This window comes from Balaenoptera ricei, chromosome 6 (genome assembly GCF_028023285.1).
Source record: "Balaenoptera ricei isolate mBalRic1 chromosome 6, mBalRic1.hap2, whole genome shotgun sequence".
In the NCBI taxonomy this organism is placed as follows: domain Eukaryota; kingdom Metazoa; phylum Chordata; class Mammalia; order Artiodactyla; family Balaenopteridae; genus Balaenoptera; species Balaenoptera ricei.
In genome coordinates this window covers 1670089-1791984 of record NC_082644.1, presented here as the reverse complement: position 1 = coordinate 1791984, position 121896 = coordinate 1670089, and the positions used below count along the sequence as shown (strand labels likewise).

The window sequence follows — 121896 nt, the reverse complement described above, 5'->3', positions numbered from 1 at the left end:
CGGAGGGGTCCCCAGATCACCTGTCCCTGCCCCAACCCCAGGTCACTGTGAGGTCAACTGTGCAATCACACCACACACACCCATTCCCCCGCACCTGATCATTTCCAGCCTTGTTTACTAATCCCTATAAATTGAAGATCTTTTTCTGCTGACCTTTGAGACCCCTGCACATCCCACGGTCAGAGTGTTTTCCCTCTGCAGTAGGCTTTTCCACTTACTGCAATGGTCTTTTCCAGTAAATCTCTTCTTACCTAAGTCCAGATTTGTTTGTTTGTTTGTTTGTTTTAATTTATTTTATTTATTTATTTTTGGCTGCGTTGGGTCTTCCTTGCTGCGTGCGTGCTTTCTCCAGTTGTGGCGAGCGGGGGCTACTCTTCGTTGCGGTGTGTGGGCTTCTCATTGCGGTGGCTTCTCTTGTTGCGGAGCACGGGCTCTAGGCGCGTGGGCTTCAGTAGTTGGGGCACGAGGACTCAGTAGTTGTGGCTTTTGGGCTCTAGAGTGCAGGCTCAGTAGTTGTGGCGCACGGGCTTCATTGCTCTGCGGCGTGTGGGAACTTCCCGGACCAGGGCTTGAACCCTTGTCCCCTGCATTGGGAGGCGGATTCTTAACCACTGCGCCACCAGGGAAGCCCCAGATTTGTTTTTGATTTGATTTTCATGCTGCGCTAGAGATGTAAAAGATATTACTTAACTAAAGGATAGATTTCACAATTTATTGAACAACTTATATAAAGATATCTTAGGGTGGAAAGTTTTTCGTTAGACGTCCAAGTTCTCATTAGGAATTCTAACATTTTTAAGAGTTTTAGCTTGTGTAATAGCTATGCTAAATGTCTCAAACAATTACTACTTTGGCTTGAAATGCTAACGATTTTTTTTAAAGACAGAAATAAAACCCACGTTAAAATTATACATCATACACTGTAGCAGTGAGCTGAACTCTTGAAAGTAGTTTCGGATGTCTAATTATTGCATGTTTCTAAACGTCCTGTGTTCTTCCCCCAGGCAGACCCCAGGTTCTGAGCACATTTTCCATGTCCCTGAGACCAGTGGGGACACATCTACAGAGACTAGGCTGTGAGCCATTGAGAGCGTTCCACGTGGAATAAAGCACATCCGCCAGCGTCACCAGTACGTCTAGATTTATTGCCTGGGTGTCCACATTTGCCTTGCTTGCCTTCCTTAACTGCTGCTTTCTGTGACCTCATTTGTGTGTCCCCCCTGCATATCCTGGGAGCTTATCCCTCTGTCGTGGGCTCACCCATCTCTGTCCCTGCTTTTGCTCTTGGCTAGACTGTGGCGTCAAACTAGATTCTCCCCCAAATCTGACTCAGTGAGTACTTTTTCTTTGCTGCTCCTAATTTACCAAATCTTCAGACACAGAAGGGAACAGCCTTGACTAATGGCACAAATCGTACAGTTACTTTCCAGATAGGCTTTGATGCTGACGTTAAGGAGTGAAGACAAACAAGGAGCCAGGACTTTGCTGACGTTGCCTGGGCAAGTGGCTGGCTAGGCACTAATGCCAGGAACAGCAATAGCTAGAAATGTTGCCTTTACCAGAGTGGTTGTCAAATACACAGCACTCAAGCACACACGTGTGCACACACATGCCTATTTTTCCATCTAAGTCTCTTACACAGCTAAGCTTGACAAGTATATATCTGGCTGTATTCTGCTGTTTTATATCTTTATTTTCATTTAAAGGGGCCTGAGATGTTCACTTTGGCTTTATTGCGTTTGTCCAGAGTCTCGAGTGGGGAAGGGGATGGCCATGTACCCCGTTTCCCTCATCTCCCACAGCATGCTGGGACGGCTGTAAGCAGACCCACTCCTTGTAGGGAATTGACGGTTCACATTAAATAACATATTTCAATGCAATAATGTCTTTTATTATTCTGTTACACGCAATCTAACGAATTTCTGATTTAGCTATGTGCAAATCCAATCCCATACACTTTTGTCAATAGGTTTTTCTTGAATGACCTATTGATAATAATTATTCTTGGAATAATTTTAAAGAGAGAAAAGAAAATATGATTCTATAGTTTTGTAATAATGCTACTAGCAGTGCACATTAATCACAGGATCTATATTTTGACGTGTCTCTGAAAATGAGTGCATCCTCCAAATCCTTCTTTTTACTTAGTAATCGTCAGCATCACCGGCACAGATGGCAAGCAGAGCCTTCTCGTAATGCCCTGAAGCGAAATGCTGAAAAGAAGAAAATGTAATGTATTTGAAATACAGTGTCACAGTATTTCTAAAAAGAAGCATAATTCCTCTGAACTATAGAATGAAAGACCATGGGCCATTAGCATCTCAAAAATTATTTATTTTTTTCATCGAAATATTTAATATGCCCTGAGAACTATTCCCTGGAAGTTACTGAAAAATAATACCATGGTTATAATCAATAGAACGAAGTTTATATAAAGTTGATGGAACCCTAGTGTGTTTTTATAAGAAGAATAACTTCCAGTAGAATCAAATCTTCTCCTCAGCTTGAAAGAGGTGTCCTCATTTATTGTTGTAAATCAGTGTAGAGTCTGGAGGGCAGATTGGGCAATATGCCTCAGATGGCTTAAAAATGTTTATACTCATTAATGCAGAAATTCTACCTCAAGAAATCTATCCTAAGGAAATAATGATCAATTATTGATGAGCCCAAGACTTATGCTCCAAAATATACACCGTAATATTATGTATAATAGTGAAAAAGTAAAAAGCAATAAATAATAATGTGGGGTAGTTTATGTACTTTAGAACTTTTACAGTGGGATCCATGATTTAATAAAAATATTTCTTTAAGTAGTAAAACATTTTTTTAAAAGAAAACATGTACAAAAAAATTTTGTTATTGGTTATCTGTGGTGGAGAATTAGGGCCATTTTAATCCTTTTATCATGCTTCCGTAGTTTCCAAGTTTTTCAAAAAAAATGACAGTAATAAATAAAAGGAATTATAAAACTTATCTTTGTTAAAAGTCAACTCTCACATCCATGTTCTCTTACACAAAGTTGTGTAATTATAATTCACTGCCTTAAATGCACATAGTAAAGTTGCATTAATCATATGTGAATGTTAGTAGATTTTGAGGTGGCTGTCGTTAATTGCTGTATAGGTATTAGAACTAGTTTATTCATTTAGAAAATGAGTTATGACACGCATTTCTCAATGAGAAATGTTTAGCACCACTAAAAGTTTAAGGTTTTGAAGGTGGCTGTAAGGAGAGTTTTATCAAAGACGAAGGAGGAAGATGTCTCTTAAATGCTCCATTAACCCTTCCTCTTGGAAACCACTTTAGCTTCCTGAGGGCCTACAAGGTCTTCTGGGTTGTGTGATCTCTTGCTCCTTGGGTTGTCAAGTTTCTTCCGTATCTTTCAATAAACTAAAAAGCTATTTTATGCAATTGAAAATTTCAATGGAAACAACGTGGACAAGGTTAACAGGACTTAGCTATGTGCAAAATATACATTAAGATACGTTCTAGGGCCCTGTGCTTGGGTTACTGCTCTGAGGGTGCCATCTTGAAGTTCTTTATACTTTTTTGAACGAGGGGTCAAATGTTTTCATTTTCCATGGGGTGCCCCAAATTACATAGATGGTCCTACATATTCTGATAATTCTTTGCTAGGTTTTATCAAAATCCAGGCTAAAGCTTAGGTGTATCAGAATGAAGAAACCACCGGCCTGTTGACTTCTGAGTCATTGCTTCTTGGCATGAGCTTCAAGGGCTCATGGGATGGCAGTGTGCAGAATTTTGCACCCATGTGATGGGATCTGACTGGCTGCCCCCTCCTGTGACCACACAGGAGAGCTGATCTCAGAAAGCTCTTCACAGTTAATGGGCTCTTCTTGCAAAACACTTTCTTCCTGGTGCTCATCATTCTTGGGCATTTAGCTCGTAGAGCCTCATCACATGATCATGGGATGGATAGTTTACATGACAAACCAATGACTTTTGCTTAAAACACATCAAAGAGGAATCAGTTTTGTCACCGAGGTGAAAGGATTTTTCTCACCTTTTGGTGCACTAAGGCTGCCTGACCTACTAATGTAGATGATCCCAGCCAGAATATTTAACTTTTTAGATTCCACCGTGAAGTTACTTAAATTACAGCTCTTGTTTCAGTTTTGAAAAGGATCAAATATGGGTGCAAATAAATCACGAATAGGAGACTTACTTTGATATCATGGAAGAGGGACTTCCCATATCTCTCTTTGTATCGTTTCCTTATGGTCATCAGGTCTATTTCACTTCTGGCAATTAGAATCCTGATCACGGTTTTATTATGGAAACCAAAGTCCTAAAAGACACAGCCAAGGGGAGAAAAAACAATAAGGAAACAGCACCTTAAAGTCAGTCTCTCTAAAATCGACTCATCCTCTTTTCTGTGGCCCTGTGCTCCTGGTCCTGTATCCCTCAAGCCCTGGCATCCCCACCCACGAGCATTGACTCAGACTCTGCCTCCCCTCTGTGACCCGCCCCCCCAACTCCCCGCACTGTACACACACAGTGAAGTGGTCCATCTACTCTGCTTCTTAAATGCCCTCTAATCTCTATTTCCAGGGTCACAGCCTTGATGCTGGCCCTCATCACTTCACCTGACTCTGCAATAATCCTCCCTTTTATTTAAAAAAAAATTTTTTTTAATTGGAGTGTAGTTGATTTACAATGTTGTGTTAGCTTCTGCTGTACAGCAAAGTGATTCAGTTATACATGTACATATATATATATCTATATATCTATATCTATATATATATATCCACTCTTTTTTAGATTCTTTTCCCATATAGCCCATTACAGAGTGTTGAGTAGAGTCCTCTGAGCTACACAGTAGGGCCTTATTAGTTATCCGTTTTATACATAGTAGTGTGTATATGTCAGTCCCAATCTCCTAATTTATCCCTCTCCCCTTACCGCCTGGCGACCGTAAGTTTGTTTTCTATGTCTGAGACTCTATAATTCTCCCTTTTAAACCTGGTCAACCTCCCCACTGTCTCCTGAACGCTGTATTTTAAGATGCAAATCTGATCATGTGCTCTTTCTAGGTAAAAATTCTTCCTGGGTTGGGAGGTGGGTCCCAACTCTGTTAGATGAACGTCAGTGTTTCTGAGACAGCAATTATATTTTTATTTTATCGTCTGCTTATCGTGGAAAACTGTAAAAGTAAGAATTCCAGGTACTCAAAATATTTGCTGATTTAACCTCCAATACTGAAAAATACACAGCCATCCCTTTCTGTGTACTAGGTCCGGAATGAATACCGCTTCACAAAGCAATTTCAACTTGTCTGTTCAAATGGAGTACTGGTGACATCCACTGGCCAGGAAGCAGCAGCTAATTTTTGATGTCTGAATGTTTTGGGTATAGACCTACTAACAAACTTTTCCATAATTTGAAGTGATGAAAATGAATGATCCAACCAACTTCCCATATTTAAGTTGTGTATCATTCGCTTAGAATACACTGGAGAAAAACAGAGATTTTCTTTGGTGAGAGCTGGTGAAAACAGCTTTTGAACAATACTTGACATTGGCAGGAGGCCCTTGTATATGAACACTCTGATTACTGGAATATACACTCCTCTGCTGTACTTGCAAACTGTTCGTGAGTACACATACCTTCCTTTTTGCATTGACACACACAGCAAGGGTAGAGTTTTTATCTATTATTAGGATAACTGGCCCTCACTTTGGGCATAATTGGAATCAGAGTAATGTGATTATTTTCCCAAGGTCATTCACAAGTGAAGCTTTACTCTTTTTGCTGGAGAAGGAAACAGTTGATGTCATCCAATATCCTTGCCCAATACACTTTTAAATATACAGTTAATCAAATCCACCTTTATTCTTGGAAATAGAATCAAAAAGAAGCAGAGGACAGTGAGTACTGATCTTCATCCTGCGTTCTGAGGATACGTGGGTTCTTGTACCTAATAAAAAATACTTGTACCTCAATAAAAGTCAATAAATAAAATATTCTTGATGATTAGCATATTATCCAAGCTTGCTGGCTACCTCTAAGAAGTTGGTCTATAACAATTACTTTGAGGATAAAACACTCCCATAAAATTATTGTACCACTGAATTGTTTTTAATGATTTTCTTTGAGTTTTCAGGGCTATGACATGTATAGTGATTTGTATGAGATCTTTTCATTTTCTAAATATTTTCGTGCGCATTGTGGATGAGATATGCATTGTCTCATGCACATAAGTGTTTGTTTCTTTGAAAATGAATGCACCAAAGATGTGCAGTTGACTATCACCCGAAACTAAAAAACATTCTCACTTAATTACAAAAATAGCTTTAGAGTTTATTGTTGTCTAGCTGTCTCCTTTTAAGTGTTTTTTAAAATAATACTTTATGTTTAAAAATAACCACTCACGTGTTGTGTTTTTAAAGTTCAGGAATGCAGCCATTTCTTTCTGAGAGTTGGTAATGTTTTGACATTTTCTGCTTGATGCCATATGTTGTGTAATTGCTGAGTATGAGGGGGTGGTCTTCATATGTGGTAAAAGCATTTGGACCTAGCAGTTTCTCCAGATGCTAAGAAATGCTAAAGCACTTCTCCTTGGGGGAAGAGGCCCCAAGGAATACTTCTTAGGTACCTCTGTTTGATACAGAAAGCAGAGCATTATCTTTATTTGTTGGGTCTCATTTTGGTGTATAATATATTTCTTCACTGGAGCATATTTTCTTTGAAATTAATATATTTGCATACAAATTCAAATATGGGAATCAATATTCAAATAATTGAAGTAAAACTAGTCCTTTGAGAAAGTAGACATGATTTCTGGAGAAATTTTAAAAATACGTGGCTCATACTTACATGGATTGCACTATATAATCTGTAAGCAAAATAGGCTGGTTTGTCTCGAACACAGAGAACTAGGAAAAATCAGAGAGAAAAGAAGAAAGTTTGCGAGTGACAGTACATATTTTCTTCAAAATTTGGGAAACAATGAGAACGCTTTTTTTTTTTTTCCAGTTACAATCGTGGAAGACTGATATTTTGTGAGTTCTCTGTGGGAGATCCCTCATTGTACATTGTATTAAAATGTCAACATTTAGAATAGCGGTAAAACCATAACCTTCTTTACAAGGGAAAGGAAGTTAGTATGTACAAGATGAATTTAAAGGTGGGAGATCCCAATTACCTGAGAATTCAAGGTTTCCTAGTGTGAAAGTTGACAGCTGTTAGGAAGGGTATGGGTTCATGAAAGTTATTAGCTTGCCAGTTTAGTGCATTGTATCAGTAGCCGATGCATGTTTCTTCTACAGAGTTAACATTCTGTCTAAATAATTAAATTCAGGGGAAAGTGACTCAATCAAGAGCTTGCTCATGCGTCTTTAATTCAATCAGAGCTAATCAGCATTCATTGTACCAAACACATTATTACTCACCAATTGCAACTAGCAGCTCTTGAAAGGATCCATGATAACACTCATTAATGGCATCTACTATGTCTTGCCCAGAAATAGTTTGAAATTCCTGGAAAACTTCAACAAATCGATATAATTCAAAGGAGATTTCATGAATATTATAAATTTAAAATGAAAACGTGGATTTGATTGCTTATACACAGTGAAGGTAAGTAAAGTATAGGGGCGGGTGTTGGGTAGCAGTAGGCCATCTTTTAAAATGTTTTTATGGACTTTTGTGTGTTATATATAGTAGAAACAACAAAAAGGTATTTTAAAAAATAAGGGAGACAGAAAGGTACAGCAGTTTGGGGAAAGTCGAACAAAGCGCCTGTAAGACCAATAAAGCAGCTTCACACAAATCACGACTTCAGTAATAATGACCTTGGTTCATTACGGACTGGTTAACCTGTGTTCACCATATTCTTTTTAAGACAACATATGAGGCACCTAACAGGAGATAGGTAATATAGGTGAGTAAGTTCTCCATCAGAAATAGAGGTGGTTTTAAAAAGTTTAGTATTGAAAGGTTATGTGATTCAATTATTGGCAAAATAAAATTCTAGAGGAACTTCCTCCTTAGCAATGTTATTAGATGAGGCACGTCTGTATAAACATAACCCCAAAGAGGTACCTTTGAGATAACTGGCTTTCCTCTCTTCATATGTAACACCCCCCTTTCCCAATTACCTACTTGCTTCTTATTCTCTAATCAGGGGGTAGCTGTAAAGAACAGAGGGCAGTTACCCAGCCACAGCTGCTGGTAGCTCTTGTTACACAGGATCATTTGCAACAGCGTTTTGTGCTCCCCTGTCCTCTGCTGGCAGGTCTCCCACAGCACCTGAAACATCACAGGCCGCCAGGTAACACCGCGGCCCCAGGCTGGCGTGCCCAAGGTCCCGCGGTCGCCCCAGGGCTGGCCCGTTACCATGGCGTCCTGGGCGGCCGTGGCAGGGTCCGTGTACCCTTCTTCCCTGGTTCCCTGTGAAGTAAGCACAGGGTTCTCTCTGTAAGTGCTCTGAATTGACAACTTAGTAGAGTTACCGGGACACAAATCTTTGAGCCACCAAACACACTGGAGACTCCTAAGAAAGTTCTATCATTAGTCGGAGTTAGTCTACATTTCTTGGGTACTTTATGCAATGCAGGTCTTTTTAAAAATGTGGGCACTTTTCATTTTTTCTTTGTAGCCGAGGTAATCTTTCAAAGGAGTTGACAAGTTTTTTGCTTTTCCAATTCCCCGGGCGGTATCTCCGCCGCCCACCCCTTCAAACAGCGCCCACTGCCTGGCCGGCTGGTAGAGACGGGATTTTAACATCGTCAGAAGGAAAAGGCAGAGAGAAAGCGTGAGTTAATGCTCGGCCTCTGACTTGTAACATCTCCTATAGGCAACAGTAAAATAACCATGAAATCCAGAATGTGTGCAGTGAGAGTATTTTGTAAATTTGTTTCACTCCTGCCTCTTTATCATATGAAGAAAGAACAGACATGGCCAAGCTGCCCTAAGAGAAGTCCTTTCAAACAGGAGGGAAGGCGAGCTCACTAATGCAGGACCCTCTGGTCCCTGAGGGTTATGAGGACAAGAGGGCAGAAAGAGGTAGGAGAGACATGGGATGAGGCAGTTTATTTAACCCTTCCTTTCCTCTGGGTCCAGATCTGGAGGAAATGCTTTTTTTTTTCTTTTTTGACTTTGCTGGAAGAACACAGAGTACACTGCCTTCTGTTCCTGTTGTCTTTTCAGACGCCGGAAATGAACTCAGTGACAGAGCAAGATAGGGCAGCGGAGGCCCCGAAGACACCTTCCTGAGTTCATCTCAGTCCCGAAGCAGCACGAATGGGCCCCAACTCTCCCATCTGCTCCTGATGGAGGAACTTGCCTGCTGGCTGACAAGCCGGCAGCGGAGCCTGACGGAGGGAGTGGTTTATGGCCACAGTGGGGCAGACCCTTCCAGCAGGCCAGGGCTGTGAGACAGACCGCGCTGGCTGGAACCCTGTGGAGGACACAGCCGGGCACCAGTGGGAGTCTTAGGCTCCAGAGAGAGCAAGGGTGAGGCCGAACCATCCTGAAAGGTTACTTGGTTCTGGTCAAACTGAGACGGAAAAAGCGATATAAGTTAACCAGCTTAGCTGGTCAAGTCTCGTCTTCTCAATGGGATTTGCCCTGACCAAGCTGTGCAACGTTGTAACCTACCCACCATCCCCTCCCCTGCCCTGCCGTATCCTTCATCACCTAACATGCTGTGAAATGCACCAATTTATTAGATTTCTCCTTAGCTGTCTGCATCCCCCGACTAGAATGCAAGCTTCTTAAGACTGGGGTCTTTGTCTCTTTTGATAATTCCCAATTGCCCTTGGCACGTTGTAGGCTTTTGAGAAATATTCACTGAATCAATACTAAACGAAGGAAGGAAAGTTAAAGAAATACCTTTTAGATGGCAGAATTGAAACACCAGTTAGTAGAAACGGGAAGATTTTCTGGATCATTGAAGTGTTTTTCGTGATTTCCAATCAAACGATGTAGCTAAGTAAACACCTACGCATGCAAAGTTTGTGAGAAATATTTAAGAATTTTCTGCAGTTCTGAAATTTTTGTGAGAGATTTGATTTTGGGACATTTAACTTGAGATGGTGCCCAGCTGTTTACTTCTTTGTGCAGTTAATTGCCAAAAGCACTTTAAGCAGACCAGTAGATTAAAAAAATGTGAATCAGTTACTGTGGGATTTAGCTTTTCCCAGCAAGTGGATTTTGTCACATAAAAAGCCTAAGACAGTAGACTGGTAGGTGATGTAAATGCCAGAGAAACGGCATAAATGAGAATTGGGGTTAGGGGCAAAATAAAAATGTGAAAGGAAGAAATTAAAGGAATTAAAATCTGGCTGGAAGTATTAGGAGCAAAGTGGCTACAGATGATCCCCAGGGGCCTCAGGGCATGAGTCTGAGGAAGCATCACGGGGAGACTCCTGACAGCCAAGATGAGGACAGTTTCCATGTTTTCTGTCTGTGGAAACATTTATCATCTGCAGTGTGATTTGCACATATGGATTAATTGATCTTTAAGTGACTAACTTTTCATTATTTGACAGATAATTAGATCTGTAAATCTGGTTTAATAAAAGCACAGGAAGTGCTGTGAGTCGGTTCAGTGATTGGCATTAGTTTTCAAGAAGAATGTGTTCTGGTTGAGTGGTTTTCTTATTAGAAATAGCCCTGTTGGAAAATTCTTTATAGATTAAAAGCTCTTTTTTTTTCCCAGAAAATATGACAGTAATTTAAACACTTCATGTTTCATGAATACCTTAAAGCTTCCAATTCCCTCAATCTCTATTAATTCACAAAAAGGAGGTGTATCTGAATGTTCATGATGTCAAAAAGATGAAAGCCATGGGCGGTGTTTCCTTTGATTCTGAAAGTGAAGATGCAGAGGGAGGAGAAGGATGTGATTATAATTGCTGAAGAATTTTAGAATATGGGTACTGGGAGGAAATGGAGCAGAATGGGTTCACTTCCTTTAATTTACAGGGTAAATGTCTGGAATCTCAAGAAAGCAAAATGATAAACCCAAGGACACACAACTGACTTAGAGTGAAGAGCAAAAGATACATAGATATATACCTGGTTGTTTTACACAGAGTATCTATCTATCTATCTGTCCATCTATTATCTATCCGTCATCTATCTACCTGTCTACCTATCTATATCTCTATCTATCTATCTATCTATGTATCTATCATCTATCTACGTATCTATCTACCTATGTATCTATCATCTATCTATCTATGTATCTATCATCTCTCTATGTATATATGTATGTATGTATCTATCATCTACCATCTATCAAACATCTATCTATAGAGAGAGATGGGGCAGAGAGAATAAGGATCCCAGCTGGAGGGTAGAAGGAACTTGGTCACGTGATAGTGCCCCTCAGTTATTTGGCTGGAACTCATCACCTATTTTTGTAAGATGTCTAGACAGAGTCTCTGAAATGGTGTACACCACAGAGAGTGGTCAGAAGTGATGGACTTCTTCAATTCTCTAGTTAACGTTACATCTTTTTCCACTCTTGGAAATTTACTGATCCAAAGCCTAAACCAGTAGGTCCATAGGAAGAGCCATTAATGTAGAAGTCAGAAGTCAGTGGTCAGACTTCAAAATATTTAAACATCTATGAGAAATTATACATTTTACTAAGCATTACATGGGACTCCTGATCTTGAAATATAAGTTTTTTACTTCCATTTTCAATTATGAGTTAAGTGCTTTCTTTGAAATGTGTATTATCTTATACTCGTAAATTGTGTTTTACATTTTAAGGGGAATATACTATGAAACCTTATAAATACATAATATTTAAGTAAACCTCATTAATTTCCCTTGGCTTCTTATAAAATCTAGGTCTTGCTTCACCATCAGTTTTTTTTTTTTTAGAGGTACATTCCATGTCTATTGATAGGAATACTCAATATTGTCAAGATGTCAGTTCTTAACTTAATCTGTAGGTTCAACACAGTCTCAATCAAAATCTCAGCAAGTTATTTTGTGGATATCAATAAATTGATTCTTAAGTTTATATGGCGAGACCTAGGATAGCCAACACAATATTGAAGGAGAAGAACAAAGTCAGAAGACTGTCACTACCTAACTTAAAGCTTACTATAAAGCTCCAGTAATCAAGGCAATGTGGAATTGTCACCATCAATTTTTATATTCTATGTTGAAAGGACAATTTTACTGCTCTGAAGAGCTGTTTCAAGGTTAAACACACACACACACTTAAGTTCCAACTCTAGAAATTGAACTTAAGAAGTAATACTTTATCCTGTAAAGTCATAATCCAAATTAGGTGAAACCCAGTGATAAAATAAATTGTGTATTATTTTAAAATATGTGTGTCTATACAAATAATATTATATGTACAAATACACATCCTCACATTTATACTCTATCAAAAATAAAGCATTATTGTTTAATTTCAGGAAAAAGGAACTGCAATTGTGCATAAGATAGATAGCCCTATTACATCAAGGGAAAATATCGTTCACTGATTTTTTACCCTTGTGACTTATTTTCTCTCAAGTTTAGTTTTCAGAACTGTGTGTTTTTTTCCTGAAATATAAGAGCTTTGCTTTATAAAAACACACTGCGATCCTGATTCTTGGCTGTCAGTTACTTTTACGGGGTTTGTAGCATAACCTTTGACAAGGTGCAGAGATTCTGAGAGGTTATTTGAGTACTTGATCATTGGAATTTTACCAAATAGAAGTAGAACTGGAGTACAATCAGATGGGGTTGGAGGTGGGAGCAATCACATTTAACAGTGGAGGTGGAGGTATGGTGTCTTGGGGCTCTTTTCAGGTTAGTCTCTCACTCAGCAGACGTGAAACGTCAGGCCAGCCACGGAGCCCATCTGAGCTCCCAGGGACGGGGTGCAGCCATTCGGCTCCCCTGGGGAGCTGACTCTGAGATGGAGACCAGCAGGTATCTTGTTATATTTTTTTGCCTTTAAAAAAAAAAATTTATTGAAGTATAGTTGATTTACAATGTTGGGTTAGTTTCAGGTGTATAGCAAAGTGATTCAGTTATACACGTACACATATTGAAAAGATACCTGCGCCCCTATGTTCATAGCAGCACTGTTTACAATAGCCAGGACATGGAAGCAACCGAAATGTCCATCAGCAGATGAATGGATAAAGATGTGGTCCATATATACAATGGAATATTACTCAGCCATAAAAAAGAATGAAATAATGCCATTTGCAGTAACATGGATGGACCTAGAGATGATCATACTAAGTGAAGTAAGTCAGACAGAGAAAGAGAAATACCATGTGATATCGCTTATAGGTAGAATCTAAAACATGATACAAATGAACTTATTTACAAAACAGATTCTTGTTATTATGGGATGTGCTGGGGATCAACTGTGGATGGGAGAGAAAAGAAGCTGAATTTGGAAGGAGAGGCTGGGCTGTGATATAGGCCTAGTGGAATGTGATATAGGCCAGTGGAATGCAAAATAGTCCTAATGAAATATATTTTTTGTCTTACTAAAAAGCTTATATATTTCTTTAATAAATTGAAATAAATTTCTTTTTGGATACTAAGAAAGTAAAAACGTGTTTGCTATTAAGATGCAACTCGTGGATTTATAATAGGACTTTAGGTTTTATTAGCGGCAGTACTAATGCCGACACGAATTTCTGACTGGAAACTGTTGTTTTAATTTACATTATGGAGCATCAGTCCTAGAAAACCAAGAGATGAAGACCCTTCTAAATTGAGAGAATGTTTTAATTAATCTTACAACGTTGACAAGTTAGAAAATATTCAATTGACATGTTGCCAAGTAAGATTATTTTTAATATTAATAATGATTATTAAAAACTTTTTTTCCTATAACGACTCAACTTCTGTCACAAATTTAAATAAGCTTATTTCTACAACACCTTACACAGAAGTCTCAAGTTGGACGATATCTATTCTCTATTGATGTTCTCATCCCAGAGATTAGAATCTTCAGAATAGGACTTGATGAATTGATACAGGCAGTTTTATGAACTATGCGGCCACGCCATGCACATCCAAATTAAACCACAGCAAACCAAATTAAACAAGAAAGCAAATTCTTGATTTTGTTTTTACAAATAGAATTTTTACTTTAATTGAAAGGTCAGTGGATTTGCTCAGTACTGTGCCATTTTTTTCAGTTGAACAATTTGAAGAAATCCAACCAGCCCTAGTCACCAATCTCTCCTCCGTCTGGGGCAGCTAATACTTGCTTCCTCTGGAATCTTTCCTTTTGGATTTCTTTATTTCTAATTCAAAACTGACAATAACTTGGGCACAAAAAAAAAGAGTAAAAAAAATTTTAAATCCTTGTTGCCTGGCAATGAATGGAATTGTTAGTTTGTGTTCTAATCTGGCTGATATATTTATTCATTCTTAAATTATAGAGACTATTGTGAAGTACAGTATAAAGTTTTTAATCACAATAAACACACATTAAAGAAACCACACCTCCTGTGTTTGATTGGGTGTGTTAATCCACCCCGAATGAGGAAGATAGCAAAATTGCCCAGTCAGAAAAGAAGGAAAATGAAGTAGTCATTTAAATTTGCACACTGCCATTGATATTTTAAAGGAAAAAAAATCATTATCAATAGTCATTTTCTCATTTTAACTATTTTCTGTATATAGACTAGTTCTAGACAGGGTAGAAAGAATTCTTAATTTTTATCTTTCTTGTGAAAAGTAATACAATACTTTAACTTGAGAAATAAATTTGTTCATTTTTGTAAAAAAAACTTTGTAGAATTAAAAAAAAAGAACTCTCTCTAGGTAAAAGTTTGAACCTGCAATTTCAGAAAGAAAAATTAGCATATGGCTGTGGGTCTATTTTCTGGAGTGGTTGGGAGATTTTCTGTATCTTTTTCCTGACCTGATGTTCCCTTGTTTTCTTTCATTCTATAAGTTCTATAACCTGGGCTGCAACATCAAGAGTTCCATCCACTGCTCTCCCTGCTAGAAGATGGCTAGTCAACAATCTGAGTGATAACACAGAGGAACCGAAATAGCTTTTCTTGCCTAAATTCAAGCCCCTTGTTTCCTGCTGAATCCTCTCCCATTTCCTGCATCACTTCATCAGGTACTGAGGGTGTGTCTGATTGATTTGGTCAACACAAAGTCAAGGAGAAGATGGAATTACAGAAATAAAGAGATGGTAAGAAGGGAAAACTAGTTTTTATTTTCAATAATCCAGATTCCCCTAATTTAAAGTCATAAGTGAGGCTCCTGGATCCCTCTGTATATTGTACTCTCATCTGGTGATTCTGACTATTCACCTATTGGTGTGGTCCTGGGTCCCTGGGGCCTTAGACGATGTTCTCATTCTACTAATTGTAACCGTAATATTTTTAATCTGTTAACACCCTTGTAATATATAATTATCTATGCATTTATTGATAATTATAATCATTTTACTTATAGTAGATTGTTTTGAGAACAGAGATGGTGTCTTATTCATATTTGTTTGTTTCTATATCCAACCCAAGTTTCTATCGTAGTGCCTTGAATTTAGCTGGCATTCAGTACTTGTTATTGTACAGAATTCACTGTTAAACTGGAGTTTTCTGTCCTATTTTTGAAAATGAAACATACCTATTTTTTTTAATAGTGCAAAATGGTGTGAATTTTGGAGTTTCATACCTGGACCAAGTTTACCAGCGTATCTCTGAAGTGTCCCGAGGTCTCTGAGTAAATGTCCTCCTGCAGGTCGCGGCTGTATTCTGGGTACGAGAACGCCCATGTTGGAGGGTTGGTTTACGATAGAACCACGTATCGCTGTGCTTGCCTAGGTCAGCGCTACTTCCCCCGTATGAGTGGAAAGTGAGGAGACATCTAATCTGCTGACATTTCTTTGTCTTTTACCACATTCTACTCACATGAAGCCAATAAACAGTCCACCCAAGTAATTTGACAGCAATGGTAACATAGGCCCAGGTCTGTTTTCTTAAAAAAAAAATACTGTGTCTATTCCAAAACTGAAAAACAACATTGAGAATCGTTTCGCATTCTGCAATCTTTAAAATTCAGAATTCTGCCTTCTCTTTCCTTAGCGCACTGCCCAGCCCAGCTCTTCCCAAGTTTTTGTCCTGTCTTAATATTGTCACTGAAGGGTCTTACTTCACTCCCCTTGGGAAAGTCTTGTTTTTGTTTGAATGCAATAGAACTGATTGTCTGGAACATTTTCTTGACAGTTCAATGTCACATAATACATGATGCAATGGAACTTAAGGCATTAAGCCTTTTTAAAAATGAAAAGAGTTAACCTTTCCACTTTTAAAATGCGTAAAAATCTGATTTGGAGGTGGATCGCAGTGATTATGAGGTTTATGTAAATTGAAGTAGTTGCCCATATTTGTAGAATTCACTGAGCGATCATCGCGCTTTGCTTTGTTCTGTCTTTATACCTGGTCCCTCCTAGGTAAGAGATACGATGCTCCCTGAGCCACTGTGCCAGGTACTTGCTGTCCTAATGTAAACACCCACCTCACAGAAACTAGTAATTATTTTCCTGGAAAGTCCGCTTAACTTGATTGTCTAGGGAATTGTTTCATTTTTAGTACCCTGATCATCGATTCTACCTAGTGAATTAATTAGTCTTGAGTGAGTGGTATTTCACATATGAGTGTCTTAGAAAATTCTTTAAAATACATAAACTGGAATATTTTATGTGTTATTTGGAAAATATAAAGTTTATATGAGTGTAAAACATATGTACAAATGTGTATTTCCTTACGCAAATAGTAGGCTTCTCGCATCTGGAAAATTTCTCCGTTTGTTCTTGAAGCTAATATATCAATGAGGCAATTCTCATCAGTGCCTGCTCCCTAGAAAGACAGAACGAGAGAAATATAAAGGCATCTGTGCTGGAAATAACAGTGCAGTCTGTGCAGTAAAGGGATACAGCCTCCCTGGTGTTCTGAGAGGTGGCAGAGGGCAAGGTAGTATGTTTGGGATAAAGACAGGCCCAGTTCAGTCTGCCTCTGCTACTTACTAGCTGTTTGGTCCCAAGAAGATAATATTATCTGAAACTCTGTTCCTTCCTAGAGTAAAACAGCATGGGCATTTCTAAATAATGTGGGAAAAGATGTTTAAACAATGCTTATGACACTGATTTTTTTCCTGCTAGAATATCAATTCTTGGGCAAGCTCGAATTTGACCCTGGGTCTCTAATTTTGCAAAGATGTTTCAGAGACGTCTCCCTGCCTCTCCCTGGATGTGGACTTCTGCACCGTTTGCCTAAACGTTTGGACTGGGTACTTTCTGTAGTCTCTTTCAGCCATAGGCATGAACTCTTCTCTGATGGTGATTTTAAAGACAACACATCTTTTTCAGAAAGCTTCAGAAATCCTTTCCATTCTATGAGACATTGATACAATGTAACAGTATCATCTAAACAGTAACATAGGACTTTCTCCTTATAGTTTTTAGTCACATCATTTTGCAAGAGGTAGGGATTGACATTATGCAACACTCAATACTCTGTAATGACCTATATGGGAAACGAATCTAAAAAAACAAATAAGAGTGGAGTGGATATATGCACATGTATAACTGATTCACTTTGCTGTACACCTGAAACGAACACAACAGTGTAAATCAACTATACTCCAATAAAATTTTTTTTTAAATAGTAAAAAAAAATTCAATACTTTTGAGATTCATATCTACTCACTGAATTTGAGTAAATTCCACATATGGAATTGTAAAAAAAAATAGTTGAAATTCATATTTTACATAAGGCTTATTCTGATCTACAAATATGATGGCCAAGATCCAGATTCCATAATTTTTTTCCCTTTCCCTTTTCGAGTCACACACTGTTCCCAGACCAGGGTAATCAGGTCATTGGCAGGCATTGTATTGGAATGATTACAGCAGCTCTGCAGGTGTTTCATATCAGCATTTGGAAAGATGTGAAAAGCCCTTTGTCCCCCATCCCTAGCCAACAAACCTCTAACAAATCTGTAGTTAATTTCTTTCCTGTAAGAAAGAATTGTTCTAATCCTTCAGAAGTAATATTTTGCTACATTTGAGCGATAGTTTTTGTAAAGGATTGATTTAGAGTCACAAAAATAAAGATGTCATCTATATTTTGTCTCTGACTCAGTATTACTGCTGACTCATTACTTTATGAGCCCAATTTTTACCACAGTGTAAAGAGATTCACATGAATTATAATATTTCCTCTTAATGTATGAAGATATACTGGGGAGAGACAAATCCAAACAGCCCCGGAAGCTTTCCTTTTGGCAGGTTGGCACAGAGCGGGGTTGGTGGGTCTGAGTTTGCACAACAGGAGAATCGACTGATCCCGCCGCTGGGCTCTGGAGGTCCCCCCTTTCCTGACCACCCCCCCCCAGCATTTCTTTTGTTTCTTCTTTGCGCAGAAGTTCCCTCCCCTCCCTGATCACACATAGCAGCGTCACAGGGCAGGTCCCGCACTATGGAAATAGTTTCGCATCCGACCTCTACCTTCATGGCGTGCCAGAGCTCGTGGGCATCGTAGGAGGGCGGTGGGTACATGAGGCCCACCATGACCTCCTTGAAGTGATCGGAAAGCTTCTCCTTCAGGTCACTAACCAGGTCCTGTGGAGGGAAAAACAAATACCTTCATTATATCGCTTACCAATTTTATGAGAGAAGTGGGGTAATTGTAGAAAGTCTTCTAGTACGATTTCCTTTTCCACGTCACTTCACATAATAACTAGTCTGGTTTTAGTTCACACGTGTGTACGTGGGTTACACGAGATCGTGGACTTGAGGGTTTGAAAATGACTGATGTGATGACATCTCTGCATGAAACATCATCTGTATGGATATTCTAGTCACGTAAACACAGAAGGATAACTCCTTCCCTAATCCCAACCCGACCCCTCTTCTCATCTCATTATGAAAATAAATAAAATTTGAAACCTGAAAGCATTTTAGTTGGGAGTGCTTAGTTTTCTTGTGTGGAATTAATGAAAGAAAGTCCTTAAAGAAAATATGCATTTTATTTTATCATTATAGCAATGTCTTTTAGCAAAGAGTTTCTCGTTATACTATTGCCAAAAAGCTTGTATAAATGAATTAAGTAGTCTTAGAACTTTCTTCAAATAGTCACATGAATACACTTACTGAAAATATTGAAAATTAAATGCTTAAAAAGAAAAATAAGTGTGCTGGATTTTTGGCCTTGAAATACAGGTACAAGAGCATGAAATCGATCGTTTTAATGTGACTTTCCTTTTACTCATGTAGAGTGGATGTTTAAAAACATATATGCTCAATTTATTTTTTGTAGGGTTACAAAGATATCTGAAAGATGTTTAAAATTTACCATTTCTTGCTAAAATGTATAGTGTATATTCAGTTTTATGTTGAAATACACAACATTTTAGTTCTGACTTGGTTCAATAATATAATTCAATAAGGCATAATAAATAAGCTTTGTTACAATAAAAACGAAATAGTCATAATTTTCATTTTATTTAGTATAATCTGGCAGCACGTTTCCTATACTGTGGGTTTTCTTTTTTAACCAATGAAAGCATCATCCACAAGGTGGTAATTGGTAACAGAGAGAATCTATTGAATTTTCGCCCAGGTCAGTGCAATTTGTTTAATGAGCAGTTAATAGGTGTCTGGAGTTGTGGCAGGTGCTTGGAGTAGATATAAGACTTATAAGATCGCTTCCTCATGGAGCTGGTAGTCTAGTTAATTCCCTCGTTGTTCACCATCGACTGTTTCTAATCCCTTTACCAAATAGTCCTGAAGGTGCTATTAGGAGACAGGTGATAGCAATGGATAAAGCTGACATGAACATCTGAGCTTGTGAAGCCTTTGTTCTCACGCTCACACGAGCTCAATACATCTTTTTTGAAGGAAAGATGGCAGTGTATTCAATGGGTGTTTATTTCTACTCTTTCCCAGACATGGTGGTAGGAGCTGGAGAAAGATAACACATGGTCTCTGTTTTCAAGAGGACCAACATCCCATAAACCCAGACGTAGTGTAAGTAAAAATGTGAGCTAATGCTTTCGAAGGCTCTGATCTTCATGTTTCACTTTATAAGATCCTAAAGCAGTAGTTCAAGAGAGTTCTAAGAATTCAGATAAGATATCAGAATGGCCTTACAGGATCAGAGGACAGAAGACACAGTTACACAAGGAAGGACAAGTGGCATGGAAGTAGGAGTTCAGATGCCATTTGTGATGGTTAATTTTATGTCAGCTTGGATGGGCCACAGCACCCGGATATTTGGTCAAACATTCTTCTAGATGTTTCTGTGAAGGTATTTTTAAAAAAAATGTTTTTTAAATGAAGTATAGCTGATTTACAATGTTGTGTTAGTTACTGCTGTACAGCAAAGTGACTCAGTTATACATGTATATACATTCTTTTTTCCCGTTTTTTTCCATTATGGTTTATCCCAGGATGTTGAACATAGTTCCCTGTGCTCTACAGTAGGACCTTGTTGTTTATCCATTCTGTATATAATAATTTGCATCTCCTAATCCCAAACTCCCACTCCATCCCTCCTCCACCCCCGTCCCACTTGGCAACTACAAGTCTGTTCTCTATGTCTGTGAATCTGTTTCTGTTTAATAGATAATGTCATTTGTAAGTTGTATTTTAGATTCCACATATGAGTGATATCATATGGTGTTTGTCTTTCTCTTTCTGACTTACTTCACTTAGCATGATAATCTCTATCATATCATGTTGCTGCAAATGGCATGATTTCATTCTTTTTTATGGCTGAGCAATATTCCATTGTATATATGGACCACATCCTGTGAAGGTATTTTTTAGATGATTAACATTTAAATCAGTGGACTTCGAGTAAAGCAGATTACTCTCCACAATGTGGGTGGGTCTCATTCAGTCAGTTGAAGACTTTCTAAAAAAAGATTGATTTTCCTTCAAGAATTCTACCAGCAGATGGCCTTTGGAACTGAGCAGCTACCCTCTCTGAGGCTCTAGCCTGCCATAGTCTCTGCTGGCCTGCCATGTGTATTTGGGCTTGCAGGCCTCTGCAATCACGTGAGCTAATTCCTCAAATTCTCTCTCTCTCTAGACATCTGTTGACATCGTTCCCAACAGTGAGGACCTTGCATAGTTGGAACAGCACGTGGTTGAGATGTTTCCTTCAATATGGCTCATAATGTGCCTCTAACAGGTGTTTATTCTCCCACTACAACAAAATTAACTTCAAACTAACAATAAAAATATATCTGGAGAATCCCAAATGTTTGGAAATTTTAAAATGCACTTTTGTATGATCCAAATCTCAAAGAATATATCACAAGGGAGTTAGAAAATACTTTTAATTTAATGAAGGTGAAAATGCAGCATGTCAAAATTTGTGAGATGCAGTGAAGACAGTGATTGAAGATACACTTTTAGCTTTAAATATTCATGTTAGGAGAGAAACATACAATCAATGACCTAATTTTCCACCTCAAAAAATCTAGAAAAAGGAAGAGTAAATTAAGTCCAGGATAAGAAGGAAGGAAATAAGAATAAGATCAGAAATCAATGAAACAGAAAATAAATACTAGAAACTGTGAATGAAATCAAAATGTAATTTTCTGAAAAGATGAGTAATGTTAATAAAATTCTAATTAGACTGACAAGAAAAAAAGAAAATACAAAAATATTGGCAAGGTAAGAGTGACATATACAAATACTACAGACATTAAAGGAAAAAAGAATATTATGACCACATTTATAACACTATATATATAAGTGAAATATAGCTGATTTACAATGTTGTGTTAGTTTCAAGTGTATAGCAAAGTGATTCAGTTATACATATATATATATTTTAATTTTTTCCAGATTCTTTTCCCTTATAGGTTATCACAAAATATTGAGTAGAGTTCCCTGTGCTATACAGTAGGTCCTTGTTGTTTATCTATTCTATATACAGTAGTGTGTGTCTGTTAATCCCATACTCCTAATTTATCCCTCCTTCCCCCGCCTTGGCAATCACAGGTCTATTCTCTATGCTGTCAGTTTGTTTCTGTTTTGTAAATAAGTTCATTTGTGTCATATTTTAGATTCCACATATAAGTGATATCATATGATATTTGTCTTTCTTTTTCTGTTTTACTTCACTTAGTATAATTATTTCTAGGTCCATCCATGTTGCTGCAAATGGCATTATTTCATTCGTTTTCATGGCTGAGTAATATTCCATTGTATATATGTACCACATCTTCTTTATCCATTCATCTGTTGATGGACATTTAAGTTACTTCCATGTTTTGGCTATTGTAAATAGTGCTGCAGTGAACATTGGGGTGCATGTATCTTTTTGAATTATGCCATCATCAAAAAGTCTACAAATAATAACTGCTGGAGAGGCTGCTCACCATCTATAGGTTATGCCTATCGCCTTGCTGGTGCATCCCTAGAAGCTGCCTGTGGCTGCATCACAGAAACAGCCAAGCAGAAGCCAAGGCTTGATTTGCTGGAGAGGGTGTGGAGAAAAGAGAGCCCTCCTACACTGTTGGTGGGAATGTAAACTGGTGCAGCCACTATGGAGAACAGTATGGAGGTTCCTTACAAAACAAAAATAGAGTTACCGTATGACCCAGCAAACCCATTCCTCAGCATATATCTGCAGAGAACCATAATTCAAAGATACACCGCTATATTTTAAAATTTAGTTGAAATGGATCAGTTCCTTGACAGACACAAATTACCAGAATAAACTCAAGGAGAATTTCAAACTCAGTCGAAATTTCCTTATATTTATTTTGAAAAACTGGATTCGCAATTAACCCATACGCTTAATCTCTAGAGCCAGGTGAAATCACTTGATAAAATCTATGAAACATTTAAGGTGGAAGTAAACTCTACACAAAATCTTGTAGAAAGCAGCAGATGAAAGAAGACTTCTCAATTTATTTTATGTGACTAGTGCTGTCCTAATACCAAAAAAAAAAAACACCCCAAAACAAACAAAAAACAACAAAACAAATTAAATCCAGCACAGTGCCTTGAAGGTTTAAATGCAAACAGACCAATGGAATAGACTTTTATGTAGAGAGTAAAGGGTCCTGGCAGCTGATGGACAGATGGAAACGTTAGAATTATCATCACTTTTGCGAGCCTTCCTCTGACCCTCGGGGAAGCTGATTACTTCTTTGCCACCGCTGCTCCACCCTCGCACTTATTACACTAGATTTAATGACCACATTATATGCATTTATGTCCCCCCAACGTCTGTCAGACACGGACTTTCTCACAAATGTTCCCAAATCCATCATCTCGCTCTGGCACAGTGCCGAGTACTCAAATGTGCAGAGTACGTGATATATAATGTATAAATGAACGTGTGAACAAGTGCGAGAATAAAGGAATAAATGTGGGAGGAGAAAGCCCTGAATTTACTGATTAAACGTAAAAGATAAAGGCAATGGCTTGGGCACTGCAAAATCTTCCGTTTGATCTTCAGTCACTTTTTGGGTCCGTATCCCTCCCAAACATTCATAACAGCATCTTCCCTTACTTCACTTTGTGATCGCTTTGGGCTCTGACCCTGAACACCTGCGCGGTTTCCACTGCTGATAGGGATCAGCGCGGCCGCTAGATGGCGCGGGAGAGCTTTGCTTTGGAGCGCAGGTGTGCGTGCGTGCGTCTGTGCGTGTGCGCATGCGTGCGTGCGTCTGTGCGTGTGCGTGCGTGCGTACATGGCTCTAGCAAACTGATTTCGTAAGCTACCTCAAGGAAGTCAGAGAATTTTGGTGGAACAGGCAGTGCCAGGCGTCATCCCTACCCGTCGCGCCCAGGCCTGGGGGTGGCGTGTGGTTCCGGTCCTGGCCGAGCGTCAGCTGTGAGGTGACAGGTAGGTGCCCTTACTTCTGTGTCTGCTTCCCGTCTGTACAGGGAGAATTCTAACAGCACCCACCTCATAGCATTGGCCTTACCAGAAAATATTTAACTCAGGTGGAATTCTTAAAATATTTTCTGGGAGGTATGAGGCACTCAAAATGTCTCCCCCCCCCCAAATATTAGGTAATTTGCTGCAGATTAAAAATGGCTGATACTAGCTGTTTCCTCTCTCCCCTCTTTCTGTCTCTTTCTCTCTCTGCACCCCAGAAGTTTGCCTGTTACACTGCATTTCTCACACGTTACCAATATCCATTGTCAGTAAATTCTGCGGTCTCTAACTTACATCCAGAAACTGACGATTTTGTCCCACTTTTACCGCCATAACCCTGGCTTCGGCACCGTCATGGCTCCTTACGTCAATGCAACAGTCTCCGAGTGCGTCCCCTTCTGCCCTTACACCTGTCCTCCCCACACACACCTGACAGGTGCTCCTGGAAAAATGCCGATCTGTTAGTCACTCCTCTGCAGAAAAACCCTTTCCCACTCCAAACTCCAGGATGAGTTACAGCTACTTTTGTGCAGCTGAGCTCGGGATAAGCAAACATGCAGGTGTTTTATGCGATGGTCACCAAGGCACACGATGTCCCCTTGGCCAATCTGTGCCGTCACCTCCTGCCACTCCTCTCCCTGCTCCCGACCCCCCTCCACCCCCTGGGCTTCCGGTGGCTCCTGGCACAGCAGACCTGCCCCCTCAGGGCCATTGCTTTCTCCTCCCTGTAGCTTGAATGTTCCTTCTCTAGCCGAGCACGTGCCTCGCCCCTCGGACTTCTTCACAGAGCCTGCCATCGTCAGGCTATTTACAATTACAGTAAGTCCTCTACATACGAACCTTCACGTTGTGAACTTTCAGAGATGCTAAAGGACAAAGAGAGAGAAGAAAAAGTAACTGAAGAACCGAAGAGATTCACGACGCAGGAAATGGCAAGGGGATTTTCTTTATTTGAGGAGGCACTGTTGGTTTCTGAGGCACAGAACCTGAACGTAGAACGGTACACGAAGGTTGCAGCAGCCGTTCAGAATGTGCTACCGTGTCATCTATGACGAGAAAAAAAGAGCTACTACCCAGACATCACTGGATCGCTTTTTCAAGAGAGTAGAAAGAACTGAATCCAGCAAGGAACCAGAACCTGTGCCATCAGCGTCAGGCGTGAGTGACACTGCAGCTTGCCCTCCGTCTCCTATTGCTGACCATCATTCAGCTCTGCCATCTCCCACCTCCTCTCCCCGCTCTAGTCAGTAACTCTTCTTGCCTGTTCCCTCGATGCCAGCCCCTGGATGCCAGCTGTTGTACTGGACTACCGTACTTTTCAAGGGACTGTACTATAAAATTAAAAAGCGTTTCTCTATTTTTTGTGTTTCTTTGTTTTTTATGTATTCTTTGTGTGAAGAGTATTATAAACCTATGACAGTACATACCATATAGCCGACTGTGTCAGTGGGGTACCTAGGCTAACCTTGCTGGACTTACGAACAAATTGGACTTGCGAACGCGCTCTGGGAACGGAACTCGTTTGCACGTGGGGGACTTACTGTGCGCTTGGTCCGCCAGCACTCTCTGTGCTTCTCACCAGGCTTCATCTTTTCTCCAGAGCACTAGTCCCTTCTAACAGGACACGTTTCACTAATTTTTCTCTGTCTCACCAGGTAAAGACCCTGGCAGGGCTTTTGGTCTGTTTTATTCTTGGCAGTTTCCCCAGCCGTAGCACGGTGCCACCTACACAGCATTGGTATAAAATAATGAACGGATGGGTCCACTCGTATTTCCTCAGTTGTTTGTTCGGAGGCATTGGCTGCTCAAGGAAAAACAAGCAACGGTCCCCATCTGCACGCACTTTGATTTCATGGAGGGGCTGGAACTCTGGAATTACAGTGCCTTTGCACTGCAAATGGGCCAAGAGTTCTACAGTGGTTTTTCAGGACATCAGAAGAACATATCACTTACATTTGCGAAGATACATATTGAATAATACGTTTAAGTAGCTAAACTTTGCAAGTTCAAAGAGGAGCCTTCAAACACATTCTCTAGTTAGAGTCTTAAATTCTCTCTGGGAGGGATAGAAATAGCTTTGCCGATGCAACCTTTGGAGTGTGCCTTTCCCCAGCTGGACTGCCTCTGCTTTCTTGTTTGCCCTAAAGGGACGCTATGGACCTCACAGCTTGGCCCTGCGTTAGGCTAGTGAGTACGTGCTGCTCAAACCGAGCTGCTCTGAGCTCCTGGGGCTGCAGGTGGGCCACGCCGCAGCAATTCCCACAGCTCCATTTAAACTGAAAGTAACATGGCGGTTCCTTTTCCTTTCTTCTTTTTACCGTTATCTAATTGTGTGCGCTCAGGGGCAAGACATGGAAGGATGACTCGCACCCTTTTTGTCTGAATATGCTCAGGGGCGTAGTTTTATATGCTTTTAACTTCCATGCCTTTTCTATTATCATAAAAAAAATACTTGCTGTTGAAACACTCTGTGATGTAGGCCTGTACAAAGTGTAACTTAGAAGTTGTCTTAATTCTACCCCCACTGATATTCATTGTGTAAATACTTGGGCAATTTTATATTGTATTATAAAAACACTTGTGCAAGCTGCTTTGTCACTGTGCAGTGGTAAGTAAATTTTTTAAAAATTTATTTATTTATATTGAAGTATAGTTGGTTTATTATATTGTGTTAGTTTCAAGTATACAGCAAAGTGATTCAGTTATAGGTTACTACAGGATGTTGACTATAGTTCCCTGTGCTATACAGTAAACCCTTGTTGTTTATTTTATATATTCAGTGTGTTTCTGTTAATCCCAAACTCCTAATTTATCCCTTCCCTCCACTCCCTTTCCCCTTTGATAACCATAAGTTTGTTTTCTACTCTGTGAGTCTGTTTCTGTTTTCTATATAGATTCATTTGTATTATTTTTTAGATTCCACATGTAAGTGATATCATATGACATTTGTCTTTCTCTGTCTGACTTCACTTAGTATGGTCATCTCTAGGTCCATCCATGTTGCTGCAAATGGCATTATTTCATTCTCTTTTATGGCTGAGTAATATTCCATTGTATATATGTACCACATCTTCTTTATCCATTGATCTGTTATTGGACATTTAGGTTATTTCCATGTCCTGGCTATAGTAAACAGTGCTGCTGTGAACATTGGGGTGCATGTATCTTTTCAAATTAGAGTTTTCATGTTTTCCAGATATATGCCCAGGAATGGGATTGCAGGATTATATGGTAACTCTATTTTTAGTTTTTTGAGGAACCTGCATACTGTTTTCCATAGTGGCTGCAACAATTTACATTCCCTTTTCTCCACACTCTCTCCGGCATTTGTTATTTGTAAATTTTTATTGATGGCTATTCTGACTGGTGTGTGGTGATACCTCATTGTGGTTTTTTATTTGGATTTCTCTAATAATTAGTGATGTTGAGCATCTTTTCATATACATATTGGCCATGTGTATGTCTTCTTTTGAGAAATGTTTATTTAGGTATTCTGCCTATTTTTTGATTGGGTTGGTTTTTTTTTTTTTTTTTTGATATTGAGCTCTATATATATTTTGGAAATTAAGCCCTTGTCTGTTGCATCATTTGCAAATATTTTCTCCCAGTCCATAGGTTGTCTTTTTGTTTTGTTTGTGATTTCCTTTGCTGCACAAAAGCTTTTAAGTTTGATTAGGTCCCATTTGTTTATTTTTGCTTTTATTTCTTTGCCTTGGGAGACTGATCTAAGAAAATATTGCTAGGATTTATGTCAGAGAATATTTTGCCTATATTCTCTTCCAGGAGTTTTATGGTACCATGTCTTATATATAAGCTTTACGTCATTTGGGGTTTATTTTTATGTATGGTATGAGGGAGTGTTCTAACTTCATTGATTTATATGTGGCTGTCCAGCTTTCCCAACACCACTTGTTAAAGAGATTGTCTTTTCTCCACTGTATATTCTTGCCTCCTTTGTTGAAGATTAATTGACTGTAGGGGTGTGGATTTATATTTGGGCTCTCTCTTCTGTTCCATTGATCCATATATCTGTTTATGTGCCAATATCACACTGTTTTGATTACTGTAGCTTTGTAGTATTGTCCAAAGTCTGGGAGGGTTATGCCTCCAGTTTTATTCTTTTTTCTCAGGATTGCTTTGGCAGTTCTGGGTCTTTCGTGGTTCCATATAAATTTTAAGATTATTTGTTCTAGTTCTGTGAAAAATGTCATGGGTAATTTGATAGGGATCACATTAAATAGGGATTGCTTTGGAGAGTATGGCCATTTTAACAATATAAATTCTTCCAAGAGCATGGGTTATCTTTCCATTTCTTTGAATCATCTTCAGTTTTCTTTATCAACATTTTATAGTCTTCAACATATAGGTCTTTCACCTCTTTGGTTAGGTTTATGCCTAGATATCTTCTTTATTTTGAAGCAATTTTAAATGGGATTGATTTTTTAATTTTCTCTTTCTGATATTTCATTGTTAGTGTAAAGAAATGCAGCAGATTTCTGTACGTTAATTTTGTATCCTGCTACTTTGCTGAATAGTTTTTGTGCAGGGTCTTTACAGTTTTCTATATATAGTATCATGTCATGTGCATATAATGACAATTTTACCACTTTCCTTTGAATTTGGATACTTTTTATTTCTTTTTCTTGTCTGATTGCTGTGTCTAGGACTTCCAATATTATGTTGAATAGAAGTGGTGAGAGTAGGCATCTTTGTCTTGCTTCAGAATTTAGTGGGAAGGTTTTCAGCTTTTCACCACTGATTATTATGTTGGCTGTAGGTTTGTCATAAGTGGCTTTTATCATCTTGAGACATGTTCCCTCTATACCCACTTTGGTGAGAGTTTTTACCACAAATGGATGTTGAATTTTATCAAATGCTTTTTCTGTGTCTATTGAGACTTTGTCCTTTCTTTTCTTAATATGGTGCATCACATTAATAGATTTGTATATGTTGAACCATTGTTGTGACCGTGGAATAAATTCTACTTTTTATATGCTGTTGGATCCGGTTTGCTAATATTTTTTGAGGACTTTTTCATCTATATTCATCAAAGGTATTGGCCTGTAATTCTGTTTTTTTGTAGTGACTTTGTCTGGTTTTGGTATCAGGGTGATGGTGGCTTCATAGAATGACTTTGAGAGTGTTCCCTCCTCTTCAATCTTTTGGAAGAGTTTGAGAAGGATAGGTATAAGTTCTTTGTATGTTTGGTAGAATTCCCCAGAGAAGCTATCCAGTCCTGGACTTTGTTTGCAGGCAGTTTTTTGTTTTTTTTTTTTAATTGCAGATTCTATTTCACTTCTAGTATCAGTCTGTTCAAATTATCTGTTTTTTATTGGCTCAATTTTGGCAGGTTGTATGTTTTTAGAAACTTGCCTGTTTCATCTAGGTTGTCCAGTTTGTTGGTATATAACTGTTCAAACTATTTTCTTACAAGTTTTTTTTTGTATTTCTGTGGTATCAGTTGATATTTCTCTGCTTTCATTTCTTATTTTGTTTATTTGGGTTCTCTCTCTTTTCTTCTTGGTGAGCCTGACTAGAGGTTTGTTGATTTTTTTTTATCCTTTCAAAAAACCAGCTCTTGGTTTTATTGATTTTTTTTCTATTGATTATCTCTATTTATTTCCTCTCTGATCTTTAGTATTTCATTCCTTTTGCTAACTTTGGGTTTTGTTTTTTCTTCTTTTTCTAATTCTTTTAGGTGGTAGGTTAAGTTGTTAATTTAAGATTTTTCTTGTTTCTTGAGGAAGGCCTGTATCACTGTGAACTTCTCTCTTGTAACTGCCTTTGCTTCATCCCATAGATTTTGTAAGGCTGTGTTTTCATTGCCATTTGTCTTGAGGTATTTTCTGATTTCCTCTTTGATTTCATCATTGACCCATTGGTTTTTCAGTAGCATGTTGTTTAGTCTCCATGTGATCATTTTCCCCCATTCTTTCTGTGGTTGATTTCTGGTTTTATGCCATTGTGGTCAGAAAAGAGGCTTGAAATAATTTCTACCCTCTTAAATTTCTTGAGGCTTGTTTTGTATCCTAGTATATGAAGTATACTAGAGAATGTGTACTCTGGTATTTTTTTGGATGTAGTGTCCTTTAGATGTCAATTAAGTTAAACTGTTCCATTGTGTCATTTAGAGTCTCTGTTGCTTTATTGATTTTCTGTCTGGAAGATCTGTCCATTGATGTCAGTGGGGTGTTAAAGTCTCCTACTATATTGTATTTTGTCAGTTTCTCCCTTCATATCGGTTAGCATTTGTTTTATCTATTTAGGTGCTTCTATATTGGGTGCATATATGTTAATGAGTGGAATATCCTCTTTTTGTATTGATCCTCTTATCGTTATATAGTGTCCTTCATTGTCTTTCTTTATGGCCTTTGTTTTAAAGTCTATGTTGTCTGACATGAGTATAGCTACCGCTGCTTTCTTGTCATTCCCATTTGCATGAAATATCTTTTCCATCCCCTCACTTGTAATCTGTGTGACTTGTGCCCTAAAGTGAGTCCTTGTAGGCAGCACATTTTAGGTTCTTGTTTTTATCCAATCTGCTACTCTGTGTCTTTTTAACAGAGCATTTATTTAGTCTATAGACATTTAAAGTAATTTTTGATAAGTATGTATTTATTGCCATTTCAAACCTTGTTTTCCAGTTGATTTTGTATTCTTTTTTGTTCCTTTCTTCTTCATTTTGTTTTTCCTTTTGCGATTTGATGATTTTCTTTTGTATTACGCTTGAGCTCCTTTCTTTTTGGTTTTTGTGAATCTCTTGTATGTTTTTGATTTGTAATTACCCTGATTTTCAAGTATGTTAACCCTTAACCATACCTACTTGCTTTAGACTGATAGTCATATAAGCTCAAACACATTCTAAAAGATCTACACTTTCTTACTCGCCTTCCCACATTTTGTAATTTTGACATTCTATTTTTATCTTCATATTTATTCTTTTGCTGTTAATTGTAGTTATAATCACTTTTACAAAAATTTTTGATTGTTTTTAATCTATGTATTGGCCTATTTAAGTGATCTTCAGTCCTTTTATATATTTGCCTTTCCTGAAAAGATTGTTGTTTCTTTTCTATTTTGAGAAAACCTTGCAATATTTCTTTTAGGATAGATTTAACATTGCTATATTCTTTTACCTTTTTCTTGTCTGAGAAATTCTTTATCTTTCCTTCTATTCTAAATGATAATCATGCTGGGTAGAGTATCCAAGTTTGCAGATTTTTCCCTTTCAGGACTTTGAATATATATTGCCACTCCCTCTGGCATGCAGAGTTTCTGCAGAGAAATCAGCTGATAGCCTTATGGGAGTTCCCTTGTATACGACTCTTTGTTTTTCTTTTGCTGCCTTTAGAATCCTCTCTTTGTCTTTCACTTTTGCCATTTCAATTATGATATTCCTTGGTGTGAGTCTTTGCATTCATCTTGTTTGGGACCCTCTGTGCTTCCTGTTCCTGGATATCTATTTCCTTCTTTAGGTTTGGGAAGTTTTCAGCCATAATTTCTTCAAATACATTTTCAATCCCCTTTCTTCTTTTTTCTCCTTCTGGGATCCCTATTTAGCATAGGTTGGCACACTTTATATTATCCCATAGATCTCGTATGTTGCTTTTTTTTTTATTTGTCTTTTTGTCTGCTGTTCTGATTGGGTGATTTCCATTATTTTATCTTCCAGATCACTTATTTGTTCTTCTGCATTATTTAGTCTGCTATTCATTGCTTTTAGTTCAGTTTTTGTCTCAGCAATTGAGCTGTCTAATTTGGATTGGCTCCTCTTTATAGTTTCTAGTTGCTTGTTACAGTGATCTGCATTTCTATTGAAATTTTAAAAAATTCCTTTAGCATTTTTATTACCTCCTTTTTGAACTTGGGAGCTGTTAGACAGGAGTCAAGTATATAATAATAGGTATTTATGGAACATGACTAGAATTGTACCTTATTCAGTAGCTAAGAAAATAATTCCCTCTAATCTTGATTATTCACATTAATAAAAATATAAGAGTATCAATGATTAACATACAAGAATCTGTAAACTCTCCCGCAGAAAGGGAAAGCTAGCAGAAGACACAGCTTGTCCAGGTGGAAGAAATCATTCTGAACGTGAGCAGTGGGGGAGGTCAGGAAGCCCTCACCAAGGTCAGGCAGGGTGACCCCAGCACAGCCAGAGCAGGGAAGGAGGGAAAAGGGAAATTTAGGCAATTTGTGAGTGTTCTTTTTAACTATTGGATTCTAAAGTGATGTTTTTCTTTTTCTCCTTTTTTCTTAGAGGCAGAGTGGAATTCTATAAACGCAGTGCCTGTTCTGTGTCAGACCCAGGCAGGACTCTGGAGGGAAGGATGGTGGCCAGTAACCCGGTCCCTGATTTCCAGGAGGTGATGGCCGAGGGGTCAGGAGGTAAGTAAACCCAAACACCTGGCGGGGAGGAGGACAGCATGGCCGCCTGACCTGGGCGCCTGCAGGAGAGGATGGGGCAGCAGCTGGAGAGATTGTGGTGCAACGGTGTCAGGTGTCAGGGATGCGTGTCTGGGGTGGCCTGGCTGTGCAGGTCCGGGCCCTGGAGTACACGGAGCACCAGGCGGGCCGGGCAGCCCGCTGTCAGTTTGCAGACCGCAGGGCCTGCCTTTGATGCGGTGGATGAAGCAGGAGGTGGTGAGCCGGCTTGAGGTGTGGAGAAGAGAGGGGCTGGGGGACTCGGTGAGCCTGTTGGCAGGTGGGTTGAATTCGGTGCCCAGACGGATATTTGTGAGGGGAATTGAGATTAACGCTCAGGGATTAAAGCAGGAGAGTGGAGTTTTAGATTTGGACTCTTTCTGTCTTCAATTTGGGGGGTACCCAGGGGAAGGGCTGGGGGGCAGCAGCTCTGGGGGTGAGGGCCATTTCCACATCCATCTGGATACCACATGGTGAAGGCCCAAATCAGGACAGTGTGAGCCAGGGACACGCGACAGGAAAAGTGACTATGAGACCCGGTAACTGATGTCTGACGGGGCATTTCAGAGCAGAGAGGCCCCTATCAGCTCGTCTAAGGGTCCCTAAGTTCCCCGGTGCCCAGGGACCTCAGCACAGGGGGTCTGACCACTCTGAGACCTTGGGCGTGTGGTGAGTGCTCTCCCCTGGAGGATCCGTTGTTTGATGAGTTGTAAGCACCTCATTTCTTAATTATTTTAATCTGTTTTAGGGTAATTTTGTAGAGAGTGATAAAGTAATGCTGTTACCTAAGTTAACCTGATCTATGAAAAGCACAGATGTATGCAAAGTTTTGGGTTAAAAATTTACTGAAAAATGACCTCTCTTATGGCAGTATGCATATTAAAACAATATTGGATTACTAATACTGCAACTTGTATAGCTTTTACATTCTCTTTCAAAAGAAAACTAGCACTGGTGTCATAGGAACATAAGAAAAGTAACAGTTTTACCTGGAAAAAAAGCAAAACTGGTTTCCAACTACGACTTAATTCAGCTAATTTCATGAGTAGTGGTGGCTTTTTGGACTCGTCATTCATTCTAAAGCAGAGGTATACCTTTGTTTTGTGCACTGTAGTTGTTCAGACTGAGGTTTGGAGATTGAGTAAGTTTTTAAGGACTAACGTTACAGAATAAGATTTATGATGGTGCTTCATCGATAATGCTCAGTTGACAAAGAAATTGCTATTCCAGGTCCTTTTGGCCTGAAGAGTTTTTGTTCTGAATCTGTGGTTTAAATGCATAACAAAAGAAAGCTTTAATGGCACTTGCTTTGAAATTGGGTGTGATTACTTTAAAGCACTGTGGGTAGTTTTATTGCCTGAAACTATTTTTAAGTGCCGTTCTCTTCTAATGGGCTCTAACTGCAGCTGTGGGAAGAAAAGCTAGTGCGGAATTTGCTTGGGTTGAGAGGTGGGTGAGGAACTCTGGAGAACTGCAGGAAAAAGTCTTATTTTGGGGCCTTGGATTATCAGCCCCTTGTGCACCTTCCCTAGAGCTTGACGCAGGGGTGTTTTTAGCCTAACTGGACCAACTGGTGGTGTCAGGCTATCAGAACTTTTACTTTATGAAGCTGAACAATTTCTGAGAAAGGGCTGGTGGGATGACAGGCACGTTTGATGTGTCTCTTTCCCACATTCTGTGCAACACATTTGGGGCAGAAGAACTGTTTCTGATGTTTGGTGAAGTCAGAAGCCTTTGTAATCGGAGGCTGAAAAGGGTAACAGTACCAGTTCTGAGGCTTCTCAGGAATTTCCTTGGAAGAGGGTGGGGACGGAGGGACTCACCCGGCCAAAGGTGCTCAGGTAGGCCTCGGCGATCACCAGCCTCTGGGCGTTGCAGCGCTGGCTCAGGATGTCGATCAGCAGGTCCTTGTCACAGCCTGGAAAAGAGGCGTATTTGGAGAGTCGTGAGGCTGCTACCCTGTAGGTAGGAAGAACTCCGTGTCCAGGGATCAAAGCCAGCATGCAGGCCTTGTCCCCGTGGTGCTACCAGCAGGCAGGGAACAGTTCCAACTCAAATGGAAGTCACAGGGCAGCCCCTGACATGGCGAGGTACCTCCTGTCTCTCCTCTTGATGCTACAACTACAGATTTTCCTTTAAAAGGATTCAATAAAAATACAGAGGAGTGAAGAATGTGGTCTTTCTTCCACCACCCCTCCTACCCCACCAACAAAAGACTTCCCTGAACACCAAGCTGATTCCTGTTTGAATCGGCCCCGTGTCTTTCTTACTGTACGGTTCAATATGACTTACAACAAATGTACATTACAACAAAAGTAACTGCTGTGGTCCTGATGTCATCAGGTGAGAGGATCCCGGTCCTTGTCTTCTTTGGAGGAAGAATTCCACAAAGAGACATTGTAAAGCAGGCACAGAGTTTATTGGAAGCATAGTATGTGCAAAGAGAAAAAAGAAGCAGTTTGCTGCAAGAGCAGAAGCAAAGCACAAATACACACCCAGAGAAGAGTGCAGGAGTCCTGAACGAGGAGAGGTGATTTAAATCACTTATATGGGGCAGTTCTTCCAGGTCTCTGTTCTCCTCTGGCCAATTATCTCCCTTCTTTTCCCACATCTGACCTGTCTCAGGGCCCTCCCGATATGTGTGCACATCTTTTTGCCAAGGTGGATTCCAGCGCTGAGGCTAACGGGAGGTTTGACAACACATGTTATGGGGTAGCGCCCCCTCCCTTTTTGACCCCCGAGGAGCCTCTCTGTGCATGTGCACTTGGAGAGGTTTCCCTGACCTCAGGAGATGTGATAGATGTGGTCATCTCACCTCTTCAGCAGAGCTCAGCTCCTGCCATTAACTTTGTCCTTGGAGTGTCAGGGGAAAACAGAGCTCCAGTTTAGTCTGCTTGACAAACCCCAGCTGCTCAGCCCAGGGGCGCATCTGCCTCATACCTCAGTCCAGACCCCAACAGAAGGAAGAGTCCTGGGGAAGGGGCTGTGAGAGGGGGGGCCATGCCCCTGCCCAGGGGTGGGCGGCCCCTCCCCATAACAGAGGCTCTGCTCCTGGGCTCTGAGGCCCCCACTTCCTCCTGCACCAACCCATGAACCTGAAAAAACACCTGAATGCACAGCTGCTTCAGGGAAATTTAGCTGCAACGTTAGTGGTGGTAGAGTAACCAAGAAGGTGTTAGCATTCCCTCAGCTTGACCAAAATTCAGACAAACTTCTCCCGATTAGAAGCCCTTGACCTCTCTTTCTTTCTTTTCTTTTCTTTTCTTTTCTTTCTTTCTTTCCTTCTTTCTATCCTTCCTTCCTTCTTTCCTTCCTTCCTTCCTTCTTTCTTTCTTTCTTTCTGAGAGCATTTACTTCAGAAAACTTGCAGTTGTAAATTCTTTCTTTTCTCCTCAAGACGTAAATCTTCTCCCAACCACCTGCCAGTTTTAATGCCCAGAAATGCCTTTCTCAAGGACTTGGGATGCATCCCTTTGAAATATAATTGCCAGGAAAGATAGAGCCACTGTCTCCCAGCCTCTGTGGCAGGCAGGACCCTAAGTGCCAATGAGCAGTCTCAGAAGTCCTCATTGTGTTGACCAAGGCCCCCACCCCTGTGACCTCTAGAACATCCCAGGGCTCAGACCTCGCCTGCCTTTTGTTTCAGAGGAGCTGAGTTCAGTCTCTCTCCTCTTTCATGACGGCTTCCCTGCCTGTTGAATTCTGGGTGGTATGCTTTTTCTTTGACAAATTATGGAGATGAGGAGAAAAACGAGTTGAAGCGCTAGGATGTTAAGCAGATCATCTTTTTGGAAGTTAAAGCCATCCTGGATGTGTTCGGATCATGGGAAAGTGATGAGCTGCATGTGAAAGCATCCAGTGAATGAGGGCAAGGGACTGGGTGTACACGGATGACCGTGCCTGGAAGAACCTACAGGGGGAGCGAGGTATTTATGCAGGCGAGAGAAATGGTCCGGCAGCGCACAATGGAGGGAGGGAGGCAGAGGATCAGCTCCAGAGCCTGGGATTTCGGCTTTGGGAGCAAAGGCAGCCTGTAGAGAAAGGCACAGAGCAGCAGGTGCACGGGGCCCCAGGTTAAGCGCTGGAGCCAAGGCACATTAGGTGGTTCCGAAGGGATCTGCTGACTGCGTGATGGGCGGTCCAGATGAACGTATTTTTAATAATAAATAGAAGGTTTCTCAGTTGGATCCATTGTTGATTTTGTTGTCGTCACACTTCTGTAATGTTTGTAGCCTTCTGGTTTTCGTTGTTGTTCTGTTGGGATTATCCACAACCTACCTCTCTGAATTACTCTCCATTTTTCAAAGTTCATAGCAATTCTGGCTCATTTATCCTTCTAGAGATATTTCAGAGTAATTTCATATGGATCTCAAAAGTATTATTAAAATTTCAATTAAAATAACTGTAAACTTAGGAATCAATTTAGAGAAATTGTCTTTCTGTCACTAACATGATGTATCTGTTGAATTATTTATGTGTTTTTCTTTTCTAAAGGACTTAGTAAAGATTTGTAGAGTTTTGGCAAACAACAAGAAACTTGAGTTTGTTGAAATTATTCGTATTTGCATTTCTATTGATATTTCAAGCTATATTATTTTTACTTTGTTTCTTAACACATAATTGCTTAATGAAGTAAATGATGTTGAATTTTATGTTGACTTTGTATCCAGAAAAATTATTGGACTCTCATAATTTTTAATAACGCTTTTGCTTGATTACCTTGAATTTTGAGATATATTAATAATGTCCTCTGCAAATTCAGAGAATTTTGATTTGTTTTTTAGAATCATCGTATCTATTTCTCTTTCTTGTCCTATTGTATTAGGGGCAGGAATTTCTAGATAATTCCTATCCTATGGTTTAACAGAAAAATGTGACATGGTGAACCATAGCAGTCTCATAGGTTTTTATGATGTACAGTTGATTCTTGTTATTAGTGAAAGGTTTCTACAAAGTCACCGTGAGCATGAATTAGTAAATGCTGAACGACTGCTTCTAGGGGAAATATAGGAAAACTCAGCTGCTAGGAATAGAGGGAAACTCCCTCCACTTCTGTAAGGAAGGTCTACACACACCCTACAGCTCACATCATATTGGTGGTGAGTAAGGCCTGGGGCAGGTGAGGAGGCCTAGTCTAAATAGCACCCAGTGTTTCACAAAGATTCATTTTGTCTTGTCTGCAGCTTTACCATGAGTTAGGCATATAGGTTAAAAATAGTTCCCCTTGCCCAGGATCTCATAGGCATGATCTGGAAATTATATGTGTTAACTGAGACAAAATAAACACAGTTGTTCTAAGAGTGTGTGGGTAGGGGAAGTAGCTTGTCGCAGTTAGGACTTGGCAAGTGGACTGCACTGTTAGAGATTGTTACCTGAGAGGTACTGCTTTTCCTTGGTGAATTGTTATACAACTTAAGACAATTTTTCTTAAAACTACTCATTTCCATTTGCGTCAGAGAATATCTTTGCTTTCTGATTTTTCTATGTAAAACACAGTAGCCAAGTCAAAAACCAACAAGTGGGACTACATTAAACTCAAAAGCTTCTGCAGAGCAAGAGAAACAATCAACAAAGTGAAAAGGCAACCTACAGAATGGGAGAAAATATTTGCAAATCATATACCTGATAAGGAGTTGATATCTGCAATGTATCAGGAACTCATACAACTCAATAGTAAAAAAAATAATAATAATAATCTGATTGAAAAAATGGGCAAAGGACCTGAATAGACATTTTTCCCAAGAAGATGTACAAATGGCCAAGAAGTACACGAAAAGATGCTCAACATCACTAATCATCAGGGAAATGCAAATCGAAACCACAATGAGCTACCACCTCACACCTGTCAGAATGGCTATCATCTGAAAGACAAGAGATAAAAAGTGTTGGCAAGGATGTGGAGAAAAGGGAACCCTCCTGCACTGTTGGTGGGAATGTAAATTGGTGCAACCACTATGGAAAACATTACGGAGGTTCCTCAAAAAATTAAAAATAGAGCTACCATATGATCCAGTAGTTCCACTCCTGGGTATTTATCCACAGGAAATGAAATTGCTTTCTTGAAGAGTTATCTCCACCCCCATGCTCATTACAGCATTATTCACAATTGCTGAGACATGGAAACCACTTAGGTGTCCATCAACAAAGGAATGAATACAGAAGATATGATACACACACAATGGAATATTACTCAGCCACAAAAAGGAAATCCTGCCATTTGTGACAACATGGATGAATCTTGAAGGCATTACACTAAGTGAAATAAGACAGAGAAGTGCAGATACTGTATGATTTCACATACATGGAATCCAAAATAGCTGAATTCATAGAAACAACCAGGGGCTGGGGGATGGAGGAAAGGGGGATATGACGGTCAAAGTGTACAAACTTCCAGTTATAAGAGGAATAAGTTCTGGGGATCTAACATCCGTCATGGTGACTACAGTTAACAATACTGTATTGCGTACTTGAAAGTGGCTAAGAGAGTAGAGAGTAAATGTTCTCACCATAACAATAACGACAAAATGGTAATTCTGTGAGAAGAAGGATGCGTAAACTAACCTTATTGTGTTGACCATTTAGCAAAATACACATCTGTGAAATCATCACATGGTACACCTTAAACTCACACAATGTTATAGGTCATTTGTGTCTCAGCAAAGCTGGAGAAAACCCACCGTAGCCAAGGAAAACGTTTGCAATTGTCGTTTTCGATCGCCCTTTGCCAGGGGCGTCAGGATGCACACACTTTCACAGCGTCTTGAGCTGTGTTCTTGCTCTGTCATACTGCAGCAGAGGTGTGCCGTCAAACCCAAAACCTCCTGAAATTCTTCAGCTAAAGCACTGACAAGCAAAAACCTACACGGGTCAAAATGAATCCGAATTCTGACCTAAAATTGCGATGACAGGAAAATTGAAACTGGCACAAAGAAAATTTTTCAGTGAATAGATTGCTCTGATTTATAGTTTTAAAGCAAAAATCATTCTCCTGAAGAAAAAGTTAATCCATAACTGTTTGTTACCCTGTCTCCAGATTTTTCTAGCGATGATTAATATTTTAAAAGGCATAAGCATTGCGGACTCTTAAAGTTGACTTTAGAGCATATTCAAAGTCCTTTATTGTTTTCCTCCAGGGTCCTGCTATTGGATACACACACACACACACACACACAGTATAGCTCGTGTAAAGACGACCTTGTCTTCAAAGCTGAGAGCTTGCTTTCCCATGAAAGGCTTTGTATGTTTCATGCAAAGGTTTCCTTTCTGTTGTCAGTGTTTATCTTCGTGCTCACCAGATGTCCCCTTATGACAGGTTGGATGTTTAACAGCTCCATATCATATCTTAAAGATTAAATCTTTTTAAAAAGAACTCAACAATTTCCCGCTTCTCTCTACATTCCTTTCCTAAACTCTAGTTCATTCACTGGACATGCACTTACAAGCACCTGACCCAGCCTCCCGCCCTGGGAGCTCAGAGGCCAGTCAGCAGGTGATGGGGAGGTGGGGGGTGGGGGACAGGCCTGGTGGAGGTGGGGTCAGAGGCAGGACAGTGCAGAAGCAGGTGCTGGGCTTGGGACAACTGATACTCTTTGGAGGGCAAAGAAGGGTTCAAAGAGGAAGGCTCAATTGAAGGGATTCCTGAAGGAAGAGAATTTGAATTCCAAGTAGATGGGAGAAGAATATAGCCTTCCAGGCAGGGGGATTACTGGGCCAGTTTGCAAGGATGTGGAAAAGCAGATCCCCTGGGGGAGCAGCAGGAAGTCTGATTTGGCCTGACGTGGAAGTCTCAAAGGAAACAGGCTAGCAAACAAACAAGGGCGAAAAAGGATGTTTATCCCAGATTAAGTGTTTTGGTTTGGAATTTCATTTAGTTGATAGGCATTTAAGAATCTAAGGCAAAAACATGTCAAGATCAGATCTGCAATTGCGAGAGGCAATTCTGTTGATCTTTTCTATTATTTTTCTTGTTCTACTTTTTTGCCCAGCTTTTTGTTTGAATCTGTGTTTGCCTTCCGTTAGACATCAGCTGTTTACACCCATGTTACAGTCTTAAGACAAGGTAAAGCACAGGAAAAAAATGACCAGGAAAGGTGCTAGAAATCACCAGGCTTACCAAATCCCTGGAGTGCTCCCCCCAGCATTTGGGCGTCCATCATGGGGTTGAAATTGGGAGCCGGGAAGATGGTTCCCTGCACCTGGTGGGGAGAGTCAGAGAGAAAGGGATTGCAGCAATGCACACCAAAGGTTTCAACATTTTTTTAGATAAATAAAAACAAAAGTACATTCTATATGTTTGAATTACTCTAAGACATACACACGGGTCTATTAAACAAATGTGTTAATTGTATGTCAATTGCAGAGACTTAATTGTGTTCTTTTTAGTCTATTGGCTTCTCCTGCATTGGCATCTATTGTCCATCTAGGAAACTGAGGAACTAGAACTAATAGTAGAAAAGTGTAAGAATCAGATAAATACATGTCTTCTTAGTAAACACTAAGCATTTTCTTAGGAATTGGAGACTATTTTATAGAAACTGAAAAGAGATGAATTGTGGGGATTCATCCCATTTAAATGAGTTATAAGTGGCAGTTCACCACCACAGCTTTTTTTTTTTTTTTTAACAATTCAGGGGCCCTGAAATCATATTAGAGAACATTGAAACATCTGAATTTGGATTAGGGATTCATGATGAAGATGGGGCAGAGATTCTTGGCAAAGCCTGCAGCTGCAGAGGAAGACGTGAACTCGTGATGATTCTCTGTTTAAGTTCTCCCTCGTGCTAATAATAAAATGGCAGAAGACGTAGGTGAGGCTTTGAGTCGCTTATCTGAGACAGAGCCAGCAGGACTGGGAGGTGTAGTATGACACTCAGACCACCAAAGTGTGTTAAGAAGGGGAGCTCTCCCCTGTTTGTCGTGAGTTTGCCCAGAAACATTGGGAAAAATGTCTTCCTGTAGAAAACGGGTCTCCAGGCCTTCAGCAGGCAGGTTCACCGAGCTCTTTTGCAGAAGGTGAAGTTTTCCGGGGCCCATAGTCTAACAGCAGAAAATTAATTAATTTATGAGCCAAAGACTGGACCTAACTTCTAGTCCAAGAAATATGCATATACCAATGCCAAAATATTTATGAAAAGATTTTTGGGGGATTAAGAAAACTGTTCACTTGAGTTAAAACTAAGAATTCAATTCCATTTGTATTCCACTTGACTGATGTTAATAAACAGGAAGCTGCCTGTTTGAAGTAGACTGGAAACCATATAGTAGTTGTAATATGGACATATTCTCGTACGTAGAAGTACAACCAAATTAGTGAAACATTCTTCTTAAATCCTAGACGGACAGACATATGTAATTAAAATATGAACACAGTTTGCATCTTATGATGCCCGTGCCTGTGTTTACAAACCAATGTCCAATTTCCTTCTAATATTTCAAGCTTATTGGAAATGATCCAGAAACTAAGTTCTCTTGAGCCAACTCTTGATTCTAGAAGCTATTTATTAGGAGACATCATGAGTTTTATCTCCCTTATTCACTAGCCAGTCCCATTGGCTGAGATTCTATTAGGAAAATAGACTATGATTCTTCTTATATTTACTAAATTAAGTTCAGAGATCAGATTCTAAAATAAATTTCCTGATTGAGTTCTCCTCACCTCAGTCATTTTGTTTTGAATCTTATAACCCTAGAGAAATTTAAGATTTAAACTTTTGAAAGAAGAGCCATGCCTTTAAATGTAAAATTTCTTTTCTGCTATTTGTCACTGCCTTTTACTAAATCCTTTTTGTCTGTGTAGCTTTTTCTGTTTTTTTTTTTTTTTTCATTGGAAATATTAAAGGTTTTTTGAGGCATGGAAAAGAGATACTTTAGTTCCCTGTGTCAGGAGTTAGAAGGCTTGTTTGGACAAGTCTGGAGGGGCAGTACCATTCAATGCCTGGTGACCTTAGTCTTGCTGTGTGCTCTCAACCAAAGGACTGTTTTAAAGTATAATAGAGAAAATGTATTTGAAAACAATGGGACATACTGTTAAATACGTGTAAGTTATCTAGGCAATTTCAGCACCGAGTGTGGAAATGTCCATCACAAAACAGAACATTCATTCCTGGCCAGGCTAGGATCCCCCAGTTTTCTACTGGAGTATGTGCTACAAAATGAAACTGTTTATCTTTTGCACAAAAAAACAAATGAAAGATAGAAAAAAGAAAAAAAAAAGCTCTGAAAGTATACATAAATTTAGAACTGTCTATAGTGATTTATCAGACACAATTTGTATGTGAAATAAGAGTCCACAGTTTTTTTCTTCACAGTTTTTTTAATCCTTATATAGACTACTAGTACAATGTCTTTTTACAGTATAATGCAAAAATTATTTATTCATTTATTTATTTATTACAGTTCCAATATCCTTTGCCACTTAAAATTATCTCCTTATCAATTAGCCTTAAACGAATACACTAAAAATGTTTTTTTAAAAAAACATTGTGAATGTTTAGTAATTCAGGAAATAGTTTTATAGTATTTGTCGTTCATGCCCATTTATATAGCATATTAAATCATTATATTCATTTTATGTCAATTATACTTCAGTTAAGCTCAAGTGAGCAACATTATTCCATGTAAGACACGTATTTAGTGTTCCTTTTACTTATTTTCTCATTGGGATGCTGACTTTGTCTTTTAATGGTCATATTTTTCCAGTTTCATTGGGATATAATTGACATGTAACATTGTGCAAGTTTAAGGTGTAGAATGTGACTTGATCCATGTGTACACTGTGAAGTGATCCCCACGGTAAGGTGAGTTAATACACTCCTCACCTTGCACGTCCCTTTTTTTCTGATGAGGACATTTGAGACCTAGCAGCTTTCCTGTATACAAGACAGTGTTGAAAACTGGATGTGATGAATTGGGAGATTGGGATTGACATATGTACACTAATATGTATAAAATGGATACCTTATAAGAACCTGCTGTATAAAAAAAATATAAAATAAAATTCAAAAAAAAAAGAAAACTGGAGTCACCATGCTGTACATGACATCCCAGGACTTGTTCACCTCAAAACCGGGAGTTTGTACCTTTGACCAACATCGTCCCTGACAACCACCATCTGTCAGGCACCATTTTGACTGAACTCACCAGTTAAGCTATGGAAGCAGTTCAGTTACCGGTTTTAACTTTGTCCCCTGAATTAAACAATTATTTGAAAAAATTAATTGATTGATTAATTGCTTTGGGCCATAAAACGTTTTTCGAGTGATTACAATACGCCTGTAGGTATGTATTCCTCGATTTTCTTTGGACTGTTTTCCAGTATTTGTGCTCGGCCACATTCTATGCATCCTCACACCCAACACCAGGCTCCCTGATGACATCAGTCTACACTGAGAGCTTCTTAAACTTCCCTACCGCTCACGGCCCTTTTATTTTTCATTAGTATCTTACATTTTTCTATTTGATACAGTTCTTTTTTTTTTATTATTGGAGTACTGTTGATTTACAATGTGCTGATTTCTGCTGTACAGCAGGGTGACTCAGTTATACATATGTATACATTCTTTTTTATATTCTTTTCCATTATGGTTCATCTCACGATGTTGAATAGAGTTCCCTGTGCTCTGCAGTAGGACCTTGTTGTCTATCCATACTGTATATACTAGTTTGCGTCTGCTGATTCCAAACCCCGAGTCCATCCGTCCCCTTCCCCCTCCCCTTTGGTAACCACAAGTCTGTTCCCTATGTCTGTGAGTCGGTTTTTATTTCGTAGATAAGTTTTGATACAGTTCTTAAAGTTGGGGCTTTGCCTATGTCAAGTACAGTATTGTTTTATAATTTGCTGCCACACAAGTAGTTGTTCTGTGGTTTCATTCCTTATCCTTCTAATTATATTTTATGTCCCTTGTCTGCAGAGGGTACATCAAAACTATGTCTGATTTTCTATGCAGTGAGACATCTTTTTAAAATGTTCTCATTCACTGGTGATGTCACTTAAGTTAAATGATTGCTTTAAAAAAATTCATTATTGAGATTTTTGGCCAAATGACCTGGCTTTATATATAATTAATATGATAAACTTTCTTTTTGTTTTTGTTTTTTTTAAACAAATACAGAATGTACATGAATTAAGCAGATTCTTGAAATCATTATACTGATCATATTTATTGTTTGTATTAGGAAAACTGAAGAGAGACAGACAAATCAGACAAATGAGAATTGTCCTGGAGAAGAGGGTGTGGGGTGGGAGATGGTCCTAGTTAATGGGGCACGTCTGGCTTGACAGTGACTTGGGTGAGAAGCAAAGATAGAGGTGAGCTGTCACGTGATTACCAAGGGACATGGAGTGTTTTTTTAAGCAAGAGAGTGAAATAATCTGATTGGAGTTCCACTCTACAGCCACGTAAAGAAAGAAACCAAAAGAAGTGATAGAGATTGTAGGCATGGCTAATTCAGAACCTCTAGCAGGTATAATGCACACCTGAACTGAAGCAAACTGTGTGTTCTTGATGAATGCAGTTTGCTTGTTGACCGAGTGTAATTTAACTTACTAATTTTTGAGGTGTATTTTAAGTTAACCCAGTCACGTTAGTTTAACCTTTTGAAAGAGTAAGAGACTGTTGTGTCAGGTATTTCTCAGTATGTATACCTTTAAAGCAAAGTCCTTTTTAATGTACGTGTTCCTAATTTGTTCACATCTTAGAGCAAAATGGAAATTTTGAAAAAGTGGACACTTTCCAATGTGACATGAAAATAATGTGTATATGGTAAAATTATTTTTTTACCTTGAAAATGGTCAGATTTAGAAATAGTATCACTTGTCGCAGGCAAAATAAGCTCCAGTGTCTGTCATTTCCATTTGAATTCTCACCACAAGGTAATCAAAATATAATCTTTGCTTCTAGTCATTTGTGAATTTAGATTTTGACAGGAATAAAAAACACTCCCATTTTAAACGACAGAATAAACTGCCTCATGAACTCACTATGCAGGAGATCATGAGTGATTTGTAGATTTAAAATTGGTTCCAGAATCTACCTCCTGACTAAATAATGAACGGATTTCTTTAACTGACAGAAGAATTTCAAAATTATTGTCTGGAACTGAATACAGACTGGAAAAGTCACATATAGATGGCTCATGAAGTTGATAAAAATATGTTCATCATCTCATATCAATAGGTACATGGATAATGCATATTTCATTTACTCATAGTGACCCAGGGGCCCAGGGTCCATAAACCCATGTTGCTTCTTATTCAACACCCACATTGTAGTCCTTTCTCTCATCTGGCTTTTAAGTCACCCTCATCCCGACGACCTGAGAACCTAAAGAGTTTGGACTTGAAATATCAGCTGGACTGACTGGGCACCTGCCTGCATGTGGGTTTCAGCGAATAATTCAGCTTTGTTTCGGTGTAACGGAGATTCTTAGATTTCCAGTGAACTGAGGGTTTTTGGAGCCCTGTGAGGAAATCCTACAGAAGTCCTGGGCCTCCGTTTCCATAGGGCACATACTCACCTTTGGGGCATTGGTCCCTGGATCTCCAGACGCCCTGAACCCCACTCTTCTTTGACTTCTGTCTGACAGGAGCTTCCTGAACGGTTTCAGTGGCTTCAGCATGACAAGCCCTGGGGGTTGATTAACCAGTGTTTTAACCCACCCTCTCTCATCTTCCACGAGTGTGTCCTTCAGTCCAGTCCCGTCCGTCCTCTCCCCACAATACCTTCCACAGGGCCCCCTTGTCTTCACCTCTGCTACTGCCCCCTTTACCCCTTCCCCCGGGTCGCACCCAACGAGCTGTTCCCACAGCCAGAATGGTCCTTCCCAAGATCAGACACGTCCTGTGTCCTTCTCTGCCTAAGGCCTTCCTGCCCAGAGCAGTGATTCTCAGTATTTGTTTTCCGCTCTGGCCCACGGGGTGGTTGATTTTCACATGAAAGAAACATCCCCGGGAGCACCTAGGTTTACAAACACATCCCAGTGTGCTAGCCTTGAGGACACTGCAGTGTCGTCCACTCAACAGAGTATATGGTCATAGGTCGGGGTGAGAATATCATATATTGGGCAAAACGTGAGTGTATGGAATAGAAAAAGACGTTCGAGCTTTGGCTCGTTGGTCTTGATGGGAGTATTTTCAGTGTTCGCGGCAACTCGTTCCCATGACTGAGAATAGATGACTGTGGGACTCAATTGGATATTTTAGCAGTGTGAACAGTGCTCTTCAGGACTGGTCTCTGACCGTCTGCGTGGGTTCGTGTCTTACTTTCTCGCCCTGAACCTCTCGGCTCCTATACACGACACACAGCCCACACCCCAGCCCTGAGTGACTCTGTGGCCTTGTCCCTTCTGTCCCTTCTGTTTGGATTGTTCTCCACCCGTGCCCATCTCCACACACACTCGCATCCTCTGACTCCACCGTGAACATCTGTTCAGGATTTAACTGATGGCTCCAGGGCCCTCTGTGCAGGGAGTCCTTCCTGACACCACCCCCCCCACCTGCCGCCCCAGGAATTGTCTGCCCTCTTCCTGGTGCCAGAGCTGCAGGACATCCTGCTCGAGTGCCAGGAGCACAGCAGAAAATATCCATTCCTAGTTCTACCAGGTTTCCAAGAGGAGTAAGTCTCATTAACTGGGCGTCCTTTGTTTTGTGGAAAACGGACCTGAATGTGAGTGGTTATGCAAATTTAGAGATCGGACTGTTCTCGTGAATAAAGGAAGAATATTTGGATTTCCAGGAAACAGTTTGGGATGAGGTATGACAAGTAACACGAATGGATAGTGATGCAGAATTACTCTCATTCCAGGCAAACTCTGGACTCAACTCAAATTCCACCTGTTATGTGGGGTCTTTCCAGGTTTTATCGAGTATTACCTATGGTTTACTTTGCACCTCTGTTGACCACGGCCTTGCATTTTTTGCATTTGCCTTTTCCCCTAAATTTTCAATTTCTGAAGGGCAGGGACACTTCTTCTCTTGCTTTTCAAAGCATTTAGGGCAGCACCTTAGGTAGAAAGTGGGCTCTAAGAATGTTTATAAAATACTAAATAGAAAAATACATGGACTCAGAGACATCTGCTCTCATCCAGCAGCTTAAAAATTCATTATTCATATAAGTGGGCTGTGCTCTGGGCATTTTCACCTGCATTTCCTGGGTAATCACCTCAGCGGTCTTGTGAAGCTGGTGATACTAAGCTTATTTCACAGATGAGGAGATTCTGAGGCTAAGTTGTCTGAAGCCATGCGGGTCGTGTGTCGTGAAGCTGACACTGAAATCCAGATTTAACTCCCTGGCTGGAGCCCTTTCCCTTAGAGCTGAAACTGATGTAAAATAACATGTACGATTGAGGCCCTTTATTCATCTTTGCAACTGAAAAATATCTCTATTTGCAAAGGATCTTGTGGGTAAAACCAAAGTTCTAAAAGCATAAGTTCTTCTTCTTATACCAATTCTAAGAGAAAAAGAAAGGTGTGTGTGTGTGTGTGTGTGTGTGTGTGTGTGTGTGTGAAGGAGGGATTGAGGAAATTAGAGAAAGACAGCCAAAAATAGCTTCCCATTAGCTGGGTCACCAAAGTGCATTTAGGAACAGAATGTCTAATATTTAACTTCAGTAGAACCCAGTATAGACCCCCCCTGTTATCATGAACCCCCGTTGTTTTCTGTCTCTTTTGGTGACCGCTATGGACAAGAACGGTGCCAGGCAGAGCAGACACCCTGGCCCGGCACCTGGCAGGGCAGTTGGCATGTCCAGCTCCAGCTCCAGATGCAGGCCACCCAGACCATGTCCTCGAGCGGGCAGGAGGCCGGCCGTCCAGCTCGTGTGTGTGGGCCAGTCCCTCTGAAGGTCTGAGCTGCTGCCTGCACCTCCCCACCCCTCCCTCGTGGTGGCGCTTTTGGGCACACAGAGTGGCAGCCCCCGGGGTTCTGCCAGCCTGCCGCCGGCCACGGGGAGCAGGGCTGGCATGGGACGTGGCAGGGGGCCAGGCCCAGTGTTGGTGGGGATGGCTTTCTCTTGATGGTATTTTGCAGGAGGGAAGGAATTAGGGTTGTCCCATGATGGGTCTCCAGCCACTGAGAAGGGAAAGCATACATGGGCTGGCTGGCTGTCTCCCACACGAACTAAGAGAAATGGAAACATCACTTCAAGTGAGTGAGAGGACCACTGATCTTTATTCCCTGTGCTCCTCTGGCCTCAGATAAGAATCTTCAGGGAGAAAGAGTAACCGGGAGAAGAATTTTTGTGAACTGAATTCGAGTCGTAAAGGACAGGATGACTGCAGCTTACATCTGGGTTACACTTGCAAAGGAAAGATGTATCTATCATATAATCAAAATAAAGCTGAATGATCTGATGTCTACCACAGCTACTAATATTAAGATAGGCGGAGTTATATTTTCAGATAGATGCAGAAGTGTTTATGACTACGAACCAATTACTAAATTAGTTGCTGTAAAATCTTTACAGCTTAGTAGATGGATGTCAAGGAGTTTAAGAAAAGCATGGAAGAACCTGGATTCACCCACACAGCCTCTTATGATTACCATCCAAGAGCGTCTTCACTCACGAGACTGTATGTTTTGAGGAAACAATTGTGTAGGAAGATGAAATTGATGATAACTTTATCTTAATAACAGGTACTGTAAACTTTATCTTAGTAATATGTAGTAGAAGACTATAAAACTTAACCTCATTAGAGTAAAATCGATGGCATCAAATGACTGCTTACTCTTGAAAGCTCAAGATATTCGATTCCTAAACCCTGGAATCTGCGAATGTTACCTCCCCTGCCAAAGGGGACTTTGCTGGTGTGATTAAGTGAAGGATTTTGAGATGGAGAGATTATCCTGGATTAACCTGGGAGGCTGTAAATATAATCCCACCTGCCCTTATGAGAGGGGGGCAGAGGGAGATTTGACTACAGGAGAAGAAGGTGACAGGAAGCCAAAAGCAAGGTGCCACAATACTGGCTGTGAAAATGAAGGAAGGACACATGGTCCAGGGATGTGGGTGACTTCTGGCAGCTCGAAAAGCCGAAGAGGCCATCCTTCCCAGAGCCTCCAGGGGGAGCCAGCCCTGCTGACAGCCCCACTTTTGCCTGGTAAAACTGTTTTCAGATTCCTGATCTCCAGAACTGTAAGAGAATACATTTGTTTTAAGCCACTACCTTGTGGTAATTTGTTATAGCAGCAACAGAAAATTAACAGTCACCTTGGAATCCTTGTTTCCACGTGTCCTCCCATCCTAAACTCTTACATCACAAACTTGCTCATTCCCAGTCAGCACCCCCCCCATCAAAAGATACACTTAAACCAAACCCCCCAAACCTCGTAAATATCCTGCTGGTCCCCCTCCCCTCTGAGATGCTATTAAGATCATCAAGGTAGACCTTCCCCTTAGATGTGCTTCGTCCTCGGAGTGTTTTGGTGCTGTTTTGGGGAAGTTAGCATTTGATAAGATATAATGAGGAAATCTGAAGTAACATTCTGTCTGGATAAATAAAAGGCAATGGGTATTACTGTTCTCTAAGTAAATCAAGGAAGTCACTGAAGTTACCAGAAAGAGTATGTTTCAGAGTGTAAAAGATCATAGAAGAATTTCATGTGACTGATGCCACCTAAGGAGGATTGTAAGGAGAATATTGCTACTTGATAATTCTGTCCAGGGTCTTTCAGAATAAATGGAAAAAAGACATGGTGATGAGATTATAAATTATGGAAGAAACAATAAAATATGGAGACAGAATCTAGGACATTATATTTAATGTGTATACAGCTGGGAGAGAGCAGAACAATGGAAGAAAAACAATAATAAAAGAAAAAGTACAAAAAATTCAGGCAATGAAAGAATCACATTCTTGTGATGTGATGAAAAGGGACCATCTGTATTGGAGAATATTAATGAAAAAATCAACACTTAAGAGACAACATATTCAAGTTGGCTTACAAGGGAAATAATCAAACTGGGATCAGAATTCTCTTCCACAGAATTAAATGTTAGAAGGCATTTGATCAGTCTTTCCAGAATTCAGAGGAAACAATTTAGGATTCAAAAGTTTTAAACCCCGCAAACTGTAATTTAAAAGAAAGGGCAAATGAAAAAGATACCACCTACATACCCTTTTCAGATCATGATAAGAATGATTCAGCCCAATGAAGCTGAATCAGTGCAAGGAAGTCAAGTGAAGAACAGAAGTAGTTCAATACTATTAGTACCTCAATCCAATAGTCAGCACCCATTGAGTTTCCAGTATGTCCCCAAAATTGTGTTAATTTACGCTACTGAACGCCAAGGAATTAAACAATCAAAAATACACACAAGCCAGGTTGGTACTATTGCTACAGATGAAACGAGGTTTAGAGAGGTCAATTTCTGTTTGTAGATCACATACTTAGTGAGCGGTGGTGCCCAGATTCAGACCCAGCTTGGTCTGATTCCAGCCCCCATGTTCTTTTTTTAATTTAATTTTTTAGTTTATATTGGAGTATAGTTGATATACAATGTTGTGTTACTTTCAGGTGTACAGCAAAGTGATTCAGTTATACATATACATGTATCCATTCTTTTTTAGATTCTTTCCCCATATAGATTATTACAGCATATTGAGTATAGTTCCCTGTGCTATACAGTACATCCTTGTTGATTATCTATTTTATATGTAGTAGTGTGTATATGTTAATCCCAAGCTCCTAATTTATCCCTCCCCCCAATGTTTCCCCTTTGGTAACCATAAGTTTGTTTTTGAAGATGTGGTACATATATACAGTGGAATATTACTCAGCCAAAAAAAGAATGAAATAATGCCATTTGCAGCAACATGGACGGTCCTAGAGATTATCATACGAAGTGAAGTAAGCCAGACAGAGAGAGACAAATATCACATGACATCACTTATATGCTGAATCTAAAAAAAATATATATATATATACAAATGAACTTATTTACAAAACAGAAACAGACTCACAGACTTCGAAAACCAACCCCTGTGTTCTTAACTGCTAGACTCGCTTCTGAACATCGAAGGAATTCAAGTGGGACTTTTTTATCATTAAATAATAAACCTACACTCAATATAATCGAGTTAGCAAATAAGAACATCTCTGATAAAAAGTTAAAACATCATTTATGATCTCATTGTCTACAAATTATTGTTAAATATTTAATGTCTATAACAAAAGGAAATATCTGCCACAGCTTCTTCTTGTGCTTTTCCTATCTTTACATGTAATTGTATTTTTCCAAATGGAATCATGTGTTACATATTTGGTAGTCTGTCTTTTCCTAGTGTACCACTCTATAGGAGATATCTTAAAGTCTCTTCTGCTCTTTTCTTATCTCTGAAGATAAAAATATCGTGCAGCAGATCTAAAAATACTGCTCAACCTTACGTATGAATAATCTAATTAATAATGTGTCCTAACACTCTTTTAATTTTCATCCATAATATATTATTTAAAGAGACCTGAAATCACATTTAAATCTAATAAACATATCCACGTCCCCAATAAGACAATGTGTAAGTGTATTTTGCAGACCTGGTTTTCTAAGGTGAGGGAGGCTCTATACTTCTTGCTTGCCGTATAGCTACTTTGCAGTTTAAACAGCGCCTTTACGTTCTTTGTTTAATTTGAAGTTATCAACAAGTCTGTATCAGGCAAGGCAAGTGTTCTTATTTCTACATTACATATAAAAACTGATGACTCAATATTTATATAACACCATTGGCTTAATGATTGGCAGACCAGAATAATAGTGTTTTGACTTTAGACCCAGTGCTTTCCCCGTATATCCTACCTATCATTCTTCTTCTTTTTTACTCTTTGTTGATTATTATTCTCATATTTCAAAAACCTAATGCTACTTTCATATTTGTTTATGTCCCTTACAAAAAGATTAAAATATCCGAATGCCCATAACATAATGTAGAGGAATAAAGCATATCATAACTTCAACTTTTTAAAGGTTAACTAGGAAGCAAATTCAATATAGGATCTATAGCTCAAACTCAAAGAACACATGCAGTCCTGAATTTCACTTTTAAGATAGAGATTATATTGACATTTAATGTGTGAAGAGTTGCATCTCATGGGTTTATTAGAACAATTTCTACAAAATGAGGTTGCAGCTCTTAGATGAATGGTGATTTCAGCCACTCTCCTCTAATTTGATATCTTTAGAGGTTAGTAACCAGCACTCTCAAAGCCCAATAATCTGTTTCACAAATAGAAACAGCCTCCTTGTGATAAGAATTCTTTAGCTTTCTAACAGAAATCAGTGATAATGTTATCTAGTGAACTGCATGTTCTTGAGATGTTAATGAGAAAAAGAATGGCTTCTTTGGCCTACCATTTTACTTCCTTTTAAAACGCTGAAAGGCTACTGTGAAAAAAAATCGTGATGTTCTTTTCCCAACAGATTTTACCTTTATAATAATGCTTGGTTCTAGCTGGTATGACATTTTTTCTTTTCTCTGAGTTAATATAAACTAAAGCAAGAGAATATGTTTTTCTTTTTTTTAATCTCCAAACAAGCTTTATTTACATTTACTTTTAATAAGAGCTATAAAACAGGTCTCAACAAGCAGAAATTTAATTACATCCATGCATTTAATCTGATGAACATACTGTTCACAGTAAAGCTTTACCTATAAATATATGTTGAAAATACAAATTAAGCATCCGTGTTAAGCAGTGTGGCCTGTTTTCTAGATATCGTAAATTTTATTCTGGAATTATCTGTATAGTCTCAGGAAGGGCCTATGTTTTTATTTTTATTTTTTTTAACATCTTTATTGGAGTATAATTGCTTTACAATGGTGTGTTAGTTTCTGCCTTATAACAAAGTGAATCAGCTATACATATACATATATCCCCCTATCTCCTCCCTCTTGCATCTCCCTCTCACCCTCCCTATCCCACCCCTCTAGGTGGTCCCAAGGCATCAAGCTGATCTCCCTGTGCTAGGCATGGACTTATAAATACTACCAAATGTAAAATAGATAGCTAGTGGGAAGCAGCCGCATAGCACAGAGAATATGGGTTTTTTAAAAAAACAATTCTCAGCTAAATAAAATTTTGGCTGGATAATCCGTAAATTAAGTTGTTTAGCTATAAAACAAAGAAATTTTATATTTCTCTATTGAGGGAAATTTAACCCAAACAAAAGTTTTAGAATTTTGCAATTAATTTTGATAGACATATGACTAATATATTTTACAGAGTTAGACTTATGGCCAGTTTGTTTAGGGCAATTTTTGCTTTGAACTGTTTTACATAAGTATCCTGCAAAGCATTTCTATTTCATTCAGTGAGTGAAGATGTATAAATCTAAAACAAAGCAAAACCAAACACCAAAACCCAAAAACACACACAAAAAGCAAAAACAAAGAATTATACTGAAGAAAAAATATGGCGTCACAATAAACATGGAAAAAATATGGAATCATAATAAAGGTGGAAATATGGAATCACATTTGTTACTAGAAGATTTCTTTATAGACATTAGTTGTGCCTCAGGCCATCATCTGCTCTGGGGATGAAGGAGGCGGAGGACCACATTGTACCTTGACTGGTTTTACATCAGTTGGTTCACAGCTTTCTACTTCCTTAATGAAATACATTGATGGCATCATAGTAAGGAATCCAAGATCAGGGAGACATTAATTAACTTTACTAATAGATAAAATGCTTTTAAATTGTTTAAAGTATTTAAACGTAATTTTTAATTTCTCAAGAGTACCTGGGTTCTTGGATTTACACTTTGTTATGCTTTTACTTGTAAAAGTTGATGAAGGTTCTGATAAATAGCAATTAAGAAGTGACCTCATTGTGAAGAATAGATCTCAGAAGTCATCAAATGTTTAGGAAGGGAAAAATTCAGAAAATATTGATGGTCATCTGATTATATGGTAAAGGTGTCCCCCTTTTTTTAATCTTCAAAGTAATCTGTCAGCTATTTGTCAAACCCCACAATGATACCAGGATACATTCAGGAAATGATAGTCACTTACTCAAGGGGGGAATCCATTCCTTTTATTTTTTAAAGTAATACTCAATTGGTTACTTTTACACTTTGAAGCGTTGGTAATGCACCTGTAATTTTCCTAGTATGCACTTAAGTACACTGCCATAATCTGCTGTAAATTGCATTTGACATGCTTTTATGTTACTTTTCTTCATATAAAAAATGTAATAGCTACAGAAATGTAAGCGTAAGAGGTAAAGCAGTACTAGTATTCAAATAATTTACAAAACCTGAGAACACGTGCTGAGGAGACCAAAATCTGTCAACATTCATATGGTGTCTTATATTAAAGGGAAAATATCTACCAAATAAAATATGGGTGTGTTAGATGGGAATCAGTTATGGGTTGCACCACATGAGACATATATTAATCTTCTTTCTGGAAAGTGAAGATTGGTAGAGAGATTCATCTGATAGACAAACAATAGGGAAAAAGTGGCAAACAGTCAAGATGTTTATATAACACTGTAGTAGGATTTTAACTTTGGTCCCTTCATAGTTCAGTTTCTCTGAGGCTCTAATTTTCTGGCAAAACAGTGGCTGCCAACGGCATCCACACTCCAAAGTGAAGGGTGGACCACCTGGGTGGAGGTTGCAAAGAAGATTCTAGAAACCAGTTTTGTAACTCTTAGCCACTCAGCAACCTGGAGGAGGTGAAGCGGCTCTGAAATTATAGGTGGGAGTATTTGGGTCGAGGTGATGGTGTTCTGAGACCTTCCTGTGCTGCCATGGGAACTGGGGTGAAGGGTACAGGGCGGGGGTGTCTTCAACAAGGGGGCTGCCTGGAGAACTTGAATATGTCCACAGAGTTCTGGGGACCCAGTGACACACACTGCAAATAAGGCTAAAGCCGAGACTCTGGCTAAGCAGCTGCCCAATGTGAGGAGGGCAGCTTTACTGGGGATGCCTCAACTCCAAGTGTTTATTCCATCCCAGAGCTAGTGGGGATGTAGGGCGTGTGCGTATTTACTGGGGACCCAGTGAGAGCCCCAAAGTAGGACACGTTCGTCACAAGTCATTTTGAAGGGATCTGGCTCCAAATCTTTCTTCAGGGGGAGTAATAGGAGCTCTGAGAACAGATGGATAAATAAACTTCAGGAGAACATTCCTGCCCGTGAGAGGTGTCCTGTAAATGCACAGTGGTTCCAAAGAGACATCTTCTATGGCCACAGAGCATCAGTGACTAAAATACCTGTTAAGTAAGACCCAAGACGTTCCTGAACTTTTCCCCCATGTACACACTCTTCCCCAATCCTGGGGGTGTTGGATGCCTCAGTCAGGGGACTCACAGGTGGAGGGGGCCACCCACAGAAGGATAAAAAGCTCAGTCTCACCCTCTTTACTAATGCAGGGTTTTGACCCGAAGCTGGCAGGAGCAGGTGAGGGAGAGATGCTTTAATTAAGAAGAAATGTTGCTTTTATATATAGAATGGATAAACAAGGTCCTACTGTATAGCACAGGGAACTATATTCAATATCCTATGATAAACCGTAATGGAAAAGAATATAAAACAAAGAATTTGTATATATATGTATAACTGAATCACTTTGCTGTACAGCAGTAATTAACACAACATTGTAAATCAACTATACTTCAATAAAAAAGTTAATAAATAAAATTTAAAAATGTTCAAAATTTTTACCTTGCACAGATCTAGATATTTTTAATTTCTATACATTTTTGCGAGTGGAAGTGATTTATGAATATTTAAGTACCTAAGAGCAAAAGCCAAGTCATGAGATCTCTTATGTGCAGAATGTTTGTGTCCCCCAGATTCATACGATGAAGCCCTAATCCCCAGTGTGATGGTGTTTGAAGGAGCCTTTGGGAGGTGACTAGATTTGGATGAGGTCATGAGGGCGGGGGCCCCATGATGGGGTTCATATCCTGATAAGAAGAGGAGGCCAGAGCTGAGTGTCTCTGTCGCGTGAGGACACAGTGGGAAGGAGGCCTGTGAGCCGGGAAGACGGTCCTCAGCAGACCCAGGATCTGCTGGCACCTTGATCTTGGAATTGTAGGCCTTCGAACTCTGAGAAACAAATGTTGGTTTAGCTACCCCAGCTTATGAAATTTTCTTACAGCAGCCGGAGCTGACTAAGACAGGACCCAGGGGAAACTAGCCCTGTAGAGTTTAAACGGACAAAGTAGGAATCAAGTAAAGGTATATATTGTTTTCTCTCTGATAAGTAGTCCAAGTTTAATTTAACTACCTGAAAAAAATTGTGTTTTTATCCAAAAGTACCTGTTAAATAAAGTATAAATAATAGTGCATTCATTTATCTAATCAGAAAAGTTAAATTAACAATGTGTCAGAGATTCACTTAAAAAACCTCTTAGGACTTGCTCCCCATCTTTCACTGAAAGTCTTCATTCTGCTTTGCTCTGTTACCCGCTTTGTCGATTTTCTCAATCCGTACTTACTTCATTCCCAAAGAACTATCTAACCATGGAAACTGCAACCAACTATGAGTCATTTTGACTACAGATTATAAAGCTTTGTCTTTGATTTTATTTTACATTAAACTCAATTATTCAATCTTTGATTTGTAATCAAGTAAATCCATACTTTTTCCCTTTGATTGATCTGCTTATACCATCGCCAGTGGGGTCCATGTGAAAGGGATACTCATATGGTGATGATTTCATGGTAAACTTTGTTTTTCTGAGGACCCCTCAGGGAAGAGTTAAGAGGCCCCCCACCTAACGTGGACTAACTCTTCCTAGAAACTCCATGAAATTGTCTGTGTTCTGTGCCGCTGACTAAAACCTCTCCATCTCTCTATATGAAGCATCTTTATTCTCCATGGTTTACCATGTTCCTGATTAAAAGAGGAGGGGCATGAAAGGAAACGTCTATCAAGTCTGTGAAACACTGTGACAAATATCATGTAGCCTGTACCCAGGAAACATCTGATAGTGACCTTCTCCGGACATTGTGAAGAATAAAGGGTAGCCAGTAAAAGTTAGGAACTTCTCTCACCTCCCTTGTTGGTGAACTTTTCTATCTCGCTAGAGTCAGGCTGGCTGGGTCTCAACTCATCTTTGTTCCTTGCTGTACAATGTAGCAAGTTACTTAAGCACTGCCGATTTACGCATTGTGGAGTTACACAGGTACTTTGTTTACTTGAGTTATTTATGAAGAATAGTGAGGTATCATGTCAATCAGTAGTAGTTATTATTAATCCTATTCCTCTTCTTCCTCATTATCACCATTAACTTCAACCTGTAACCCCACTTAGGTCTTGATTCTTCTTCTGAGAGTTTCAGGGGATGCTACCATTTTCAAGAATCAATTTTCTATAAAATTAGAAATGCTAATTTCATTGAGTTGTAAAATTAAAATTTTTAGTCTTTTAAATTTTCACAGTTGTATTTATTTTATGTTTCTCATATATATTAGAAATTCATAATAAATGCTTTAAAAATTGTTGATCTATAATTGTTTCTACTGTGCAACATTAACAAGTTGATCACAGAGTATAACAGTTTTCAAGACTTTACGGACTTTTTCTGATCAAAACCAGGCAAGAGAAATGGTCAACCATCTACATTCATTATGAAAGTCTGGCATTTATGATACTCAATTTCTTTCAGTGCTTAAAGGAACAATTATAGCATTAAATGCATATATTAGAAAAAAAGTTCTCACATTAAAAATTTAACCATTCACCATAAGAAATTAGAAAAATAATGGGAAATTACACTCAAAGCCAGCAGAAGGTAGGAGGTGATAAAGACAAGAGTAGAAATCAGTAAAATTAAAAAGAGAACAATAAAATAAAGGAAGTCATAAGCTTGCTTTTTGAACAACAATAAAACTGATAAAACTCCAGCCAGACTGACAAAGAAAAACAGAGAAGATACAAACCGTAAATATGAAAATAGCTGACACATCCCTACCAAAAGGAATGCTAAGAACAATTCTATGCCCATAAATATGACAATTTAAATTCCTTGGCAGACGGAAACTATCAAGATTCACTCAAGAAAAACAAATAACCCAAATAGCCTCATATCTCTTGAGGAAATCGAATTCATAGTTCGCATTACATCAACAAGAAGTATTTCAGGTACTTAGTTTCACTGGAGATTTTTACCAACCATTCAAGGAATAAATAATGACCAATCTTACAAAGTCTCATAAGAAATAGAACACTTTCTAACTAATTTCATGGAGCCAAAATTGCACTAATACCAAAGCAAAACTGTTACAAGAAAAGAAAATTACAGAACGGTAACACTTATTAACATAGATGCAAAAATGCCCAATCTAATATAAGAAATTCCAATGCAGCAACATATAAAAAGAATAAGTAGCATGACCAAGTGAGGTTTATTCCAAGAATGCAAGGCTGATTTGACATTCAAAAATCAATCAATTTATTTCATCATACTGGAAGTCAAAGGAATTAGAACAGCTGAAACAGATTTGAAAAAGAAAAACAAAGGAATAATGCTAATTGATTTTAAGAATTATTATGAAGTCACAGTAATAATGAGATTGTGGTATTGGCTAATGTTCTAGAAAATAAGATCAGTGGAACAGAATAGAGAGTCTAGCAATAGATCCATATAAATACATAATTTTTGACAAAGTTGTAAAAGCAATTCAATGGAGAAAGAATAGTTTTTCCAAGAAATGGTGCTATAAAAACTGAACATATGAAAAAAAAAATTAAGCTTGACCTATACCTCATAGCTTATACAAAAATTAACCCCAAATTGATCATAGACCTAAATAGAAATGTTAACTGTGTGAAATATCTGGAAGAAAATATAGGAGAAAATCTGCATGACTTTGGGTTAGTCAAAAATTTTTAGACATGACAACAAAAATACAATCTATAAAGAAAAAAAAATAAATTGAACTTCACCACAATTGAAAACTTTGGCTCTATGAAAAATGTTGTTAAAAAATGAAAAGACAAGTCGCAGAATGAGAGAAAATATTTGTAAATCACATTTTTCATGAAGCCCTTTTATCTAAAATATATAAAGACCAATAAAAAATAAACAAACAAAAAAACCAATTTAGAAAATAGATAAGCATTATAAACAGACACATTTCCAATGAAGGTATAATAAATAAGCATATGAAAAACTACGGATATCATTTACATTAAAAAATGCAAAGTAAAACTACAGCGAGATACTGCTACATACGTTGCTGGTCGGAATGCAAAATTGTGGGCCACTTTGGAATAACAATTGGGCAATTTCTTATAAAGTTTAAACACAGTCTTAGCATATAACCTGGCAATCCGACCCCTAGATATTTGTCTAAAGCAATAGGAACTTTACTCAAAAACCTTAACTTGAGTGTTCTTAGAAGCTTTGCTTGTAATTATCAAAAGTTGGAAACAAGCCATTTGTCCTTCAAGCTGAATGGATAAACAGACGGTGGTATACTCATTCAAGACTGCTTTTCAGCCATAAAAAGACAGCTAGTGATTCATGCAGCAACTTGGATAACTGTTAAATGCACCCCACCAAGTGAAAGAAGCCATTTCCAGACGGGTTTATAGTCTGTGATTCCATTTATATGACAATCTGGAAAAGGTAGAACTAGAGAAAAGGTAGAACTAGAGAAAAGGTAAACAGATCAGTGTTTGCCAGGTTTGAGGGCTGGGGTGTTGGTTGACTGCAAACCGGGAGTGTGGAGGATGTTTGGGGTGATGGAAGTCTCTATAAGGAAATGGATCAGATACATGACTCAAAACTCTTACAAGTGTATATACCACAAAGAACACATTTTACCACACGTATCCGACAGGGAATGCAGATTGTAGCAAACAAATCTAAGTTACACATGAACCTTGTAGCCACAGTTAAGTGGGCTGGGAGAAGGGACGCGCCCTAAGTAACTTCACAAAATAGTGTTTGTCGGGAGACTGTAAAGGTAAGGATGGAAAGAACCCAGACAGTGTCCTCTCCTTTCTCACAGGGCTATGGCTTAGCACACTCTAAACTACATGCACATGTACGATAGAGTTAAACAAATGAGCACATGTATTTTAGGTATTGATAGTTACCGTTTTTATTGTGTGAGAAAGAATATGTAATGGTGAAGGTTAAAATGTGGGGCTGAATTAGATTGGATGTATCAATATGAAGGTAGATGATAGGTAGCTAGAGAGAGAGGGAGAGAGAGAGAACCATCACCATAGGTAACTTTAATATGAACCAAGTGTGTAGACAGGGAGGGACCTGCAAAGTCTGTTAAAATCCCTTCTGTGCCCCTTGTCTCTGCTGGCCCAGCAGACATGTGTTTATCAAACGTGTGCTTTTCTGTCTCCATGTGAATTGCCTTCCTCCCCTTTGAGTTCCCAACCCCTACCCCCCAACATTCTCTTTTATCTTTGAAGGTGTTGTTTAAGCAGAGGGTTTCAGCCATTTTGGCAAGTGACTCAGTTTTCCTGGGTCTCTCCCATGTATACCTGCTTTTCAACTTTTGTGTGATTTTCTCCTGTTCATCTGTCTCATGTCTGTTTAATTCTTAGACCAGCCAGAAGAACCTAGATGGATAGAGGAAAATTTCTTCCTCCCTGACAGGGTTACTATTTGTACTTATTTCCCTCTGCTAAATAACTATAGTAACATTTTCCAAAACCATTTCTATCTTTGAAGCATTCAAGTTACTCCAAATCAGTATTATTATATATAAGAAAAAGACCAAGTCCACTAAATCAAGAAATCAGCTCCTTGAAGGAAGACTTTGCATATCTGTACATGGTCACCCTATCATGCAGTGTCTGGAATAACACAGAATAAGGGCTGCAGGGGACTGAGATCTCTAGGAGCTTCTACTGGCAATTAAGTTGCTGTATGTTCAGTTGTGACCGTGTTTGCACCAAAAATTCCCATTTCAAAACCAGTAATTGACATGTCATTGAGGGTTCACAAATCTGACCCTTTTTTGCTTTGAAAGGACTACTGTACTCACTATGAATATTTGCTTTTTTTAATTTATTTTTTATGAGTTACATGCTTGATTAAACACACAGTAGTCGGTAAACAGGTGATGAAAGGTACACAGAAGGTGTGTGGCCCCAGGTGCCAGTGTCTCTATCTTTCAGCACCCTTGTCTGTTTTTTTATTTACCCTTTAAAACAACATTTTGAGACTGGCAACTAAATGAAAGCTTAGCAGAATGTGTACATATATTCAATATCTCTCAAGAATTGAACAATAATTCAAGCAGATTAATATTGTAGTGATGACAAGAACACAAGAGTCATCTAACTATAAAATACAATAGGATTCATATATTTTTTAAGCCATTACTAATGCACATTTCTAAGAACAATGTGTCTGCTGGGGTTAAAGTGCTTTTTGTTAGTAACTTGAAAAAATATTTCTGCCATGCTATCAATTCTCACTCATTTAAAAATAAAGTAGTACAAATATTGCAATTGAGAGATAGGATGATAAAGTACATTGATATTCAGTTGCTTTATTACAGACTGCCAGAAAATAAAGATGAAAAGACAATCCAAAGTAGCCTGTGAGTGAAATTGATTCCCACTTTCTCCGTAGCAGGACAATGTAAAACACGGTATCTTATGCACAAATAGCCTAGAATTACTTTTGTGTTTTGTACGTGATACATGTCACAGTCTGTTAACATTTTATTTTCCTGGTTCCTTTGAGCATAATTACCAGAATGTCTGAAGGATATACATCAAAGTATAATAGAGAAAGAATATAGTCACAACTCCGTGTTGTGATAAGATGGGATGCGGGCGAAGAAGATGGGTCTTAAGAAGCAGTCTTTTCTAATCCCTGGATGAGAAAGGCATGTCAGCAAACTATAAGCAGGGTTTTAGGAGTTCCTGGAGGCAATTCGAAAGAGGCTGAGGCAGGGAGATTGACAGTGTGAACTCTGAAAGACTTAAAAATATTCCCATAATCCTTTCTTTTTTGGTGAATGATTACAAGGAATTTGTGCTGATAGCAGAAATCTGTGGTAGATAGAGGGCTGGGTGTTGGTCTAGAGGTGGTGCTCCAGTAATGAAAAATCAGCAAGTAACACCCTCTAAATGGTGTCTCTCTGTCTGCTTTCCCCATTTCCCCTCATCCCAGGAGCGCGTGACTCATTAAAATCACTCTGAGCCTCATTGCTCCAACATCATTTCTTCAGTCTTTAACCTCGTGACTTAACAAAAGAAGTACAGTTTTTGAAAGTGATTTGTGATAATCCAATGGCATTCTTCTTGTACTGTTTAAATGGGTTGATTAATTCGAAAAAATTAAAATATCATCAACCATATTTTTTCTGTTCCTTGGGTTTTACAACCCTCAGTGCTGTTTACATTTGCAGCGGGTTCTGGCTTTGCCGTAATGCTTATTGAAATGAGCACAATGTATTAATGTGAGTAGACGTATAACGTCAAAATCTGGAAACCTCTAGCATTTAAAACAAGTCAGCATTTCCAGAGAGGTATGTTAGAAAGGTGTCGTATCTTCCATAGACCCTCTGATCCGTATACTGTGAGCACTTTGGAAAATGGAAATGACCCTACACACTGAAGCCTTCTTCTTCTTCCCGTCATGGTAAATACTCTTAAGAACTGGTAAACCAGGACCAAAAGCTTGTTCACAAGCTCCTCTTTAATGTTTTTACCTCCTACTCTCACTCACTCCAGGATGATGATGGCTCCTACACCATCATCAATGTGTCAATAGAATGCATGTTTTTGACGATCATTCTCACTGTTGTGTCCCCAAGACATAGAAGCTAGAGCAAAGATAGGAGCAGGGGACCAGGTAGGAGGCTATTGCATGAAGTCGGCAAATGATGATATTGCTGGTGTGGACCAGGGCAGTTGGAGAGGGAGTGATGGGAGGTGGTCATATGATGAATACTGTGAATGTGTAGAGCCAAAAGGTTTTGCTGATGGATCATTTGTAAGGTATGAGAGAGACAGAGGAATCAGGGATAACTCCGATTTTTAAGTTTTTACTTTTTTTTTCCCCCCTTTGATCTAAAAGGAGGATAGAGTTTTCACTTCCTGTGTAGACACCTGGTTATACGAGTCTGGGGTTTGGGCATAGATGCTGGGTTGAGGTACATATTCAAAGAAGACTCTGTGTGTACGTTGTAATTAAAACCGTCAGATTGGGTGCAATGACCAAAGGAGTGGCTATAAGTTGGAAAGAGAAAAGTTTCCAGAATTTAGCCCTGAAGCTTTCCTGGCAAAGGAGACTGTGTCAGACCACACTCATATCTAGCATGAAAAGGCATGAGAGTCGGGTATGGGGTCAGGAACGTGGAGGTCGCTGCTTACCTCTGTCGGACCCTTCAGGCGGAGGGGCTTTGGGTGAAAGCCCAGTTAGGATGGAGGCAGAGAGATTTGGAGGAAAGGAATTGGATACAATGAGTTCAATATGTTGTAATGAGGCCTTTTGCCATAAAAAAGAGAATTCGGCAATAACTGATGCGGGAAGTAGGATTGTGAAATTTTTTAGCATGGTAGAAACTATTTATAAGTAAATGTTATGTTGAGTTTAAGAGAATATATTTCCACCCATGAAACTTTTGATATTATTCAAATTTATGCATAGATGTTACAAATAATCACACACACATATATGAATATACATATATATATGTCTCTATGAACATGTGTAGGAGCAATCACACACATATATATGAATACACATATATATGTATCTATGAATATGTGTAATGGGTGCAAACTCAACCTCCCTTCCGGAAGCAGTGTATCGGGCTGTTGAAAGCCAGGGCTTTTGCATTAGCTGGGTTCACGCTTTGGCACAACTACTTAATAAAGCTGTTAATAATAGTTCACCTTTCCAGGTGCTATTTATGCTCCTGGTCTTCTTGGTGTTTTACCTGCCACTTAATTCTCAAGAGACTCTTCTAATACAGGTGCTATGATAACACCCATTTTACAGGTAGGAAAGTTGAGATGCAGAAAGATTGAGTACATTGTCCTCAGTCATGGATCCTCAGGGTAAAGCTGGCCCTGAGTGCTTGTTAAATTATTATTCTACAGTCATGTTTGCCCAGCCCTTACCACAAAAGCAATCTATAGCTGTTAAAGGGGAGTTATAAAATTTTAACAAACATGCTTACATATCACAACTAGGAAAAAGTGACTGCATTTAATTTTCCAATCTAATACGTGTTGGTTCAACAGAAGCTTCAGTTAAAGTGGAGGCCCTAACCAGTATGATTCATAACTTTTGTTGAATCCTAGAGTGTAAAGTTCAGACAATGCAGTCTTGTGATAGTAAAAAGCAATCTACAGTATGAATAACCTTTTATTAATATTTGTTCAGTAAGTCGTATTGCAGATAAGCAATCAAAATCAGATTTCTTGGTTGGAATGTTTCTCCCAGGAATCCCTTTCAGTAGGAAAAACCTGCTTTAAAAATGATCTTGCTTTTAAATCAGCTATACTCCAATAAAAATTAAAAAAGTAAAGATCTTGCCTCTCAACAGCTTCTGCCTCCATGGGAGGTCTGCTCAGCCTGCAATCCCTCCTGGATTGAAAGCCTGGAATTTGCTTCTGATTTACTGAGTGTCTGCCTTCATCGCCTGCCATTCACACCTAAGCAGCAGCGCAGTTACTTCGTATTAGTTGGGCTAAAATGTAGGATGTCTTGCTGCCCATGCTGGATGTTGCCTCAGCTGCTGATGTTGGACTGTTCTTGAGTCATTCTGGGGGCACATTTATGAGTAAGAGCATCTTTGTGAAGATACTGGTGCTCATTTTCTCTCTTAATTGGGCTCACAAAGGATCTGCTCTTTCCTTCATAACGTAAAGTCTATATTATGTAGGATAATCACACTTAGGCGTGTTTGACCTCTTTCTGCTGGGAAAATTATTTAACTTGTCTAAGCCTCAGTATATTCATATGGAAAATGGGGATGATAATACTTTCCTTGAAGATTGTGAAGCCTAAAAATAATACATGTAAAACCACTGAGCAGAGAGTATCTGGAGGCTCCAAGAAGAATGGCAAAACTCTTGCATGTTCAATGGTATTTTTGTAAAAAGATTTTCTGTGACTATTAAATTAGACAAGGCACGCAAAGCTCCTGAAGTTTAGTAGAGACTCAGGAAATTTTAATAGTAATAGTTTCTCTCTATGTAATAGAGAATGTTAATTCACGTTCTGAATATGCATTCCATATGTTATATTGCTTGTGATACGCCTCTGCTTAACTTTTTTCTGTTAGTCAATAAATATGGTAGAAATAGGAAAGCTGTCAAAAGGAAAGGAAAAGGAATAGGACTAAAGTTTCCTTAGAGGCAAAAAGGAAGGGTGTAACCCAATAAAGGAATCTATAGTAAATATAATGCTTCTGTACAAAAAAGGGGGGATCAGTTGATGACAAAACAGGACAACAGCAGCTAACAATTTCACTAGAAGAATCAGGGCAATATATTTGGAAGAGGCAGTATATTTTAGTGGCTAAGAGCTTGAGTTACAATGACAGAGAGATACCTGGTTTAGATCCTGGCTTGGGCAAGGTTTTTTAACACTGCAGTGAAATTTCCTCCGCTCCAAGAAGTAAATTATAATAACATCTTCCTGAATGGGGATTTATATCTGGCTAATAAATAAATCAAAACAATTCCAGGCTCACCTAAATCATTTAATTAAGTCTTGCTTTCAATAGACAGTTTTACAGCTAAGCACATAGTAAAATACTTGCGTGCGTCAAGGGTAAATTTACCATCCCAATGTAACTAACTCACTTAAATTACCTTAATCATTGAGGATCATCTAACTCCATAATTCTAGAAAGTAATTTTAAAGAAGTGCATATGCTTATTTTTTATAGAAATATAACTACCTTTCTATAATTCTTGCCTCTTGCTTGATTTATATTTAAATTTTCTAGATTTTGTAACTGACATAACACATTACTTTGGTGTTCTCAAAAATAGTCATGCATTTATACCAGGGGGGTAAATTCAGATGTCATGTATATTGAATCAGAACTGCTGAGCAGAGGGCCTGGGGGTCTGTTTTTAAGAAGCCACCCAGTCAGTAATTATCTGCACTGTGATATGAGGACTTTCGCTTTCCTGCCCATGGAAGAGCTTATCTTTTGCTTAAGGACGCCAGACCCAGAATGGAGATTAAACAGATGAACTTAACCTCAAATATTGGTCTCTTTAATACCAAATTTTTACCATTTGGACCATATATCTTAAGAATATAAATGATTGGTCTAAAATATAATAATATTGATTATGTAAAACCATTTTATCATCAAAACTTGCTGAGATAATATGTAAAACCTAACATCTGTCCCTGAAATAGCTGATCAAAATACTTAAAGTGAATTTTCAGGTTTGCTCCAATCCAGCTTTTAAATCTCTGATGTTTTTTTCTTTTTTAATCTCTGGTATTCTTTATCTGCTCCAGAAGCATGGCAAATCATTGCATTTCTTTAAAAGCTTGTTATCATTGGTAACTTTTAATAATCCCTGAAATATAATTTAAATATTCTATAAATGTTTATTTCGATACATTGGCATATAAATGTTAATATTAAAACCATACATGGCACACAGAATATAGTATTAATTACTTCCAAATAATTGTACTTGAATGAATAGAAAGGGAGAAAATTTCTATTCATTCAAGTACAATTATTTGGAAGTAATAATTGGGAGAAAGCAACCTGATTGTTACAAACTAAATCATTTACAGTACTGGCCTAAATTACCTAATGACTTTTATTTCTGTAATGAAATGTAACTGCCTCACAATTAATAAGACAAAAAAGTAAGTTTCAACTGCAAATGAGATCCTGAAATCTCAAGATAAAATTAAGATTCTTGAGCCAACAGTGATGGAAAGTAGCCGCATTTTAGGTCCTCATTCAATATTTGAAAAACAATATAAGTAAATAAAATTTTCTAGGAATTAATACTTTGTAAATGAGTACCATTATTTTTGTGCCAAAGTTTAACCAATAGTTATGCTGTATTTTTTGCATAAAAATTTTGCATTAAAAATGAAAGGCTTCCTGAAAGCATATTTCATAATACAGATTTCTAAAATATCATCATCAACACACAACACATTTATGTGTAATTTCCAAGACCATGTGAAATGGATATCTTTTCAAACAATGTATATTTAGATAACTGTCTATGTAGGCTCTTCCAAAGTTCATGGACTATTAGAGCAATTGGGTCAAAATGATTCGGACAAGGAAGAAAAGTAAAATGACTAAACTGAGTTTTGCATTTGCTTAAATTCAACAGATAATTAGTCAAAAATGAACTGTACTTTCTGAAGATACCATAGATTTACAATAAAAATTAACAATCAAGTTTATTTTTAGTTCCTTATAGAAAATAAATATGGAGACAAAAAAATCTTGTTATAACTTCAGTTAGAATTCTGAGTCAGGTTACTTAAGAAAGTAGGCGTCACTAAATTGCCTCTACAGAACAATACATTACTTCAAAATTAGCACGAATTTGACATTTAATAGTATTAACTTTGTTTAATGGTTACACTGAGCATCTACTAATTAAAACTTTAATGAAGATAAATTAGAACACCAATATTTCCTGTTGAAAATGTCAAGTCCTGCAAATGAAATTTTATAAACAAGGTTCAAATCTCAAAGGACTGGAAAGTTTTACAGAAATAGCCATTATACTTACATAGTCTCCACAGAACATGTTGCTGATAGTGGTTAACTTCAGAGCAGTTCAAAAGGTCTTTGGTATGTGGTCAGATGAATAGACTTGTTTCACTGTGTCGCTAGAACAAAGTGAAGTTCACTGTTCAGTCCCATTTAAATATGTCCACTGTCCACCTCAGTTTCTCAGGCAAGAAAACGAAGGGTCAGTTCTGGACACAGCAGGTCTCGAGACATAGCATTTATACTTAGCTACCAGTCACAGGTGAGTAGGCAGAATTTGTGCACAAAACAAATAGAACCAGTAGCCTAGCCCCTGGCCCCATGTTGATATAAGAAACATAAATTAGCGAACCAATGAACGAAGTGTAATCTTTTGAGAAGGCTGGTGACTTATGGAAAGTAGGTTGATTAACCACGAAGTTAATGATTTATTTTCTGCTTTGTCGTTTTTTAACACCCAGACTCTTTCAGGTACTCAGGCCCCTAGCTTCATGCTTGAAGTTGGTAGATTTTATGTGCATCTACACCATTCTCTAAATATTTTGAACTATTATGTATCCCATCATATGTTAAAAAATAATTGATTTAGGACAGAATTGATCACCCAGCAGGAAAAGTCTTTGGAGAAGTCATATACGCACCATCATTTTCACACTTTCATATATATATTATTTTAATATTTAACTTTATTACCTTTTAAGGAAACAAAATTTAAAAATACCTTCAACACCCAATATATTGTTAGGAAATATCTATAATCATAAGTTTCATACATTATTCCAAAAAATCACACAATAAATATGTATTATATCATTTTACTGCTACTTGCCATTTAGGGAACAATACAGTGTTCATTTAGTCTATAAAATTTTAAAAAGATTTTGAAGACAAATTAGGGATAAATAATTCTTGGTTGAAAGAACAGAGAATTATAAGCATTAACAGATCATCCATAACTCTAGGACCACTTTCCCCCAAATATATCTGATGTTAAAATATGAAAAAATCATTAAGCAGGATGTTTTAATGTATATATTATGAACAGAAAAATGTCTGATTTCTGCAGAGTTCAATTTATAATAGAATATGATTAACTTAATAATATACTTAGTACTATGAAAGATGTAAAGAAGCATGCCTGCTTTCAAGGAAGTTAAAATCTAGTAAGTCATACTATGTACATGTATGTGTGTGTATGCACATCTGTATTTGTGTCTGAATTTGATCCTTGTGTTTTTTCTGTGTAGATTTAGAGAGCATATGGTAATTACTAAATAATAGTTATATGTATAGGATTCAGAATTTTAAAACAAATTTATGATTTTCTTTTTATGATTATTTTCAAAGGTTATGTAATTTATGGCTTTAATTATAGACTCAGTGTGACAATGTGAAATAAAAATTGTCAAAAAATTTGAAGCAAACATATGTTCTTTAAATATCAGATAATTGAGAGAAAAGAGATTTGATAATATTCCCTAATTTCCTGCCAAACAATTATTACTTACTGTTTATTTTTATTCATCATTATTTTATGATTTAGCTTTTTTTTAAAAAAAAATGTACCCAGTTTAAACTATAATGTCTGGGATTTGTTTTATAATATTTCCTGCAAATAAAGGTTTGGGAGATATTAATCCAGTATGGAAAAGTCTTGAAAACTGTTCAGAAGATAGAAGTCCATTAAATAATTCTATTTTTTATGCATTTGAACATTTTCAAAGTAAATTTTTTTTTTTTTTTAAAGAGAGATTGGAGTTTATTTATTTATTTATGGCTGTGTTGGGTCTTTGTTTCTGTGCGAGGGCTTTCTCTAGTTGTGGCAAGTGGGGACCACTCTTCATCGTGGTGTGCGGGCCTCTCACTATCGCAGCCTCTCTTGTTGCAGAGCACAGGCTCCAGACGCGCAGGCTCAGTAGTTGTGGCTCACGGGCCTAGTTGCTCCGCGGCATGTGGGATCTTCCCAGACCAGGGCTCGAACCCGTGTACCCTGCATTGGCAGGCAGATTCTCAACCACTGCGCCACCAGGGAAGCCCATAGTAAAATTTTAAGCATTTTGCATTTAACTTATTTACTCATATTTAACTATGCTTTGAGTATCTGCTGTATGAAAAGTAATAAATGCTAACAATACTTGAGCTTTCACTCTCTATGAGACACTGTTTCACTTGAATTTACCTGTATCAATAAATTTAATCCTCACAACAACTCTACGGGCTAGGTACTGTTATCACCCATATTTCAGTGGGGAGAGCACTGAGGTACTGTGTAGTCAGAAAATGTGCCGAAGATCACACTCTTAAAAGGAGTAGAAATTTCAGCCTTGACAGTCCAGTGTCAGGACTTATAACCTCACTCTCTATGCTGTGCAGGTACTCTGTGAACCTCAATCTCTGTGCTGTGCAGGTACTCTGTGAATAAAGCAAGACAACTGTTAAAAAGAAAAAAATTTAAAAAGCATATTTCTTGATTCAAAGGATTTATATTTTGATAGGTGGATAAAATTAATAGAATACAGGATGAGAAGCAGTAGGTGCCATGAGCAAGTTACATAAGACGTTGTGGACAATTCCATGAGAGGCAAGTTCTTTTAGGCTGCAAGTAAATCCAGAAACCTTCCCAGATGAAGTAGCATTTGAAATGTAGCTTAGAGGTGGAAGGAGAGCCTTCCAGGTACGGAAAGCCAGAAACTAGCACTCACACGGATAGGGTAGGGAGGTGGAGGTCATGAAATGTGTACTGTCATTGTATCAGTTCTAAATCTGACCCTGAATAGTTAGTTATATATGGCCAACAATAAAATGCATTTTTTTCTGCTTCATTTTTTGGAGTTAAAATTCAACGTGATAGGCTCAAAGGAGAAGTATTAGCAGCATCCAATATCTTGGAATGAATATGTCCCCTGGTCATAAATCAGTAACATCCTGGATCAGAGAGGATCACATCTTTTTAGCCAAATCAGTCTAAAAATACAGAATGACTTCTAGGCCAAGAACACATGATCCTAACCTATCAAAGTTAATAATTTGTTTAAAAAAATAATGTGGATGAATTCAAAGGCAGGTGGGTCAGTTAGTAAAGCATAGACGAGTGGGGCCAGGATTGGTGGCACCCACGTAATAATTACATTCTTAGATGGCACATCGGCCCAAGTACCAGGCATGTGGGGTCTTTTGCTAAGTGCAAATGCACTTATGCTTGTGGTAGATTGTATTATTGTTCACAAGGATTCACTCTCTTCACTTCTGTTATATGGTGTGTATTACTTTTATGCCCCGTCGATTTGGGGTTTGGTTGTGTGCCCTGCTTCAGCCAGTGGAATATGAGCAGGCAATTTTATAGGACATCTGAGCACAAACTTTTAGACACGTTGTAACTTTCTGTCCCTCTTTGCAAAATAGTGTGTGCCAGAATAGAAGAAGCTTAAATGAGAGGCCAGGAGAGCAGCCTCTTAGATCTGCCTGAGCTAACTAACCCAGTCTCAGTTTTGGCAATAGTCATCCTAGTCTCAACATTAACTTTACGATTTTTATCTTCTGATAACTATTCAGCAGCGATCTTCTAGATGAAATTTGAATGCCTGTGTAGTGCGCCATACCAAACAAGCATTTAATCCTCCTGAGTGTCTAACTTCATATTATTCATTCAATTTATTAGCAAATATTTATTAGGCAGCCAACGTGTGCCTGGAGATGCACTGGGTGCTTGGGTACTTCATTGGACAAGACAAAGATCCCTGCCTTGTGCTATTATTTATTAATGAATAATTTGGAATTTTTATTTTATATGTGATTCAAAAAAGTGTAATTAATGTATGTTGTTTGATGCAGGCTTATGCATACTCGTGTATAATGATACTCCCCCTTGAACAGTACTAACTGCCTGCAACATCATAAGAAGGCAGCTCTAAATAGCACAGGTTTCCTTCCCGTTAGGCAGTGGTCTTCAAACCATTTGGCATCAGTGAATTTTGAAAAACTATGTACCTCTTTATCCTTTTAAAAATGTGGCATGTAAACACTTTAATTCAAGATGAGATAGTTGCAGTTTGGTTTTTAGTCTTCCAAAAGCATTCAGTGAGATCCAAAACCCAGAGCAATTCACCGCCCACAATCATTCACATAAAAATGTGCGACAAGACTGTGTTTAACGGTTGAATATTTAGCATCTTCCCTCTCTCTCTCTGAACCCCTATTTCCATTTTGTTTCCCTTATGTTTATCATGAGGTGATTTATGTTTGAATATCTTTTGAATATCTTTTGAGGTCACCTTATCATTTATTTACAAATTATGTATATACATTTTTTTCTCTAGTCTTGCCTGTAATGATTTCTATTTTTATTTACATCTGGAAGCCACTGACTCTTTTCCACGAATCTTTGCTAATTTTCATAAGTAACTTTAATATAAATTATCTACAAGTAACTGTATACGTTTAAAGTGTATTATTTGGTGGATTTTGAAGGTGTACGCATCTGTGAAACTAAATCCACAGTCAAGGTTCAGGTCATTTCCACCAGCCGTGATGTTTTCCCACCTCCCTCCTGAAGTTTCTTCCCCCATCCAGGAAACCTCTTGCCCCAGGAAACCACTGGTCTGTCTTCTGCAGCTATAGATTAGTTTGCTTTACCTAGAATTTCATATAAACAGAATCATATGATGTGTACTCATTTTTTCAGCATATTTTTGAGATTCATTTATATTGTGTTTATATCAAGAGCTCCTTTCTATTTATTTATTGCTGAGTAATATTCCATTGTATGGATATACTACATATTATCTACCCACTTACCTGATAATTATCTGCTATTATAAATAAAAATGCCTTCATGCCAACACTTGACATTATCATCTTTTAAAATTTTAGTCATCTAATTGTGTAGTTATATCACATTGTGATTGTAATGTGCAAATTCTTTTTGACTAAGAATACCGAATATCTTTTCATACACTAAATGGCCATTTTTACATCTTCTTATATAAATTGTTCAGATCTTGTATCCATTTTCCAACTGAGTTGATGGTTTTAGTGTTGAGTTTCAAGAGATCTTTGTACATTCTAAATACACATTCCTTATCAGCTGTGATTTACAAATTCTTGCTCTCAGTGTATGCCTTGTCTTTTCATTTGTGAAATGGTGTCTTACGATAGGAAAGACTTCTTTGTTTATTTTTAATAATTGGAAAAAGTCCAATGAATAATTTTTAACTCATATTTTTTTTACTCTAAAAGGTTTTTGCCTACTCCAATGTCAGTTTATAGTTATATCTCTTATGATATACATGATCAGTACTCAAATTTGTATGGTATAAAGTAGAAGTCATGTCTCATCTTTTTCCCCATAGGGAAACTCAGTTGTTACAGCACAATTTGTTTAAAAGATTGTCTTTTCTCCATTGATTTATCCTGGCACTTTGGTCAAACGTTATTTTACCATATATGTGTGGGTCTAGTACTGACTCTATATTATGCTCCATTGCTCTAAATCAGTGATCTTTCACCAGTACCACACTGTCTTAATGAATAACTGTACTCTATAATAAGTATGGAAATCAAGTAATGTGAGTTCTCCAACTTTACTGGTGTCCCCCTCTGCCACCCCTTCCTTCTCCTCCTTGTCCTCTTCATCCTCCTTTAATTGCTTTGGCTTCTGTAAGTTATTTCCATTATTTTATGAGTTTTAAAACAGCTTGTCAATTTCTTCAAAAAAGCCTGCTGGAAGCTTGATTGAGATTGCACTGAACTTATATTGGGTGGGCCAAAAGGGTTTTTCCAGTAGAATGGCTCTAGTAGCAGTTAGTTGTCTTTAACTTCATTTGAAACAATTTCGTTAGATTGTATGTGACAGCTGTCACATCAGCGTGCATTTAAAAAAAGACTTATCAAAATTGGTGAATTTTTGTGTAGCCATTTTAATATTGAAGATGGAAGAAAAAAAGTAACATTTTCGGCATATTATGCTTGATTATTTCAAGAAAGGTGAAAATGCAACTGAAACACACAAAAAAAGATTTATGCAGTGTATGGAGAAGGTGCTGTGACGAATGGAACATGTCAGAAGTGGTTTGTGAAGTTTTGTGCTGGAGATTTCTCGCTGGACAATGCTCCACGATTGGGTAGACCAGTTGAAGTTGATAGAGATCAAATCGAGACATTAATTGAGAACAATCAACGTTATACCATGTGGGAGAGAGCCGACATACTCCAAATATCCAAATCAACCATTGAAAATCATTTGCACCAGCTTGGTTATGTGAATTGCTTTGATATTTGGGTTCCACATAAGTTCAGCGAAAAAAACCTCTTGACAGTATTTCCGCATGATATTCTCTACTTAAATGTAATGAAAACATTCTGCTTTAAAAAAAATTGTGACGGGCAATGAAAAGTGGATACTGTACAACAATATGGAATGGAAGAGATCGTGGGGCAAGCGAAGTAAACCACCACCAACCACACCAAAGGCTGGTCTTCATCCGAAGAAGGTGATGTTGTGTATATGGTGGGATTGGAAGGGAGTCCTCTATTATGAGCTCCTTCTGGAAAACCAAACGATTAATTCCAAAAAGTACTGCTCCCAGTTAGACCAACTGAAAGCAGCACTAGATGAAAAGTGTCCAGAATTAGTCAAGAGAAAATGCATAATCTTCCATCAGGTTAACGCAAGACCCCATGATTCTTTGATGACCAGGCAAAAGCTGCTACAGCTTGGCTGAGAAGTTCTGATTCATCTGCCATATTCACCAGACAGTGCACCTTCATATTTTCATTTATTTTGGTGTTAAAAAATTCTCTTTTTTTTTAGTTTATTTTTATTTATTTATTTATTTATTTATTTTTCAATTTTTGAATTTTATTTATTTTTTTATACAGCAGGTTCTTATTAGTCATCAATTTTATACACATCAGTGTATACAGGTCAATCCCAATGGCCCAATTCAGCACACCACCATCCCCACCCCCCCACGGCTTTCCCCCCTTGGTGTCCATACGTTTGTTCTCTACATCTGTGTCTCAACTTCTGCCCTGCAAACCGGTTCATCTGTACCATTTTTCTAGGTTCCTCATACATGCGTTAATATACGATATTTGTTTTTCTCTTTCTAATTTCCTTCACTCTGTATGACAGTCTCTAGATCCATCCACGTCTCAACAAATGACTCAGTTTCGTTCCTTTTTATGGCTGAGTAATATTCCATTGTATATAGGTACCACACTTCTTTATCCATTCGTCTGGCAATGGGCATTTAGGTTGCTTCCATGACCTGGCTGTTGTAAATAATGCTGTAATGAACATTGGGGTGCATGTGTCTTTTTGAATTATGGTTTTCTCTGGGTGTATGCCCAGTAGTGGGATTGCTGGATTATATGGTAATTCTATTTTTAGTTTTTTAAGGAACCTCCATACTGTTCTCCATAGTGGCTGTATCAATTGACATTCCCACCAACAGTGCAAGAGGGTTCCCTTTTCTCCACACCCTCTCCAGCATTTGTTGTTTGTAGATTTTCTGATGATGCCCATTCTAACTGGTGTGAGGTGATACCTCATTGTAGTTTTGATTTGCATTTCTCTAATAATTAGTGATGTTGAGCAGCCTTTCATGTGCTTCTTGGCCATCTGTATGTCTTCTTTGGAGAAATGTCTATTTAGGTCTTCTGCCCATTTTTGGATTAGGCTGTTTGTTTCTTTGATATTGAGCTGCATGAGCTGTTTATATATTTTGGAGATCAATCCTTTGTCTGTTGATTCGTTTGCAAATATTTTCTCCCATTCTGAGGGTTGTCTTTTCGTCTTGTTTATGGTTTCCTTTGCTGTGCAAAAGCTTTTAAGTTTCATTAGGTTCCATTTGTTTATTTTTGTTTTTATTTCCATTACTCTAGGAGGTGGATCAAAAAAGATCTTGCTGTGATTTGTGTCAAAGAGTGTTCTTTCTATGTTTTCCTCTAAGAGTTTTATAGTGTCTGGTCTTACATTTAGGTCTCTAATCCATTTTGAGTTTATTTTTGTGTATGGTGTTAGGGAGTGTTCTAATTTCATTTCTTTCCATGTAGCTGTCCAGTTTTCACAGCACCACGTATTGAAGAGACTGTATTTTCTCCATTGTATATTCTTGCCTCCTTTGTCGTAGATTAGTTGACCATAGGTGCGTGGGTTTATCTCTGGGCTTTCTATCTTGTTCCATTGATCTATCTTTCTGTTTTTGTGCCAGTACCATATTGTCTTGATTTCTGTAGCTTTGTAGGATAGTCTGAAGTCAGGGAGTCTGATTCCTCCAGCTCCGTTTTCTTCCTCAAGACTGCTTTGGCTATTTGGGGTCTTTTGTGTCTCCATACAAATTTTAAGATATTTTGTTCTAGTTCCATAAAAAATGCCATTGGTAATTTGATAGGGATTGCATTGAATCTGTGGATTGCTTTGGGTAGTATAGTCATTTTCACAATATTGATTCTTCCAATCCAAGAACATGGTATATCTTTCCATCTGTTGGTATCATCTTTAATTTCTTTCATCAGGGTCTTATAGTTTTCTGCATACAGGTCTTTTGTCTCCCTAGGTAGGTTTATTCCTAGGTATTTTATTCCTTTTGTTGCAGTGGTAAATGGGAGTGTTTCCATAATTTCTCTTTCAGATTTTTCATCATTAGTGTATAGGAATGCAAGAGATTTCTGTGCATTAATTTTGTATCCTGCAACTTTACCAAATTCATTGATTAGCTCTAGTAGTTTTCTGGTGGCATTTTTAGGATTCTCTATGTACAGTATCCTGTCATCTGAAAACAGTGACAGTTTTACTTCTTCTTTTCCAATTTGTATTCATTTTATTTCTTTTTCTTCTCTGATTGCCGTGGCTAGGACTTCCAAAACTATGTTGAATGATAGTGGTGAGAGTGGACATCCTTGTCTTGTTACTGATCTTAGAGGAAATGCATTCAGTTTTTCACCATTGAGAATGAAGTTTGCTGTGGGTTTGTCGTATATGGCCTTTATGATGTTGAGGTAAGTTCCCTCTATGCGCACTTTCGGGAGAGTTTTTATCATAAATGGGTGTTGAATTTTGTCAAGAGCTTTTTCTGCATCTATTGAGATGATCATATGGTTTTTATTCTTCAATTTATTAATATGGTGTATCACATTGATTGATTTGCGTATACTGTAGAATCCTTGCATCCCTGGGATAAATCCCACTTGATCATGGTGTATGATTCTTTGAATGTTTTGATGGATTCTGTTTGCTAGTATTTTGTTGAGGATTTTTGCCTCTATATTCATGAGTGATATTGGTCTGTAATTTTCTTTTTTTGTAGTATCTTTGTCTGGTTTTGGTATGAGGGTGATGGTGGCCTCATAGAATGAGGTTGGGAGTGTTCCTTCCTCTGCAATTTTTTGGGAGAGTTTGAGAAGGATGGGTGTTAGCTCTTCTCTAAATGTTTGACAGAATTCACCTGTGAAGCCATGTGGTCCTGGACTTTTGTTTGTTGGAAGATTTTTAATCACAGTTTCCATTTCATTACTTGTGATTGGTTTGTTCATATTTTCTATTTCTTCCTGGTTCAGTCTTGGAAGGTTGTACCTTTCTAAGAATTTGTCCATTTCTTCCAGGTTGTCCATTTTATTGGCATAGAGTTGCTTGTAGTAGTCTCTTAGGATGCTTTGTATTTCTGTGGTGTCTGTTGTAACTTCTCCTTTTTCATTTCTAATTTTATTGATTTGAGTCCTCTCCCTCTTTTTCTTGATATGTCTGGCTAATGGTTTATCAATTTTGTTTATCTTCTCAAAGAACCAGCTTTTAGTTTTATTGATCTTTGCTATTTTTTTCTTTGTTTCTATTTATTTCTGCTCTGATCTTTATCATTTCTTTCCTTCTTCTTCCTTTGGGTTTTGTTTGTTCTTCTTTTCTAGTTCCTTTAGGTGTAGGGTTAGATTGTTTACTTGAGATTTTTCTTGTTTCTTGAGGTAGGCTTGTATTGCTATAAACTTCACTCTTAGAACTGCTTTTGCTGCATCCCATAGGTTTTGGATCATCGTGTTTTTGTTTTCATTTGTCTCTAAGTATTTTTTGATTTCCTCTTTGATTTGTTCCGTGATCTCTTGGTTATTTAGTAATGTACTGTTTAGTCTCCATGTGTTTGTGTTTTTTACATTTTTCCCCTGTAACTGATCTCTAATCTCATAGCGTTGTGGTCAGAAAAGATGCTTGATATGATTTCAATTTTCTTAAATTTACTGAGGCTTGATATGTGACCCATGATGTGATCTATCCTGGAGAATGTTCCGTGCGCACTTGAGAAGAAAGTGTAATCTGCTGGTTTTGGATGGAATGTCCTATATATATCAATTAAATCTATCTAATGTATTGTGTGATTTAAAGCTTGTGTTTCCTTATTTATTTTCATTTTGGATGATCTGTCCATTGGTGTAAGTGAGGTGTTAAAGTCCCCCACTATTATTGTGTTACTGTCGATTTCCTCTTTTATAGCTGTTAGCAGTTGCCTTATATATTGAGGTGCTCCTATGTTGGGTGCATATATATTTATAATTGTTATATCTTCTTCTTGGACTGATCCCTTGATCATTATGTAATGTCCTTCCTTGTCTCTTGTAACATTCTTTATTTGAAAGTCTATTTTATCTGATATGATTATTGCTTCTCCAGCTTTCTTTTGATTTCCATTTGTATGGAATATCTTTTTCCATCCCCTCACTTTCAGTCTGTATGTGTCCCTAGGTCTGAAGTGGGTGTCTTGTAGACAGCATATCGATGGGTCTTGGTTTTGTATCCATTCAGCAAGCCTGTGTCTTTTGGTTGGAGCATTTAATCCATTCATGTTTAAGGTAATTATCGATTATGTATGTTCCTATGACCATTTTCTTAATTGTTTGGGGTTTGTTTTTGTAGGTCCTTTTCTTCTCTTGTGTTTCCCACTTAGAGAAGTTCCTTTAGCATTTGTTGTAGAGCTGGTTTGGTGGTGCTGAATTCTCTTAGCTTTTGCTTGTCTGTAAAGCTTTTGATTTCTCCATCAAATCTGAATGAGATCCTTGCTGGGTAGAGTAATCTTGGTTGTAGGTTCTTCCCTTTCATCACTTTAAGTATATCCTGCCACTCCCTTCTGGCTTGTAGAATTTCTGCTGAGAAATCAGCTGTTAACCTTATGGGAGTTCCCTTGTATGTTATTTGTTATTTTTCCCTCCTGCTTTCAATAATTTTTCTTTGTCTTTAATTTTTGCCAATTTGATTACTATGTGTCTCGGCATTTTTCTCCTTGGGTTTATCCTGTGTGGGACTCTCTGCGCTTCCTGGACTTTGGTGGCTATTTCCTTTCCCATGTTAGGGAAGTTTTCGACTATAATCCCTTCAAAAGTCTTCTCTGGTCCTTTCTCTCTCTCTTCTCCTTCTGGGACTCCTATAATGCGAATGTTGTTGCGTTTAATGTTGTCCCAGAGGTCTCTTAGGCTGCCTTCATTTTTCATTCTTTTTTCTTCATTCTGTTCCGCAGCAGTGAATTCCAGCATTCTGTCTTCCAGGTCACTTATCCGTTCTTCTGCCTCAGTTATTCTGCTATTGATTCCTTCTAGTGTAGTTTTCATTTCAGTTATTGTATTGTTCATCTCTGTTTGTTCTTTAATTCTTCTAGGCCTTTGTTAAACATTTCTTGCATCTTCTCGATCTTTGCCTCCATTCTTTTTCCGAGGTCCTGGATCATCTTCACTGTCATCATTCTGAATTCTTTTTCTGGAAGGTTGCCCATCTCCACTTCACTTAGTTGTTTTTCTGGGGTTTTATCTTGTTCCTTCATCTGGTACATAGCCTTCTGCCTTTTCATCTTGTCTGTCTTTCTGTGAATGTGGTTTTTGTTCCATAGGCTGCAGGATTTTAGTTCTTCTTGCTTCTGCTGTCTGCCCTCTTTACAAAATTCTCTTAATGGAAAAAATTTCAATTCCCTGGAAGACTGTAAAAGGCACCTGGAACAGTTCTTTGCTCAAAACAATAAAAAGTTTTGGGAATATGGAATTATGAAGTTGCCTGAAAAATGGCAGAACGTAGTGGAAAAAAGGGTGATTATGATGTCCAATAAAGCTCTTGGTGAAAATGAAAAATGTGTCTTTTATTTTTACTTAAAAACCGAAGGCACTTTTTGGCCAACACAATAGATTCATTTGGAGGAAAAATAGTTTCTTTAAAAATATGTAGTCTTCTGATTCATGAACGTAGTGTATTTCTCAATTTATTAAACTCTACTTTCTTTCATGAGTATTTATTGTTTTCTCTGCATTTATTTAAAATTTTTCTGAAATAACACATATTATAATTCCATGAAAATCATATTGTATTTGTTATTTAAATTTACAATTATTTAGTAATCATAATTGGCTATACTACTGATTTGTGATATTTACATTTAACTCTGTGACTTTGCTAAGCTGTCTTGTTAGTTTTTGCAGCTCTTTTGTAAATTTTTTAGGGTATTCTACAAATACAGTCAGGCCAATTTGAAAGAAAAAACAGTTTCACCCCTTCCTCTCCAATCTGTGTGTCTTTTTAAAAATTTGTTTTTGTTATTTTATTGGGTAGGAATTTAGTATAATGTGGAATAAATGAGAGAGCTGGCATCCTAACTGTTCATGAGTCTTAGAGGGAAGCACTCAGTTTTTCTTCATTAAATACATTATTAGCTTATTGGTCTTTAATAGATTTCTTTTTAATTTGAGGAAGTCTCTTTCTAGTCATAGTTTACTAGCAGATTCATTTTTCATCATGAATGATTAGTGGATTTTTAAAATTTCTTTTTCTGAAACTATTAAGATAATCAAATGGATTGTTTCTTTTTTTTAAAATTGCAGTATAGTTGATTTACAATGTTGTGCCCATCTGCTGTACAGCAAAGTGACTCAGTTATACACATATATACATTCTTTTTTTAAATATTCTTTTCCATTATGGTTTATCCCAGGAGATTGGATACAGTTCCCTGTGCTCTACAATAGGACTTTGTTGTTTTTCCATTCTATATGTAACAGTTTGCATCTGCTAATCCCAAACTCCCAGTCCATCCCTCCCCTCTCCCTTGGCAACCATAAGTCTGATCTCTGTGTCTGTGAGTCTGTTTCTGTTTCGTAGATAGCTTCATTTTTGTCCTATTTTAGATTCCACATATAAGTGATATCATACGGTATTTGTCTTTCTCTGTCTGACCTACTTCACTTAGCATGATAATCTCTAGTTGCACTCATGTTGCTGAAAATGGCATTATTTCATTCTTTTTTATGGCTAAGTAGTATTCCACCGTATATACATACCACATCTTCTTTACCCATTCATCTGTTGGTGGACATTTATGTTGTTTCCATGTTTTGGCTATTGTGAATAGTGCTGCTATGAACATTGGGGTGCATGTATATTTTTGAATTACAGTTTTGTCCAAGTATATGCCCAGGAGTGGGATAGCTGGATCATATGGTAGCTCTGTTTTTAGTTTTCTGAGGAACCTCCATATTGTTCTCCATAGTGGCTGCACAAACTTACATACCCACCAACAGTGTAGGAGGGTTCCGTTTTTTTTTTTTTTAACATCTTTATTGGAGTATAACTGCTTTACAATGGTATGTAAGTTTCTGCTTTATAACAAAGTGAATCAGCTATACATATACATATATCCCCATATCTCCTCCCTCTTGCCTCTCCCTCCCACCCTCCCTATCCCACCCCTCTAGGTGGTCACAGAGCACCAAGCTGATCTCCCTGTGCTATGCAGGTGCTTCCCACTAGCTATCTATTTTACATTTGGTAGTATATATAAGTCCATTTCACTCTCTCACTTCGTCCCAGCTTACCCTTCCCTCTCCCCCTGTCCTCAAGTCCATTCTCTACATCTGTGTCTTTATTCCAGTCCTGCCCCTATGTTCTTCAGAACCATTTTTTTTTTTTAGATTCCATATGTATGTGTTAACATACGATATTTGTTTTTCTCTGACTTACTTCACTCGGTATGACAGACTCTGGGTCCATCCACCTCACTACAAATAACTCAATTTCGTTTCTTTTTATGGCTAATATTCCATTGTATATATGTACCACATCTTCTTTATCCATTCATCTGTCGATGGACACTTAGGTTGCTTCCATGTCCTGGCTATTGTAAATAGTGCTGCAGTAAACACTTGGTACATGACTCTTTTTGAATTATGGTTTTCTCAGGGTATATGCCCAGTAGTGGGATTGCTGGGTTGTATTGTAGTTCTATTTTTAGTTTTCTAAGGAAGCGCCATACTGTTCTCCATAGTGGCTGTATCAATTTACATTCCCACCAACAGTGCAAGAGGGTTCCCTTTTCTCCACACCCTCTCCAGCATTTATTGTTTGTAGATTTTTTGATGATGGCCATTCTGACTGGTGTGAGTTGATACCTCATTGTAGTTTTGATTTGCATTTCTCTAATGATTAGTGATGTTGAGCATCCTTTCATGTGTTTGTTGGCAATCTGTATATCTTCTTTGGAGAAATGTCTATTTAGGTCTTCTGCCCATTTTTGGATTGGGTTGTTTGTTTTTTTGGTATTGAGTTGCATGAGTTGTTTGTATGTTTTGGAGATTCATCCTTTGTCAGTTGCTTCATTTGCACATATTTTTTCCCATTCTGAGGGTTGTCTTTTCATCTTGTTTATGTTTTCCTTTGTGGTGCAAAAGCTTTTAAGTTTCATTAGGTCCCATTTGTTTATTTTTGTTTTTATTTCCATTTCTCTAGGAGGTGTGTCAAAAAGGATCTTGCTGTGATTTATGTCATAGAGTGTTCTGCCTATGTTTTCCTCTAAGAGTTTTGTAGTGTCTGGCCTTACATTTAGGTCTTGAATCCATTTTGAGTTTATTTTTGTGTATGGTGTTAGGGAGCGTTCTAATTTCATTCTTTTACATGTAGCTGTCCAGTTTTCCCAGCACCACTTATTGAAGAGGCTATCTTTTCTCCATTGTATATTCTTGTCTCCTTTATCAAAAATAAGGTGACCGTATGTGCATGGGTTTAACCCTGGGCTGTCTATCCTGTTCCATTGATCTATATTTCTGTTTTTGTGCCAGTACCATACTGTCTTGATTACTGTAGCTTTGTAGTAGAGTCTGAAGTCTGGGAGCCTGATTCCTCCAGCTCCGTTTTTCTTTCTCAAGATTGCTTTGGGTATTCGGAGTCTTTTGTGTTTCCATACAAACTGTGAAATTTTTTGTTCTAGTTGTGTGAAAACTGCCATTGGTAGTTTGATAGGGATTGCACTGAATCTGTAGATTGCTATGGGTAGTATAGTCAGTTTCACAATATTGATTCTTCCAATCCAAGAACATAGTATATCTCTCCATCTGTTTGTATGATCTTTAATTTCTTTCATCAGTGTCTTATAGTTTTCTGCATGCAGGTCTTTTGTCTCCTTAGCTAGGTTTATTCCTAGGCGTTTTATTCTTTTTGTTGCAATGGTAAATGGGAGTGTTTCCTTAATTTCTCTTTCAGATTTTTCATCATTAGTGTATAGGAATGCAAGAGAGTTCTGTTCATTAATTTTGTATCCTGCTACTTTACCAAATTCATTGATTAGCTCTAGTAGTTTTCTGGTAGTCTCTAGGATTCTCTATGTATAGTATCATGTCATCTGCAAACAGTGACAGCTTTACATCTTCTTTCCGATTTGGATTCCTTTCATTTCTTTTTCTTCTCTGATTGCTGTGGCTAAAACTTCCAATACTATGTTGAATAATAGTGACGAGAGTGGACAACCTTGTCTTGTTCCTGATCTTAGAGGAAATGGTTTCGGTTTTTCACCATTGAGAACATAATATTTGTTATTTGTATACTTTTTAATGATACCCATTCTGACAGGTGGGTGGTACCTCACTGTAGTTTTGATGTGCCTTTCTCTAATAGTTAGTGATGTTGAGCACTTTTCATGTGCCTACTGGCCATGTGTATGTCTTCTTTGGAGAAATGTCTATTTAGGTCTTCTGCCCATTTTTCAGTTGGGTTGTTTGTTTTTTTGTTGTCGAGTTATATGAGCTGATTGTATATTTTGGAGATTAAGCCCTTGTCGGTCACATCATTTCCAAGTACTTTCTCCCATTCCATAGGTTGTCTTTTAGGTTTTTTTGTTTGTTTGTTTGTTTTATGGTTTCCTTTGCTGTACAAAAGCTTGTAAGTTTGATTAGGTCGTATTTGTTTATTTTTGTTTTTATTTCTGTTGCCTTGGGAGACTGACCTAGGAAAACATTGGTATGATTTATGTCAGAGAATGTGTTGCCTGCGCTCTCTTCTAGGAGTTTTATGGATTGTCTTTTATCTTATTAGTTTGGTGAGTTATATTAATTTATTTTGAATGCTAATGTATTCCTGGAAAAACCTCTGCTTGGCCATTATACATTATATTTTTAATATATTGTTGAATTTGCTAATATTCTCTTTAAAAAATTATATCTAATATTCATAAAGGATATGATATTTGTATCTTCTTTTTTATAATGCTTTGTCTAGCTTTGTTATCAGAGTAATAGTGGCCTCATAAAATGTGATGGGAAGGATTTCTTTTTCTTCTATTTTCAACAGAATTTTAATACCATTTGTGTAATATTAACATTATTTCTTTAATATTTGATTGATTTCATCTGTGAAACCCAACTTGTCTGGAGTTCTTGGTAAAGTTTTTTTTTTTATAGATATAATGTTAAAACTATTCAAATTTCTATTTCTTCTTATGTTCAAATGTTTATAATAGGGGATTTGGAGTCTTCTTCCCTAAATTCATGTGTGGGCCCACTTAGAATCAGTTTCTATTGACTCTCTTCCTGGATTTGTGTCATACTTTGCTGTTTCTTGGAATGGCTACAATTTTTAAAAAAATTTCCAGCTGCTATTCCAATCATAAACTCTCATTTCTGGTACTTTGCCCGTGTAAAACTATATTTTGTTTGTTTGTTTGTTTTTGTTTTTATTGAGTTATAGTTGATTTACAGTGTTGTGTTAGTTTCACGTATACAGTACAGTGATTCAGTTGTGTGTGTGTGTGTATTCTTTTTCATATTCTTTTCCATTACGGTTTATTACAGGATACTGAATATAGTTCCCTGTGCTATACAGTAGGTCCTTGTTGTTAATCTATTTTATATGCAGTTCGGTGTATCTGTTAATCTCAAACTCTTAATTTACCCCTTCTCCACCCCTTTTCTCCTTTGGTAACCATAAATTTGTTTTCTATGTCTGTGAGTCTGTTTCTATTTTGTAAATAAGTTCATTTGTATCATATTTTAGATTCCACATATAAGTGATATCATATAATTTTTTTCTGCTGATTCACATCATTGAAGGGGGTTTGAGAAGATCTGTAATCCAAAAGCCACAAATTCAGGACTGAAAGCCTCAAACTCACACATTTCTTACTATTTTAAGAGCTGTTTTTTCAGAGCAAAATTTCCTGCAGCCTCTGTCTGATTTTGGATAATTTCTACTGCCTTTACATAGTTGAATTTTTATTTCATCCGGTTCTATAATTGTTATCTATTATAATTTTTATCTAACGTGGTTGAGTCTACACAACTCTTTTACTGGGACACCATTCCTTGACGTTCTCTCTTTATGCATTGAAATTTAATTATTACAACTCCTATGGGGGCTTCCCTGGTGGTTGAGAATCTGCCTGCCAATGCAGGGGACACGGGTTTGAACCCTGGTCTGGGAAGATCCCACATGCCACAGAGCGACTAGGCCCGTGAGCCACAATTGCTGAGCCTGTGCGTCTGGAGCCTGTGCTCCGCAACAAGAGAGGCCGTGATAGTAAGAGGCCCGCGCACCGCGATGAAGAGTGGCCCCCACTTGCCGCAACTAGAGAAAGCCCTCGCACAGAAATGAAGACCCAACACAGCCAAAAATAAATATAAATAAATTAAAAATAAATCCTATGAATGTAATCCTCTAAGTATTAAAATTGTTTCTTCTTTAAGGAGATTTCCTTAGAGTAATAGTGCACAATTTGTCAAAAACATAAATATTTTCAAGTATATTGTAATATAATGAGATAAATTATTTTCTCAAGTCCCCATGGGTGAATGTTACTGGTGGCTGGAATGAGAGAGTAATAGCATACATTCTGGTGTTTTTAAAATAGGTGTAAGCTTTGCAAAGCATATTCAGATAAGTATTTTGGTAGGAATGGGAGAAGTTTTTTTTACAAGGATATAATTCAATTCTGTGAAGCTCTGATTAATATGAACATTGTGATGTATCACCAAAATATTTATCAGTTTATTAGTTGACAAATTTGGTTCAGAAGGATTTGCTCTTCAATCATTATAATCATTCATCTTAATTTCTAGTAAATACACCAAAAAGCAAGACCTCTCTAATGACTATTAATTTTGCTCTTAGTACTTTCTTAGATATATCTTGTTGTCAGAGTTAAAATTAAACATAACTGGGGAAAGGCAACTCTGTAAACAGGAAAATTTTTAGTCAAATTGCTTCTGTCACCTGGTATCAAAGACCTATATTATTTATACCAATGTTCAATTTTCTTGGTTATCTTTAAGTCCCTTGAAAAGACTAGACAAATTGACAGAAGTCAGACACTGTAGAAGTATTAGATGTATTAGTCGCTAAATGTCATGTTTGAAAATAATTAAGTTTATAATTTAGACTTTCACAGAATCAGAACAGCAGTGCACATCTGCAAGAAAGTAATTAATCTTAATCTGATGAAGCTGGTTTTCCAAATTCCTAGGCATTAGTCCCAGACTGCATTGAGGGATATTTTGCCCTATATCTGTACATAAGTTGATATTCTTAACATGAAGGACTCCGTACTTTGCAGACATTGATAATAAGGATGTGAGTAACTACTGGGTCATTGAAAAGTTCTGGGATTACAAGTCATGGTAATAATTATTGCTAAGTGAATTTGTTTCCTATAAAATTCAGCTGTTTCTGTTATGTTGATCTAAACCTAATAAGTATGTGGTTGAAACTTGTATGTGAAGAGTCACAATGAATAAGGAGACATACACAGAACAGAAGCCCTGGATTGACGGGGTACAACACAAACATGTGACAGGGAACCTCAGGAGTGTGGGGACCAGCTCTGAAAAGCCTCTCTTTTTAAGGCCTATTTCACATCTTCATTCCGTCCAGCCCCTGCCCTACACTCTCCACCCTTCTTCCAGTTTTAGCTGAAACTGCTCTCGTTGTTTCGTTGAGGAAACACCCCTTAATGCAAATAGATAAGAACTTTTTCATCCGTTCGCCATGCGCAGCCCTACCCTGTGTCTTCCTCACCCCCTTAGCGATGCTCACTGCTCCTAACCTGGGACCTTTCCACATCTGTATCCAAGCACTTGACTTGTACCTTCTTTCTCACTTACACGAGGTCTTTAATCTGGAAATTATCCCATTTCTGCTCAACATCATCATTTTATTCTCTTAATATTTCCATCAGCTCCAAAACACGTTATAGCAACTCTCATTTTAGAAAGCAAGCGACCAACCAAACAGAAAACAGCTTCCCTTGACTCCCCGTTCCCCTCCAGCCACATCTCTGTTTTCCTTCCTCCAAAGTTGGGAAGCTGCTTCCCAGGGTCCTCCATCCCCCTCTTTCCTCTTTCCTTTCGTTTCAGTCAGCCCCTGCCCCCAACCCTGAAGCTGCTCTTGTCGTGAACAGTGGTCCTCTTTGCAAAGCTAGTGGCCTGGTCTCTCTTCTCATCTATTGGGAATGGTTGCCTTACCCCCTTTTGGATGCCTGTTCTTCTCTTGCTCTTGGAGGGCCACTGTCTCCTGGTTTTACTCTGACTCTGCACTGGTTGCACTTTCTCAGTCTCCTGTTCTGGAAATTCCTTCTCTTCCCAACTTCTGTATTTGGAAATGTTCCCAGGATCAGTCTTTGTTCCTTTTCTGTTTCTATGTAAACACTTGTTCTAAATGATCACATTTAATCCCTGAGCTTGAAAGCCATCCCTCTACTTAGGAATCCCAATTTTACATCTTGTCCCTGAGCTCCAAACTGTTTATTCAGCACCCTCATTTGACCGTCTAAAATGTATCAAATAGGACCGTACCTTTTCTTCACATCACTGCAGACCTGCCCTTCCACGTGAGTCAGGGCCACCACGATCCACCCACAACCCACCAAGCTGCTCAAGCCGAGAATCTCCGTCTCACCCTTCGAAGCCTTTGTCTACCTCGAGTCACCCGCAGGTCCTGTTGGCTCTGCCTTTACGATGCACCCTGAATAGGATCACTGTATCCTCATCCACCATGGCCACCTAATCCCAGCTAGACTTCTGCACACACCGCCTCCCAGAGCTGCTTTGATGCTGTGCTTCACTGTACAGGGTCCATTCTCCACACAGGACCCAGAGTGAGTCAGACCCGTTGCTCATCCCTTCAGAATCCTTCACTGCGTTCTGACATTTCAGATAAAACCCGGACTTCTTCCCCAGTCATGCAAGGCTGTACGCGGGCTGGCCCTGACTGCCCTTCTGCCCTCTTGTCCGCCTCTTCTCCCACAGTTCATTCTTCCCAGACTAAAGGCCATCTCCCTGAGGTCCTGCAGACACCACGCTCACCACTTACTCAAAACCTTAACACAGGACATTTAAAGTTGCTCTTCATTTACGTAGACCCTTCCCTGTCTGCATGTTTTGACCAGGGTGGCTCTTTCTTCTTATCTAGAGCTCTGCTTAAATATTGCTTCCTTAGAAAAATATCTTACCTGGCCAACCTGTCTTTTTTTTTTTTTAAATAAAGTATTTGTTTATTTATTTATTTATGACTGTGTTGGGTCTTCGTTTCTGTGCGAGGGCTTTCTCTAGTTGTGGCGAGCGGGGGCCCCTCTTCATCGCGGTGCGCGGGCCTCTCACTGTCGCGGCCTCTCTTGATGCGGAGCACAGGCTCCAGACGCGCAGGCTCTGTAGTTGTGGCTCACGGGCCCAGTTGCTCCGCGGCATGTGGGATCTTCCCAGACCAGGGCTCAAACCCGTGTCCCCTGCATTGGCAGGCAGATTCGCAACCACTGCGCCGCCAGGGAAGCCCCAACCTGTCTTTTAAAAAAATTTTGTTTTTTATTGAAGTATAGTTGATTTACAGTGTTGTGTTAAATACTGCTGTACAGCAAAGTTATTCAGGTGTACATATATATATATATATATACACATTCTTTTTTAAAATATTCTTTTCCATTATGGTTTATCACAGGATATTGGATGTAGTTCCCAGTGCTGTACAGTAGGACCTTGTTGTTTATCCATCCTATATATAATAGTTTGCATCTGCTAACCCCAAACTCCCACTCCATCCCTCCCCCACCCTCTCCCTTTTAGGCCAACCTGTTTTTCATAGACCCTTCCTCTTGCACCACTATGTCTACCTTTCTTCTGTTTTCTTCTTCACATCTTCTGTAGTGGGAATGATAGTTTTTCCTTTATTTTTTAAAATGTGTCTCTACCACTAAAATAAACTCTGTGAGGCTAGAACATTTCTTGGTCTTGTTCACACCATACTCACAGAACGTAACATATTGTATAAAGTATTTACAGCATCCAAAATAATTTTTGAATGAATGCATTTGATTTTCTAAGAATTTAAAGCTGAGAGCAAGGCTGTCAGTCATGTTGGTGGGGCTGTGGCAGTGCTCTCACCCTGAAACATACATACAGATTATCTGTTAATTTAAAGACCAAAGTTATACGTCATCCGAATTCATCTACTTTTCACAAATACTCTTTTCCAGGACTTTAGAAATGTTATTATTGGTCATCCTAGCTAGCAATCTCCGTAACCTCTCTCTTGTAAATCTCAAGATTCTTTCCGAAGCAAAATGGGAAAGGTAACCTGTCCTGAATTGTGTGGCTTATCAATTACAACAATAAATTTTTATTGCATATACCACACTCGTCTTGCTCAAAATGCCATTGTCAATTTCACATATTGACGAAGAGAATTGCTGTTGAAATCTAAAGTAATTTTTCCTGTAAATTCACATAGAATACGCAATAGGTATCCATGTCATGTATAAATGAACAAAACGTGATTGTAAAAATTCTCTTTATCTCTGCACTTTGGACATAGGCTGATATTTGAAAGCCCATTTAAGGCTCACTCTAATTGGAAATTTGCACTGACCCTTTCCATTTCGTAGCAATAGAATTCACGAATAACAATAACCCATTTTAAATTATTTTTCAAATCAGATCTCCAAATCCTTATAAGAAGAAATTTAATTAAAAGTCAAAGAAAAAAGTAACATACTATAAAATTATTTTCATCACTTTGAAAATTAGTTTCTAGCACATTAGTTATGTATATTAATTTGAAACAAAGTTCACATTTCTGGTATAATAATTTTCATATATTTCACAGAGCTTAGGAGTCAGAGAATCATTATCATTAAAGAAGAGGAAATATTTATGATGCTAAATTGGCCTCATCTGAAATTAATACTAAAAGCAAGGCATATTAAAAAGTGGTATCACATGTTTCTGGATCATATTTACCTTTCAGTTTATCAATACCTTTTCTTTTGTTTTGAAATGAAAACACATGATGCATCTTATTCCTGTATGACATGTTTCACCTGGTCATGGGGAGGAGCATGAGCTCTCATGGAGCAAATGTGGCCAAAGTAGAGCCGTAAACTTGATTTAACTTTTCTTGAAATCAGTAAATAAAGCTCATACCGTCGGATGAAAATACTCTGTTTTTGACATACATATGCTAATCTTATCCATTGAAATAAGAAATATATGTTTGGTAAAATAAGAGATTTCATTTTGATGTGTGACTATGAAGTATTTAAACAACAGACATGCTAGAATGTATATATCCAAGTGTGTGTGGACCTTGACCTTGGGGGATTATACGTATACGATGGCAGTGATGCCATGGTTTCAGTGATAAAAGAGAATACTTTTGAGCACCTCATGTGCCAGCTTTCTTCGAAACTCTTCGAATAGTTTAATTTACTCCTAGAAACAGTGCTATGACGTAGGCATTATTATTAGTCCCCAGTATAGTTGGGGTTGAATAGACTGAAAACTGGATTCAGATAATCGACTCACAAGAGTGCACAGAGCGCCCTCGTGGAGGGCTTTTAGTGAAGACAAGGGCCCCGAGTGGCAGGGGAGAGGCTTCAGGGAAACAGCAGGCCTGCTCAACAAGGGCCTCCTCCTCTGCGAGGATGTGACATCTCCAGGCGGAACCATCGTTTGTGCAGTGTGCCTTGCTTTGGCAGATTTTGCTAAAAGTTCCTGGTGAGATCTGTATGTCTCTCTGGTTGTGTAGCCAAGCCAGGCTGACTAACCAGTACCAGCAGTTCTGGGGTTACTGTGGGAGTTATTTGAGGGTTATTTTGGAAATGCTGCATTTTGATACCCACCCACGATTCTGAAAGGAATTTCATAATACAGCGCTCTGCACTGGGGTTCTTTACCTTCCAGGTATGTCAAGCCTGTTTTCTGGACTGTATCGCAACCTCGTTGGCTAGTACCCAGGAACTGGCAAAAGTCACTTTTGCTGTTGTCTGTGTCCCCTGATGTGAGGAACACCACTTAATTCTGCCCACTGGGCAGGTTTTACTTTTACCTGTTGAGTTAATGTAGCATCATCAGTGCGTCAACAGAGCCCCTGCTCTCTAGATGGAATGTAGGTTGGTCATCTAGATTGTTGATGACCATCTACAATCCATGCTGCTTGGCACCCTTTGATAACGTGTTACAGGGAGGGGATCACTCTGTCACATCCTTCCATAAGTCCGCAGGGAGATGTAGGACCCAAAGGGATGCCAGCCTCCTGTTCATACACGTGCTGAGGACCCCAGTGATCTCCCCATTGGATGTTCTTGAATGCACTATTTCTTTTAAAGATAATGAATTTCATTAAATTCTTCCCTCCATTTCCCTCCGTGTAGTTTGATGATATGACATAACCCACAATGATAGGTATCTCAAGTCTCAAATTTATGTCCTTTATAATGGGAACAGTTCCAATTAAGTCCCCAGTAACAATAAGAAGCCCAGTCGTTTTCACATAGTGTCCGGGAACTTGCATCAGGTTACTTTCCAGTCTGAATACCAGTGGGTGCCACTGGGTGGCAGCAACAGGCTTTTGCCAAATGTTCCAGCCAGCTTTTAAGGGACAGTGGGAGAGGGGGGTACAAAGGCTTGATTGTGCTATGGTTCTTTCTTATTTATTTATTTATTTTTGGCTGCATTGGGTCTTTGTTGCTACGCGCGGGCTTTCTGTAGTTGCAGCAAGCAGGGGCTACTCTTCGTTGCAGTGCACGGGCTTCTCATTGTGGTGGCTTCTCTTGTTGCGGAGCACAGGCTCTAGGTGCACAGGCTTCAGTAGTTGCGGCGCGCGGGCTCAGTAGTTGTGGCTCGTGGGCTCTAGAGTGCAGGCTCAGTAGTTGTGGCGCACGGGCTTAGTTGCTCCGCGGCATGTGGAATCTTCCTGGACTAGGGCTTGAACCCGTGTCCCCTGCATTGGCAGGCAGATTCTCAACCACTGCGCCACCAGGGAAGTCCCTGTGCTATGGTTCTTTGAGGGCCTGAAAAAGAACAAAACTGCTGTTTCTCAAAGCCCCACTCAAATTTAGATTTTTTCTCCTTGGTAATTTTATGAATAGGGGCTAATAAATTTCTCATATGTTACATGTGGTTTCTCTAGAAACCAACCAACCTAATCAATTTTAGTGCTCCGTGCTTTGATTTTGGAAATGGCAGGACCAATAACTCATTTTTGGTTGTCGGAAGGATGCCCTAGTCACCCCTGTCCAAGAGATGTCAGGGCATTTCACGGTTTTTGCTGAGCCCTGAACTTTAGTTGGTTTAATCAATGTCTTCTGGTGTCATATGGCTAACAAGTATCAATACTTCTAATTCAGTTTTAGCTTAGGGACCAGATTGAGAAATACACATATCAATAATGTAATAAATAACTGTACTTTCCAACTGAATCTTTATCTCTAATGGCAAAAATATGTAAAGAACTCATACAACTCAGTAGAAGAAAAAAACCAAACAAAGTGATTTAAAAATGTAAAGAGGAACTGAATAGACATTTCCCCAAAGACTTAATTATACAGATGGTCAAGAGGTACACGAAAAAGTGTTCAGCATCACTAATCATCAGGGAAATGCAAATCAAAATCACAGTGAGATATCACCTCACACCTGTCAGAATAGGCCATCATCAAAAAGTCTATAAACAGTAAATGCTGCAGAGGGTGTGGAGAAAAGGGAACCCTCCTACACTGTTGGTGGGAATGTAAATTGGTGCAGCCACTGTGGAGAACAGTATGGAGGCTCCTTAAAAAACTAAGCGTTGCCATATGATCCAGCAATTCCCCTCCTGGGTGTGTATAGAAAGGAAATAAAAATGGGATATTGAAGAGATATCTTCTCCCCCATGTTCACTGCAGCATTATTCACAATAGTCAGAGTGTGGAAACAACCTGAGCATCTGTCCATGGATGAATGGATAAAGAAGATGTGATATGGAATATCATTATTCAGCCACAAGGAAGAAGGAAACCCTGCCATTTTTGGCAATGTGGATGGACCTTGAGAGCATTATGCTAAGTGAAGTATGACAGAGAAAGTCAAATACTGCATGATCTCATGTGTGGAATCTTAAAAAGCTGAGCTCACTGAAACACAGAGTAGAATGGGGATTACCAGGGCTGAGGGTGGGGAAACGGGGAGATGTTGGTCAAAGGTACAAACTTCAAACTTCCAGCTGTAAGGTGAATAATTTCTGGCAAAAGCAGGAAAATTTAAATATCTTCATGAAAACACAGTAAAAGTGTATTTTTCCATCCATCTCACATGAATGCAAATTGGCTTTGAATTTCTTCTTGAGTAGAAATGGAGGGAAAGCATTAGCCAAATTGATCCCAGACCTGCGGTCTCCCTTAGCTTGTCCCCCTGTCTGAATATTTAATGTCACACTGTGCACTCTTTGTGGCCTGGAGGCCATTGTTTTTTAAGATTTTCATCATCTCCAGCTAGTCTCCAGGATTCTTCAGCTTTTCTCACAGACCATTAAACAAGGAATTTGTGGGTATTGATGTCCCTGCCTCTAAAAGAACTTTAATCAAAATTTCTTTTTGCACCTCAGGTGTCCAACCCTGGTTTCTCCTAATTGTTTTACATTAGCCACTTGAGTGGGCTTAGATAATTGTCAAAGTTTCCATTACCATGCTCCATTAAAAGAGAACAAAGAACAGATTTGCAGGACAGCCTCTTCCCCAATGATTCGGGTGAGATAAGACCTTCCATTCGAACATCATGTCCATCCCATTAATACAGTCTGGTGGGGTGAGACAGCACACAGACACACACACACCTTTTGTTCATAAATCCCTACGTTTTAAGTCACACTTTGACCTGTATCTGAAACCGAGCAGGACCCTGTGGGGCTCCTGGGCATGGAAGCCTTTCTGTACCCTGTTTCTTGTTTGTAGGGAATAGACTCCAGCCTCCATGACCTTCCCCGAGTTCCAAAGGGCAGATTCAAACAGTTGCTAATCAGGGAAGGGAGGGGATGCGGAGACAAGGGAGGAACAGTCAGGAAGCAATAGTGCAGCCTTGGGGCGGGTCCTGGTTCCCCCTCAAGGAATACACAGAACCATACCTTTGAGCTCTTCTGCAGAACTAAAGCCCCCACCAAATGGAAGATGTTAGAATTCTTCATTCCAGAGAGGGTCACAGTTTGATAACCTTGAGAAGTTCATCAGGAGACCACCCGAGGCCAGATTAAAAGAACGCAGGCCCTGCCCACACCCTGATCCTTACTGGGAACCCTGCCCTTGACATTGCTATAAAACTCCTCCCCAAATCCCCCCAGGTTGGGGCACACAGGTTTTCAGGGCAGGAGCCCACTGTGGCCCCCTTTGCCTCGCAAAGCAATAAAGCTCTTCTTTTCTACTTCACCCCAAACTCTGTCTCTGAGATTTGATTTGGCTCTGGTGCACAGAGGCTGAGTTTTCAGCATCAAATTCTTTACACTGGCTCACCACCCTTCCTGATGTAATTATAGTTGCCTGCGAACTTTTCATCAGGTTCTAGTGTGGCATCGTGTCAGGCACCGGTGTCCGGCCGTCTCACCAAAGCCTCTTGTGTCCTCAGGCTGCTCTACCCACATCACTGTGCACAGCCTCGGGCCCCTCACTGGTGGCTGAGCCTTGCGACCTTGGCCCTTCTGTCATTCAGATTCTTTCTTCACCTTTTTTCCACACAATTCTAATTGGCCTTTACTCCAGGAATTATAAATTCCTTTTTGTATTATAATCAGATTTTAGAGAATTCATTAAGGCTAGGGTAACGTGAGCAAATCTGTCCCAGTCTTTTCAGAGCTTGCAGAGTTGGTGATGCAGTAAGATCATCTCATCATTAAAATGAGATGTATAGTGAGTCATTAAAAATTTAGTACTTACACCATGTATTGTGTCCTTTTAATGCTATTTAAAAATTTTTTAAATTAATTAAAATTAGTTTTTAATTAAAATATAGTTGATTTACAATGTTGTGTTAGTTTCTGGTATACAGCAGAATGATTCAGTTTTATATATATATGTATATACATATATTTATTTATGTATATATATTTTTTCTTTTTTAGATTCTTTACCCATGTAGGTTATTACAAGACACTGAGTAGAGTTCCCTGTGCTCTACAATAGGTCCTTGTTGGTTATCTGTTTTACATATAGTAGTTTGTATCTGCTAATCCCAAACTCCTAATTTATCCCTCCCCGCCTTGCCCCTTAACCATAAATTTGTTTTCTGTGCCTGTGATCAACCTACTGAATACTTAAGATTCAGTTTAAATGTTCTGAGGTACTTTTTACCCCTTTTATCCTTATTTCCTTTCTTTAGAATAACCCTAATCTTCTCTCGTCATTAGCCCCCCACCCCCCTTGCAGTAACTGGGCAAAGAGCCTCCCAGTTTCCCACACCCGAGCTGGTCCCTGCAGCAGTGAAGCCTCACAAGGAGCCAGAGCGGCAGGGGGCCTCTTACAGCGCAGCACGGAGTTAGGAGAAAGTTTAGGACTATTAAAACTAATCAAAGTGACTTGTATTCAGCACACCTCAGTGGCCTCAGAAAGAAGTATTCCACTGAATATCTGAGGGTGGGTTTGGACAATTCTCCTTTATGGTTTGTGTTATTTACCTTTCCCTTTGCAGAGGTTAACAGATTGGGCGTTGGCCCCTGTATCTACATGATGGCCAAAGCTGCCAGAAGTGAGGGTCCTGAGTACAAACTAACATGCTTGTCCGTTTGACAGTGCCCCATGCAGGGGAAGCGGCTCTTTGATTTCCATGCAAAACCTTTGATCTCAGTAGAGGTTCAGAAGTGAGTTTGTGACTATCTCCAACGTGGCTTAACCTGTGCAGCTGAATATCCTAGTGTTTCTGTAGTCTCTTGATCCCCTCCCCCGTTGTAAACAGTTAGTGACTTTTGTTCATACAGGGGACATATTTTGACAAAACAGTTATCTCCCCCGTCCCCTTGGGCGTTACAGGCTGAGCCGCGTGCCAGGCTGAGCCGCGTGCCACGGTCTATGGCCTTGGACCCCACCCGCTGCTTCTCTTCACTGTCATTTTCTCCCCAAGAGACAGAGGCAGCCAAGGTGCAGAGCTGGGTCAACTCGGAAGTTCATTTAGCTGTTTGCCCCGGGGTTGGGATCTTCCTCTCCCACATCACTGATAGGCATGCACCCTCCCACCATGGGCGCAGCATTTGTGCGACTTCCTGCCAGGGATGGGGGGAGGCGTCGGGTTCCTGAACCCCCCCAGTCCTTCTTCATTGCTTATTCTCCCAAACAGAGGCGTCGCCATTATTTAAATTATACAGTCTGCCACCTGCACAGATTGCAACCAGTTATGTAATTGAAAGGACGCACAAGAGTGCATGGAACACACACCCAAAAGGTTTTATTTTTTATTTTATTTATTTATTTTATTTTTTAATTGAAGTATAGCCGATTTACAATGCTGTGTTAATTACTGCTGTACAGCAAAGTGATTCAGTTATACATATATATACAATATATTCTTTTTTTATATTCTTTTCCATTATAGTTTATCAGAGGATTTTGAATATTGTTCCCTGTGCTCTACAGTAGGACCTTGTTGTGTATCCATTCCATATATAAAAGCTTGTATCTGCTGACCCTAAGCTCCCACTCCATCCCTCCCCCGCTCCGCTCCCCTCCCCCTTGGCAACCTCCAGTCTGTTCTCTATGTCTGGGAGTCTGTTTCCATTTGTGAAACCGTCTATGAAACAGAAACAAAAGGTTTTACTCAAGGCACGAGCAGCGCAGTGGAGAGCGTACGGGAAAGCGTGAGGTCCTGGTCCGGGTGCAGCCTCGCCAAGCCTTCTCGTTTGCCCGGGACACACTTCGTCTGCAGCTTGAACCCTCACGATTGTGTGATGAACTTTCGTTTGGGAAGACATCCCTAAAGTCTCCAGGGGGATGTTTTACACCCCTGATCACATAATCAACAAGGCTGTGTAACAGGAAATACCAGGTGTAAGCCAGAAACAACTTGAACAGTTTGTCGCCACCAGGGAACTTTTCAACTTTAAATAGCACATTACAAAGTATTAGTTATAACACCGCCTCCCCTTACCTTGATCAAGAGTCAGTTCCAGACTTCCAGGTGACCCCGAGATAAGCATAGAGGGGGTACGCCTAAAATAACTCTATTTTACACAGGCAGCCTGAGCACGGGACGGTCTGGCCACAGGACAGGCAGACCTCAGAGAATTAAACTGTCATGGAAGGTCCTCATGAACAAATATTTTGTTTATTTTTGTTTACTTGTGGATTTTAAAGGAATAAAATAACGTTTATTCATTATCTTTCTTCCTAATCAAATCACAATATATTTTGCCCCTGTTTTGTTCTTGTTAAATATATATTATTCTGTATGTATAGTGGTAATTAGTGAAAAGTTTATATTTTTACTTAACATATGACACACACACTTTTCATGCTCCAAAGGAAGTTTTATTTTTATTATTTTAATGGCTGAATAATATTCTATCAAATAACTGTACCTTAATTTAGTGTCTAGACTATTGTCTTTTTCCCAATTTGCTTTCTATTATAAATATTATTTTAATAAACTAAGCTTTATTTCCTTTTATATTACTTTTAACAAACTTTATTTCCTTTTATATTAGTTCCTTGGGTTAAATTCTTAGAAGTATGATACTAAGTCAAAGAGTACACTTTTTATTTGTGTAAGATAAAACATTTTTATATTATTTTTGAAGTTTTTGCCATCTTATGATTGATAAACTGAATCTATATTCTTTCAAGACACTCTTGCTAGTATGGATTAGTTTCTTTCTAATTAAATATGCATTGAACTGTATCTCATTACACTTTTAATTTGCATTTTGAAATTATATTGTGCATGTCAATTTTCCACTTTCACATTAATTGATTTTTACCCTTGAATGAATAGTTCATATGCTTAGCCCATTTTTCTTCACATATTTCTTGCAAATCTGAAGGGGTTCTTTATGTAATACACACCAATAGTGTAATTTATGCCACTGCACCGAATAAATCTGTTGTAAGAGAGTTGCTAGTGAATAAGATGCTCATTTTTGCCATTAGGTCACCCAGCATGCGTTTGAGCTCTTTCTTGTCCTTCCATTCTGCAGAGGTGGGTTTGGGATTGCGGGCAGGAGAGAGTCCTGTTTAGAATATTTGTAATCATCATATTTAACCCTATTAGATGGCAAGGAAAGCCTCTCTTTTCCATTTATGACAACAAATGCAACACCTTGGTGGTATTTTCCATTGATCCACACATGGATTTGAGATCATGAAAAGGTGTATTAAATCATGATTAAAATATGATGACACTGACTGGAGGAGGTTAAAGACCAATTGTCCTAACCAGGCTGTGGGGAGAGGAGGGGAGGTGAAGGAAGAGAAGGGGAGGGGAGGGGAGGGGGTGAGGGGAGGGGGGAGGGGAGGGGCAGAGAGGGGGGAAAGGGGAGGGGAGTGGAGGGGAGGGTATGGGGGAGGGGAGGGGAGGGGAGAGGGGGAGGGAGGGGAGGGGAGGAGTTCTTGGCTCCCACTGAGTCAGTCACAATGACCATGGTGTATACAATTGACTAATATCCGTATGTGAGAATCATGACCAGCATGGGTGTTTTCAGCTCCATACAGAGAGACAGATTTAAATATTCTGCTAATCTTCATGCAACCCAATGAGATGGGTATGATTATTTCTTCCATTTCACAGAGGAGGAAACTAAGGCGCCAAGGAATTGATCAAAGTCAAGAGGTTTATTAATGATGGTACTGGAATATGTCTGGGCAATTTATTTCAGTCTGTTCACTAAACCACTACACTGACCTTCTCTAACAGAATTATTATTATTATTTATTATAATGCATGGAACAAAGTTATTAAAAATAATATTGATAAAATATTGAATTGTTCTATATGACTATCGAATTATTACAAGTGTACTAATGAGCTTTAGTATATTATATAGACTCCTGAATATTTCCCAACCTTACATTTGTGGTTATAACTCTTATTCTTTGGTGACAATAAAATATTTGTGATGACAAGTTAATGATATGCAATTTCTATACTTTGCAAACTGAAAGTGAGGTTCTTGCTGTTCTGTTGATCACTGGCTATTCTAAAATAAATAGAAAAGGGACAAATAATGAAGGGAGAAATTTTCTTCATACCTAATTTGTACTTAATTTTTTCTTATAGATACATAGACTGCTAGATTTTTTTCACTTTTTTTCTAAACTGCTGTAGGTCTGAAATATTTAAATATATATAGTAAATATTACACATTGCAATATGTTTTTATATAATACACATATCACTGACACAAAAATTTGATTATGATGCCTTAATGTTTTCTTCGTATTTATTTTGCTTGGAGTTTGTTGAGCTTTTCGAATCTGTGGGTCTATAGTTTTTGTTTATTTGGAAAAATTTGGCCACTTTTCTTCAAATATGTTTTCTAGTTCTTGGCTTCTCTCTTCTCTTTTCTGGAACTCCAACTATATGTCTGTTAAACAGGGTGATATAATCCCATAAATGACTCAGACTCTAATTGTTAGCTGCCGTTTTTTCTTCCTGTGTTTCAGTTTGTATAGTTGATATTATTTTGTCCTCAAGTGCACTGGTCTTTCTTTCTATAGTTTAATTTGCTTTTAATCTCAACCAGCACATTTTTTCATTTCATATTGTACTTTTCAAGTTCATTTGTCTGCCTACTAATGTATATATGTCTGTATATTTTTCCTCTTTATTTCCTATCTTTTTCTTCTTTATTTTCATTATTGCTTTCAGTTTCCTGAGTATTTTTGCAATACCTGTTTTAAGGAACTTGTCTGCTCCTTTCAAGATTTCTACCGTTTTTTGTCTGTTTTTATTAACTAATTTTTATCCAGTTTATAGATCAGATTTTGTTTGTATTTTTTTTTGGATGGGGAGGTTACAGGATTATTTTTCATCAGATGCTGGTATTGCATTTATTATATTGTTGAATATCTGTGTTTTCTTGTCTTTATAGAATTTTGGGCTTTGATTTGGCAGGTAGTTAAATTGCCTGTTTCTGACTTGTTCTTAAGCTTTTGTAGGATGGGTTTGAAGAGATGGCATATTAAAATTTAGAAAGTCCAATTACATTTGTAATTCAGATAAACAACAAAGCATTTATTTCAGGAAAAGTATGTCCTGTGCAACACTAAAAATAGAAAATGGGACATTAAAGTGAAACTTCAATTGCAATATTTGAGACATACTTATATTATAAAAAAATGTTATTTATCTAAAATTTATCTAAAATTCAAGTAGACTATCCTGTATTTTTATTTGCCCGATTTGTCAATCCTAGTAGTTGTCATTTTGGAGTCTCTACCAAATGGCCCAGGTATTCACCCAGATCTCTCTACTTTGACAGGTTGGACATCCATCCCCTGCCATCCCTCTCTGACCTCTAGGAATTTCTCAGCTTACAACTTGCTGGCAGTTCTCATTTGCCCACCCTTGGGCATTTTCATCCTGTGCTTGTGCAGATCAGTCTTCAGACAAGGACTTTAGGAGGATCCTAGGTACATTTCTTGGACTCTGTTTAGTTTCCTACGGCTGTAACAAATCACTACACACTTAATGGCTGTAAACAACAGAAATGTATTCTCTCACAGTTCTGGAGGCCAGAAGTCTAAAATCAGCACAGGCAACTACACTCAATATTTTGTAACAACTTGTATGGGAAAGGAATCTGGAAAAGAATACATATATATGTGTGTATATATATGTATAACTGAACCACTTTGCTGTATACCTGAAACTAACACAACTTTGTAAATGAACTATATGGAAAGAAAGAAAGCGAGGGAGGAAGGAAGGAAGAGAAAGAGAAAGAAAGAAGAAAGAAAGAAAAAAGAAAGAAAAGAAGAAAAGAAAGGATGGAGGAAAAGAAAGAAAAAGAAAGAAAGAGAAAGGAAACATCAGTACCACTGGACTGAAGTCACACCCCCGCATAGTTACATTACATCCATCTAAATTGGGCAGGTTCCTACCACATGTGACACCCTGCTGTCCCATCTCGAAGCACACACAGGCTCTCCCCTCTTTGCCACCGCCTGTGTGCATCCCATCCCGTATGCTAGAAAGGACCTTCCTTCCATCGTTCCCCATACAGCCTCCCCATTAGCCCCGCTCTCTTCTGGGATACTCTAACTCTCCTAGGTAACTAGCACATCCTCACCCTGTGCCTACCTGTTGTATTCTTCCTGTTTTGTAAATGCCACTTAAATTCCTTTATTACTTTTACATCATAGTGAGGTCAGAGAGAACATCGGCCAGGAGACCACTCTGACTGGATAATCTTCCGGGACCGGAGTTCCCGGAAAGCTGTTCCACTCCCAGTTGAGGTTGATGAGAGCTAAAGGCAAAAATTGAAACCAGCCAAGGGAAAAGCTGCACGGGACGGAGTGCAGGGAGGGCCACACCTGGAGCGTCCACCTGTCGGGTCTCCGCGGAGTCAGGACGGCCTCGCTCCTCTCCTGTTGGCTGTGACAGCATACACGGAGTGTCGCCAGCAGAGACACTCACCTGAGCCTTGCTGTCTGGAGGCTTCGCCAGAGTCTGTTGACTGCCTCACCGATCTGTGGTCTCAGCCCGTCCAGAGGTCGAGCAGGCACCATGGGATGTGAAGCTCCAGCCACAGATCATCCTGGCAGGCCGTCCCATGGCTGCTGCAGGCGAACAAGGACACCCGCACCGGGCAGGACCCTCCGAGGGCAGAGTCCCCTCCCAGCAGCTGCGTGAAGTCCAGACCCATCTTTTGGTGAGTTTATGTCTTTGTTATAATTTTTGCTTACTACATTTTCACCTGTTTTATCCTTCCTAGCACAGTGCTAAACAAAGTTGACATGCCATGGATATTTTCATATTAATGAATACGTATTTTCAAATGAGTGAATATTTTAACGTGATGCATGTTAATTTAATTTTCAGTGTGTGAGCTCTTTTCTCAGCACGTGTTACTATTTTAGGGTAAAAGAGCAAGAGCGATAAATCAAAGTCTAAGTAGTGAATTCACATTACGTATGTGCATGTTCGAGAATCGACATAATGCTCATCTGGAGCAAAGCTCATTTCCCATGATGGATGAGAGAGAAAGTCCAGGATGGGGCAGAGGGAGCGGGGCTGAGAGATTAGTTCAGGCCAAGGGCACGGAGTCTGAAGGTCCTTTAAAAATCCTTATTTGCATGACTAAATTCTGGCTCATTGCCAAGTGTCCATTGTGAGGAAGGTAGTGGAATGTCTAAGGGGTCTTAACCAGCATCTTTATAATGACCTGCAAACAAGAGAGGGTTCAGGCTGCTTCTCAGGTAATTCGTGCACTTTCTTCACGAAGGCTAAGGGTCTCTCTCTGGCTGCTGTGAATGCATGTCTATCGTTTTAAGGAAAAACGTGTGAAAGTTACAGGCAAATCTTCCGCAGGATTGTGATGGGCTGAATTGTGTCCTCCTCAAATTCCCATATGGAAGTCCTGACCCCCGGTACCTCAGAATGTGACTGTATTTGGAGACGGGGTCTTTACACAGATGGTTGAATTAAAATGAGACCGGTAGATGGGCCCCAGCCCGCCAGGATGGTGCCCTTAGAGGGAGAGGCGGTTAGGACCCCCAGAGACACCGCGGGCATGTGCGCAGGAGAAGACCCGGTGAGGACACAGTGAGGAGGTGGCTGCCTGAGGCTTCCTCAGGAGTGACACCTGCCCGCGCCTCGGTCTCGAGCTCCTAGCTTCCAGACTGAGAAAATGCATTCCTGCTGTTTAAGTTACCCAGTCCGAGGGCTTTGGTTATGGCGGCCTGAGCAAACTAATACCAGGATCCTTCTGCAGACTCCACAGGGATCTCTTCATTATGCTTCCAAGACCAGTCCACGAAGAATCAGTTGAAAAATGAGTACATCTTAAAGCTCTAAATCCTGACATCTGCTGGAAATGTTCATCCTGTATACCTGACACTCCTCATAGATTAAAGCAGTGGTGGTCCATGCGGGCGAGACTTCAAGGGTTCTCACTCACAGATACCTGACCAGCTGATGCCCTTTGAGACTTTGTGGAGGATTACTCATGGGGGTATACTTCTGTCTCAGAGATCAACCTCTTTACGTTAGGGTAAAACAGGAAGCCCCATAGCAAGAATCACCGCAACGTAGTCGTGATTAAGAGCAGTTAGGGATGAGTGATGCCCTGGTGCATATGGGAAGGATCATTGAAAAGATACATTTCTCTGTGTGTCTAGACTTGGTGCAATGTTACAGCAGCTCCTGAGGAAGGAAGGAAGGAAGGAGGGAGGGAAGGAAGGAAGGAAGGAAGGAAGGAGGTGAGAGAAAGAGAAAAAGAGGGAGGAAGAGAGACAGAGGCAGGAAAAATGGTGAGTGTATATTGTATGTAGCGTATTCAAAGCAAGCAGTGGACACATTGTCATTGACCAACCCTTATTGGAAACAAACTAAAAGGATGTTCATGTATAAGAGGTTAATGCCTTGAAAGGATTTTAAATGAATTTTGCATAGGATGAGGAATTCTGATGGTGTTACTAAAAATATTCCTATTGCTGGCACAGTAGGGGGTACAGAGGACTCTAAGCCTTCGAGTCCAGCTGCACAAAGACGTCCCCTTCTTCGCTCTTTCTAAGGCAGATCGTTGCAGAATTTTCTTTTACAAAAACATCTTGATAATTTATTCAATAATGAATTCGAGTGTTTTCTACTTCCTAGGTGCCACACACTGTTTTGGGTGCTAAACTTACAGCTGTGAACGAACAAAGCAGACAGAAATCACCACTGTCACAAGGTTAAATTCTAGAAGAGGAAGACTGACAAAAGTTAAAATTTAAAATGTAAGGAATGTTAGATGGTGTACGTGCGGTAGAGAGAAACACAGCAGGAAAGAGGAATAGGGAGTGCCATGGTTGAGGAAGTTTCCATACAGCAAAAGCTAACACATCATTGTAAAGCAAGTATACTCCAATAAAGATGTTCAGATAGATAAATAAATAGGGTGGGATTTTGAGAAAGTGGCAGAAAATGACTTCTGGGCAAAGCCTTACGGGAGGTGAGGGAGCATGACTTGAAGATATTCGGGAGAAATGTGCTCCAGGCGCAGTGTAGGCTAAGGCCGAAGGCTCTAAATGTACAGTGTTGCAGGTGTGTTTGACAACATGCAGGCTGGCATGTGTGGTGCAGGGAGATGTAGGGTGGAGGTGGGGAGGCAGGGGGCAGACCCCCCCGGGGACTCGCAGGCAGGAGGGAGCCTTTGGCTCTTGTTCTAGGAGGAATCGGAAGACAGTGCAGGTTTTGTCCAGAGCAGCGACACGATCTGACTTACCTTCTAACTCATGACTCTGACTGTTGGGTTGATGAAAGACCAGAGGGGAGGGGGCGCGAGCAAGTGGAGTGCTTGGGAGGCTAAAATTAAAACCTAGTCATGACATAAACCAGGGGCACAGTAGTGAATGTGCTGAGAGATACTCAGCCTTTGTAAGTAGAGCCAACTTGATTTCCTGCACCTCAGGTGAAACTTTGTGTGCTCGCTGCTAAGGGTGAAAAAAAAGGCACTTCCTGTGACTGCTATGGTCTTTATACCACAGTGTGAGGAGAGGGGGCTGCGCGTGAAGGAGGGCTCACGGGTGTGAAGCGAAGGTGGGAGCTGGGGTATGCGGGGTGTCCACGCAGTGGTACCCCATCCCTGCACCAGTCCACCAGTCTCATTTTCCAGCACGGCCCTGCCTGGTGCATGAGGACTTGCTAACCCGTCACCCTTCCTTCTGTTCCTCACTGTATACATTATTCATCACTTCTACTTCTTTGTGTTTCTAGAACCTGTCAAATGATATGCCTGTAAATTTGGTCCTGCCATCTGTGGTCCTAGAGAGCCCAGTGATACAGTGGTGCTGGGTTCAGGGTGCAGAGGTCGGGGGTTCTGTCCAGCTCTGCATGGACTTAGTGTGTGACGTAGAGCAGCCCCTTCACCACGCTGGGTCAGTTCTGCATCTATGAATAAAAACACTTGACAGTGACTGTACTTTACTCACCACAAACCCAATAGCTGCCCCTCCCTCCAACAGAAAAGAGATGTTAAGAATGAATACAGGGTTCCTGATTTTTAATTTTGCTACAAAGGGACCTTAAAAAGAGACTTGCTGTCACCATTGTTCTAATAAAGAGATTGCATTCTTATAACCAGAAAATTCCAATCAGGTATCATCTTAAAGTTTAATATTTTCTAAGGAATTGCTCCTGGCTGTAATTCTTTTCTGTGATGCTGGCTGGTGAGATTTGTCCTCGAATCAGTGTTACTCGGTGGACAGGCGTCTGGAAGCACTAGTCTCGTTCACTAGTTCTTACACTTAAGCACGCCTCAGCGTGACCAGAAGTACTAGTTCAAAGGGGTTGCTGGGTCCCACCAACAGAAGGTCTGATGCCAGAGTTCCGGATGGGGGCCTGATGTTTGCATTTCTGACATGTCGCCTGGTGATGCTGCTTGCCCAGGGACCACTCTTAGAGAAGCACCCTACGTAATTTCTAATAACCATACTCTGCAAGCTTGTATATCGTCCTGATTCTTTGATAACTAATCATGAGCACATCGTAGAGACATAGCCAACATTGTTATGAATAAATATGATATATTTTCTACCTACTAAACATTTTCAAACATCAAGATTTTAAAAACCAATTTATATAATGTATTCAACTTGTATAGTTAATATAAGAAAATCTGAGCCTAAATGTTACTTGTTGGTAAACAAGTGCTACAAAGTGTGCCGTATTTACACAATTAAAATGTAAGATTCTAACGGTACAGATGAACTGGTTTGCAGGGCAGAAATAGGGACACAGATGTAGAGAACAAACGCACGGACACCAAGCGGGGAAAGCGGCGGGGTGGTGGTGCTGGTGGTGTGATGAATTAGGCGATTGGGATTGACATGTATACACTGATGTGTATAAAATTGATGACTAATAAGAACCTGCTGTATAAAAAAAAAAAAAAATTATTCAAGTCAAAAAAAAAAAAAAAGAACCAGAAGTACTTTTTTCATAGCATGAGAATGTCAGTGTATTCCAGACTTTAAGTTTACACAAAATGGCTCCATCTTTATCAGTGTAACTCTTTACCTGTATGTTCAGGAAGCACTATGTACAGGTGGACGTCTAATAATTACCAGTTAGTGATAATGAGAGCTAAGGCTGGACAGACAGGAATCTAGAATGTCAGTTAGTTGAGAAAGAAGCTCTCAGCTCTAGTATGCAGAATTGGAGTTGATTAGGCTTACATTTAAATTTTAGTTCCACATCTTACAAACTGCACGACTGGGGTCATATTACTTTACCTGAGTCTCAGTTTTTCCAATTGAAAAATGGAGATAACTCAAGCCCTGTAGTTTTGTTATGAGGATCAGGATAATACCTGTGAAGTACCAAGCCTAGTGTCTGGTGCACAGTAGGTGCACAGTAAATATTTTCTCCTTCCCTTTAAAAATAAATAAATAAATAAAAATAAAATTTAAGATTCTACAGATGAAATAACACCAAAGAAAAGTAGGTTACACAAAAATTCTTTTGTAAATGTATTTTTAAAGTTTAGAAAATCATAAATCAGAAAAAGCACCATAAAGTGATTCTTTTTAGGTCCTATATATAACATTAGTGTTGATTTTTAAAATTTTATATGTGATTTATAGGGAAGTGAGGTGGATGTAGAAAACCTTTTCAAATTTTTAAACAAAGTGACTTCTTTTGAAAGGAGGAGAAGTCTCGCGATATTGGAAAGCATATTTTTCTAACTAGCAGTATAGGAATGTTTCAAGATATAAATGCTATGTAATTATTTGCTTTAAAAACTAGACAAGGAGGCAATCGAGCATAATTAACAGTGTTGCAGTATAACTGTAGTGGTGGTGTGTAAATGCCAAAGGACGCATATCTGACCTCAGCCTTGTAACCTCATAGACGGTTGACTTTGTACCCTGTCCCCCAATCCAGGAAGCACATTGTAGAAGCCAAAGGAGCAAAATACCCTCCGTTTAGTATTCAGCTGTTACCTTGACAACTGGTAATTGGTATTAACTGTTGTTTTCATTTGTAAAGGGAGCTGATTTTTTTTTAACAGGCACTTTTATTAACAGCAGTTAGTTTAAATATATAGCTCAGTGCTATTGGCATTGTACATGCAGATGGCTGAAAATGTCACCGTAATTGCCTTATATGATTTTAACTACAATATCCATTTATCTAGCAAATGTATTGCACTTGGCTTTCTGAGGGTTATGGGTGTGAAAATAATTTCCGTATTTGCCATGTTTCTCTTTTCCCCCCATATAATATAATATATATATATAATATATATTTTTATTTGGCTCTTCAATTTTTCTTTTAAAATTATTTGTTTCTACAGATTATATTAGATTTTAGGAAAACGGTATGAGCACACATTCAAATGAACAAATTAAAGAAACTTATCTTGCAATAAGGTTATTTACAGTTATGAATCTGACATTAATATATACCTGATAACTTTCCTGTGGATCTAAGGGTTTGGATGAAAAGCCTTAAATTTTGTGCCACAGTTGCAGGAAGTAACTAAGGAGAGGATACGTTCTTAATGGAAAAAAGGTCAGTATTAACCTTAGGCAGAGCTTTTACATTATCAAGGGATAAGGTGAAAAAGGGTAAATACCAATAGGGTACCTGCTATTACTCTTTATGAGTATGACATTGGGAGCTGTAAAAGCCAGGTTGCTTTGGAGGACAATGCCTTTCTGTTGATTCAAGATTTCATCTAGAAATTAAGGGAAATTCTAGTTACATCCTCTAATATTCCAAATGATGCCTCCTGGCTAAAACACGTATTGAAAGTGGTCCAAAAACAGGAACAAAGAAACCAGTTGAGGGAATAGTTTAATCCAAATGAGAAATAATGACTGTGCCAGAGGAGAGAAATAGAAGAAAAGTTCAAGAGATATTTTGGAAATAGTGTGTCTAAGTGGTGGGCTCACTGACTATGTGGTGGTGAGTAAGTCTATGGCTCTGTGTACAAATAGGTGGCTTTTATTCCATTAACAAAGGGCAATTGGGTATTTGAATTGCCAGTGAACATTTAGATGCAAATAACCTGTAGGCAGTTGGAAAGAGAAATAGAGAACCTGAGAGCAAAATTTGCATTGTAGAAACAGATTTGGAAGTCCTCAGCCTACAAATTGCAAGCTGATAGTATGGGTGTGGGTTAGATTATTGAAGGAGGGCATATAAAACAATAGGAGAACAGAACTGGAGCAGATCCCTGGGGAACAGCAATATTTGAGAATAATTAAAAAAAGAAGCACAAAACAGAGGGAGAAACCACTCTCAACTTATTTTATGAGGCCAGTAATTCCAAAGCCAGACAAAGGTATCATAAGAGAACTATGGACCAACATCATTCATGAATATAGATGAAAAATTTCTTAACAAAGTATTAGCAAACCAAATTCAGCAACATATAAAAAAGATTATATACCACGACCAAGCAGGATTTATTTTGGAAATTCAAGATTGGTTTATCATCAGAACATCACTTAGTGTAATATATCATATTAGTAGAATAAAGTATAAAACTACAGGATCACGTCAGTAGAAATGGAAAAATAATTTGACAGTATTCAACATCTATTCGTGATAAAGAACTGTTAACAAACTGGGGATACAGAGGACCCTTCTCAACCTGATAATAGGCATCTATGGAAAAACTACACTTAAAATCGTATTCAATGGTGAAAGAATGAATGTTTCCCCTTAAGATTGGGAACAAGGGAGAGATACTCACTCTTATCACTCCTATTCAACATTGAAATTGGGGTTCTTGTTGAACAACAATGGGAGAAAAAGAGACCAAAGGCGTCTAGACTGGGAAGGAAATAATAAAATTGTCTTTACTTGCAGATGACATGACTGTATGTATAGAAAGTCCTAAGGAATCCACAAAACCAATTGTAGAGCTAATAAACAAATTCTGCAAGGTCCCAGTATGTACAAAAATCAGTTACATTTCCATGCTATCAATGAACAATACTGAAATAACACCAAGAATTCCATTCACATTAGCATCAAAAAGAGTAAATTGAATAGGAATAAATTTCAGAAAAAGGTGCAAGACTTGTACACTGAAAACTACAAAACATTGTTAAGAGAAATTGGGGATCTAAGTAAATTGAGACATATTCCATGTTCATGAATTGGAAGATTCAATATTGTTAAGAATGTGTATCTCCATAAAAATCCCAACAGGCATTTTGCAGAAATTGATGTGCTAATCCTAAAATTTATGTATAAATGAAAAATATTCAGATAGCCACAACAAAATTGTGGTTTCAGAATTTATTATAAAGCTACAGTAATGGAAACAGTGTGGTACTACCATCAACATAAACATTTAGATCTATGGAATAGAATTGTATAGAAAAATATTTATCTTTATGGCCAATTGATTGCCAACCAGGGAACCAAGGGAATTCAATACAAAGGATAGTGCTTTCCACAAATAGTGCTGGGACAGTTAGATATCCACACACACAAAGTTGAATTTAGACCTAATTCCATAAAATACACACTCACCTAAAAGTAACTCACAGTGGATTCTTGGCCTAAAGGTAAGAGGTAAAATTATTAAATTTTAGGAAAAATGTAAGAGAAAATCTTTAAAACCCGAGTTCAAAGATAGGACACTAAAACAATAAACAAAAAGTGGGAAAATGATGATGGAAGCTTCATCAGTATTACAAACTCTTGACCTTAATATGATCATCTCAATTGATGCAGAAAAAGCATTTGACAAAATTCAACATTTCTTTATGATAAAAACTCTCAACAAAGCTGGAATAGAGGGAACATACCTCAACATAATAAAGCCAATAATGACAGGCCCACAGCTAACATCTTAGTCAATGGTGAAGAGCTAAACGCTTTTTCTCTAAGATCAGGAAGGAGGCGAGGATGCCCACTCTCCCCACTTTTATTAAACATAGTATTTGAAGTTCTAGCCAGAGAAATTAGTCAAGAAAAATAAATAAAAGGCATCCAGATCGGAAAAGAAGTAAAGCTGTCACTACTTGCAGATAACATGGTAGTATATATAGAAAACTTTAAATGCTTCATCAAAAAACCATTAGAACTAATAAATGAATTCAGTGAGGTTGCAGGATACAAAATCAAACAAAAATCTGTTGCATTTCTACATACTCCTAAAGAGCTATCAGGAAGAGAATTTAAGAAAAGAATCCCATTTACAGTTGTACAGCCATGTTAGAATGGCTGTTATCAAAAAGTTAAGAAATAACAAGTGTTGGCAAGGATGTGGAGAAAAGGGAACCCTTCTACACTGTTGGTGGGAATGGTGGAGCCACTATGGAGAACAGTATGGAGGTTCCTCAGGAAATTAAAAATAGGACTACCATATGATCCAGCAGTCTTACTTTGGGTGTTTATCCAAGGCAAATTAAAACACTAAGTAGAGGAGATACATACACCCCCAATGTTCATAGCAGCATTACTTACAGTAGCCAAGATGTGGACGCCACCTAAGTGTCCATCCATACATGAATGGATAAAGAAGATGTGATATATATATATATACACAATGAAATATTACTCAGTCATAAAAAAATGAAATATTGCCATTTGCGACACCATGGATGGACCTAGAGGGTATTAAGCTAAATAAAATAAGTCAGACCGAGAAAAACAAGTACCGTACGGTATCTCTCATATGTGTATCAAAAAAACCGAGAAACAAATAAACAAAAACCCAAGCTCATAGACACAGAGAACAGTTTGGTGATTGCCAAAAGCAGGGAATGAGGGTGGGAGAAACGGGTGAACTGTTTTTTTACTTTTTTAGTTTAAATAAATTTAATAATTTATAATAAAAATACATTCACATAGTTTCTTTCAATCGTAATTATACAATGTAAGTTGATGCTGAGTTTCTGATGTAAAAAATGAACTTGAAATAAAAAATTCACAAAGCTATAGGGTTGAAATCACGTGGTGGTTTAACCTCCGAATTTGTGGACACAAAAAATCATCTTTTATTATAATGATTAAAAACATCATGAGGTACAAAAACGCATACATAGAAGGATAGTTAAGCCACATGTAACACATTTTAAGCATGGCTTTATGCTTATTGCCAATCACGATGAAGTGCTGAAAACACATTTAGGGAGCAGTCACATCTTCCAAAGAAAGAATAGCAAATTCCATCTAAAATGTTGAAGGAAAGTTTCATTCTCAGCAGGACCATTACAAAGAATGACTGTGTGTTAATGAATGTTAATGACATTAGCTCTACTGTCCTAAGACTACTTAGAGAGATACAGTGTAATAAAAGATACATGCTCATTCATTGATGTGCATATGTATCCAAAAGAAGAAAAACTGTTAATTATGAACCTTTATAGAATGGAGATTTTAAAGTATTTCAAGTAATTCAGATTTACCAATGATTATCTCCAAAAGAACATTTTACATCCAAAATAACATGACTAATGCAAGTGTAGTGAATACTAGGTTAATTAATAATATCTGACAATTTATCTCAAATTGATATTACAGGTTTTAATGATGCATTAATTATCATTAATCAAAAAATCATTGAAGAACACATGACAGTCTTGCACCAATTTATTTCATTAAGATAATACTTGTTGGGTAAAGCAGAAAATTAATAATATCGAGGTTTTTAACTGTTTAATACAACGTTTTTTTATTAGAGTATATCTAGTTTTTATTACATTTTCAGATTTCAGAGGAGGAATTATTTTTCAGTTCATTGAAATATTAATTTAACGAGCATATAATTAAATATTACATGAGATGATCAGTAGAAGGGTGAGCATGGTTTTCAGAATTCAGTCCCACAATTCTCACTTTTTCCCAAATGTAAATTGAGTTACATCTTAGGGAAGCATGGATACTCACTCGGTCAAAGCATTTTAAAAAGATAGGCTGATGCGTGTGCGCTAAGCAATAAAGTGTCATTTTTGGGGGGAGTATGTGTCACTTTGGGGGGGTATGCGATGGGACTGGGAGAATGAAAAGGGTTACATCTGCCAAAGGAAAATGCCCTTTTACATGGATTTCCCCTTTTAACCAGTTATTTTTACCTTTTACAAAGCAACCTGCATGGTAGCCACCGGCTTTGCCTCAGCATCCAGATTCTGTCCCTTTTAAGAAGGTCATGCTGTCAGGAAAACGTGACATGTGCTAAATAGAACATTGATACCTGCTAACACTTATGAGAACTTGCTATTTATATCTTAAACATCCAGTATCGCACAGCCCGATATGACAGAACTGGGACGCGAGTGCAGGTAGACCAGTCCTGGAGTCTTTGTTTTTAATCTAGGAGCAAAACGTGACTTTATGTTAAATGCTAAGAGAGAGAACAATTCTGGCCTCTTCTCTCTCCAAGAGTATTTAGTTTGTTGCCTCATTAATAATGAGGAGAGAATGCCTTTGGCTTAAGTACTGATAACATAACATCCATTTTCTTCATCAGGAAACAGAAATCCTGGAGAAAATGAACTGTTCTCAGATCTGCAAGTCCTCCGAGTGGTCCTCTGTGGGTGGCAGTCACGTGGCTGCAGAAACCTCCCAGTGGGAAGGGGGCCACTCAGACCGGAGGGCTCATTCCCGAGGTGGAAACCTGGGCTCTGGAGCAGAAACACGTATTTTCTATTTTGTGGAGCTCCTCTGCTCACTGCTTTCCTGAATTGGGGAAAAATAATTAATCTTTGGATTCACTCTCAGTTTCCTCACCTGAAAAATGGGGATGGCTAAACTACCTCACAGGATTATGGGTTGGTTAAAGGAAAACATCTAAAAAGCACTTCCTTATTCATGCCAAATATGTTTCTCCATGCAAACGTCTCCCTCCTTTTGTTCTGTAAGTAAAGTCAGCTCCCTGAGGTTGCAGTGAAATCAGTGTAGTGACCTCCCTGCTACGAGCGGACCCTTCTAACGCCGCTTCTCTGTAGCGTGGGCTTTTTGTTTGACAGGCAGTGTTCTAAGTGCTTTACTTGTGATGATTTAATCTTTGCAACAGCCTTCCATGTTCGATGCTATTATTACCACCCCTGTAGTAGTACTGTAGTCTTCAATCGTTATCAGCTATTATAAATACCTTATGCTACCAGAGATATTTGCAAAAAAGGAAGAAGGCCTGTTTTACCTTCTAGCACTTACATACCTGTGATTTTCCTACTTAGATTCTTTGTTTTTTCTAATGCTTGTGTGGCTGGCCTGCTCTTGCCAGCTTTATCGAGAGGATAGTTACTAGTTTAGCTTCTGCTCTTTGCCTACCCTTTGGTGGGCCCTTTCAAAACCAATCTTATTTCTCAAGTTGATCAGTACACACATATGTACTGAATTTAAAGGGTATATTTTTATTAATTAATTCATTGTATATTAACTGCAAACATACTGGGAGCCGGGCAACTCTGCTTTAAGCAAGGTAAACACATAAAATGCTATCTGTACCCTTTTCGGATGGATTCTAAGGTAATGGTGAAAAGAAACATTAATCAGATAATCATAAATGAGTCATTGGCAAGTCTGAGAAAAAGCACAGGATGCATGTTTTAAAGAGAGTTTATTTGTTCAAGTGTATGTTTTTAAAAGGCTACTTTGTGAAGTGTGAAGGTTGGGGTTAGAATTCCTAAAGACTTGTTAGGAAGCTACCGTGTAAAAGCCAGAGAAAAATGGGGGTGTTCCCTGGGATGAGGGTGACAGGGGAGGGGCTTCACGGGAGCAGTGAGTGGGAGGGTAAGAAGCACAGAGCCTGGACAGGGCCACGGGGGGAGGTATGGACTCCCAGTGTTCTGGATTTCACTTATGCAACTCGAGAAACGGTGGGAGCATTTGCTGAAGGAGGAGTTCCTGGAGAAGAACCACGTTTAGAGGTGAAGTTCATTAGAATTTCTTTGCACATATTGAGTTTGAGGTGCCTGGAGGGGGTACATTTGGATGCCACGGGCAGAGCTATGGTAAGAAAAGCTATGAACGTGTGCAAGATTACTTACGTGAAAGGATACAGTGAGATGGTGAGGATAAGGGAGCTTATCACAAAGGTCTGAGTATTTTCAACAGTCAAAGGCTAAATACAGGAGGGTTGGTAAAGGAGGCGGAGAAAGAGCTGCCCCAGAGTTGGGAGGAAAATCAGGGGAAACAAAGGAATAGAGCTCTGGAGGAGAAACCGGTCAATGAAGCTAGAAGGTGACTTTCTCATTCGGCATATGAGGGTCGATGCTGATTTCAGTCTTTCTTTCAAAGGAGCGGTGGTGAGGAAGACAGCGGCGGGTTCCGTCGTGAGTATAGTCTGGGAAGCGGACAGCCCAGGTGATAATTTTCCTTTGCTTGAGTGGGTTTAGATGCACACAGGGGAGACATTCTTTGGAAGGCAGTTTAAGGGGAACTTAAAACGTCCAGTCCAGCCTCTCCTAAAATGCGCCGTGCAGCTTGTTGATAGATATTATTGGTAGAAAGTGGAGTTCAATAATAAAAAGCCAGGGAACATGGGACTCAAACATGTTTCTTTCCTTCAGGTCTTCCCAGTGTTTAATATACTGATGCGCCTTTGATCTCTCAGAGGAGACCATGGCACCGGGGCCCTCCCAGGTCCTTTCACCGAGATTTAAAAGACCATTTGTATTGTAGGGACTTCCCTGGTGGCACAGTGGTTAAGAATTTGCCTGCCAATGCAGGGGACATGGGTTCGAGCCCTGGTCCGGGAAGATCCCACATGCCACAGAGCAACTAAGCCTGTGCGCCACAGCTACTGAGCCTGCGCTCTAGAGCTCATGAGCCACAACTACTGAGCCCATGAGCCACAACTACTGAGCCTGTGTGCCTAGAGCCCGTGCTCCGCAACAAGAGAAGCCACCTAAATGAGAAGCCCATACACCGCAATGAAGAGTAGCCCCCGTTTTGGAGGGGTGGGGGTCAATAGCTCATTCGCTTTTATCTCTGAGTAATATTCCATTGTCTGGACACAATTTATTTCTCTTTTCACCTATTGAAGTACACCTCGGTTGCTTCCAGTTTCTGCCTGAATCATGAATAAATTATCAGTATAGCTGCTATAAACATTGGTGTGTAGGTTTTGTGTGAAAATAAGTTTTCAGCTCACTTGGGTAAATACTTAGGATAACGGTGGCTGGATTGCATGTAAGACTATGTTTAACTTTGTGAGATACTGCCAAACTGTCTTCCAAAGTGAGTGGACCATTTTGCATTCCCACCAGCACTGAATGAGAGTTCCTATTGCTCCACATACTCTCCAGCATTTCGTGTTGTCAGTGTCTTGGATTTTAGCCATTCTAATAGGTGTGCAGTGGTATCTCATTTTAATTCGCAATTATCTAATAACATACAATGTGAAGCATCTTTTCAAATGCTTATTTCTGTATATCTTCTTTAGTGAGGTGTCTGTTCATATCAATGCCCATTTTTTAAAAATTGAAGCATAGTTGATGTACAATGTTGTGTTAGTTTCAGGTGTACAGCACAGTGATTCAGGCTATATATATATATATATATATATATATATATATATATATATATCAGATTCTTTTCTATTGTAGGTTATTACCAGATAGTAAATATAGTTTACTGTGCTATACAGTAGGACATTATTATTTATTTTATATACAGTAGTGTGTATATGTTAATCTCAACCTCCTAATTTATCCCTCCCCCTCTCTTTCCCCTTCGGTAACCATAAGTTGGTCTTCTACATCTGTAAGTCTGTTCCTGTTTTGTAAATAAGTTCATTTGTGTCATATTTTAGATTCCACATATAAGTGGCATCATATGGTGTTTGTCTTTCTCTTTCTGACTTCACTTAGTATGATAATCTCTAGTTGCATCCTTGTTGCTGCAAATGGCATTATTTCATTCTTTTTTATGGCTGAGTAGTACTCCATGGTATATATGGACCACATCTTCTTTATCCATTCCTCTGTTGATGGACACTTAGGTTGCTTCCAAGTCTGGGCTATTGTAAATAGTGCTGCAGTGAACCTTGGGCATGTATGTATCTTTTTGAATTATGTTTTTTTTCAGATATATGCCCAGGGGTGGGATCGCTGGATCATATGGGAGCTCTATTTTTAGTTTTTTAAACAACTTCCATATTGTTCTCCATAATCATTGCCCGCTTTTTAATTGTGTTGTTTGTTTTCTTATTGTTAAGTTTTAAGTGTTTTTTTTTAATATATTGGATACAAGTCCTTTATCAGCTATGTGCTTTGCAAATATTTTCTGCAAGTATGTGACTTGTTTTTTCATTGTCTTAATCTGTGAGGTTTTTTTCCTTTATCAATAAATACCAAGTTATTTATTTTCAACCTTCTGGATGTGACACTTATCATTGGAATAGCAATAGGGGAGTAACAATGAAAATAGAATGATTTTTAAATGGGTTTAAAACCCCAAAGCTAGCAGAAGGAAAGAAATCATAAAGATCAGATCAGAAATAAATGAAAAAGAAATGAAGGAAACAATAGCAAAAATCAATGAAACTAAAAGCTGGTTCTTTGAGAAGATAAACAAAATTGATAAACCATTAGCCAGACTCATCAAGAGAAAAAGGGAGAAAACTCAAATCAATAGAATTAGAAATGAAAAAGGAGAAATAACCACTGACACTGCAGAAATACAAAAGATCATGAGAGATTACTACAAACAACTCTATGCCAATAAAATGGACAACCTGGAAGAAATGGACAGATTCTTAGAAATGCACAACCTGCCGAGACTGAACCAGGAAGAAACAGAAAATATGAACAGACCAATCACAAGCACTGAAATTGAAACTGTGATTAAAAATCTTCCAACAAACAAAAGCCCAGGACCAAATGGCTTCACAGGCGAATTCTATCAAACATTTAGAGAAGAGTGAACACCTATCCTTCTCAAACTCTTCCAAAATATTGCGGAGGGAGGAACACTCCCAAACTCATTCTACGAGGCCACCATCACCCTGATACCAAAACCAGACAAAGATGTCACAAAGAAAGAAAACTACAGGCCAATATCACTGATGAACATAGATGCAAAAATCCTCAACAAAATACTAGCAAACAGAATCCAACAGCACATTAAAAGGATCATACACCATGATCAAGTGGAGTTTATCCCAGGAATGCAAGGATTCTTCAGTATACGCAAATCAATCAACGTGATACACCATATTAACAAATTGAAGGAGAAAAACCATATGATCATCTCAATAGATGCAGAGAAAGCTTTCGACAAAATTCAACACCCATTTATGATAAAAGCCCTGCAGAAAGTAGGCATAGAGGGAACTTTCCTCAACATAATAAAGGCGATATATGACAAACCCACAGCCAACATTGTCCTCAATGGTGAAAAACTGAAACCATTTCCACTAAGATCAGGAACAAGACAAGGCTGCCCACTCTCACCACTATTATTCAACATAGTTTTGGAAGTGTTAGCCACGGCAATCAGAGAAGAAAAAGGAATAAAAGGAATCCAAATTGGAAAAGAAGAAGTAAAGCTGTCACTGTTTGCAGATGACATGATACTATACATAGAGAATCCTAAAGATGCTACCAGAAAACTACTAGAGCTAATCAATGAATTTGGTAAAGTAGCAGGATACAAAATTAATGCACAGAAATCTCTTGCATTTCTATACACTAATGACGAAAAATCTGAAAGTGAAATTAAGAAAACACTCCCATTTACCACTGCAACAAAAAGAATAAAATATCTAGGAATAAACCTACCTAAGGAGACAAAAGACCTGTATGCAGAAAATTATAGGACACTGATGAAAGAAGTTAAAGATGATACAAATAGATGGAGAGATATACCATGTTCTTGGATTGGAAGAATCAACATTGTGAAAATGACTCTACTACCCAAAGCAATCTACAGATTCAATGCAATCCCTATCAAACTACCACTGGCATTTTTCACAGAACTAGAACAAAAAATTTCACAATTTGTATGGAAACACAAAAGACCCCGAGTAGCCAAAGCAATCTTGAGAACGAAAAATGGAGCTGGAGGAATCAGGCTCCCTGACTTCAGACTATATTACAAAGCTACAGTAATCAAGACAGTTTGGTACTGGCACAAAAACAGAAATACAGATCAATGGAACAGGATAGAAAGCCCAGAGATAAACCCATGCACATATGGTCACCTTATCTTTGATAAAGGAGGCAAGCATATACAGTGGAGAAAAGACAGCCTCTTCAATAAGTGGTGCTGGCAAAATTGGACAGATACATGTAAAAGTATGAAATTAGAACACTCCCTGACACCATACACAAAAATAAACTCAAAATGGATTAAAGACCTAAGTGTAAGGCCAGACACTATCAAACTCTTAGAGGAAAACATAGGCAGAACACTCTATGACATAAACCACAGCAAGATTCTTTTTGACCCAGCTCCTAGAGAAATGGAAATAAAAACACAAATAAACAAATGGGACCTAATGAAACTTAAAAGCTTTTGCACCATAAAGGAAAACATAAACAAGACGAAAAGACAACCCTCAGAATGGGAGAAAATATTTGCAAATGAAGCAACTGACAAAGGATTAATCTCCAAGATTTACAAGCAGCTCATGCAGCTCAATAACAAAAAAATGAACAACCCAATCCAAAACTGGGCAGAAGACCTAAACAGACATTTCTCCAAAGAAGATATACAGGTTGCCAACAGACACATGAAAGAATGCTCTCAACATCATTAATCATTAGAGAAATGCAAATCAAAACTACAATGAGATATCATCTCACACCGGTCAGAATGGCCATCATCAAGAAATCTAGAAACAATAAAAGCTGGAGAGGGTGTGGAGGAAAGGGGACACTCTTGCACTGTTGGTGGGAATGTAAATTGATACAGCCACTATGGAGAACAGTATGGAGGTTCCTTAAAAAACTACAAATAGAACTACCATACGACCCAGCAATCCCACTACTGGGCATATACCCTGAGAAAACCATAGTTCAAAAAGAGTCATGTACCAAAATGTTCATTGCAGCTCTATTTACAATAGCCAGGACATGGAAGCAACCTAAGTGTCCATCATTGGATGAATGGATAAAGAAGATGTGGCACACATATACAATGGAATATTACTCAGCCATAAAAAGAAATGAAATGGAGGTATTTGTAATGAGGTGGATGGAGTTAGAGTCTGTCATACAGAGTGAAGTAAGTCAGAAAGAGAAAAACAAATACAGTATGCTAACACATATATATGGAATCTAAGGAAAAAAAAAAAAAAAGGCCATGAAGAACCTAGTGGCAAGACGGGAATAAAGACACAGACCTACTAGAGAATGGACTTGAGGATATGGGGAGGGGGAGGGGTGAGATGTGACAGGGTGAGAGAGTGTCATGGACATATATACACTACCAAATGTAAAATAGATAGCTAGTGGGAAGCAGCCGCATAGCACAGGGAGATCAGCTCCGTGCTTTGTGACCACCTAGAGGGGTGGGATGGGGAGGGTGGGAGGGAGGGAGATGCAAGAGGGAAGAGATGTGGGGATATATGTATATGTATAACTGATTCACTTTGTTATAAAGCAGAAACTAACACACCATTGTAAAGCAATTATACTTTAATAAAGATGTTTAAAAAAAAATTAAAAAAAATTTTTATTGGAGTATAGCTGATTTACAATGTCGTGTTAGTTTCAGGTGTACAGCAAAGTGAATCAGTTATACATATACATATATCCACTCTTTTTTAGATTCTTTTCCCATATAGGTCATTACAGAGTATAGAGTAGAGTTCCCTGTGCTATACAGTAGGTCCTTATTAGTTATCTATTTTATATATAATAGTGTGTATATGTCAGTCCCAATCTCCCAATTTCTCCCTCCCACCCTTATCCCCTGGTAACCATAAGTTTGTTTTCTACATCCATGACTCTACTTCTGTTTTGTAAATAAGTTCATTTATATCCTTTTTTTTAGATTCTACATATAAGTGATTTCATATATTTGTCTTTCTGTGTCTGACTTACTTCACTCAGTATGATAATCTCTAGGTCCATCCATGTTGCTGCAAGTGGCATTATTTCATTTCTTATGGCTGAGTAATATTCCATTGTATATATGTGCCACATCTTCTTTATCCATTCTTCTGTTGATGGACATTTAGGTTGCTTCCATGTCCTGGCTATTGTAAATAGTGCTGCAATGAACACTGGGGTGCATATATATTTTCAAATTATTGCTTTCTCTGGATATTTGCCCAGGAGTGGGATTGCTGGATCACATGGTAGCTCTATTAGTTTTTTAAGGAACCTTCATACTGTTCTCCATAGTGGCTGCACCAGTTTACATTCCCACCAACACTGTAGGAGGGTTCTCTTTTCTCCATACCCTCTCCAGGATTTATTGTTTGTAGGTTTTTTGATGATGGCCATTCTCACTGGTGTGAGGTGTGTGAGGTTTTAAATAATTAAATATAATTAAAAGCTTTTAATACCCTGCATTTACTTAATTTTTTTAACCAGGCATAATCTATATACGCATATACTTTTGGCTTCAGTGAACAATTCTGAGCCTGCTTTCAAATGAAGTATATTTAGTGTTTTGTACTCACTCTTTCCCCTCCCCTCCAAATGGGAACCCAGAGAGGTGAATGCCTTTGCTGTTTCAGGCAGCTTGGTGACACTAAAGGCTACCATTTACTATTGTGCATTACAGGTGCTATATCAGGATATATTACAAATTCAGTTATTTAACCTAAATAAATAACTGAGAATTTAAGAGGTAATATCTGTGTTTCAAAAAGCTGTGAAATTGGTTCTGAAAATTTAACTTACTTCCCCAGAATTTAAAAATTGGTAATTGGTATATCTGGGATTTTAGTCCACTCTGCCTGGCTTCACTGACCATGTACTTCTAACTATACTGGATGATGCAGACCAATTTCTCCCAATATTCATTTGAGAACCGTTTTTGAGGGGAAGATCAATCCAGTTGGCCCATAAACGGAAGTATTTGCCATTAGTTATCAGCTCTAGGGATCACAGTAAGTCCTTGCTTATGTATCTAATGCCTTGTTTATTTATTTAAATCACTGTTTCCCACTGTCATTTTAGGATTAAATAGACAGTGTGTGTGAAGACGTGGCACATCCTGGTCTCATAGAAAACTCTAAATTGGGGACATTCCTGCAACTACTAACAGCATTTCCATTGTTATTGCTTTTATTTTTATTTTTAATAACAGATATTAGTCTTTGTTACTTGCAGAATGTGAGAACTTCAGCAAATCAATTACCTTGTCAG

The 121896-nt window shown here is 38.6% G+C and overlaps 1 protein-coding gene across 1 annotated transcript; it reads right to left on the bottom strand.

The window, feature by feature from the left end:
• Positions 1-2144: 2144 nt before the first annotated feature.
• ANXA10 (annexin A10) lies at positions 2145-68125 on the bottom strand. The gene is made up of 12 exons (XM_059926711.1): positions 67983-68125; positions 40414-40495; positions 34124-34218; positions 18473-18586; positions 16733-16823; positions 15640-15719; positions 8359-8412; positions 8178-8271; positions 7413-7508; positions 6838-6896; positions 4187-4309; positions 2145-2213 (listed from the first exon to the last, which is right to left on the bottom strand). Exons 1-12 carry the CDS (start codon positions 67998-68000, stop codon positions 2145-2147), a joined length of 975 nt encoding a protein of 324 aa, XP_059782694.1. The 5' UTR covers positions 68001-68125.
• Between the last annotated feature and the right edge of the window lie 53771 nt (positions 68126-121896).

What these genes read in the sequence shown, in the direction of transcription:
- ANXA10 (XM_059926711.1), bottom strand. An exon ending in GGGAGCACTCCAGGGATTTG is followed by an intron (nt 34,219 to 40,413) that starts GTAAGCCTGGTG and finishes CCTCTTTTCCAG; the next exon opens with GCTGTGACAAGGACCTGCTG. An exon ending in CTACCAGCAGCTGTGGCTGG is followed by an intron (nt 7,509 to 8,177) that starts GTAACTGCCCTC and finishes GATTTGTTGAAG; the next exon opens with TTTTCCAGGAATTTCAAACT.